The 121896-nt window shown below is 35.8% G+C and overlaps 9 protein-coding genes across 12 annotated transcripts; 4 read left to right on the forward strand and 5 right to left on the reverse strand.

Annotated features, from left to right (window-relative positions):
* The first annotated feature begins 16056 nt into the window (after positions 1–16056).
* LOC145035069 (protein ASPARTIC PROTEASE IN GUARD CELL 1-like) lies at positions 16057–18169 on the forward strand. Its single transcript, XM_078983646.1, has one exon. The coding sequence runs from the start codon at positions 16283–16285 to the stop codon at positions 17945–17947; it is 1665 nt and encodes a 554-aa protein (XP_078839772.1). The 5' UTR covers positions 16057–16282; the 3' UTR covers positions 17948–18169.
* Positions 18170–52079: 33910 nt separating this feature from the next.
* Positions 52080–55750, forward strand: LOC145035070 (protein PAT1 homolog 1-like). Its single transcript, XM_078983648.1, has 5 exons — positions 52080–52323; positions 52941–53092; positions 53174–53230; positions 53362–53443; positions 53522–55750. Exons 1-5 carry the CDS (start codon positions 52269–52271, stop codon positions 55414–55416), a joined length of 2241 nt encoding a protein of 746 aa, XP_078839774.1. The 5' UTR covers positions 52080–52268; the 3' UTR covers positions 55417–55750.
* Positions 55751–57396: 1646 nt separating this feature from the next.
* On the reverse strand, positions 57397–60700 carry LOC145035071 (Calcium-binding EF hand family protein). The gene is made up of 6 exons (XM_078983649.1): positions 59912–60700; positions 59317–59419; positions 59153–59218; positions 58867–59040; positions 58651–58747; positions 57397–57756 (listed from the first exon to the last, which is right to left on the reverse strand). The coding sequence occupies exons 1-6, from the start codon at positions 60498–60500 to the stop codon at positions 57631–57633; spliced, it is 1155 nt and encodes a 384-aa protein (XP_078839775.1). The 5' UTR covers positions 60501–60700; the 3' UTR covers positions 57397–57630.
* Positions 60701–69682: 8982 nt separating this feature from the next.
* LOC145035072 (ribosomal RNA small subunit methyltransferase J) lies at positions 69683–72515 on the reverse strand. The gene is made up of 6 exons (XM_078983650.1): positions 71810–72515; positions 70970–71068; positions 70649–70826; positions 70395–70492; positions 70229–70290; positions 69683–70048 (listed from the first exon to the last, which is right to left on the reverse strand). Exons 1-6 carry the CDS (start codon positions 72314–72316, stop codon positions 69937–69939), a joined length of 1056 nt encoding a protein of 351 aa, XP_078839776.1. The 5' UTR covers positions 72317–72515; the 3' UTR covers positions 69683–69936.
* Positions 72516–75668: 3153 nt separating this feature from the next.
* On the reverse strand, positions 75669–76911 carry LOC145035073 (oxygen-evolving enhancer protein 2, chloroplastic-like). Its single transcript, XM_078983651.1, has 4 exons — positions 76602–76911; positions 76285–76517; positions 76160–76210; positions 75669–76085 (listed from the first exon to the last, which is right to left on the reverse strand). Exons 1-4 carry the CDS (start codon positions 76837–76839, stop codon positions 75825–75827), a joined length of 783 nt encoding a protein of 260 aa, XP_078839777.1. The 5' UTR covers positions 76840–76911; the 3' UTR covers positions 75669–75824.
* Positions 76912–86760: 9849 nt separating this feature from the next.
* On the forward strand, positions 86761–89654 carry LOC145035074 (putative receptor-like protein kinase At2g42960). The gene is made up of 9 exons (XM_078983652.1): positions 86761–87007; positions 87164–87225; positions 87326–88031; positions 88102–88206; positions 88324–88446; positions 88542–88712; positions 88799–88928; positions 89028–89234; positions 89328–89654. Exons 3-9 carry the CDS (start codon positions 87397–87399, stop codon positions 89430–89432), a joined length of 1476 nt encoding a protein of 491 aa, XP_078839778.1. The 5' UTR covers positions 86761–87007; positions 87164–87225; positions 87326–87396; the 3' UTR covers positions 89433–89654.
* Positions 89655–90664: 1010 nt separating this feature from the next.
* SWAP70 (Pleckstrin homology (PH) domain-containing protein) lies at positions 90665–94948 on the reverse strand. Of its 2 annotated transcripts, none has more exons than XM_078983654.1 (10): positions 94691–94948; positions 94473–94589; positions 93464–93525; positions 93315–93398; positions 93171–93202; positions 92957–93038; positions 92645–92873; positions 92342–92569; positions 91960–92252; positions 90665–91238 (listed from the first exon to the last, which is right to left on the reverse strand). In XM_078983654.1, the coding sequence occupies exons 1-10, from the start codon at positions 94715–94717 to the stop codon at positions 90830–90832; spliced, it is 1563 nt and encodes a 520-aa protein (XP_078839780.1). In that variant the 5' UTR covers positions 94718–94948; the 3' UTR covers positions 90665–90829. The 2 variants fall into 2 exon arrangements, with proteins under 2 accessions (XP_078839780.1, XP_078839779.1); XM_078983653.1 differs by having other exon boundaries at positions 90665–91241; positions 94691–94941.
* Positions 94949–102376: 7428 nt separating this feature from the next.
* On the forward strand, positions 102377–104375 carry LOC145035077 (uncharacterized). Of its 2 annotated transcripts, none has more exons than XM_078983656.1 (3): positions 102377–102601; positions 103069–103215; positions 103355–104375. In XM_078983656.1, exons 2-3 carry the CDS (start codon positions 103072–103074, stop codon positions 104300–104302), a joined length of 1092 nt encoding a protein of 363 aa, XP_078839782.1. In that variant the 5' UTR covers positions 102377–102601; positions 103069–103071; the 3' UTR covers positions 104303–104375. The 2 variants fall into 2 exon arrangements, with proteins under 2 accessions (XP_078839782.1, XP_078839781.1); XM_078983655.1 differs by having other exon boundaries at positions 102379–102601; positions 103349–104375.
* A 3552-nt stretch (positions 104376–107927) lies between these two features.
* Positions 107928–111954, reverse strand: LOC145035078 (protein JASON-like). Of its 2 annotated transcripts, XM_078983658.1 has the most exons (8): positions 111858–111954; positions 111684–111777; positions 111545–111596; positions 111257–111351; positions 109732–109976; positions 109003–109639; positions 108790–108872; positions 107928–108251 (listed from the first exon to the last, which is right to left on the reverse strand). In XM_078983658.1, exons 2-8 carry the CDS (start codon positions 111771–111773, stop codon positions 108128–108130), a joined length of 1326 nt encoding a protein of 441 aa, XP_078839784.1. In that variant the 5' UTR covers positions 111774–111777; positions 111858–111954; the 3' UTR covers positions 107928–108127. The 2 variants fall into 2 exon arrangements, with proteins under 2 accessions (XP_078839784.1, XP_078839783.1); XM_078983657.1 differs by lacking the exon at positions 111858–111954 and having other exon boundaries at positions 111684–111851.
* Positions 111955–121896: the final 9942 nt, after the last annotated feature.

Consider the following 121896-nt stretch of genomic DNA (forward strand, 5'->3'; position numbering starts at 1 on the left):
ATAATCATTTCTTTCATTTTAGCTGGCGCAAGACGATAAGGAGTCTTTGCAATCGGAGCGGCACCAGGGACAAGGTCAATTCAGAATTCTACTTGCCTATCTGGAGGAACTCCAGGCAAATCATCGGGGAAAACATCAGGATATTCGTTAACAACGGGAACATCATTTATTGTTTTCTTCACCTCTCTTAAGATATCAACTGTGTAGGCTAGATAGATAGGGCACCCCTTCAATATGAATTTACGAGCTTTGAGGAAAGAGTTTATTTTTAAGATTCTTTGTTTAGCGTATACATAAATAGGATTCTCCCCTTCAATGGGAATACGTACTATATTTTAATAGCACAAGAGTTCCGCGTGGTTCTTTGACAACCAATCCATGCCTAGAATAATATCAACGTTGGGCAAGGAGATAGGAATCAAATTAGAAAGGAAATTATAGCCTTCAATTTCTATGATACAATCCTTATAGACTTTATCATCAATTAATGATATATATCCCGCAGTATCTACATGAAATGGTTGTGCGAGTGCATAGCAAGCAATTTGAAAGGAATGTGCAAATTTATGAGTCACAAAAGAATCTGAGGCACCAGAATCAAATAAGATGTGATCAGGTCTAGAGTTGACAAAAAAATGTACCCGTCGCAACATTCGGGTCCTCACGTTGGAGGAAGTCCAGGCAAATCATCGGGGAAAACATCAGGATATTCGTTAACAACGGGAACATCATTTACTGTTTTCTTCACCTCTCTTAAGATATCAAATGTGTAGGGTAGATAGATAGGGCACCCCTTCAATATGAATTTACGAGCTTTGAGGAAAGAGATTATTTTTAAGATTCTTTGTTTAGCGTACACATAAATAGGATTCTCCCCTTCAATGGGAATACGTACTATATTTTAATAGCACAAGAGTTCCGTGTGGTTCTTTGACAACCAATCCATGCCGAGAATAATATCAAAGTTGGGCAAGGAGATAGGAATCAAATTAGCAAGGAAATTATAGCCTTCAATTTCTATGACACAATCCTTATAGACTTTATCAACAGTTAATGATATATTTCCCGCAGTATCTACATGAAATGGTTGTGCGAGTGCATAGTAAGCAATTTGAAAGAAATGCGTAAATTTATAAGTCACAAAAGAATCTGAGGCACCAGAATCAAATAAGATGTGAGCATGTCTAGAGTTAACAAAAAAATGTACCCGTCACAACATTTGGGTCCTCACGTGCCTCCTCTGTGGTAATCTGGAATGCACGACCTTAGCTTTTGGAACCTCCTCCTTTTTAGTTGGAGTACCCTTTGATTGTTGAACAAGATCTTTACTTCTCACTGGTTGTTGAACAGAAGCTTGACTTCCCGTCATCAGACTAGTAAGAGTAGGGCAAAAACGCTTCATGTGGCCAGCAACACCACAAGCAAAGCATGTAACATTCTTCATCAGACAAACAGACTTCATGTGGCATACTTCTCCATATCGATAACAGATCACTGATCCTTTTTCTAATATGTATTTGCCTGGATGATTCTTTCCACAATTTCGACACGATGGCGATTGAAGATAAAAAGATTGTGACCTACCGCAGCCACGAGGGGCATTTTGAGTTTGCACTTGTTTACCAAGTTTAGTTTGAACAAATTGTGCTGGTGGAATAGAGGAAAGATGAGTAGTTCGATCAATACGTGGATGCTTCGGAACTGCAAAAGTGGCACCACGTATTTGTAAGTCATGCTCTCGCTTTTGAGCATACTCAATAGCTATCTCAAATGATAGAACATCCCGATTAGCCACAAAATCACGGATTTCATATCGTAGTCCATCCAGGAATAACTGAATTTTATCGTCTTCAGTTGGAATATACTTTGTAGCAAACCGTGCTTTTTGATTGAATTGAGTTTCATAATCAATCACAGTCATTCCTCCTTGTTTAAGCTCGAGGTCTTTCTCCAATCTTCTCCTCATGTCAAGAGGACAATACTTTCCTAGCAAGTGAGTTCTAAACATTTCCCAAGATAAGTTCTCTTGGTCATACTCATTGAGAGCTTCATATGTTGCTTCCCACCAGACTAAGGCTTCTCCGATGAGCATTGCAGAAGCATAATTGGTTTTGTCTTCATTAACCACATGAGAGATATGGAATACTTTTTTTGTGTTTTGGATGCAAGTAAGAAAACTATGGGATTAAGGAGACCTGAAAACTCCGTAGCACCACTACTCTTGAAATCTTTGAACGAGGGACGTTTCACCTCCCCTTTTGAAGATTTTCCAGTGGCTTTCTCTTTGCCTTTATCATTATTCTTCTTGTGTTCTTTGAGAGTCTGCCGAATAATACCAGTAAGTTTACCCAAGAGTCGCTCCTCAGGAAGGGGATACTAGAGTATTTACTTCACCAGGTTTAGGATCTCCACCCATTTCTGGTGTATGGCTACCTTCCTGTTCAACCATTCTTCTAAAAATTTGGAGCAACATAGTATTTTAGAATATTAGGATTCATTATTACCTAACACTTTTACTTAAATATTTCTGATGGTTTGTATCCATATACATACAATGATTCAGTTCATATATTGAACTTCCGATGGTTTAAGTCTAAATACCAATCTATGGTATTTAGTTCACTTAAACTACCGCTCTGATACCCTAATTGAAAGACCCACACTTTCATACTTGAACAATTGTTACTCCAAAACATGCTACATGCATATTCATAAAAAAAATATTTTACATTGATAAAGTGATTACAATCGACTGGATACAAACCGACTATTACAAAGTGTTATATATTACACAACTACCCAGGATACTATACTTTTATACATACATGATCCCTAATTACAAAAGTAATATTATAACTATTTTAAACCTTCCAAAAGTATACGACTATACTGGTTACTTATCTCCTGCAATTTGTTAAACATTGAGAGGGGTAAGCGGTGACGCTTAGTGAGTTCAATAATAGATACAATATAACGTTATGTCATATATATATATATATATATATATATATATATATATATATATATATATATATACACTTCAATATAGCAGAAGAAAAGGGGAACAAGGAACAACAAAGGCATATGTGAATCATGCGACAAGCTTTCCATATCAATCAATGAGACATAACAATTTCAATACTTGATATACATCACTAAAGCTTCGGCCCAAATGGCACAGAAGACATACACTTTCTGATTTAAACATTTTGGTAGATTTCAGGCTTTCAGCCTTGTCTAACCTTCTGCCAATGCCATATAATAGAAGTCATTCTCTTACGAGACATGTTCTACATGGCCAGAGGCTACATACCAATACCACTATAAATCTAAGTCCTTTTACTGATCACATGACCAAAGGTACAACTTTGCTATCATAAATAGCAGAAATAATAACAACGGAAAAGCACATAGCCCATATAACACATAACATACAATTGTTCCTATATATTGAACTCACCGTGAATTAATCAGAGGTTAAAATAGTAATTTGTGCATCACTTAACTATAATAAATAGCTTTCTTAGTTGAAAACCGGGAGCTTTTTTGAAAACTGGGCCTTACGAGGTTTGGACTTCAAACCGAAAAGATAAAATTCTCGGGCTCCCCAGGCACTTCAGGGCGTATTTCGAGTGTTGGTAATGATCCCGGGGCTTCGGGGGATAAAAAGTGGCTTAAAATAAGGCTTAAGGTGTAAAAAGTGAGAATTTTCCAACATTAGCCGAGAGGGTTCGCACATCCCTTTTATAGGGTGAACTTCCGAGGGGGGGGGGGGGGGGCACGTGGCTCGCATGCGAGGGCTGCACACGCGGCTAATGCAAGACCGAGACACGGGGAAGGCAGGTGGCGACTTTGGGTGCGAGGCGCGTCGACTTCTCACTGGGCCGCATCTCCATTCGAATCAGCAGTGATCACGTGGCGGACACAAGGCGGCTTCGCAGGCGAGGTGACATGGCCAAACTTGAGCCATGCGAAATTCCTCGGTTTTAGCATCTTTCTCGAATTTTGTGTTCCAAACTTCTAAAATCCATAACTTTCGCATAAGGGCTCCGTTTTTACGGTGTTTATATGCACGCGTAGGCGGGAATATACTCTACAACTTTCGTTTAGACTCCGTTGGCTACTTTTGAATTTATTTTTAATATTATTATTTTTAACAGACTGGGACAGGAAAATCCGTTAAAAATTCATAACTTCTTCATCTGACGTCCGTTTTCGTCTGTCTTTTTACCGTTGTACTACTATTGACGAGACATTCGATTCTCGTTTAGGTTGTGTCGGCTAAAAATCACTCGATCTTTATTTCAAGTTTTAGTTGTCTACTCTTATTCTGAAACTTAAAAAAATCATAACTTCCTCATACGAAGTCTAATTTGGACGTTCTTTTTATGAAAATTCTCGGTTTAACAAGTACTACGACTTTCGTTTAGATCACTAAGGCTAAAAAGTAGTTTATCGAAAACTCACTTTTTACGTCATTCGATGTCGTGCTGGTTTTGTCGCGGATCTTTGATTGGTTATAACTTCTTCATTATAACTTGGATTTCAATGAGGTTTTCGCCTAAATGTTTCTAACGAGATTCTTTACAACTTTCAATAATAAAATTTTACTTATTTCAAATTTTATATTTTCGTTAAATTTCGATGTGACTTTTAATTGGAATCTAATAAGACTTCCAATATTTTCCGAGTGATTCTAAACATAGTTTTACTTCATTTATAGTAGAAACTATTTGTTAGAACTCAATACTCAATATCACATAATATTTCATAATATTATTTACTTTTAACATTTACAAAACACGATTTCAAAACGTGTATGTTACATACGTTCAGCGTAGGGAGTTGGTACACGCAACGTACTCTTTGCCGTTGACTTTCAATTGAGTTTTAGGGTTTGGTCAAAATGTGGTCTATTAAGCCCATGGAGGGGTAAAATGGTCTTTTACCCTTCTGTGAGTGTATGGAAGGGTTAGTCTAGCCTTGTGAGGGTCGTTATTAATTAGGGATAATTATTGTGTGTATTAGGAGGAGGCTAGACTGGTGATTTGAGTTTGAGATTATCCGAGTTCTTACGAGGTGAGTCTTCTCGGTATACCTTACCTAGAGTGGTAATTATGTATGACCAGAGGGTCTTATGTGCTTGCTTGAGTTATGTATTTATGTGTGATATGTATTGTGTGCTATATTATGAGATACTTAGACCGGACCGGAGGGTCCAACGAACTATGAGATCGAAGGGTCTGAGACCAGACCGGAGGGTCCAACGAGCAGTGAGACCGGAGGGTTCTCACTACCAGAGGGTCCAACAAGTTGTGGGACTGGAGGGTCCAACAAGTTGTGGGACTGGAGGGTCCCACTGAGACACATTGACCGGGGGGTCTTACAGAGTTATAGCCTCGAGTGGTTAATTATGTGTGTGTGTGGTATTTTGGAGAACTTACTAAGCTTTATGCTTACCGTGCTATGTGATATGTGTTTCAGGTACCTCCGAGGATCGCGATATGACACTGGTGTGATTGTACACACCTGATCGAGATTATGTTGAGGATTCTAGGATTTGGCTTTTCTTGTGGATTTATGTTGACTTGAGACACTTGTGATTTTATGAAATGAAATATACGAGTTTTTATGAGTTTTAAAAATGAAAATTTTGTTTGAAAAATTACGTCGTTACAATTATAGCAATCTTATTGCAATGTATAATACTCATAGAAAATCTACAATTCAATTCATGATAGTCTTAATTCATTACTTACTTCCAAAAGTATGAGCCAACGTGGAATTCAAATAATCAAATCATTCAGGAAGAAAAACATGCAAACTGAAACACAATAATAAACTAATTAACTATGGTCTCAAACCTATTGAATATAAATAATATATATTATTTAATCACCATAATAATTACAACTTTATTCATTGTATAATGTTTTGAGTAATCAACTAACCAAGTGAATTAAACATCAGTCATGTCATGTTATAATAATTATATATTCTTCCTTGAATTTTCTTTAATCTATGAGCATATTTTTCAAAAGTCATATATTTTCCCATTTTTTTTTCTTCGAGTAATCACCATAATAATTACATATTCTTCCTTGAATTTTCTTTAATCTATGAGAATATTTTTCAAAAGTCATATACTTTCCTAATTTTTATTTCTTCAAGTTCTCTTCTAAACTTAAACCCCCCCCCCCCCCTCGAGCCTCCTTCAACAATTCAATAAGGAATAATACCACTTTTATTCTTATTTCCCTAACTCGCTTCTTTTGTCCTATTTCTTTCCTACTTAGCGCATCCTCTATTAATGGAGCTTGAAGCTCAACATCTCAATCAAAACTCCATCAAAACCAAATTGGAGTTGATTCAATGGATAATGAGAGTTCTAACATCAAAATCATCCATGAATTTTAGATATAACATCTAGTTAATCACCATCATCGGATTTGGGGTTTAAACCCAAAACCTAGGTTCAGTTTTTAGAGAAGAATAGGAGATTTATACATCAGTTCAACTGTGGAGATCCCCGTATTGGATTGTCTGCTCTTCTTCTTCAATTTGAAACCCTAAAATGATTCATCTTCATTAAAATCGTCATTGGAGATCTCTCTTCTTCTCAAATAGTGATCATCAAGCTAATGGGGGATAGACTCCTCTATCTAGCTCTCATCTTTTATTTTTTTGGCAAAAATGCCCCCTAACATTCCATTTTCTCATTCCTAGCTAGTTAAAAGGGAAGTTCTTTATTTTACACTTTGATCTCAACCTAAACTTCCTCCTAGCCATTCAATCATTTGATTAGATCAACACTTTTGCATGTTGGCAAAACGAGTCCCTCAACTCATTCTCCATCTTTAAAGTTTAAATTTTATTCTTATTTTTAGTTCTCATATTATATATTGAACTCTTCATGATAAATATTATTTTAATTTAACTATTTAATTAATTAATTAAAATTTTAAATTACCCCTAATAAGATGTTACAAATAATTTATCTTAATTGTGTTTATACGAAACCCGTTATCTTCTAAAAAAGTATTTCATGTAACCAACATTGCATTTAGTTTTCATAATCAAGACAACATCATCTGGAAAAAAAAAACATACATGGTATATCTCCATGTATCTCATGAGATACCTCATCCATAATCATAAAGAAGATGTAAGGGCCAAGTGTTAAACCTTGACGGAGCCCAATCTCAACAAAAAAAAAACCTTGTATCGCCAACTACACTTCGGATACATGTTGTAGACCGATAATACATATCTCGGATAGACCTAATATAACATCATGAGACCTTCTAGGTTCTAAAGTCTTACGGGTCATCTCATTAGTACCTTGAACATAATTCATATCGAGATATAAATAATAATTTTTATTATAAAAATGTTATTTAACAAAATAATACATATTCATGTGTACTTGTTTTTTATGATATATGTATGAAAATTAAATTTGAAATTTTAAGTGTATCATTAGTACCTTAAAACATAACTTTTAATAAAAAGTAGAAAAATAAACAAAAATTCAAATCAAATCATATGACAGTTCATTTTTAAATGATGTTTAGTGACAAGAAATATAAAATAATGTAGAAATAATGCCACATATAGAAAACATAAAATAATAAATAAAAGCCAACAATACACCCCTTTTAATGTAATTTCTCGATTAACAAACATCCACAAATAATCAATTACACAAAATCACGGGAGCCTAGCGATGTAGGGATGTCAATGGGGGCAAACGGAACGGGGATTGTATCCCCCGCCCCCGCCCCCAAAAGTTTCCCGTTCCCCCACCCCCACCCCCGCCCCCGAAATCTCCATCCTTTCCACTCCCGCCCTCGCCCTCGAATTCCCCTTCTGACCCCCGCTCCCGATTGATTTTGGGCTAACTTATTTGGGCTAAAATAAGTTCTTGTTTGGGCTAAAAGAAACTATTTTTTGGATAACAAATAGATATTTATAACATAACTTTACATGTTACAAACAACTTAAAAACATGTTTTTGTTGAATTTTTGTATGTAAAAATCATTTCGTTGTTTATTATACTTATATAAATAACATATGTCAATTTATATAATTTATTAACGGGGCCCCCACGGGGGTTTCGGGACGGGACTACCAACCCCCGTCCCCGCCCCCGAAATTAAAACGGGGGTTAACTTTGCCCCCACTCCTGCCCCCGCCCCCGATTTTTTTCAACAAATGCCCCCATACGGGATGGGGCCCCCGCGGGATCTGGATCCCACGGGACTTTTTGACATCCCTATAGCGATGAGAGAGTTTTAAAAGTAAGTTAGAATGAGTTTGTAATACGAGGTTGAATATATATATATATATATATATATATATATATATATATATATATATATATATATATATATATATGTTATGATAGAGTAAAAACTTGGAGTAATAAACCTTTTAATGAGAGTTTCGTCTTTGAACGTCTGATTTATTTCTTATATAATGAATTGTTTGACACATATACATATACCAATTGACTAATAATTACGGCTACTTATTTAGTAATTTATTTAATGCAAGACAATTTTTTTGTTTATCAACTTATTCAAACTATGTTTCAAATTATTATAAAACTTGCTAATAACATGTGTTAATTTTGGTAAAAAAAGAATACTACCTTATTACAATATAAAATACTGTATAAATTGGTATCACATAAATTTTATTTTGTAAATGGATAAAAAGAAAATATTTCTTCATATATATATATATATATATATATATATATATATATATATATATATATATATATATATATATATATATATAGGGGAGAGTTCAATTGAAAAAAAAAAGTTGAGAATTGATGAATCATTATCAGTCACTCATTTATTTTTATCGCAAAAACCTCAATCGTATCAGCGGAAATGAGAAAGGAATAGACATGTGTTTTTCAACAAAACATATTTCCTTAAACTATGTTAAGCATTACCTTAATATATACAAAAACATAGTTTTTTTTTTTTTTTTTTTTTTTTTAATTTTGACAAAACTTCAAAAATGGTCCCTATGGTTTTCAAAAATATCAAGTTTAGTCCCTAAGTTCAAAAAACCTCATAGATGGTCCCCTTGGTTTCAAAACTTTTAACAAATGGTCTTTTTCGCTAACTCCGTTAGCTTTTGACCGTTAAGTAAGGGGTATTTTTGTCATTTTACTACCTAGGGACTATTTTTGATGATTTGCTTTATTTAAAAAAAAGAAAAAAAATATAATTATTTAATATTAATGGGTCCCACCCCACCCCCCTCTCTCTCTCTCTCTCTCTCTCTCTCTCTCTCTCTCTCTCTCTCTCTCTCTCTCTCTCTCTCTCTCTCTCCAACTCGATTCCTTCCCTTTGAAATCCTCCACCTCCCGTTGTTTCTTTGTCCCAAAAAATCAAGAACATAACCATATATTGTTGCATCTTCAAAATCGTCTTCAACTCCGACTTCTTCGGTTACATGCCACTAGGGCTGTAAACGAACTGAACGTTCGACGAACTGTTCGTGAACTGTTCGGCGGGAAGTTCGTTTATGTTCGTTTATTTAATAAATGAACGAACATGAACAAAAATTATCGTTCGTTTAGTTAAATGAACGAACATGAACAATGTTCTCGTTCGTTCATTTATGTTCGTGAACGTTCGTTTATGATGTTCATTTACGTTCGTTTATGTTCGTTCGTTTAAGTTTATTTATATTCATCTATATTCAATTATTTTTTATTATATTGCTATATTATATGTTCGTTTATGTTCATATATGTTCAATTGTGTTTTTTTTATCTTTGTTCGTTTATGTTCGTTTAGCATGTTCACGAACATAAATAAACGAACATGAACAAACTAATTTGTTAAACAAACGAACATGAACAAGAAAATCTCGTTCGTTTATCCGTTCGTGTTCGTTTGTTGTTCGGCTAACTTAAACGAACGAACATGAACAAGACTTTGTTCGTGTTCGTTTGGTTCGTTTACAGCCCTACATGCCACCATCTTCATCATCGTCATGTAGCTTGTTTATATACCAGCAGAAAATACTCCAAAAACCATTTGCACCGTACCCTTTAAACCCTTTAAACCCCCATATCTGGTGCGAGAAGCTGCTAGGGTTTCGATTAGATTTTGGCGACCATAAACGAACATATACAAAAGGGTTTTTGAGTATGAAGACCTCCATATCTAACGCTACAACTATGTGTGTTATGAGGTTGAAGTTGATTCTAGAACCCTAAAATCAGAACTGAAATCGAATCTAGAACCCTAAAATCAAAACTCAAATTGATTCTACATCTCTGACGGATTTCCCATGTTGCTTCGCATGCATCTTCATTGGTGAAGAGGTTGAGTCTCGTTCCCATTACATGTTTGATTGCAAGCAAGATTGGTACATGTTTCCAAATTTTCTTTAACTTGCAAGACTTACTCCAAATTATTGATGTGTTATTTTTCTCTCCACTCTCCAGCGTATATAAATTGTACAAATAACGCTTTGGTAATATGATCAGCTTAATTATAAGACTTGTTTGGTTACTTTAGAGTCTGAAATTGATTTTTGTCTTACAGTATGCAGGCTCAGCATAGGATAAACTCAAGCATATTAGAGAAGCTTCTGACTTGTTGGTATAATTTTTTTTTCAACTTACTTAAACATGAGTGGTTCTCCTTCTGTTTGATTCTCTCCCCCAACAAAGATTTCTTATTCTCCATCAAATACTTTATATATGTGAGTTAATTAATATGTTTCAATGGTTCATTGTTCTATGTGTTGACCCAGTTGACCTTATTTATATACCCTCAGGCTATATATGAAAATAATCTGGTACTCATTTTTATATACCCTCAAGCCATTGACAGAAAGAAATGGTTTATCGGAAATGGCAGCAACATGGTTTGGGGAAGGAATCGAGTTGCAGTGAGACACAGAGACAGAGACAGAGAGAGAGAGAGAGAGAGAGAGAGAGAGAGAGAGAGAGAGAAAGAGAGAGGGAGAGGGTGGGTAGGGTGGGACCCATTAATATTAAATAATTATATTTTTTTCTTTTTTTTTTTTAAATAAAGCAAATCTTCAAAAATAGTCACTGGGTAGTGAAATGACAAAAATACCCCTTACTTAACGGCCAAAAGCTAACGGAGTTAGCGAAAAGGACCATTTGTTAAAAGTTTGGGTAAATTACACCATCCGTCCCTCGTGCATATGCACAAAAGCATGTTTAGTCCCTATTTTGAAAAATTAACTCGGATTGTCCTTATGTTTGTTTTTTCTTGCGCGTTTAGTCCCTCTGAACATAAAAAGACTAATTTGCCCTTGATAATTTCTTTTTTAGTTTTCTTTTGTTTATTTATCTTATTTTAATTAAAACAAAAAGAAAAAAAAATATATCTCCATCAAACACACCACCCCTCCTGCCTCCCGTTTCCCTATATCCCTTCTACCCAGTAGTCTTCATCTTTCTTATCTTTTTCTTTGGATCTGTTGGATCTAGATCACCGGAGCCACCATTGATGGAGCAAAAAGGAAGCACCGGGATGTTGGTTCCATACACAAATAGCAACCAGACGTTGTTGTCCTTGTGGCCCTAGTACACTGATTCTGTCGTTGGGTTTATAGGAGGAGATGGTGACTTGAAAGTTGGGGAAGGAGGGAGGGGGGAGGATATGGGTGGATTCATTGGAGGAGTAGATGGTGGCGTCTTGGAGCTGCTGAATCTACATGGTGGGTCGTTTTTATTTTTGGCAGGCGGAAGAGTTGATGGTGGCAGTTTTGGAGCTGTTGAATCTAGGTCGTCGGAGCAAAATGGAAGAACAAAAGTGCTATTTTCTGCCTCCATCTCAGTTCGAAACCCTTGCTCCACCTCTATTTCTTTAAAATCAGGCAAACCCTCTTTTTCACCCCCTCTTTCTTTGCATCGATATAACAACCACCATCGTGAGTGATACAAGCACCGTCACTGACGTCTTTTCATGTCAACGAATCCCCCGAAGAACATAGTTATGCTTCCTTCGTGGCGCCTCCAGTCCAGTGGTGCTCTTGGTGGCACCGGGAGATCTTAGAAATGAGATTATGAAGGTGAAGGTTTGAAACCCTAGGTGGTGTCGATGGTGGAGGGTTACTTCTGGTGTTTCCGCTGGTGATGGCAGTATGAGATTCCGATGGTGGTGGTTGCATCAGATTCCGGTGGTTGTGGTTATAGTAGATTCGACGACTCTAATGTGTGTCAGAATTTAGAGGAAAGAGGGTGGGGTGGGGTTTTTTTTTTTATTTATTTTGTATTTTACAAATAATTGTAAGAAAAATAAAATAAATGAAAAAATAATTAAAAAAGGGTAGAATAGTCATTTCATGTCTCACAAGGGATAAAGCATGCAAATTTAAACTAATGAGGGATGACATGTGCAATATTTAACCAAACGAGGGACGGTTCGAGTTAAAATTTGAAAATAGGGACTAAACATGCTTTTGGACACATGCATAAGGGACGAATGGTGTAATTTACCCTAAAAGTTTTGAAACCACAGGGACCATCTGTGAGGTTTTTTGAACTTAGGGACTAAACTTGATATTTTCAAAAACCACAAGGACCATTTTTGAAGTTTTGTCTTTAATTTTTAAGAAGCTATTTTTATCGAAAAATTATTTTAAATATACCAAAATTCATGATTTTTTATTCTCTACAAATAGACATCCATATTGATATAGTTTTAAAATATATTTTTTTTAATATTTTCAGCTATCGTTATTCATAAGTGAATAAAAATGAATCAAGTTTTTACTACAGTACATTCATTATTCATTTATGAATAAAAACTATTATTTTTTTTTTTTAAATTTTAAGTATCATTCATATATGAATATAACATATACTAAACATAGTATATTCATATTCAAATATTAGACTATTCCTTTACTTGTGAATATTACATAGTATATTCACTTGTGAATATTATATGGTATATACACTTATGAATATTAGATAATATTTTCATATCTGAATATTACATAGTATTACATGGTATATCACATGTGAATAATACATAGTATATTCACTTCTGAATATTAGATGATATATTCACTTATTAATATCACACAGTATATTCACACACACACACACACACATATATATATATATATATATATATATATATATATAATTTTTATATGTTATTCACATATGAATAACATACAGACTTGCATATTCGTTTTTTTGTTTTAATAATCATATACTAATTCAGGTGAGAAAACATATTCATATATGAATATAACGTGATAATTTAGTTTATGCATTTCATCAAATAGTTGGAGTGCATACAAGTTAACTATTTTTAAAATGTTAAAAACATCAAGTTATCAATTCCAAATCATCATATACTTTCGATTTCTACTTCAGACGCGACACCTATGTCTGATCGATTTCTCATTTTGATTTTGATTTCCGAAAATCCGATTGGGAACCTGTGAGTACCGATTCTGAGTCCTTCAATATCGACCGTGACTGCGAGTCAAGAACTCCAATTCCAATTTCATGAACAGCGAATAAATTCCGATTCCAACTGATTTCATTTGCGAATCTAGGAAATTCCAGTTCCAAATCCATTATGAACTTTAACAAATCGATGAAATTGATGAATTTGGGTTGCGAATTTGTCTTGAACGGCGAACCTCCCAGCTACGAATATTGATGATTGATTAACACTGAATGACATTGATGATGAGTTAGTTGAACAAATCTGGATGATTGTTGAAGGTTGGAGGAGAAATTTTGAGGACGAACGAACTGTTATCGAATTCTCTATAGTTACGTATTTGATATTGAAGGTTATTAACATATTTACAAGTTTGTCACTGTGTGTTTTTATGTTTAAATTAAATGAGTGGCTGAGAATGATTCTCAACCTTTTTTATTTTTTCAATTGAACCACCTATATATATATATATATATATATATATATATATATATATATATATATATATGGTTAGGTTATTTTGTTTTTACTAACTATTGTGTGCCAGAATGCACAGATCTGGACCATCGGATGGAATATAATCAAATGTCATGATTTGAGGGTCTATGATAGTAGAATAGGATAGCATGTACCATATAATCACACAAATTTCAGCATAAGGGCATTTTAGTCAATTAACCTATATTAAAAAAGGAAATTTTCGGATTTTTAGGGATGATTAATTCCTTTATTTTTTAAAAATCTGAATATTTTAAATTAATTCAAATTTAAAAATCCGATTTTATTCTGTCAGAATGATAAAGTGTCAACCATAAACCAGTGAATGTATTTTTCGATTTTATTCTGTCAGAATGGCAGAATGTCAAACATAAACTAGTAAATACATTCTGAAAGAATACACAAAATCGATTCTTGAACTAATAATATATCAAAAAATAAATTGTATGATTGTGATTCATTGAATAATAACAAACATGCTGAAAGAATAAACAAGTATAATTCTTAAAAAATAACAACATTCTTAAAAAATGAGTGTGATCATTCTTTAATTCATTCTTCAACCCTTTCCCATCAGGTCTTCAAGCCATTCTTGAAGCCTTTTCTACCAGAAATTTATTGCCAAGTAATTTGTAGTGATACACTTGTAAAACCTGCACATTAAACATACAAATAAGTAACTACAATTCTATCAGAATACAACAAATAATATTCTTACAAAATAAACTATTCTGCAAGAATATTATTTAAGAATTTGTATTATCAAGAATACATCCAACAAACAAAATAAGGAACTAGCATCAACCTATTCTGATAGAATAAGGAACTAACATTCTTCGGGTTCCATGTGTTTCTTCTCGATATGTTCAATGTATTAAACTACAAATTCTAACAGAATAAGGAACTACCATCAACCTATTGTTATGAAAATGGCATCCAACCCAATCTAAATTGAGTTATATAGTTCTGAAAAGAATAAGGAACAAAGTGAAGTAAAAACATTAATGATTTTTAACTATTTTTTCATTGAGACATTTTATCAAACACGTGGTGTGCTTCTTCAGTTTCTTCAAAAAATTAGTGATTGTCTTACCAATTTTGGCAATCAAAATTGGGTTTTGAAATCTGGAAAACATAATTCACAATCAAAAGTTAAGTACTTTTGAGATTATGTGCACCAGTACTAGATGTCAATTTGAATTACTAGCCTAAAAAAAATTAAAAGTACCTGGGATTGAAATTATTTGGTGGCGACGCCCTTTTCATCTTCAGTTACAATGGTTTAGTCTTGTGAAGAAGCGGAGCAGTAGAAGAAGCCAACCGTGAGACATAATCGAACCATTTTATAAGTAGCGGAGGAGACGAGGAAGAGGCTACACACGTTTTCCATCAATTCTTGTGACAAGTTGTCTCCATCACCATCATCACCGATGATGATTGATCGATTAAAGAAAAAAATGAGTTTATGAAAAGAAAGAAAATCTTAATAATTGATTGGAGAAGGATAATTACCTGGTAGTGAGTTTTGAATCTTGATGATTGATTGTAAAAGAAGAAGCAGAAGACGTGGATTAAAACGATGATGAGTTAGATTTAGGGCTAGGGTTAAGTGGTTGGTCAAAGAGATTTTTATGGAAATTCCCATTAATTAAGGGATTTTATTTTAATTATCATTCCAAAGTTACATAATTACCCTTATTCAATTTTTTTAATTATTTAATTAATCCTCAATTCCTATTGGTGCATTCAGTCACACAATAGTTGTAAAAAACATTTGAACTTTTATATATATATATATATATATATATATATATATATATATATATATATATATATATATATATATATATATATATATATATATAATAGGGAGTCATCAAAATTAGGTACAAATTTAATATTTCCGCGCACATCATTAGACAATGGCTGAGTCAAAATATAGAAGCTGGGCCACGGAACCGCGTAAGGACTGTTGGTCCAATGGAATACAGAAATGTCGTGGTCAAACATATTGACCCTTGAAACCATATTCCAATATTACCCTTTTTACCCATGGAGGGATTATTAAATGGTTGTGGTCTCCCCCAACCTCCTATTTGCCCTTTTCAACTCTGTTTGTGAGGGTCAAAACGATGTTCCCACCAATCCCTCCTTGATTTTGAGTCTGCGTTCTTCATTCCCCATTTCCACAAAATCAATCCCTAAAAGCCCAATGAATCAAAAAGCAGTTTGATCAAATTCACAACATATAAAAGCTTTCCTTCTGTTTTTGTTTTGTTCAGTTTACAAGAATCGACTGTCATCGATGGTGTTCAAGTGCTCTCTGTTTCTTCTGATCTTCTGCTTTCTGGGTTCTACTTTCGGAGTTCATCATGCTCGCACCCATCTTCAGAATCTAAATCCAAATGCTTCTTCACTTCTCGCCGGAATCGAAATACCTAATCATTCAAGCTTTAATGGAATCTCGGATTCTTCTTCTTCTTCTTCAGATTGCGGCTTCTCCTCACCGGAGAAAACAGAAACATCAGACGGAAGAGAAACAGGTAGGAATGAATTTGAATCGGTCAAACTCCACCTGAAACACCGATCACCGGGTCAAACTTCCATGCCCGCTAAAGAATCATTATTCCATTCGGCCGCAAGTGATGTCAACAGGATCCAAACGCTTCACAAAAGGATCCTAGAGAAGAAGATTCGCAACACCGTTATGAATCCGAAGAAGCACGATGAAAGTTCTGCCGTAAAGCTGAAGCTTGCAGTAGAAGAAGCGCCGGCGGTGGTGGAGAGTTACGCCGGAAAGCTTATGGGTACTCTGAAATCAGGGGTAACACTCGGTTCTGGAGAGTATTTCATGGATGTTTTTCTGGGTACGCCTCCTAAACACTACTCCCTTATACTCGATACTGGTAGCGATTTGAATTGGATCCAATGTACACCCTGCCACGATTGCTTCGAACAAACAGGACCCCATTACGATCCCCAACAATCATCATCTTACCGGAATATCAGTTGCCATGATCGCCGGTGCAGCCTTGTTTCATCCCCGGAACCTTCCAGACCTTGCAAAGCTGAAGATGAATCTCAATCATGCCCTTATTTTTACTGGTACGGCGACAGTTCCAACACCACCGGCGATTTCGCCACAGAGACTTTCACAGTGAACTTGACCACCAATGTCGATGGGCATAAACAACAGCACAAGGAGGTCCAGGTAAATAATGTCATGTTCGGCTGCGGCCATTGGAACCGAGGTCTATTTCATGGTGCTGCTGGATTGCTAGGGCTCGGACGAGGCCCACTATCCTTCGCCTCTCAACTCCAATCTTTATACGGCCATTCCTTTTCCTATTGTCTTGTTGATCGAGACAGCAACTCCAGCGTCAGCAGCAAGTTGATTTTCGGAGAAGACAAGGGTCTTTTGAATCACCCGGAATTAAATTTCACTTCATTGATCGGCGGCAAAGAAGCTCCGGTCGACGTTTTCTACTACGTTCACATCAAATCCGTGATCGTCGCCGGAGAAACCCTGGATATACCTGAACACACATGGGATTTAACGGCAGATGGATTTGGGGGAACCATCATCGATTCCGGAACTACTCTTAGTTACTTTGCTGATCCTGCTTACAACATCATCAAGAAAGCATTCATGGAGAAAGTTAAAGGCTACCCTTTGGTTAACGATTTCCCAATCCTTGAACCCTGTTATAACGTTTCTGGGATTGCGGATTATAAAAAAGATTTGCCATCTTTTGGGATCCTGTTCAACGATGGCGCAGTGTGGAATTTCCCTGTTGACAATTATTTCATCAAACTTGAACCCGAAGAGATTGTGTGCTTGGCAGTTTTGGGGACACCACGATCTTCTTTATCGATTATTGGCAATTATCAGCAGCAGAACTTTCATATCATGTATGATACGAAGAAATCTAGGCTCGGATTTGCTCCAACAAGGTGTGCAGATGTTTAATTTAAAAGGTGAAACATTTGTCGAGAAGTTTGTAAACAAAATAGCGATGAAGCGATGAAGGGCTTTCTTTCTTTTTTTTTTTTAATTCTTTTTTTCATTTTTCCGGCCTAGAAGTCGAGAATGGCCGGGACATAGATTTTAATTTTAACACTTGATCGACGATAAAATTGTATCATGGACAATATAATTATAAACTTAATACAGTCCCTATTTTTCATTTAATGGATTCTTTTAGGTGTATTACATTGTTGTGTTTGGATGTGTTGCCAAAGTGATTGCAACTTGAAGTCACGTTAAATAATTATATGGGTTCTGTTTTTTAACTTTGATAAGACGATTATTAGATTATCATTTTTTGATAGTGAACTTTTAAGTTGCAATAACCATTTTGCAACTTGCAGCGTCCATGAGAAAACTTTTGGAAATATATATATGTAAAAAGAATCAATCTCATCCAAACCTATTACTAACTCACTCACCTAATTTCCTACTCTTCTCTCTATCGAACCACCATTGTCGTAGGGTCGCCATCGTCGGACCACCATTGTCGCTGATCATCACCATTGTTGGACCACCACCCCCTGTCGGTCTACCACATGAGATGTTCCTACCCAACTACCACCCACTTCTAGCATATGTTCGTAAACAATAGAGAAAACCAGTTTGACCACTAGCTCCAACGAAAGCGACTACTCGTCGGGAATAAGAGAGATAGATTAAGGAAACTTGTCAAACCTTTGTTCTTCTCGTCAAATCTCTCCCATTCTCAACGGAATTTCACTCTTCGCATCATAAACCTAAAATCCAAATCGATGGTGTCACACCCCCAAACCAAGGATGGCGGAAACGTCCGGGGGTGGAGGACTTCATGTATAGTATCACAACAACGAGTATAATAGTGATCAAAGCATATACAACCATCATAAATATAATCGAGAAAGTTACATGATTTCAAGAGTTACATGTTTCAAAATCGATTATAATATAATGATAAAATGTTTTGATCTAACGTCGAAGCGTTCCATCCTCAAAAGCTGGCAGTCAATTGTTTTTATTCATTACCTAAGAATACAAGTAAATTTTGAAAGAGTGTCAATGTAACACCTTGTTTGGGTATTGGTTGGAAAGTTGCCAATTTGGGAAGGTTTTATGCATGGGCTCAGCGAGTTGGGAGATCAACTCGTCGGGTAGAGTCTTGTCATCTTGGACGCGGGTCGGAACTGACTCGGCAAGTCGGAAGGCCCGACTCGGTGAGTCAGAGCCGTTTAAAGAAAACCCTAGTCTCAGGGTTTCCCCCCTATATAAACGTCATAATCCCCCCTAGTAGCCTCCCTTAACACCATAGAAGGATGTTCACGGCCGTAAACCCTCTAGTGTGTGAAGCAAGACCAATTGGGAGCTTATCTTTGAGATTTTGGGGAGGATTCCAAGTTTGAAGAGGAAGTATCAAGGCAGAAGTATTAGATCAAGCATTTATTTCGTGTTGGGCATCTATCTGAGGTAGTAATCTACTACCTTAAGCTTTGATTTCTTTTTGGAAGTTATGGCCAACCTTGAGGAGATGGAAGCAAACTTAGATCTGGACCTATCACAAGGATATGATTCCAGATCTGGACCTCCTTAGGTCCCAAATATCATAAAGTTACACCTTTCATTAAGCTTATTCCTTTTCCATGCATGAAAACCTTGTTTGAAGGTTGGTTTTTGTGTTATGGCCATGTGAGGCCTTACATGCACGTAAAATTTACAACTTTACGTGTTATCTACACTAGTAGAGGATATATATGAAGTTTGGGACCTTGAGTCCCACTGGAAAGGGCCGTAAACATAATGGACTAAAGGGACTCGGCGAGTCGTGCAAGTGACTCAACTAGTCGAGAGGGTTTTCCCGTTCACAACCAAGGGTTCACGGTCAAGGGTGTTCTGTTGGAAGTTTATGGCTGTAAACATCAAGGAACTCGACGAGTCTCTTGGGTGACTCAGCGAGTCGATGAGTTAAGCGGGGAACCCGATGAGTGGCTGATTGTACTCAACGAGTCAAGGTCAATATGGACTGTTGACCTTGACTACATACCTATACTTTGACCAGGTTTGACTCAGAGGAGCATTGGGGGTTGAGTTAAGATTATTCACTTGTTGGCATGGTTCTAAAAAGCGCGCCATGGCGCGCCTCAAGGCGTGCCATGGCGCGAGGCGTGGTGTAGCCGTTACGAAAAGTTTTGTATCATTTGTAAACACAAGAAATCTGATATTTCTGTAAAAATAGTTTGAAAGTTTTGTTTAAAATCTTGTATTAAAGCATGCGTGTTCTTGTTCGGCAATAAAAAAAGGAGTATTCCCAGAAAATTTGATATTTTCTGTTTGTAAAAGTGATGTGGTCTTAAAACCCTAAGACCCGAGTAATGCAGTAAATGTATAGTTCGTACAATGTATCAAGAGTATCGTATGTGTGTTCCGTAAATTTATTATGTTTGTTAATCTCTATGTGAGTCGCTATAACCATACTTGATATGACTGATATGCCTGTCATGACGTTCTTCAGGCGTCGGTTACGGTAAGACATTTGTCACCCTAGACTGGCCCGTCTAGCTGTAACGAACATCTCAAGTGTGGGGGTGTCAACCCCGTATAGATCTATACACAAATTCTTGCTCTCCCTCCAGGAGACTCTGGTTATAACTATAGGACTTACGGTATACACTAGGTAGGTACGGATGAAGGCGTGTCTCACAAGAGCCTTAACTAAGTTTACGCGAATATTGTATCACACAATTTAACGCTTTGAAAAAAAATGTTTCGTGTATGTATTTTGATTACAAGACATTAGTGATAAAAATATATTTGTTTTTATCGAAATGTCAAATATTTATTTGTCATTGACCCGATTAACATAGTATGTGTCATAAAGTAGGCCCAATTAGGAATAAAGTACTAAGTATGGCCCAATAAGCATGTAAGGCCCAGTAAACATGTAAATGGGTATAAAGGCTCAATTAGAGATAAAAATGTCATAAATTGTCCGTTTATGATCGCTTTAGCCCGAGTAGTACCAAAATATCATAAAATGCCCACTTTTATTAAAAACAACCATTTAGGCCCAACAAAACCGAAACTGACAATAAAGGCCCACTTGTTGTCAAAATGACCTTCTTGGCCCTTTAAAGCTGAGAATTTACAATCAAGGCCCATTTTTGTTAAAAATGACATTTTAGGCCCCATACAACCATGTTTGGTCAAATAAAGCCCATTTGATGAAAAATGACACTTTTGGTCCATAAAATCGTGAATTTCCAATTAAAGCCCATTTTTATGAAAAAATGACACCTTTGGGCCCATAAAACTGTAAGTTTGTCAAATAAGGCCCATTTTATCAAAAATGACATTTTTAGCCCATGAAACCGTGAATTTTCAAATAAGGCCCATTTTTTAGGGAAATTTACACTTTAGGCCCATAATAACCGTGAGTTGTCAAGTAAGACCCATTTTTATGAAATTTTACTCTTTTGGCCCATAAAACCGTGAGTTGTGAAGTTAGCCCATTAGAACCGAAAATGGCACTAAAAGCCCTTATTGTTTATCTTTATTGTCAAGAATGGTCCTTTTATGTACATTCTTTGAATTTTCTAGTAGCTTTTCATGTTTAATCTTTTCAACATTTAACAAAGTTACTTCTAATAGTTTTCTTACAAATATCACCAATACTTGTAAGATATTTCAAATTTTGTGACTGTTTAACAAGTTTTCATGACATATTCACACCATATAACATGAAAATACACACATACACGCATAATACTTAAGATTAACACAATACCACTTGTATTCTCTCTCAAAACATAATAAAACTCGAAAATAAGGGGGTATGAAGCTTACCTTGGTGTTAAATCGGTTTTGAAGAGAAGAGAGAAGGTGTTTTCGGCCTTAGCTAACCTCTTGAAGAGGTTTTCAAAGCTTGATGGTTCTAGGGAGCTAGAACACAAAGTGAAGTCATGTAAGGGAGTGTTCTTAGCATAAAATGGAAAAAAAAATTATTTTGAGGGTGATAATAACTTACTTAGAGGTGATCTTTGATGAAGAATTCTTGAACACACCCATAATATCTTGAAAACTTGAAGGGATGAAAGAAGGAATCTCTTATGCTAGAGAGGGAGAGTGTTTGAGGAAATTTAAAGTGAAGAGTGGTGGGAAATGAGGTCTCGACCGATGATGAAGAAGGAAGAGGGAAATAAAGGTTGTCTTGATATATGGGAGGTAACATGCATGCCTATATACATACATGGAAGACAATTCATGGATGTCTTCCATGTAATTATGAGGTGTCACATATCTATAAACCCTTAATTAATCCTTTTTTTTATTCCAAAACCAAGAATAGGAGAGGGAAAGAGGAAATTAGATATTGGGCTTGGAATTGAATAGCAACCGGGTATATCTAAGCCCAACAAGAAAAAATTTCCGCCCATGAGGCTCACATATGAGCTTACGGCCCAAAAAGGGTAAAGGAATTAGGTTTTCTACCCAATATGATTAAATAAGTGGGTTTTTGGCCCATGAAAAGAAGTGAGTGGTTTTCGACCCAATAAGGCCCATGAAGAGTCTTGTGGCCTAAAATACTATTGCTTAATGAATGTGGGTCCAACTAGGGCTCAAATGAGGATTCTTGGCCCAAGAGAACCAAATTGAGGGGCTACTGGCCCATTAGGCCCAATAATAGAATCCTGGTCCAGTAAGAGGTTTGAGCCAGAAAGTTAGGGTTTCAAGCCCAAAGTTGAGTGAATGCAACGTATTGCATTAGGTTTAGAGCTTTCACGAGTAAGTTTTGACTTGAATTGTCATTTTCGAATGAACCACTTGCATTATATCAAAATTAGGGATGCAAGATATGCTAAGAGTTATTTACACATGAACATAATTTCCTAGCCCAAAATGCTAGTTGTGACACCACGACTATCATAATCAAATGAGCCAACTCGGCCTACGATCCGCTCGCACTTCTGGCGCTCTTCCTTCAGGCCCTCTACCTGCACCTCTTTGATTTGCTCCAACAATGGAGTAATCATTATCATCCTTAGACAAATGTCTCGAATCGGGGCTGCTACTGTAACGCCCGTGTTTCTGGGCTTGCCATTTTTAGCAATGTAATAGTCTAGGTTAACCTTTGTAACTCAACTTGAAATAATAAGAATGTATTATTTGTGAATTATGTGTTTATTTTCTTGATTTTTATAATTTAATGAATTAAGAATGAAATAAGCGTCAAAATTAAAGTGTGAGATACGCCCGATATCTTTGCATAAAGTTGTAGTGGTCGAAACAAGGATTTCGGAGATATAAGGAATGCCAAAATCCGAGTTATAACGAAGAAGTTATGACCTGTCGAAGTTTCGAGACAGAACCGGCACGACGCCGAGTGACGTAAAATATGAATTTAAGATAGAACGATATTTAGCCTTAGCGATCTAAACGAAATTCGTATATTTCGTTAAACCGAGAGCGTGCATAAAAGGAACGCCCAAATCTGACTTCGTATGAGGAAGTTATGATTTTCTGAAGTTTCGACGTGGCAGTATGCAGCCCGAATACTCGATTTGAGATCAAGCGGCTTTTAGCTGAAACAATCTAAATGAGAATCAAAGATCTTGTTGTTAGTAGCGAAGCAATGAAAAGTTAGGCGAGAACGGACGTCAGACGAAGAAGTTATGAATTTATAACGAAGTTTTTCTGTCCCGGCCTTCTAAAAATAAATAATAAAAATAAAAGTGAAAATTAGCCGACGGAGTCTAAATGAAAGTTGTAGAGTACGGTCTGACCTTCGCGTGGATATAAAGAACGTCGAAAACGGAGCTCGTATGCGAAAGTTACGCAATTTAGAAGTTTGACAAGTCAATTACGCCCCGCGTAATTTGAGTACGCCCCGCGTACTCAGTCGGTTGCAACTTGTCTGACCAATACTCGAGTGCCACCAGTCGACGCACGCAGTGACGTCAAAGTACGCCCCGCGTAACCCGAGTATGCCCCGCGTAATTTGAGTACGCCCCGCGTAATTTGAGTACGCCCCGCGTAATCCCAGACCCAGCAGCCTATAAATAGAACTCGAATTCAACCATTTTCTCTTGTTCAAACTCTTCTCTCTCTCTAAGTTTTGCCTCGTTTTGCGTGCCGTTTATACCCCGAAGCCCCGGTAATATTCTCGAGCCCCGAAGCAAGATCCGAAGCCCCGAGAATCCCGAAGAGCGTTATTCCCGAGCCGAAACGCTGCCCGCGAGGAACCCGGTTTTGTGAAGATCTTCCAGATCTACGGAGAAACACCTCTTCTACAAGCCGTAGTGCTGCCCGATCATCTTCTGATCAAGTGAGTGTGTAGTTACTTTCATTCCAACACAATATTATGAAGTATTTTATATAAAATACGTGCTATGTGTATATATTTTGTTGTTATATATGTGAATGTATACCCACTCTCTTCTATCTTATAGATCTGATTATTTCTCTATGAAATACGTGTTATGTGTGTGTGCCTCATCTGTTATGTGAAAAATGTTTTGATTGAGCATGCTATACAGGTTTTGAAACTACGTATAAAAATGTATATTTTATCTACTAATATGTTGGGTAGAATATGGGTAGATAGTTGGTGTGTAATAAACAGATGAGAGGCCTCGATGTTGTTTTGATCCAGTCATCTAGCGGAATTTAGATGACGACCACAGACTTTTCTAGATAGTCCAGTGGAACGCTAGCAGGCTCATAACATGTAGGTGTTAATGAACTTGGGTGTTCATTCGCTGTATTCCATCCCCCCATGGTTGCCTTATTTGACTTATATTGCTGAGGAACCCCCGAAGCATGTGTAGTCGCCCCGATGAAATATTCTTAGACTAGGTCCCTTGTGTTAGTTATTTTAGGGACATAAAGTGAGAATAACGGGAATGGGTAACTGGGTTATTGTTGGTTGATAATAATTAATTAAATTATTTATTGTGGGTTGAAAACCCTACATGCTCACCAGGCTCCCAAGCCCGACCCACTCAGTTGATTTATTTTACAGGAAGTGGCGCAAGAGCATAAGATGGGCGAACATCAAGTTGTTTTGTTTACAAGTCTGTATATGTATATATTTGTTGAAAGACTTGTAATGCTATCGTTTATACTTTATGATCTGTATCGGAACATGACATCCCGACTTTTGATTATGAAATGAAATCATATTTCTTTATGAAATGTTTTGATAAATATCTATTTCATCATGTTTTGTTTTTGGGAACAAATTCCGCATCTCTTTTAAAATTAAAAGGATTTACTCTGAAAATTATTTTAAAAAGCATAAATGAAATCGGTCTTTTCTGGCCGAGATTTTGGGGATGTCACAGTTGGTATCAGAGCATTAGTTTAAGCGAACTAGGAATTTGTAGGATTTCTAGACTTAAAATTAGAATGCTAAGTGGAATTTTGAGATGTGTCTGTTATGTTTTAAGACACAAGCACTAGTTTATTTTAGGAAAGTTGCCTAAAATGCTTTATGTGCTAAATGTTATATGTTGCCATATATGATATTATTTGTTCGGATCTATGGTCTGTTGCCGACCGGATCTAGAAACCTTATGTGTGTAGGATTCTAAGCGTACGTCTACGATATTAGAACTAGCATGTAAACATTTCGGAGTGATAAGGATGATTTGAATATCTATCGTGAATAAGGATCTAATTTCACCTTATTCGGTGTGTAGATCAAAAATGGTGAGAACAAGAAGTGGAGTTGGAAATGCTGATGAAAATAGGAATCAACCACCAGTGATTGAACAAAGACCTGTTGTAGCAGCAGCACCTGAGCCAATAACCATGGCTGGTGTGCAATTGATGATTCAGACGATGTTGGATCGTCAGATGGAGGAAACTAGACGGTTGCTTCAACAAAATCGTGAAGAACTGTCGATTCGTGTGGAAGAGCCTGAATTAAATGAAGGGCACTCGGAAGGTGGAAACTTCAGTGGATCAGTTGGTCAAGCCAACCCACTGATAGTTAGGCAAGATAACCGCGATGGAAGGAATGATGGAATGGGATGCAAGTACAAGGACTTTTTGACTTGCAAACCATCAACCTTCAATGGAAAGGAGGATCCGATTGGGGTTATGGATTGGATCTCCGAAATGGAGCTAGCCTTCATGACGTGTGGCTGCAGAGGTAAGTTGCAAACCATCTATGCTGTGCGTCAATTCCGAGGTGGAGCCGTTCGTTGGTGGAACACTCTAGGGAAGACTTTGAACCCTAATGAGCCACTGCAATTGTCATGGGCAGAGTTCTTGGTGCAGTTTAAGCGCAAGTTCTGCTCGGCTCAAAATCTGTTGGAGTTGGAGAACAAGTTCCTGACATTGACTAAGGGCAGTATGTCAGTTGATGAATACACCAATAACTTCACCGATAAGATGGAGTTTGCCTTGCGTATCGTTCCAGACGAGTTGACGAAGGTGGACCGGTATGCGAAGGGACTCCCATGGGAGTATGAGGTGCCAGTACGTCAGGCACATACTTTAGAGGCAGCTATCTGGGCTGCCAAGTCTGTTGAGAACATGATAAAGGGGAGAACCACCAACAAGGTTGAGGTTGGTGAGAAGAGGAAGTTTGAGGGAACATCTGGTTCCGGCAAGAAAAGCAAATTTTCGAAATCTGATTCGAAAAGGTTTGGTGGGGGTAAAGGAGGGGAAGCGAAGTGGTGTGAAAAGTGTAAGGAAAAGCACTTCGGGAAATGTAGCGAGGATGTAACTTGCTACAAGTGTGTAAAGGTTGGACATTTTGCCAATGAATGTCCGAACAACAAAAGGATGTGTTTTGGTTGTAATGAAGAGGGGCATATTTTGAAAGACTGTCCGAAGAAGAAGGAGGCAGCTAAGCCCAACATTCCACCAAAGCCAAAGGCGAGAGCATCCCAGATGACACTGGAAGCTGCTAAGGATGAAGCTGATGTCGCTTCAGGTACCTTTCTCGTTAACAATTTGCCTGCCCAAATTTTATTTGATTCTGGAGCCAACTACTCCTTTATATCGCATGAATTTGGTAGAAAACTAGCTTTGCCTGTTGATAGACTAGATAATGCTTTATTAGTCGAAGTTGCTAGTGGCAAGTTTGTACCTGTTAGCCATCGTATGAAAAACATCTTAATCGACTTAAATGGGAATAAGTTCCACGAGGAATTATTGCCTATCGAACTTAATGGTTTCGACATCGTGTTGGGAATGGATTGGCTCAGCGCCAATGATGCCGAAATTTTATGCAAAAAGAAGATAGTTAAAGTAAACCCGCCTGGAAATGAATCGTTTATGGTGTATGGGGACAAGTGCCGAGTGAATTCTGGAATCATTTCCCTAATGAAAGCCAGAAAGTGTTTGACCAAGGGATATACATCATATTTAGCATTCGTGATTGATGCTAAGAAGGAAAAGAAGGTGATGCAGAGTATTCCTGTGGTGTGTGATTATCCGGAAGTATTTCCCGAAGATCTTCCTGGATTACCACCCGATAGACAAGTAGAGTTTAGAATAGACTTGCTACCAGGAACCACGCCAATAGCAAAAGCACCTTATCGATTAGCACCAACGGAGATGAAGGAGCTGATGATGCAACTTCAAGAGTTGTTGGACAAAGGTTTCATTAGACCTAGTTCATCGCCCTGGGGAGCGCCGGTGTTATTCGTGAAGAAGAAAGATGGAAGTCTGAGAATGTGCATTGATTACAGAGAGCTGAACAAGGCAACAATAAAGAATAGATATCCGTTGCCAAGGATTGATGACCTATTTGATCAATTGCAAGGTTCGAGCTATTTCTCGAAGATCGATCTTAGGTCAGGATATCATCAGCTGAAAGTAAGAGAGCAGGATATAGAGAAGACTGCGTTCAGAACTAGATATGGACACTACGAGTTCTTGGTTATGTCGTTTGGACTAACCAATGCTCCGGCAGCATTCATGGATTTAATGAATAGGGTTTGTAATCCGTTCCTTGATAAATCCATGATAGTGTTCATCGACGACATTCTGATTTACTCAAAAAGCCAGGAGGAGCATGGCAGACACTTGCGAGAAGTGTTAGAAGTTTTGAAGAAGGAGAAGCTGTATGCTAAGTTCTCCAAATGTGATTTTTGGATTCGTGAAGTCCAATTCTTGGGTCACGTGGTCAACCAGGAAGGGATAATGGTTGATCCAGCAAAGATTGAAGCTGTAATGAAGTGGGAACAACCGAAAAGTCCCACGGAGATTTGAAGCTTTTTAGGATTAGCCGGATATTACCAAAGGTTTATCCAAGGCTTTTCTTCGATTGCTACTCCATTGACAGCTTTGACCCACAAAGGAGCTGCTTATGCTTGGAGTGAGAAGCATAAAGAAGCATTCGAGAAGCTAAAGAAGAAACTATGCGAGGCACCGATACTTTCTCTACCCGAAGGAGTTGAAGACTTTGCTGTTTATAGCGATGCGTCTGGGGTTGGATTGGGTTGTGTTTTAACCCAAAGAGAAAAGGTGATAGCATATGCGTCTCGACAACTGAAAGAGCATGAAAAGAACTATCCGACTCATGATTTGGAGTTGGCAGCAGTAGTTTTCGCTCTGAAGATATGGAGGCATTACCTCTATGGCACTAAGTGCAAACTTTTCACTGATCATAAGAGTCTCCAATATCTCTTTAATCAGAAGGAATTGAATATGAGGCAACGACGCTGGCTGGAATTACTCAAGGACTACGACTGCGAGATACTTTACCACCCCGGTAAGGCTAAATTGTTACTGATGCTCTCAGTCGGAAAGTCAATCTTGAAAGGAAAAGGCCAAGAGCATTGAGAATTGAAGTTGTCTCGACCATTGTGGAAAGTATAAAGAAAGCTCAAGAGGAAGCTTCTGAGAAAAATGACCGAAAGGAGGAACGTTTGGGTAAAACGTTGGTGTTTGGTACAAACGGTCATGGACTGAAGGTATTCCAAGATCGTATTTGGGTACCTAAGTCAGGAGGAATTAGAGATCTTCTGATGGAAGAAGCTCACAAGACCATGTATTCGATTCATCCCGGTAGCACTAAAATGTATAGGGACCTGAAACCCTACTACTGGTGGCCGACGATGAAGCTTGATGTTGCAAAGTATGTGGCCGAGTGTGTGACTTGTGCAAGAGTCAAGACACAGCATCAGAAACCGTACGGGAGTTTAGAACCTTTACTTGTGCCTATGGGTAAGTGGGAAGACATTGCCATGGATTTTGTCACTAAACTGCCCAGAACAAAGAATGGTCACGACATGATTTGGGTGGTCGTTGATCGATTCACTAAGAGTGCGCATTTCATAGCAGCCAAGGAGAAATGGTCTATGGAAAAGCTTGCGAATTCTTACGTAAAGGAAATTGTGAGGCTTCACGGTGTTCCGTTAACAATTGTGTCGGATCGTGATAGTCGTTTCACCTCGCGATTTTGGAAAAGTCTACAAGAAGAATTGGGTACCAAGTTGTGTTTAAGTACAACTTACCATCCGCAGACCGATGGTCAGAGCGAACGAACAATACAAACACTTGAAGATATGCTGAGAGCATGTACCTTGGAATTCCTAGGTAATTGGGATGAACATTTACCGTTGGTAGAATTTTCCTATAACAATAGTTTTCACTCGAGCATTAAAATGGCACCTTACCAAGCTTTGTATGGACAAAAGTGTCGTACGCCGTCTTGTTGGCTTGAGGCTGGGGAAAAGCAGTTTATGGGACCGGAGATGGTTCATCAGACTGCTGAAAAGTTGAAAATAATTAGGGAAAGAATGTTAGCAGCTTAAGATCGTCAAAAGAGTTATGCTGACAAAAAGCGAAGACCGACGACTTTTGAAGTTGGGGATTCGGTTTTGCTTAAAGTCTCGCTGTGGAAGGGACTTATAAGATTTGGTAAAAGGGGAAAGTTGAGTCCAAGGTTTATTGGACCGTTTAAAGTTCTTCAGAGGATTGCGAACCAAGCTTACAAGCTCGAACTACCAGAAGAACTGAGTGGAATTCATAACACTTTTCATGTGTGTTATTTACGAAAGTTCACGGGGGAAGTTCCCGACATGATTCCACTTTCGGAGTTGAGAATCGATGAGAACAAAAGGTTGATTGAAGAACCAGAGGCAATTATTGACCGAAAGACTAAGAAATTGCGACGTAAGATGGTGGAGTTAGTGCTTGTCCGATGGAAACACACGAATGGGCCAAATCTCACCTGGGAGACGGAGAGTGACATGAGGAGTCGCTATCCGCATTTGTTTGTTGATGTGTGATTTCGGGGACGGAATCATTCTAAGGTGGAGAGAATTGTAACGCCCGTGTTTCTGGGCTTGCCATTTTAAGCAATGTAATAGTCTAGGTTAACCTTTGTAACTCAACTTGAAATAATAAGAATGTATTATTTGTGAATTATGTGTTTATTTTCTTGATTTTTATAATTTAATGAATTAAGAATGAAATAAGCGTCAAAATTAAAGTGTGAGATACGCCCGATATCTTTGCATAAAGTTGTAGTGGTCGAAACAAGGATTTCGGAGATATAAGGAATGCCAAAATCCGAGTTATAACGAAGAAGTTATGACCTGTCGAAGTTTCGAGACAGAACCGGCACGACGCCGAGTGACGTAAAATATGAATTTAAGATAGAACGATATTTATCCTTAGCGATCTAAACGAAAGTCGTAGATTTCGTTAAACCGAGAGCGTGCATAAAAGGAACGCCCAAATCTGACTTCGTATGAGGAAGTTATGATTTTCTGAAGTTTCGACGTGGCAGTATGCAGCCCGAATACTCGATTTGAGATCGAGCGGCTTTTAGCTGAAACAATCTAAATGAGAATCAAAGATCTTGTTGTTAGTAGCGAAGCAATGAAAAGTTAGGCGAGAACGGACGTCAGACGAAGAAGTTATGAATTTATAACGAAGTTTTTCTGTCCCGACCTTCTAAAAATAAATAATAAAAATAAAAGTGAAAATTAGCCGACGGAGTCTAAATGAAAGTTGTAGAGTACGGTCTGACCTTCGCGTGGATATAAAGAACGTCGAAAACGGAGCTCGTATGCGAAAGTTACGCAATTTAGAAGTTTGACAAGTCAATTACGCCCCGCGTAATTTGAGTACGCCCTGCGTACTCAGTCGGTTGCAACTTGTCTGACCAATACTCGAGTGCCACCAGTCGACGCACGCAGTGACGTCAAAGTACGCCCCGCGTAACCCGAGTACGCCCCGCGTAATTTGAGTACGCCCCGCGTAATCCCAGACCCAGCAGCCTATAAATAGAACTCGAATTCAGCCATTTTCTCTTGTTCAAACTCTTCTCTCTCTCTAAGTTTTGCCTCGTTTTGCGTGCCGTTTATACCCCGAAGCCCCGGTAATATTCTCGAGCCCCGAAGCAAGATCCGAAGCCCCGAGAATCCCGAAGAGCGTTATTCCCGAGCCGAAACGCTGCCCGCGAGGAGCCCGGTTTTGTGAAGATCTTCCAGATCTACGGAGAAACACCTCTTCTACAAGCCGTAGTGCTGCCCGATCATCTTCTGATCAAGTGAGTGTGTAGTTACTTTCATTCCAACACAATATTATGAAGTATTTTATATAAAATACGTGCTATGTGTATATATTTTGTTGTTATATATGTGAATGTATACCCACTCTCTTCTATCTTATAGATCTGATTATTTCTCTATGAAATACGTGTTATGTGTGTGTGCCTCATCTGTTATGTGAAAAATGTTTTGATTGAGCATGCTATACAGGTTTTGAAACTACGTATAAAATTGTATATTTTATCTACTAATATGTTGGGTAGAATATGGGTAGATAGTTGGTGTGTAATAAACAGATGAGAGGCCTCGATGTTGTTTTGATCCAGTCATCTAGCGGAATTTAGATGACGACCACGGACTTTTCTAGATAGTCCAGTGGAACGCTAGCAGGCTCATAACCTGTAAGTGTTAATGAACTTGGGTGTTCATTCGCTGTATTCCATCCCCCCCCCCCCCCCCATGGTTTCCTTATTTGACTTATATTGCTGAGGAACCCCCGAAGCATGTGTAGTCGCCCCGATGAAATATTCTTAGACTAGGTCCCTTGTGTTAGTTATTTTAGGGACATAAAGTGAGAATAACGGGAATGGGTAACTGGGTTATTGTTGGTTGATAATAATTAATTAAATTATTTATTGTGGGTTGAAAACCCTACATGCTCACCAGGCTCCCAAGCCCGACCCACTCAGTTGATTTATTTTACAGGAAGTGGCGCAAGAGCTTAAGATGGGCGAACATCAAGTTGTTTTGTTTACAAGTCTGTATATGTATATATTTGTTGAAAGACTTGTAATGCTATCGTTTATACTTTATGATCTGTATCGGAACATGACATCCCGACTTTTGATTATGAAATGAAATCATATTTCTTTATGAAATGTTTTGATAAATATCTATTTCATCATGTTTTGTTTTTGGGAACAAATTCCGCATCTCTTTTAAAATTAAAAGGATTTACTCTGAAAATTATTTTAAAAAGCATAAATGAAATCGGTCTTTTCTGACCGAGATTTTGGGGATGTCACAGCTACCACCTTGCGGATTAGGGTGTCGGCCACCACACTGGCCTTGCCCGGGTTGTAAAGGATCTCACAATCTTAGTCATTCACCACATCTATACACCGATGTTGCCTCATGTTCAGATTCAGCTAATCCATGAGGTACCTCAAACTCTTGTAGTCCGTGTAAATGGTACAACAGACCCTATAGAGGTAATGCTGCCAAATCTTGAGGGCGAACACCACAACCCCCAACTCCAAATCGTGGGTCGGATAGTTAGCCTCGTAAGGCTTCCACAACGGCTACGTCCCTACTGGCTCATAGGTCTGTGGTCTAATACCTTGGGCTTATTTCCTGAACTCCCTGTCTAAATCCCCTCGGGTTTCCTCTTCCTCTCCATCTCTAAATCCAACTCTCTCTCTCTCTCCATCCCGCCCTATCAATCATGTCCTCCAGCGTCTTGCAGCTGGAGCGGTTCACAAACTGGCGGATATCACTCTGCAACATCTCATGATATCGGGCCTTTTTCATCTCCTTGTTTTCCACGTACTGCGGAACGAGAAGGGCCCTCACCATGAACATTACAGTGATCTCAGTCATTTGCTGGAGATCCTGGAACTCCCTGGAAAGCTGTTGCACCTCAATAACAGGTGCAAACTCAGCCCTGACCCTGCCCAAAAATCACTCCAAGTCATCGCATCTAGAACTGCATCATCTCCAATGGCTCATCCGACCTCCTCCCACCAGTCACATGTCCTTTCCTTCAGAAGATAGGACGCAAGTTGAACCTTGTCCCCCTCGGGTAATCTACTAGTGCGGAATGCGTTGGCGACATCCACCAACCATCTGGTACTCACAATGGGGTCCCGAGCCCCATGGTAGTCGGGAGCTCCACAAGCTCTGAACTCCCTGAATGTCAGTGTACGCGACCCCATCATTGTAACATCTGGATATCCAGGTATGGGAATTTGAGTATTTTATATTGGGAAATGAGGAGACTCAGGGAGTTGACGCCTCAACTTGTCGAGTAGGATCGCGTTTTAGGGGAACCAGTTTAATAAAGGGACTCGACGAGTCGGGTATTTGGACTCGCCGAGTCGGTGCTGTCAAGGAAAACCCTAATTATCCGGGTTTGGGACCTATTTAAAGGCCCTTATGGCCTTCAGTGGCGGCCACCTACACCTTTAAGAGACTCCTATCGAACCAGAGAGCTGAGAGAGTGAAGAAGAGCCATTTTGGAGCATTCTTAAGGTGGTTGTGCAATGGAGTAGTCATTTCCAGCAAAGGGAGGTCAAGGGGGTGTCGATTCAGAGCTTCTGAGCTTGCATCTTCACCATAGAGGTATCAAATCGTTCTCCCTTTTCTATTTTGGGTAAGATTGGTGATTTTAGGGTTTTCTAGCTTCTTTTATGGCTTGATTTGTGGAGTATAGTGTCCCATTGAGTGTGAAGCCATAGATCTGGACCCAAAGAGGTCCAGAGAGTCCCTTCCATCCTGCTTTATGCATTCTATTTGGAGTTTTGAGCTAGGGTTGTTATGTAATGAAGGGTTTCACCCAAATGAGCTTGTAGAACCTTGCATGAGTGCCCAAAGTTCGACCTTTTCGTGGTTATTGGCTTTGAGGGAGTAAGATCTATGGTTTGTTGAAGCAGATCTGACCTCAGAAGGTCAGATGAGGGTTGTCATGGGAGCAACTCACCGAGTCCATAGGCAGACTCGACGAGTCGATTCGGGGTTGCCCTGTGATTCGTTGCCGAGTAACTTGACGAGTGGAGAGGAATCTCGTCGTGTCTAAGAGGTTTAAAAAGGATTTCGAGAACCCGCATGGACTCGCCGAGTCTGGTCAGTGTTAACCGTTGACTTGAGTTGTCTTATGTTGACTTTGGGAGTTTTGGTCAACAAAGGTAATAGAGTTCAGGGAGGGGTAAAATGGTCTTTTACCCATTACCTTACTATTGAGGGAAAGAGTAATCGCCGGTTAATTAGAGTTGGGACTCCGAGTATTAATTAGAGATATTTGCCTTATGTGTTAGGCAGTGGCGAGTCCGAGGTTTGCATGTGCAGATAATTGCTTTCTGATTGCGAGGTTCGCATGTGGCGAGTCCGAGGTTCGCATGTTCACAGAGTTAGAACCAGAAGGTTCACAGAGTAGGGTCCACGGACCCACAAAGTTATATCCTCGAGTGGCTAATATGTGTTATGTGTGGTATTTTGGGGAACTCACTAAGCTTCATGTTTATAGTGTTTTGTGTTATGTGTTTTAGGTTTCTCTCAGGATCACGGGATGGCACCGGCTCGATTGTACACACCAGAGAAAGAGTCATGTTTTGAGGATCCTGGTTTATTATGCAAGTGAAAATGGAGTTATGTTTTGTAATTCGATTACGATTGGGATTTTAAGAAAAATGTTTTTAAGAATTAAACGATTATTTTTAAATGAAAAATTGTTTTGAAATTTACGGTGTTACAATCATGGCCGCCACCTTGGTGCGGAAGGCACTTAATATATCATCTAGAAGCTCCAAAATACCCTCGTTGATCGTGCCGAATATCACAGGAGTCTGATCCAGGATACTGCACATGATCTCGGAGGAGATGAACTCCCTCGTATGGTCGTCTAGCTGCCCGACTCCTGAGCCTGAGCCTGATCCCTCACCGACGCCTGAACTACCTAGTGGTCTAGTACGTAGTGTCACCATTCTGAAAAACAACATCAGAATACTAATCATATCTCAAGGGATCACATATACTACAAGTTCCTTGGATTCATCTTAGCCTTCCTTGACTCGAGTACGGATCCTATGCTTTTAGTAGTACGGGACCATACTACCTTCCACATCTATCCGTATTTTCCTCAAGAACTGTCGTGACTCCACCAAGTCCCTTATACTACTACTACTTCTTTACGTGCTAATCTCATCCTAGGCTTGCCCTAGGGTAATCACCGACCCATTCTCCACCATCAGCTGTATAAGAAGTCCCTGCTATCTCCCCCTAACTAGCTCGTGAATACTATTACATATTACTAAGACTAGATAATTCTTCGAATGAGAGGTCCTACCCTATAACGGTTGGACTCAAACAAGAATTGTGTAATAGAGCTAGACCTAACCTTCTGAAATCATTTAGTCCTCACAATATGTAACTTAGCATATTCATTTTCAAGTCAGTAAAAGATATCTAGAACTTCTAAAAGCACAGAGCAAGCATCATCCGAGCATCGAGTAAACATAATCAAGCATATCTCATTCAGGCTATCCCTAACTAATCTGTACTAGCATGCAGTTCATATAGCTGAGATACATATAACATGCATATAAGGCATCCTTCCTAGATCCTTAGCCCTAATCTAACATTCAGTTCTCATAAAGTTGATGCACATATAACAGGCACATAAAGCATCCTTCCTAGATCCTTAATCCTACTCTAGCATGCAGTTCTCATAACATATCATAACATAAACTTGTATGGGTAATTTGGGAGTACTGACTTGAGCTCGGCTGATTGCTTACACTACACCCTTTTCTCTTTTTAAAATTATTTTCTCTTTTCAAAGTTATTTTTATCAAAATGATTTTCTTTTAAAAATTTTCATACCAAGTCCTCAGTTTGAGTTCAGACACACTCAAGAGTGTGCTCGAATCCCTCAAACCAAGGCTCTGATACTAAATTGAAACATCTCAAAAATATGGTCCAAAAATTTTGTTTTGATTTATTATAAAAACCATAAATACCATTTGTCATATCACAAAAACATAAGTACTATATCTCAAATCATCATAATAAAATATTGTATCAAAATTATGTGCCAAATATCAGAGTCTAAATATCTCAAGCTAAAAGCTGTGATGTGTGCCATGTAGTCATCCCGAGCTCTTCCCCTTACTAGTGGAAGTACCTGAAACCAAAACTGAAAACTGTAAGCACGAAGCTCAGTGAGTCTCTCCAAACTACCACATACCATACACATAATCACATAATAACATACAATGGGCCTTGCTCGCTTCATTGGGCCCCGCCCAGCATCGGCCACGCCAGCATCAGGCTGAAGTCCGACATCAGTCCCTGCCTGGCATCGGACTGAAGTCCAACATTGTGCCCTGCTGCCCCGCCCGACATCAGACCAAAGTTTGGTATACATATAACATAGCAACATGCATATAACACATAAACATATAAACATTCCTCGTGCTTGCCCCGACATCGGACCAGAGTCCAAAACACATAACACATAACATATAAGTTAGACCTTCCTCAAGCTTGCCCCGACATCGGACCGAAGTCCAGAACATATAAACAAACACATGCAAGAATCACAAAGACATCAAACATACAAACATTCCTCGGGCTTGACCCGATATCAGATCGAAGTCCGGAAACACATAACTACATCGAGCTAACCTCGACAATGCTAACATACATATATGGGTCGACCTTGGTACCTTAGACATGATCCTACTGGAATAGGACTCACCTCTCAAGCTGGTTCTTGAAAACTTGTGTGAGGGAATCTCTGATTGCTGCTCCAACGACTCCTCGACTATCATTATCACAATAAACACTTAGTAAAAAACTAAGAATCCTTCTAAGGGTAAAATGACCATTTTACCCCTTGATCTAATTTGGACCATGACCAAGGCCCAATTCATTCTAATATTTCCAAACTCACTAATGGCCCGATTTTCTAAATTGGGCCCAACTCCTCAAATGGGCCTTCCCTTAAGCCCAAACAAGTCCTTGGTCCATTATCTGACTTCTTATGGCCCATTACGGTCCAACATCTGCTAAGCCCAAAGATTGGCCCAAACTGAGTCCCAAATGTCGCAAATCCCAGAATCTGAGAGTACGTTGAGCGTACTCCTCTGTATGTTACGCGCACAACTTGTATGGCTTGTATAAGGGGTGTACAGGCGTGTATGCCCAACGTACTACTCTGTTAAGCCATTTTCTTCAAAACTGCTTAATCCCATAAGAAATTAGGTCCAAATTATAGATCTGAGTCCAATAACCCATCTTAACCCATAAAGTCGATTACTTGGTGGCTTGCAACCCACCAAGTGAGACCAAACTTGGAAAATAGTAATTAACTTCCATGGAATGACTCCAAACTCATTCATGGTCATAAAAGGACCGTAAAGATCGAGACTTTACTGCTTATGGGACATGAATATCACTGAGAGTGGCACCTCTTGGCCTAGAAACGAACTTGAGTCATAAAGGTCCATTCTTGGAAATAAAAAGACCTTAAAACAACACTACACTAGATGTAAGTATTCAAAAAGAAAGTTGAGAGCTTTATACCTCCAACGAGTCCCAAAGACTAATGTTATCCCAGATATATGAGCGCAAGATACTCAAGTTCCTCTTCACTATTTTCTCCTTCCATCCTTCAAGCTTTTAATCTATAAACAAGCTTCACAAGGCTAAAACACACACAAGAATGAGAGAGGGATGCTATCTAAGGTTTATGAGAATAAGGGGTTGGTAAGGAGGCTAGGGTTTCTATCATAATGTGGTATTTATATGGATTAAACCCTAAAAATTAGGTGTTGGAATCTGTTCACGTACGCTGCACGTACATGCAAGCGTCCCCCGCATCTAATGCTTCTCTACCCCCCGCGTACACCAAGGCTATGCCCAGCGTACGTCTTATGGGCGGCCCAAGTCTTCGGCCCACTTACTAAAAGTCCATTCAATTAGTCCTTCTAATAACACTTAGCCCAAAAAATAATTAAGAAATATTTAATAATTATTACCTCAAATGACGATCGTTACAATCCCCCCCCCCCTCCCCTTGAATCAGACTTCGTCCTTAAAGTCCGCTACATCAGGGAACAACTTTGGGTAGTGCTCCCTCATCTCATCCTCGGGCTCCCAGGTCCACTCCGAGCCCTTATGGTGCTGCCACTGCACCTTCACCAGCTCAACCCTCTTGTTCCTCAGCTCCTTTGTCTTCCTGTCGAGAATAGCTACTGGTCTCTCGATGTAGTTCTGGCTGTCATCAACCTGAATATCCTCTAAAGGCACAACTGTTGAATCATCCACTAAACACTTCCGCAACTGAGAAACATGGAAAGTGTTGTGGATCTGGTTGAGCTCTGCTAGAAGATCCAATCGGTACGCCACCTTGCCCACCCGAGCTATAACCGTGAAAGGACCGATATACCTGGGGCCCAGCTTGCCCCGCTTCCGAAACCGGATGACACCTTTCCAAGGTGACACCTTCAGGAGGACCATATACCCCTACCTGGAACTCCAGTTCCGAGCGGCGTTTCTCGGCTTAGCTCTTCTGCAGACTCTAAGCAGTCTGAAGCCTGCTCCTGACCTGTTGTATTCTCTCTGTCATCTTGAGTACAACTTCGGTACTCCCCATGACACTCTGACCGACCACACCCCAACAGATTAGGATCCTACACTTCCTCCCGTAGAGCATCTCGAAGGGAGGTCGGTCTATGCTAGTGTGGTAACTGTTGTTATACGAAAATTCCGCTAACAGATTATACGTATCCCTACTGCCACCGAAATCCAAGACACATGTGTGTAGCATGTCCTCCAGAGTCTGTAGCATGTCCTTAAGTGAGGGTCATTACAATAGAAACCAAAATTTACGGTTTTATTTTCAACACAAAAAGAAACGAAATGATATGAGACAATGAGTTATCATCCTAGAAAAATTAAACTAAATCATTGCAACAGAAATCAAATAACTTTTTAACCAAAAAAAACAAAAACTACATCATAAAAACAGAAATTGAATGGATTTTCAACCAAAAACCGAAATTTACGGTTCGCCATTGACATATATTGATATAAATATATGTTTGTATAAAATAAAAATCAAAAAATTTGATATATTAACCTTTTTTATAAAAAGAAACCCTAGAAATTAACAAAAAAAATAGTATAGTAACCATGATAATTTTTATAAGAATATAAGTAGTTTTAAAAAGACACTCAAGATCGGGATCGTATTTAAGATCGTTTTATGTGTTGTAAGATCGTGATCGTTAGATTGGATCAGGATTGAAATATCCTACCAGAATGGACTCATATTTAAATTTACTCATAAGGTCTTGGGTGTGCACTACACATTATTACTTGATGTTGATTACGAAATGGAAACAACTTTAACTTTTTAAACATGAATCATATTTTTTGTTGTTGCAACCCGTAAAAATAAGGAATAAAATATCTCAATTACAAAAAGAAACAATATCATTGTCATAAATGGAATATCATAAGTGTAACATGCCTCATTCGTGATGAATTGATGAAATGATGATGTTTTATGGGCTTATTGCAACTTGTAATGCTCGATTTCAAGTTGAATAGACGATTTTTTCAGGTTCAGCTACAGAATAAAACTAAAGAGGTGGGATCAGATCTTGTTAAGAACTTAAGATCCTAGTCGGGATCCTAAGATCACAATATAGATCTTTCTTCATATAGATCTTAGTAAGATGATAGTTTTTGATTTATAGGATCTTAAAATCACAAGATCTTAAGATCATCTTAATAACCATTTAAGAGAAAAAAAAATTATCACCCAAATACATTTGCGGATAATTATGACATAACAAGATTTTTATTAAAAATATTTTTTAACATAAATTAAATATTCGTTGAAAAAAAAAAGAAAAAAAATATAATAATATTTAGAATAAATTATAGTTTGGTCCCTGTGGTTTGGTAAGATTCATATTTTTAATCTAGCTTTTGAAAATTCAACAAAATGTATCCATGTGGTTTAAAAAATTACATTGCACGCCCCTGATCCATTAAAAAAAAAAAAAGACAATTTTAACATTTCTTATATCCTTGTGTTTTTAAATTACACATTTCTAATTTCTTTTATATATATATATATATATATATATATATATATATATATATATATATATATATATATATATATATATATATCATGTTTATTTTTTACATTTTATTTTATTTTATTTCTATTTTTACGATATATATTTTTTTGACATTTTGTTTGAATGATTTTTTCTAGGGTTAATATATAGGCTCACTATAATCGAAACCAATGTCAAGTTATACATAGGCTAATTAAAATTCATATAACTCGAATATGAACATAATTTATAAAATAAAACAATAATCTCAAAAACATTGACACTCATTTTCGAGTTTTACGAATTTTGATTAGCCTTTGCCTTTTGGAATTCGTATAACTTGAAAATGGATGTCAATGTTTTCGAGTTCATTTTTTTAGAAATTTTGTTTGTTTTTGAGTTACACGGATTCTAAATAGCTTATGTATAACTTGACACCCGATGTAAGTGTTGGATTAGTGTCTAAGCCAAGAACTATATTTGGTATGTACTTGACCCGGTTGTGCATGGTCATTTTGGTTTGCCTTCATCAAAGCAACTGGATAGGATGATTTAAGGAGAGAGAGAGAGAGAGAGAGAGAGAGAGAGAGGTTATTATGGTTTATTAATACATTATATGAATAATATATTAAAAGAAAATTCATATATTTAATTAATATTGGTCAAGAATTAGTTAAGATTTAATTCAGTGGCTAAAAGAGATTAATTAAATAAGGGGGACTGGAACTGTCAATTATAAGATAGTTGATTTTGGGTCGTGAATCCTCATGGACATAAGGGGGACGAAATTAGGAGTAGAAGCCCACTCTAATTTCGTCCAAGGATGCCTCATTCCAGAAGGTTCTTAAACTGCTTAGGGCCTTAGTCATCCAATTAGGGTTTTGACTGAAACCCTAACAGCTCAGCTATTTAAGGGACTCCAGGGCTTCAGTTTTGGCTACACCAAGAAACCCTAGAGTAACTATAGCTGAATTTCAGCCTCTCTCATTCTCTCTTCTAGATCATCTTATTGCTTGTGGTGTTTGTGAGCCATTAGAGGTGTTACACTTGTGACACTAAGCTTCTTGAAGATTGAAGATTCTTTCAACTATTGAAAGGTATCATCTAAACTTGTTTTGTTATAGATCTCGATTTCAATGTATGCTAGATTAGGGTATTCAAGTCTTGGATGAATTGCATGTACAATAGAGAAACCTAAATCCAAGCTTTAGGGTTTTGCATGAGCACATAGGATTGTTCTTTTGTATAAAACCCATCAGTAGTATCATAGCCTTGATTGGTTATGTCATTCATGCTTGAAAAATCGATTTTTTGGTCTTCTGCCTAACAGACTCGTCGAGTCCCAAAGTGAACTCGCCGAGTCAGATGAACTTGACAAGTCCATAAGGGGACTCGGTGAGTCGGGCTGTCAGACAGAGGGAATTTCGGGAGTTTATGCCTATTTTGTTGTAGGATAATTACCAAAACGTTTTAATTGATAAAATATGAATTTTATTGATATTGTGTGATTATCCTTGCCAAAATAAAAGAAAATTTCAAATTAACTAAATAATTATTTTCTTATATGATAAATGTTAATTATTTGAATTATTTGATCAATTACCTTGCATGGAATTGGATTTGGTCAAAATTAGATAACCACCAGAATTAATTGTTTAATTATTTATTTGAATTTTGATCTAGATAGTTTTGAAATGTTTCAAAACTTATCCTCAAGTTTTGGAATTTAAATTTTTTGGATTAAAAGTTTAATTTTGAAATTATTAAATTCCAAACCGTAGAGTTTTACAAGTTTAAAATTCACCCTATACTATTATAATATTATAAGAAAAACTATTATATATGTATAACATAAATGCTAGTCTTACCGTTAGTAGGCCTCATTCACGAAGTCAATCTATAAGAGGGGGGGGGGTATAAGGTTATGACTTATAAAATGGTCGTTTAATGGGTGTCCACTCTCACCCACCGCTTCCTTGATTGGTGGAGGGTCGTTAGCCGTACGGGTAGGATAGGGCAACTCTTTCCTCATTAAAAGTATAATTATTTATAAAGTAACTAAATGTTTTTTTATAAAATTCCCAATCTTAGTTACTTTAGCCAAAATGTGAATTTCATGTTACTCCATTAAATTACACTTTGTACCATTGCCAAGACGTTAGTGGAGCATGTGTGGTTAACAGGCATACTAATTTGGATCTAAGCAAAGGTGGCAAAGGGTGACGAGATGTTTGTCATAGATTGATGGAGCGTGTGTGGTTAACCGACACATTGATTGGGTGACTGTAACATTGGGGGCACCATGTATATTTGCATGGTTATTCACACCCTGTTTGTGATCCTCGATATCCCAGTTACAAACTTGAGGGGATATCGAGATTTAAACATGTCATTGAAAAGTTCAATGAATCTCAAAAGATCTAGGAGTTTTCAATACATTTAAAACTTAATTCTCTTTTGTTTTTCATGGTGGAAATTAGTGAATCTTCACTCACTTACCTTCAAATTATTTGTTGTTTAGATTACGGCATCCCTCTTCTAAATTGCAAATAATGTTGTTGGATCCTAGCCCTAATTTCTCATTTTGGTATTTAATTGGGGATTCTTATCTAATCAATCTTTGTCTCTTTTCTTTTTCAGATGTCGAACTTGAACAACAACGCTTCCGGCTCAAACTCTTCCGGCTCATTCTCACTCATGAATTTGTGTGGGAAGGTGATCTTCGACGGAAACAATTTTAATGATTGGATCCGCAACATAAGGATGGTCACCCGCTACGAGGACAAGGAGGATATCCTTGAAAAAGAGCTAAATGAATTTGATGTTAACACTGCCACTCCCGAGGAGATTGTTTCCTTTGAGGTCCATGAGCATGATGCCACGAAATTCCATTGCATCATGCTAGCGACCATGATTGTTGAACTCCAAAAGTCCTACGAGGACTTCTATCCCTACAAAATGCATCAAGACTTGCTTGAAAGGTACTATGAAAGTGCAAGGCAGGAGAGGTACGAGATCATCACATTGCTGATCACGACCAAGATGAGAGACAGAGATTCTGTCACTGCTCATCTGCAAAAGATGCAGAGGTTTGTTGACCGCCTGCTAAAGTTAAATGTTAACTTCGATGAAAAGCTGGTGATTGACATCATTCTTCATTCACTGCCACCCTGCGTCAACCAGTTTCACATGACCTACCACATGAACAAATAGTAAGCTTCAAGGCCTATTAAGGACTGCTGAGAGCAACCTCAAGGATAAGTCCATTGCACAAAATCCTACTCCTACTGCTGCCCCAGTCTTGGCTATTGGGAAAGGAAAGGGTAAGAAGAAGAAGGCTCCTTCAAAGAGCTACCATAAGGGAAAGTCTTGTGATAATACCTCTTCTAGTGGAACTAAGGTTGGTCCCGCTGTACCCACCTCAATCCCAAAGGATGCAGAGTGCTATCACTACCACGACATAGGGCATTGGAAACGAAGCTTCCTGAAATATCTACAAGATATCAAGGATGGAAAGATCTAGTCGTCCTTCACAGGTATTTATACTATTCAATCTAATGATTCATCACATGTTATTTCTTGGGTACTTGATACTGGATGTGGTTTTCACATTTGTTCTGATTTGCTGGGCCTAAGAAGAAATAAGGATGTGGAGCATGGGGACATAAACTTGATCATGGGGAATAGAATATTGTCTCCTGTCACCAAGATTGGAGTTTACTCTTTAGTGCTTAGTAATGGATTAGGACTAGATTTGAATAATTGTTGCTATTTGCCAGAAAAAGCAAGAAACATCATATTTTTTCATGGTTTGTATAGACAAGTATTTAGATATTCATTTGATAATGAAAAAGGTTCTATTAATGATTATATGAATGGTGTTTTCTATTTTGAAGCATTGCCTTGTAATGGAATATATGAAACTATGATGGTTGTAGACAACTTAGGAAATGATGTGTTCTATATCAAATCTTCCAATAGTTTAGACAAAACATGTTTGTGGCATTATCGTCTTGGACATGTCAACAAGAAACCCGTAGCCTAACTCCAAAAGGATGGAGTGTTGGAGTCATTTGACATTAGGGACGATGACGTGTGCGAGTCTTGTTTACTTAGAAAGATGAGCAAGTCACCCTTCACTGGTACTTATGAAAGGGGTGAGGGTTTATTGGATCTCATACAGATCGATGTGTGTGGGCCTTTTAGATCCACCACAAGGGATGAAAGCTGCTTTTATGTGACTTTCACCGATGATTATAGCATATATGTGTATATGTACTTAATCAAGCACAATTCAGAAACCTTTCAAAAATTCAAAGAATTTAAACAAGAAGTGGAGAATCAGCTGGGAAGGAAAATCAAGATGCTTCGATTCGATCGAGGCGGAGAGTACCTTAGTCTTGAATTCCATGACTACCTAAAGGAATGCAGAATCGTTTCGCAATTAACGCCACCTAGGACACCGCAGTTGAATGGTGTAGCTGAGAGGCGTAATCGAACCTTGTTGGACATGGTTTGTTCCATGATGAGCCGTGCTTCGCTGCCTGTCTCATTCTGGGGGTACGCCTTAGAGATTGTCACCCATACCCTTAACCTAGTCCCTACAAAGAAGGTTACCAAAACACCTCACGAGGTGTGGACAGGGAAAGATCCCTCGTTGGCACACATCAAGGTTTGGGGTTGCGAGGCTTTCGTAAGACGAGAGACTCACGGCAAGCTCTAACCTCATAGTGAGCGGTGTATATTCATCAGCTATCCGTAAAAGTCCTTTGGATATCTCTTCTATAGATTGAGTGACAATGTTTCTTTGTTGCTAGGAGAGGGATTTTCCGAGAGCGAGAACTCATAAGCCAAGGGGACGATGGGAGGCAAATAGATCTTGAAGAGCTTCAAGAGTTGAGCGATGAAGGAACCTCTAACGCTGGCATTCAACATGTTGGGGAAACTCCTGTTGAACTGATTGACGAGTCCCTACCTCTTAGACATTCTAGTAAAGTTAGTGTTCCGCCTGTGCTGTATGGTTTTCATATAACAAGTGAGGGTGATACGTTTATTAGTGATTATACACTAATAAACTTGGATGAACCTAATAGCTACAAGGAAGCCATGATAGGTCCAGAGTCTGCAAAATGGAAAGAGGCTATCGACAGCAAGATTCATTCCATGTATGACAACCAAGTTTGGAATTTGGTTGACAATGTGTCAGGTCATAAGACGATCGAGTGCAAGTGGATCTTCAAGAAGAAGACCGACATGGATGGGAAGGTACACACTTACAAGGCGTGATTGGTTGCGAAGGGCTTTACTTAAACTCTCGGAGTTGACTATAATAAGACCTTCTCACCAGTTGTGAAGATAAAATCTATTAGGGTGATGCTAGCCATTGTTGCATTTCATGACTATGAGATATGGCAGATGGATGTCAAAACCGCTTTCCTTAATGGAAAGTTGGCTGAAGATGTTTACATGAATCAGCCAGAGGGTTTTGTCAATGCAAAGCATCCTAATAGAGTATGTAAGCTTGAGAAATCCATTTATGGATTGAAACAAGCATCTCGCAGATGGAATCTTTGTTTCGATGAGAAAGTCAAAGAGTTTGGTTTTCTACAAAGTGAAGATGAATCATGTGTATATGTCAAAGTCAGTGGGAGTATAGTTAGCTTCGTTGTGTTGTATGTCAATGACATACTACTCATAGGAAACGACATCCCGACCCTGCAGAAAGTCAAGTCCTAGATTGGGAAGTGTTTCGCTATGAAGGACCTCGGAGAGGCTACCTATATTCTGGGAATAAGGATAGTGAGAAACAGGAGTAAAAGACTGATAGTACTTAGTCAAAATACTTACTTCGACAAGGTACTAAAACGTTTTAGTATGGAGAATTCCAAGAAAGGGGAGTTATCAATCCAAAGAAATACTAAGTTAAGTAAGACTCAGAGACCGAGTATTGAAGTCGAAATAGTAGAGATGAGCCGAGTACCTTACGCTTCCACAGTTGTCTCGATCATGTATGCTATGAATTGTACTCGCCCTGATGTGGCCTTCGCTTTGAGCATGGTCAACAGATATTAAGGGAATGCTGGTAGAGCACATTCGACCGCAGTCAAGAATATTCTTAAGTACCTTTGGAGGACCAATGAATGGTTTCTAGTCCTCGGTGGGAATGATGACTTAAGGGTACGGGGGTATAGTGACACCAATTTTCAGACCGACCGGGACAACTATCGATCATAGTCGGGCTGGGTCTTTACCCTAAATGGAGGAGCAGTGACTTGGAAAAGTTCCAAGCAAGAGACTGTAGCTGATTCAATGTGCGAATCAGAGTACATAGCAACGAGCGAAGCGTCAAAGGAGGCAATATGGTTGAAGAACATCATTGGAGACCTTGGAGTTGTGCCAGCCATAAAGGATCCCATAGAAATTTTCTGTGATAATGAAAGAGCGGTTGCCTTGACCAAGGAACCGAGAGATCAATGGCAGATCTCGACATATCGATAGAAAGTATCACTTTATTCGACATCGGGTGGAAGAGGGACTCCTCGTAGTAAAGAAGGTATCGTCGGAGGAAAACCAAGCAGATACCCTTATGAAGGGACTGAGTAGGGTTAAGCACTTGCAACATGCTAGGAGCATTGGGCTCAAGGACGATATTAGTTTAGATTAGATAGTTTCGAAACATGTAATAGATAAATGTAATTAACATTTGATGACTAAATAAAAGAGTATTATTTATAAGTAAAGTTATTGTCTTATGTTAATTGTTTACCTATTGTTTCACTTTGCATGTTTTGACTTCCTGAATGATAAGATTATTCGAACGTTCCACAGTCTCTCATACTTTGGAAGTAGTTATGAAAGAAGATTGTCATGAACTGGTTTGTAAATTGTCTAAAGTGTATTACACATAGCAAAGGTTTTCTGCAACGTTCATGAGTGCTTATGAATAAGATTTGAGCATTGGATTAAACCCATGCTCGCTGGTATCACCTAATGGAATTTATCACGAGTGATCGCAAGACGATAATATCATATGGTCTTGAAACCTAGATATATGGTTTATTATTTGCAAATTGGTTGTGCATTGATAACGCGTAAACACATCAGTAACTTGATGTTATAAAACACATTGTTGTGTATGATTTGATGAGTGAATGGTAAATGCATATAAGTCGAAGTTTATCTGTTCCTTTTATCCTAAGAGGGTAAAAGTGATATCTGGGCACCTCGATGATTTTGTTTGACTTATGTGTTGGGCCCAGTCAGGATTGAATTGATGTGTTCAATTACGTTCTATGTCAGACAAATCAGAGATCGAGAAACATACTGCTAGACAATAAGTATGACTATGTTCCATGTAATTGTCCGCACGATATCTAGAAGGAGGACTGTACGATTCCTTATCTAAAGGACATGTTACTGATAAAATCAGAGTTTGACAACGTCTTCGAGAGCTACAATTGCTAATTAGATCCTGAAGTCGTACTTACATTTATAGTTACTAGACTTATCCAAGTGTCTAAGACCGTAACTATATTTGGTATGTAGTTGACCAGGTTGTGCATGGTCCTTTGGGTTGCCTTCACTAAAGCAACCGGCCAGGATGATTTAAGGAGAGAGAGGGGTTACTATGGTTTATTAATATTTTATATGAATAATATTTTAAAAGAAAAGTCATATAGTTTAATTAATATTGGTCAATAATTAGTTAAAAATTAATTTTGTGACTAAAAGTGATTAATTAAATAAGGGGGATTGGAACTGTCAATTATAAGATAGTTGATTTTGGGCTGTGAATCCTCATGGACATAAGGGGGATGAAATTAGGAGTAGAAGCCACTCTAATTTCGTCCAAGGAGGCCTCATTCCATAAGGTTTTTGAACTGCTTAGGGCCTAAGTTATCCACTTAGGGTTTTGACTGAAACCCTAGCAGCTCAACTATTTAAGGGACCCCAGGGCTTCAGTTTTGGCTACACCAAGAAACCCTAGAGTTACTATAGCTGAAATTCAGCCTCTCTCCTTCTCTCTCGTAGATCATCTTCTTGTTTGTGGTGTTTGTGAGCCATTAGAGGTGTTACACTTGTGACACTAAGCTTCTTGAAGATTGAAGATTCTTTCAACTATTGAAAGGTATCATCTAAACTTGTTTTGTTATAGATCTCGATTTCAATGTATGCTAGATTAGGGTATTCAAGTCTTGGATGAATTGCATGTACAATAGAGAAACCTAAATCCAAGCATATGGAAAATTGGGCCCAAACATCTACATGGTATTCCCTTAAGGCCTAACCATTTATTCTGGTCCAAACATTTGGCATTTCGGTGATCCAATATCTCATAATCATCAAGGTTCAGTTATGGCCCAATTTTCCAAATTGGGCCAAACCCTTTTATATGGGCCTTACCCTAAAGTCCATCCAAATATTCTAGTCCATATACTTGTTCTTAGATGACCCATCAATAGCCTAATCACCAAAGCCCAACATAAAGGCCAACTTAAGGCCCAAACACAGTTAGGGTTGTCACATAAAATGACGATTAGTGTTAAGTGGTCTTACTTAACCTATTAAGGACTTAATCCATTAAGCTCATCACTCAACTAGGTCAACCATACAATATGGTCGGGACTAATTCATAATTCCAATCCAATGGTCCAAGCATGTGAGTCCCGATAATTCCAAAACTAATATATCCAAAATTAGGGTTTCCAACCCAATTGCGTGCCAATTAATCAATTGGTTAAGGTTTTTGATCAATTACGGTTTCATTAGACTAATTAGGGTTTCATTAGGTCAGGCACCACCTACTACCACCTCGGGTAGTGGTGGTCAACGACGGCTCACGGCGGTGGCCATCACCTCGTGGTGGTGGTTATGATTATAGTCCAAATCATGTCCAAGCATCCCAAAAGCAATCCAATCGCACGCAATGCATAGCGCCACCTAACATGGTGGCTGGTGGCAGCAGAAGGCGGAAACACGGTGGCAACCACCACATCATGGTGGTGGTGGTCGCTTTTCCGGCCAAAACATTGCTCATACAACATAGTACCACCAACACACAGACCTAAAATACACAATAAACACACATACATCCACCCTCGTGGTGGCCGACGGTGGTAAAGGGTGACAGGCATCACCTCACGGTGGTAGTGGTTAATTCTATTTATTCCCAACCGAGCAAACACACACACACACACGCACACTCATAAACACGAGCTGACCACATAAACACTCTGAACTCAGTCACTTCGGGTGGCAGGCGACGACCGGAAACAAAAGAAACGGTGACCAAAGGCCACCGTCGACCCCAGTTGATGTACACGACGTCAAGCCACATAAAGAACAAAGAAGAATGGATAGGTGGGTGGCGATGATCCTTACCGAGAGCTCCTTTTTTGCTCACGACTCGCACAACGATGAACGCAACTTGATTCACTGGGTTCAAGTCCCGCACTCATTTCAAACTTATGCTCTTTTATCCAATTCTGGTCCCTCACCATCAAATCTTTTTCAAAACAACTCCAACATTTACCATTCAAACCCTCTCTTCAAATTTTTTTTTCAATTTAAATCCAAAATTTACCCTTTAGCCCTTGCCTTTAAAAATATTTTTATAATATGTCCATAATTTACCAAACACATCCTGAATTCTAAAATCCGTTTCAAGTTAAATCCATGAATTACACTTTAACCCCCAAATAATCCAAATTATAACATTTGGCTCCCCGAAAACCAACACCTCGCTAAATATTATGGATTTTAGGGCTAGTACTCATTTATTAATTTTTATCTATTTATTTATTTAATAAACGGGATGTTACACCCGATCTGGATTCCGATTAGCATATATATTAATCTTATTAAAATAAATAATTCTATAGTTAATCTATGTTGAAACATATAAATAAAAAATAAAATTTAAGCGAATAAAATGTAAAAATATTTAAACTATATATATATATATATATATATATATATATATATATATATATATATATATATATATATATTTTTGTGTGTGTGTTTGTGTGTAATAGAAAAATAAAAAGATAAAATATTCTTTTTAAAAGAAACATATTGTTAAACTTTTACAAATTTATTAAAATCTATTCTAATAAATAAAAGCTACTGCCACTTATTATTCTCTCATGTATTAATTCAAATGTTATATTATGGTAATTTTTTATTAAGTTATATATATTTTTCAGTTTGTGGTGATTTTTTATTTTAGTAGATTCAATATAATATTAAATGTAGTAAATATAATAATAAATGTATATCAAATTTATTAATTCAATTTTTATTATACTTTTAAAAATTTTAAATTGAATTTAATTATTTTAATTGTTTATTTATTTGAATTATTTGTTTAAATTAGAAGAAAGATAGATAGTTTAATTTAATAGTTAAATATTTTTTTCTATACAAATTCAAACTTTCTAAATTTATATATATATATATATATATATATATATATATATATATATATATATATATATATATATATATATATATATAGAGAGAGAGAGAGAGAGAGAGAGAGAGAGAGAGAAAGAAAGAGAGAGAGAGAATAAAACCATATAAAACAATATTTTTGTTGGTGATTTTAGTATCACCATGACATTTTATGTAATTGGAACTAACATGTGAGCTAATGAGCTTCATAATTTGTATGACAGCCAACCCTAAGAGGCAAACTCTAATCTCGTTTGTTATAAACAAATGCCTCTTCTCTTTGAGAAGATATACGAAAATCATTAGTTTTTTTTCTTCAGAAGAACATAGAATTATTCTAGCAATTTGGTTTATAATTTTTGTGTCTAGATTCGTTAGTATCCTCTTGGATTATCCTATGCTGAATTTTTTGCAACCCAGACATATGGTAAAAATATAAGTTCGGAAAATATTCACACAACCCGAAAGATATCCAGATCTCCAACATAAACCCTACTTCCTCCTACAGTTCTTACAACTAGTAATGAATATAACCAAACCATACAACAAAAATTACGTCAAAAAAGTAAAATTTAATCTAATATTTATTTGTCTTTTGTGCTTTCGAGTTGGAGAGAAATAGAAAAAAAGTTAAACATTTTGTTCTTTTTTTTTCCAAATCCTTCCAAATCTGAAGGAAAATTAGGAGGAAAAATGATCATTTCATTTCCTTCCTTTAATGAAACTCATGAGTACCGATTTTTCTTGCTTTCCTCTCATTTCCATATATTTCTTTGGGAAAATGACACAAATGCCCTACAAACTTTTTAGGGTTTACCCGTTGAGTCCTTAAAGTTTTTGTCGGGCTTTATGGGTTCCTAAACTAGGATATAACATGGTCTTTTAATCTCAATCAAGATGTAATAACCGATTCAATGACCTTTTAGACCAAAAAACTCACATTGTGAAAAAAAAATAAGTTTGGGGATCAATACGAATTGAAAGTGAACCGACTTTAGAAGAAAATGAAAGTGTTTTTTTGCACGAATTGATCCCCAAACTTTTTTTTTTTTGATTTTATAGGGACACAATGTGAGTTTTTTTGGTTTAAAAGGTCACTGAACCGGCTATTACATGTTGACAGAGACTAATAGAGCAGGTCATATCCTAGTTTAGGAACTTATAAAACCCGATAAAAATTTTAAGGACTCAACGAATAAACCGTAAAAACTTGATAGGCATTTATGTTATTTTTCCTATTTCCCCTTAAGTTTTTAGATCCAATTTTGTATTATACAAGTAGCGGAAAGTGGTAACGCTACTTCCTTTTTAGCTTTGCGTAGTAGAAGAACGTCAACTCCAGACGCAATCACATGAGAACAATCTTTCTGGTGCTCGTTTTAGATGGTGGGATTCCTTCTTTTCTCTTCGATCCATTCCCTGTTTCTTCTCTCAAAACCCTAAATTTCCCTTCCCCAATTGCCGTGTATGGAGAGATCTGGTAGTAAAGACTTGAACAGCATCATTGGGGTTTCCTTATCAGGTAAACTGATATCCTTCCCTTTAGATAACCACGAATCTCGATCTTAGTCGGTTTTGATTTTATATATTGCCCGATTATTGATTGTTCATTGGGTTCGGTACTTGCCGTTTGACGGTGCTCAGTTTGATGTTGTTCCTTTGAATTACCTGTGTTTTTAAGCGATTTGTTTCTTTGAATTTGTGTTGTAAAAACATGAGATCTCGAATAACACTTGTGTTTGGGTACCAGAGGTTACTACCCTCTCAGTTCGTAGAAAGTTCACTTTGAATTTTAGATGTCAAATTGGTTGCGTTTTACTTTTAGATTTGTGATAAGTGTTGTGGTTGTAAATAATTTTTTTAATTTGTGTATGTAAGAGGAATTACAGTTAACAGATGTGGAGCTACAAAACTAGATACATCTATATCAGATGCAATTTTACAAATTTGACATGGATTTTAATCATGATATTGAGGGTGTGCGTATTCATATAACATAATTTAGCAACAGTTTATATGTGCATAAAGTGATTATTCCTTTGGATTTCATTGGGAAAAAATACATGTGTTCTGCAACTATTATCAAGACCTGTCTCATGGTTTTCTTCTGTACCTAATCCATTTTAACTTATAATGCAGATGACAAACGCTTTGATGCATCACAGTATGCTTTTTTTGGTCAAAATCTTTCAGAGAAGGCTGATTTCGGGTGTTTAGAGGTTGAAGAAGACGATGATAATCCTTTAAACGGACTAGGTGATGATGAATACCGTTTGTTTGATAGAGAAGAGGTATGCTTTTTAGGTTACAATATTTCCATTCATTTTGCACTTTCTGGTGTAATTTTCATTTTGTTCATTTTCTATTGACAGGAACCAGGGGTTGGTTCCTTATCAGATTTAGATGATCTGTCAACTACTTTTTCAAAGGTCAGCTTCCTTCCAACCACATATTTGCTTGTATTTTCTTTTTAGTTTGTGGTTTGACCCTTGAATTTCGTAATTTCTTGGGAACCAAGTAAATATGGTATGGAGTATCAAATATGAATTGTGTTTTGCAGTTAAACAGATCAGTTAGTGGACCTAGGCATCCTGGAGTTATTGGTGATCGAGGATCAGGATCGGGTTCTATTTCAAGGGAAAGTGAGTACACAACTATAAATTTATAATTATTTTTTTATGCATATTATTTCTACTGTTTATTAAGTAAACTAAATTCAGGTTCATCTGCCTCTGAATGGTTACAAGAAAGAGAATTACCCGAGTGGTTGGACCATCACATCTCCGACACTGAAACCCACCATGGGACCCGCAAATGGTCATCACAACCACATCTCTACTCAGATTCAAAGCCATTATACAGAGCTTCATCATACCCTCAAGAACAACACCAGTTCTTCAGCGAACCCGTTTTAGTCCCTCCTCCCACCCAAACCAATCTCTCCTCGCCACGTCAGCATTCCAATCTCTTAAACCTCTCATCCGCCATCACCAATCCCCACTTACCCTTAAACCTCTCCCGTTACAACCAGATAATCCCTCCCGGCCTTTCCCGATACGCTCAGGCCCAAGCCCAAAACAACTGGGCCAATACCAACCATATGTTACATGTGGATCATGCGGGCTTACTAAGCAACACGTTTCAACAGAAACTTCTTCATAACGGGTCGTTATCGACCCATTTTATACCCCCGGGTCAACACCTTATCGGCCCATTTTCCCCGCTCCAACTCTGCCCGGTTCCTTCACGCCCATTGCATCTGACTAAATACGAACCGAAAACCAAATCCACCCAAAAGAAACACTCCGGGCGTCTCTCCCGCCAGGGCTCCGATGGTAGTGGTAATCAGAAAAACGATAAATTCCGTGTACATTTCAAATCAAAATACATGACTTCTGAAGAGATTGAATCTGTTTTAAGAATGCAACATGCTGCAACTCACAGCAACGATCCGTATATAGACGATTACTATCACCAAGCCCGTATCGCGAAAATATCTTCCGACTCGAGTTCCAAGTCGAAATCCCGTTTCTGCCCTTCTCATCTCAAAGATTCGCCTTCTCGATCCTCGCGCAACAGTACAGAATCACATCATGTCAATATCGATTCTCATGGAAGGATTTCATTAACCTTCATCCGCCGCCCGCCGCCTCTCCTTGAAGTCGAACCACCACCGGGTTCCGGCGGTGGTTCCGATCAGAAATCTGATAAACCGTTAGAACAAGAACCGATGCTCGCAGCCCGAATCACAATCGAGGATTGTCTTTGTCTTCTTCTTGATGTAGACGACATCGATCGCCTCCTGCAATTTTCTCAAGATAATGGAGCTCAAACGAGGCAAAGAAGGCAGATTCTTCTAGAAGGGTTGGCTACATCGCTTCAGCTCGTTGACCCACTCGGGAAAACTAACAACTCAGTCGGGTTGACTTCCAAGGACGATATCGTCTTTTTACGATTAGTCTCTCTCCCTAAGGGCCGAAAACTGATATCGAGATACCTTCAACTTTTATCACCAAGCAGCGAGCTTGCACGGATAGTATGCATGGCCATATTCCGTCATTTACGCTTCCTATTTGGCGGTCTTCCTTCCGACACCGGAGCTCTGACCACCACCACCGCTTTAGTGAAAACAGTTTCCACATGTATCAGTGCGATGGATTTGAATTCTCTGAGCGCTTGTCTAGCGGCGGTTGTGTGTTCTTTAGAGCAGCCGCCACTTCGGCCGCTAGGGAGTCCAGCTGGAGATGGTGCTTCGGTGATTCTGAAAGCGGTTTTGGATCGGGCCACACATTTGTTAAGTAACCGTGGGGTGCAAAACCCGATGCTGTGGCAGGCTTCATTTGATGCGTTTTTCGGGCTGTTGACTAAGTATTGTTTGAGTAAGTATGATAGTTTAGTGCAAGCCATGTACACGCAAGTGCCGCCTAGCACGGAGGCGGCAAGGGCTATCGGGCGGGAGATGCCGGTGGAGCTTTTGCGGGCTAGTCTTCCACATACGGATAGTAATCAGAGGAAGATGTTGGTTGACTTTTCTCAGAGGTCAATGCAGGTTGCAGGGTTGACCGGTCATAGAGGGAGCGGTGGTCAAGTTGCTCCGGAATCAGTAAGAGGATGACTGATGTGTAATGAAAAGTGTTGTATGTGTGTTTTGTGGTGGTGGTGGATTTGATTTGAAATGGGAAGTGGTATGAGGTTTTTTTTCTTTCTTTTTATATATTTGTTCTGAAGGCAAGGGTAGTGTAGTGGTAAAATCTAAGTAAAGCAAAAGCAACTCTGACCAGTATGATGACTTCTGTGTATAGAGAGGTACACTGCTGGGAGTTGAAAAGGGAGGCACGTTTTTTTGGTGCGCTCTGGTTTTATTTCATTTCAATTCGTACATTTAAATTATGTAATGTTGGTGACTTGCACATTTGGATGTTTTAATTTGAATTCGTATTTACAGGTTCTCTTGTTTGTCTTTTGTTTGTTGATTGCTTTGGCTTTTCATAAGGGATATTGATATAAAAACCTTAAGTTTTTCAAAAAAAAAAAAAGGTTTTATCCTAATTTCACTTTTTGGTGATTTTTTTTTTTCCTTTTTACCTGTTATTGTAGGTTTAAATACTTTCAAAACCTCAAATGGTCGATTATTAATGTTGAAGGTGATGTAAATCTATAATTATTATCTCACATACTTGTCAAACCATTTCATCAGTGCAATATAATTAAGTTTCATATGATGCAAGACCTTTTTGTTTACACACCATGTTGTGGTGTGTATACGCTTCACCATCATCGTCTTCCACCCTCCTTCCACAGACAATCCGGTATACTCCCAACAGTGATTGTGATTGTGGTCGTGGTGGGTTTAACTTGCATGAGAGAAGAAGAAAATTCGTGGTGGATTGTGGTGGGCACACGAGAGGCCACAATCGTTGTTCCAAATTAGCATCATGAGAGGATCAAGGTGGTGTTCATGTGGCTCGTGACCAGCTAGACAACGATGAAGTTCATTGCATGTATATAAGATGGTCTAAATGTAATATTAGATGTCTTTTATGTTTGGTCCATACTAACCATCAATGACTATTTAGCCTTATATTTACACCAAAATATTTAATTAAACACATTTATCTAGTTTCTTGTTTTTAAACATATATAATATTTATAAAAAGGAAAAATATTTAACAATAATGTTAAATAAAATCAATATATTATAATGCACGAAAATTAAAATAGGTAGTATTAGATCTAGAGTCTATATTTCGTTTCATCTTGTATACAACATTTGATATGTTAAGATTTAATATTTAGTTTTGGAGACTAAAGCAAAACAAATTAGTTAGTTAGAATATGATATATCTTTGAAGGTTAAGTATAATTAGGGGTATGTAAAACTCAAATTAGTTTTTTTATTGGAACGGCTAACACATACCACCCACAGACTCACTAAACCTACTTCTAAGACGAGACTTAAACCCTCAACCATTTGGAGAATAACGCATTTCCACAACACATGATCCGAATGACGCATTTCCACAACACATGATCCCGTTGGGGCTACAACCCCTTAGTAAAAAAATTACTCAAATTAGTTAGTTAAAAAAATGATACATCTAATTACCGAACATTATTGATTAAATAAAGTTAATTGTAAAAAAAAAAAAAAAAAAAAAAACATTTAATAGAATAAAAATGGTTAGTATATATTTTTTTTTCTAGAATATCAAACACACCTAATCCTACTTCTAAATCTACACATTTATCCATCATTGGTTTCACACTGAGCCACTTAAGGAAGGAATATATTTCTAACACATATTGATACTGCTAGGCAAAGACCTAAAATAATTAACATTGCCAAATCTCAAATGAATATATATTTGAAGATTTATAATAGTTAATATAAACAATGCATTTCTAGTAATACTTAAATTCATCTAATTTTGTTTGTTTTTAAATCAATTTTCTAAAATTTATACTATAGTTAATTAATAATGTTTATGTTATAAAAAGCAGAAAAAATCAGACCAAACCAACCAGTGTTGACAGGTCCGGGGTTTGTAAACACTGCAACAAGTCACCCATAACTGTCATATGCTGTATATATAAATTAGCTTAAAAGACAATATATGATATTCCATAGAAAGAATTGTTTGGTATCCCTGAGGTCCAAAAACTGGAATCAAAATTAGGAAGAATGACAAGAAAAGAAATTGGTTTAATTTGAACCTAGTAGCTATTACATATCAAGAAGAGGAAGGAACATGGTGTCTAAACTATCCTGCAATCATCATAAATAAATATAAATAATGATACATAAAGCAGTCTGTTGTGTGATGTGATCTCAACGAAACTCATCGTGGTATTCATAATCTTCATCTTCATCCTCATTGAAGATGGCACTATAAAATACATACGGACTATCTATCATTTCTGTCAATGATAACCGCCCATCTTTATCTGTATCCGCCTGCAAAAACAACAAACACAGAGAAATTATCCAATTTCACATTTGCATTATCATGACATTTATCAAACTCATGTAGGCCCTAATGACTAAATGTATATTGCATCACACACAGACACGTAAAAGAGAAAGGAGATACCTGGTTCCTTCCTTTTTCCAATCTCGATCCTTTTACTGCTTTTCATCTATTTTAATTCTGTTTTTAGAATATAATTTGATGGTGTTGTTGAACGTTTTTCTTTCTTTTTATACTGCTATTGTGTTTTATATGATGTAGTAGTGACTTTTTGGATTTGGTTGACTTATGTAAGATGCTGATTCTAGTGTTGTTGATTTTGTTCAAACCAAATTTCATATTCAAATGTCTTGTTATTTTCATAATATGAATTGGATAGGTAATTTGTGTTGACTTGCTATCACTTGATCACGGATAGATGAAATTTAATAACATTAAATTGCTTTATTCAAGTTCTTATTTTCATGTAGTATTGATTTCAAGAGAAGCTTCAACTGTGAAATCATTTGAATGAGTGTGTGGTCTTGTTATCTCACTTAATTTTAATTTGAATAATGAGTCTGAGAGGTAATTGATAATTTTTGTTATTCGTTTCTACATCATTGGCTTAACTAACTAATTGCATTAGATGAATCATTGAACCATGAAAGTCAACTAAATCCAGTTTTTCCTCGTATTTCTTAAATTACTAATGCTTTTCTAGTTTTAGTATTATTTTGTTATATGGTTAAATCATAAACCCTCAATCAATTTGATCAAATCTGAAAGATCCCCTCAGTTTTCAGACAATGAAGCTGTCAATCAACATGATTATATCTACCAGATTACTACAACTTCAAGGCCAAACCTATAAAAAAAAAATCAAAATCAAACATGCTTACCTGTGATATAATATAATCTGCCTGCTGTTTGGCATAGTAACGCTCTGAAGGATGAAGCTTCCCAATGATAGGTAGCAGTTCCACATCAGACAAGTATCTACAACATCAAAAGTCAAAAGTCAAAACTCACCCTCATTAAAAATTTAAAACCAGTTGTATCCTTAAAGATATTAGCAACTCCCAAATCATTAAAAAAAGATATAGTTATAGATTTACCCGTCACCATCTTTGTCAAGCTGGGCAAAAAAGGTCTTTGCTGGGGACTCCAATGAATCACTGGATTCATGTGAAGAATTATGACCATCTTCATCATAGTTTCTTACAAGGTCAAATAGTCCATGGAAGAACTCTTTGAAGTTTACTTTCCCATCTTTGTCAGTATCTCGTTCCCTGAAGTCTTATATTGAATTAATATACATATATGACATATCATATATGTAGCAATCAAAAAGGAAACGAATTTACACAATTTATTGAAAATAAATACTAAATAGCATGCCACCTTACTTCCTCCTTGCACAGCCACTGAAGCAGTCTTGGATTTTGAGTGTCTGCAGGGTGCTGAAAGCTAAATATCACAAAAAAGAGTCAAATTTTAGGGGAAGAACAAGATGGAAGTTTTAAAAAGAAAACCAGATACAAAGTTTTGTGCTTTTAATAACTTACTCATTGAACTCGGTTATATTCAAGAAACCATCTCCATCAGCATCAGATGCATTGAAGTGCTCCTCTTTCCACCAGCCCATATCATATCCAAATGAGTTATTATCTAGTGAATTCATACCCACATTGAGATGTAAGGGGAATATCCAAATACAAAATGATAGTAGAAAGCACTCAAGTCAAGTCCATCAACCATAACTACATGCTGATTCTTCACAAATTCCAGAAATTGTGACTCTATTTGTTCAAATTGAATGAGCATATCATTGATAAAACTCAATAGGCACATGCTAAAACTTCTTTATAACAATTTCTCACTTAAAAAGGTCCATTTTTAATTTTAAAGATTCATATCTGGTACTCAGTCTTTCACCCAAATATGCATCTATGATAGACTCTTTATATGGTTAAAGGTAGCAATTGCAAAAATTTCCTACACTAACAAATCTTATCGTATGGAAGTCAGTAATAACTCATCGAAAAAAGGCAGCATCAAGATTCCAAACCTAATCTCACTGGCTACATGTAAACAGCTATAATGCAATCAATTGATGTGTCCGCTTAATTTATTAAGGAGCTGATTCATAAGATATATTACCTGAATCACGGACCCAACTGGGAGGCTGGTATTCAGCAAAAGAAACAAGGCTATCGTGGTTTTTGTCATGCAATTCCATCTCCCTCTGACTGCGATGAAGGACTTCCCTCTGAGATTGCTCAAGGTTCCATTCCGTTAGCTCGTGCTCAGTCACGAAGCCATCGGAAGGATCGACATCAATCCTGGGGAAAAGCAAAACTAATCGGTGGGTGATATTGAACTTATGTTCATCATTCAAGTAATCTTCAGCGTCAATGAAGTCCTCCCATTCCGGTTGTGATTCCATTCCCGGAGCATCATCTGCTTCAGGTTCGGTTTCTGCTTCATGATGATGGTCGCCAAAGAAGTGACTCTTCTCCCACAATTTGTCCTCTCTTTTGCGTTCAATGTCGGCTACCAAAGGGTCGAAGGAAACATGATGGTCCGTTGTGGTTGCGATGGTGGGGGTGAAAGAGAAGTTGGAGCGGAGCTTTAGTCGACGGTGGCGGCGATGGTTGTTCCGGTGATTGGATTTATTGGGGGAATGCGATATGAGAAGGAGGAGGAGCAAAGCTACCGTGATGTAGATGATGACCGAGAGTTTACCCATCTCATGGGCGGCGGCCTTGTCGGTGGCGATGGGTGGCGTGAGAGAGATTCTCAACCAATCACGCCGGACTGGAGATCTCAATCTCTCTCACTATTTTTGGGGTTTGGCAGTTGGAGACGAGGCGGACGATTTATTAATTCAAGAGAATGCCAAGATCGAAGAAGGAGAATCAAGATTTTCAACACTTTGGTAGATCTATTTCACAGATTTCGTGATTATATATAATACACAAAACAAGATGAGCTTTTTGACAAATTACGTGATTATGTTTTCCTTTAGGATAAACATTTTAATTAGAAATAACAAATTAGGTTCCACAAAAATAGTTAAAGATCACTAGAATAATCTAAAAAGTTGTAATTTTTGAATTTTAGGGGTGTTTGTTTAATCTTTTTGAAGCAATTTTAGACTTTATTTTTTACAAAAAGTTAAAATGGGATAAAAAAAAGATGTTTGGTAAATGTAAAAGATATTTTGAAATTAACTTTTTATAAAGAAGGATTTAATGCATTTGGAAAAGTCAAGTATCTTTGATTTTTTGGAACTTTTACAATTAAATAACTCATATACCCCCCAACTACCAACCTTAATCAATACCCGTGAAGTCTCTTCTCACGTTCTGCCCTTCTCGTTCTTTTCTTTCCTTCTCGTTCTTGTCCGCCCCAACTCGATCTTGTCGTTGTCGATCATCATCGACCTCCGGTCGCCGCCGATCATCCAGAGTTGTCGCCGATCGTCCACCAAGCCGACCAACGACCTCTCTGCAAATCTCCTTTCTCCCTCTCCGACCAGGTAAGTAAATTACTCCGATTTTGGTTTTGTTTTGGTCTTGATTTTCGATTTTGAATAGCAAGAAACTGTAAACCTTCGTTTTTACTTGCACTGTGTATGTTGATTTGTTCCTTAGATTTCGATTTTCCTAGCAGTATATGTGATTTGTTCCTTCAATTTGTGGATCGGTCCTGTTAAGAGTTTTTGTTGTTAACATTTTAATCCAACTGTGAAATTGATAATCTATTGAATAATTATTAGTGAAATTCATGAAATATGGATGATATTGATTAAAGTGATGAAATTTTTTGTTCATTGGGACCAATTTGTGTTGATAACAGGTACCCATTTGTGAAAATTATTCCAATTTCTTTATTATGGTTTGTGTTGTTTTCTTCTATTGTTCTAATTTTTCTGTTTTAACTAAACTATAGCTCATGAATCATATAAAAGATTGATTAGTAATTGTTTAAATTGACAAAATCATTTAGGAAGGTTAATAAAATTTGTTGGTTGTTTAAATGTTGAGATGAAATTCACAGATAATGGACAAAAACCTCACCACTGTTGTTGATTGTGAAACAACTTTAAAAATGAAAAAACCAAAATTCGGATGGGATAATCGTAGCTTCATGGCGTTTGTTGATTCATGTGTAACTAAGTAAGAAAAGGCAATAAAACCGGTACTCACTTAACTAAAGTTGGGTGGGAGAATATACAAAAACATATGAAGGACAAAATAGGTTATATTTTTGAAAAAAAAAAACAACTAACAAACAAATGGGAGAATATGAAAAAAGAGTGGAAGCTTTATGACCGATTAATGAGGCTTGAAACCGGTCTCGGTGGGACGAGAAGCCTAATAGATGCGTCGCTCGAATGGTGGGAGGAGAAAATAAAGGTATGATTTAATATTCTTTGTAATTATTTTAAGTTATGATTGCATATATATTGCATATAGATTGAGCATATTTGATTTATATTATCTTTTTGTCTTGCACGAGAATAAAGATTATGCAAAATTTAGGAACGCACATTTGAGCGTATTTGATGAGAAATATGCTCTTTTGTTTCGGGATTCCGTTGTCGTTGGAGATCAGACTATGACTCCATTACAGTTTCAAAACAATAGCAATCCGAACGGAGAAAATGTGGAGGGCAAAGGAGATAGTGATGATATAAATTTAGATGATGATGTTGAGCCGCTTTTTCCTAGTTTCCATGAAAGTAGTTCGACTAAGAAGAGAAGCTCTAAGCTTGCTTCCAACAACCGTTCAACCAAGAGTAAAAGTTCAGTTTTTGAAGAAAAAGTAGATGCTTTATTGGATGCCATATCAACAAAAAGCACACAAACTTATCCACAAAATAATCCTTCTCCAACAATAGCAGAATGCATGGCCATTGTTACCAAGTTTCCCGATTTTCATGAAGGGTCCAACGAATTTTCACAAGCATTGTTTGTGTTCACCAAAAAGCAAAACTGTGAAGCTTTTATGTTTCCAACGACTGACGAAGCCAAGATGGGGTTCCTTAAGTTACTTATGAAATAATGATTTAGCATTGTTTATGTTATGCTTTGACATTATGTTTTATGCTTTGACAATATGTATTATTTGTTTACAATGTTTTAACATTATGTGTTGTCCTTTGACATTATGTATTTGACATTTTATATTATGTGTTATTGTTTGTCTTTATGTTATGTGTTATTGTTTGACATATTTTTATTTGTATTACTATATGTGAAAATTTAGGTGGTCTATGTTTTTTTAAAGATTTTTGTTGGTTGCTATATATGAAAAAAATGGTTTTCGTAAATAGTGACGGTAAAAACTTTGTTGACTGCAAAAATCCGAAAAGGTTTATGTTTTTTAGAAAAAAATGTTGTGATATTTCCTGATTTTCAAAACTGAAAAAAACTTTTCTTTATGCCTTCAAAATTATGTTATCTTTGTTTGCGAAAAATCCTAATATATTAAAACATTTTGCGTACAAATATTGTTTCAAAATAACAAAACTCTAAGGATGTCATAATCAATACATAACATGAGTTATAGCTTAAAGACTTATCGATCCTGAATACTATTGCAGGTTGTCTCTTAATCACTCGACATCACAATCAAGTTCTAGCAGTCTTATGTCTGCTACTTGTGATACATATAATTTAAGTGGTCAGGTTTGAGGACTTGGTGAGAGACATATGTTTTCAATTCCACAATATTATTATAATAATAACTCATAAATAACCATGCTAACAAACGATATATCACACATCATAAATAACTATGACACTATACCACTTTTCATTAGTTACCCATCCCATCGGTTTTCACACTAATCCTACAACAATAACCCGTTCAGATCTAACTTGATGGATCATTGTAAGTTAACCAACTATATCAACATTTATATTTAGTACTCAACTTCTGCACGTATGGGAAATGGAAATTGTTGTGTATAACTTATACTCATGCTATGACGCTATTCAAGGAACTGAGATATCAACACTGCAGTGCATGGGTGTCATTGCACTTCACAATGGAAACATATAGTTCAACATATGCGGAGGTTGTGTTTCCTGTGCCAGTTCCAGCTGAATACAAAGAACTAGATGAAGTCATGATTGTTTTACCACCATTAATGGACAAACGACAAGCCGTACGACCTAAAAACCATAACCGTATCACATCCCAATGTGAAGGTCCGATTCAAAAAAAAATGTAGTCGTTGCCAAAGGATGGGTCACAGAAGCAGAAGTTGTCACGCTCTGTTTCCCGCGGAGTCAACAAAAAGTGAATCTTCAAGTAGGACCTAATCAAGTGGCAAAAATAATGGCTAGTCTAAGAGTAGACATACTAGTAAAAAAGGTAGCCAACCAGTATGATATTGTTGATTTAAAAAACCCGTAGTGATGTTTGTACGATATCATAATATTCTACAAAATGTTGTTCGAAAGGATAAACTTGTTTTTGCTACATCTTCAAAATACAATTGTTTTAAAACATTAACAAAGAAAACCATAACTTAAACATTAGTGTAATATGCAGCATCTATCCACTGGACACTCTCAATCCACCACCTAACAGCACGCTCTTGCGTAGTAGGCTGCAACAATTCGTTGGGGGAACACTGCATAAAAAAAACTATATAAAGGTTAATCGTAAGTTAATTATGTCATATGAACTTATAAATTATAAGGTGGACTAAAATACATACATTAGTAACATCGAGAATACATTCACAATCAGGTGCATGCAAACGTCTCATCCTAGGGTATGCAGATGTTCGAGGGATAACACCCGTAAGATGGGAACTAGCAATACTACTGTTGGGAAATGTCTCGAAGATCCAAATCTACAAAATTAAGATGACAAACAACTTACCAAGTTAACAAAGTTACAATACATGTTTAAAAACTCTTATTAAACATAGTCTACATACCTTAAATGCATAGACAAATCTCTACAGAGCATATGTGTGTCTACTGCCGATTCTTGATGCATTTAGGTTCAAATAGTCCCCAATCTTATGAAACATAGTACACTGTTGTTTGTAAGTGAAATCCCACATCAATCTGCCCATGTGTACCTATGTCAAAAAAATTACGCTTAATAAGTAAATATATCATTTTGATATAATGTGGATAAAAAAACGGTTATACCTATTAAACTCCTATAAATTAGAGACAAGTGTCATACACTCATTAGCAATTGGCTATCGCGGGTATTTTCCCAAAAATCATTGCTCTAGCATACATAGCAGTGAGACTCTCACCACGTCTTCATTGCTTAATTGATGAAGTGAGTTATTAAACACGTTTGTAAGGACATCCATACTCACCGAACGTGAAAACGACACAAATGGAAACACACGTTCTCTAAATGCTACAAAACCAGAATTGGAATGGAAATAATCCCCAAATCGCAAGCCGGTGACCAAGCAAAATGCTTTCCTATCAAAGCAAACCCGATAGTCGCCAACCGAAAATAAAAACTCTTATAGGTCAACTGGATCAAAAGTAGTAACTCCCTTACACATAAGATAGTGACATAGTAAAGGGTGACATTCATACGACACCCATCAACATGTTCACGTAATCACCAAAACACGATTGCCTAAACATCGCCGCACAAACTGGTGGGTTTTGTAAGCACGCCATGATTTCGTGCCCAAGTTCAGGTTTGTAGGTTGTAGTAACAACCGTTGTATATGTTTTATCTTGCTACAATCAAAAGAATTATTAGGTAGGGATTTTTGTATGTATGTACTGGAGCATAATTGGGGTTTTTTATTGTATTTCGGAATTAGGGTTTTTGATTGTATTCTGAAATTAGGATTTTTGTATGTATGTTCCGGAATCCGAAAATCGGGTACGGTATTCCGAACCATAAAGTCCGGACCAAAATTCCGTACCCAATTCATTGTATTCCAAACATGATTTTCAGATTCCAGACTTATTTTCGGATTTCGAACATGTTCCAGACTAGAAAAAATTAGGGCTTTTCATTACGATGCATCATGTAGTATAAATGTATAAGTCTATGTAATCCTATAATTGTCTTAACAAGCTTAAAATTCACAGAAAACCCTATAATACCTACATAATTGCGTAAACTAAAATTTTTAAACGTATAACAAAAAATAAATGATTTTAGTTGGAAACAAATTTGAAACTTACAAATATAAATTACATTTCTTCACTGCTATCAGAAGACATTTTCAGTTGTAGACATGTCCGGAATAGGATGTCGAAGTGTAGTCCGAAACAAGGGATGTCGAAGTGTAGTCCGAAACGATTTAAATTGTATTTATAGGAGAACCAGATTACTGGGTCGGAATTCCCGTTTAACCGAATTTGAAATCGGGTTGGGCCAAACGGTTATTTTGCCAACAAAAAAAAATGTAATTTAAATATATATATATATATATATATATATATATATATATATATATATATATATATATATATATATATATATATATATATATATATATATATATATATATATATATATTAGATTACTCAATTTCCCTAAAACATGCTAAAATGGTAAATATGTTGTCAACTCTAATAACAACTTTTAAATAAGGAGTAAACAACTTAACCAAAAAAACATATCTATATACTATTTATTTATTTACCTTATATATAAGAAAACTGCTTAAGCATTTATAGTAATATCGTTTACAAGAATTTTATCAGTAATATTAAGAAAAACATCTTTTACTTAAATTTATATTAACAAAATTTAAAATAATATATTTTTCAAAAACTCATATCAATAAATAATATTTAAAAGTTATTAAATGTGAAACATAAAATATTATGTAAATGCATATTTGTACGGTGCTTTTGGGAAAAAAAATGATAATGATTTGAAAATGTAACAAACTTTCGATTTTGTTCATATTTAGTCACTAACCGGTAATAAGGGTAAAATGTGAACAGTTTCAATAGTTCGGTGACAAATTGATAACGAAAAAAATTAGTGACTAAATGTGAACAAAATCGAAAGTTCGTTTCCCTGTAAAAAAGTTCAATAACTAAATGTTAACAAACTTCCTCTAGTATTATGTTTTAGCAAATTATTATTTTCATTAAATTCTAGCAACATAAAAAATCTATCAAATTAAAAAAAAAAAAAAAAAGAAAAAAAAAAGAAAAGAAAAATATATTAAAAAAAACGAAAAACCGAAACTGAAATAAAAAATCAATGGTTTGGTATTTTCCAAAATAAAAAATAAAAATTTTCAATATGATTTTGGTTTTTTTATTTTTTTTAATATATTTTTGGGGTTTTGTTTTTCTTTTGGGGAGAATTTTATATATGCCCCTCTTAAACCTTAAAATATCATATATGCCCAACTTAATTTCTCAATATCATATTTACCCTTCATAAACCTTCAAAATATCATATTTGACCAAATTCTTTTTTATAATGTTTTTAATATTTTATAATCACTTTTTTATACCTTTAGATTATTATAACAATTAAAAAGTTTAACCATATTATCCTAACGTCTATGATTATGAAATGTGAATTTCTAAATTGTTGGAATGTCGTCTTCTTGACAAACAAAAAGATTCATCTTCAACCTACTCTATGGAATGTATATTTGATTGTTTAGTTTTTGTTGTTATTGATTATTATTATGTTGTAGATGGATGATATTTTAGATATTACAATTGATATTTTGATGTTTAAAAAGTACATATATCATATTTTGATATTTAATAAGGACATATATGATATTTTGATGTTTAAAAAAAACATATACATGGTATTTTGAAATTTTATGAACGGTAAATATGATATTTAGATATTTTATGAAGGGTAAATATGATATTTAGAAATTAAGTTGGGTAAGTATGATATCTTGATGTTTAAAAAGAGCATATATAAAATTCTCCCTTTTTTTATTTCATAGATTTCTTCATCAACAAATGTTGCTAGAATTTAACAAAAATAAACAATTTGCTATAACATAATACAATAGGAAGTTTGTTCACATTTACTCATTGAAGTTTTTTAGAGGGAAACGAACTTTCGATTTTGTTCACATTTAGTCACTAAACTTTTTTTCGTTATCTATCTGTCACTGAACTATTGAAATTGTTCGCATTTATCCTACACCCGATCATAAGGGTAAAATGCAATTGCAAACAATTTCAATAGCTGAGTGACAGATAGATAACAAAAAAAAAAAATTAGTGGCTAAATGTGAACAAAATCGGAAGTTCGTTACCCTTTCATATCATTATCCAAAAAAAATGGGATATAAAACTCATTTTTTGAGATAAAATATAGGTAAAATGGTAAATATGTTTTCAACTGTAGAGTTTTAGATAAGAACTTATCACAAAATCCTTATTTAAGCCAATAAGCATTTATAATTTCTCTATCCAATCATTTAAAATTGCTTATTTGCAGTGTCAAACCGTAATAAACAAATAAACACTTTAAATAAGTAACCCCAAACACCACCTTAGCACACTTATCTAATTTTTCTATAATATTTTTTTGATTTTTTTTAAAATAAGATATGATTATAATTAAAGTAATATGTAAATGAGTAGAAAATCACATAGTTTATTAAAATGCTAACAAAATCACTTTTTTTTTTTTTGCAAAAACACACTTCATAATATGGATGTTATTTGGTCTAATGGATCGGAACTAAATAAGCCTCAAACTAAGAACCGAAAACCGGACCTAATATCACTTTCGTTTCGGTTCAATTAAGAAATGTGTTATCTAAGAAGGTGTACAGAACTGAAACTGGACCGTATCCAAAAAAACCGAAAACCGAATAATCCTTAAACTATGAAACGGGAACCGAATATCTTAATCTTAATTGATCCTTATTCGGTTCTAGTTCCGGTTTAGTTTTCGGCCCAAACGCTCATCTCTACTTCATAATACTTGTTTAATAAAGGGCTATGCCATAAAACCCTTAAGTTCGCTAGTTTTTATCGGTTTTACCCAAAGTAGTATTTTAGGTCCATTAATGCCTCAAATTTGCAAAAAAAATAAATAAATAAATCAATTTTATCCTTTTCTTAAGGGCTTTTATGAAGCAGAAAAAGAAGGGTAACACCGATTAAACCAGAGAAAAGAAAAGGTTGCAAATTTGAGGCATTTATGGACCTAGGGGGTGTTTGGTATTGCGTTTAAAAAGTGCTTATTTGCTTATTGGCTTTTTGAAAAGCTAATAAGCCAAAAAAAGTGTTTGGCAAACTCAAAAGCACTTTTCAGAATAGTTTTTCTATAAGCTTCAATAAGCACTTTTTAATAAGTATGAAAAACGTGACTTTTTGAAACTGCTTATGGCTTTTCAACCAAAATAACTTCAACAAGCACCTTTTAAGCCAAACACTTTTTAACTTATTGACTTACTAGGTGTGTGATCTATGTATTACATGGGTTTAATTAAAAAAAAAATTATAAAATTTTAACAATTTGAAAAGTTTGAATTTATAAGAAAAATGAGAAAATTTTAAATTATTAAAATTAATGAGACTTTAATGTATTGAATACATTATATATATATATATATATATATATATATATATATATATATATATATATATATAAACTTTTTCTAATAAGTACTTTACATATATATTACCTTACACATTAAATGTGAAATTTTAATTTAATAAAATGAAAAATATAATAAAATGACAAGTGGAAAATAAAAAATTTAAAAATTTTAGAAAATGCCATATGTCCAAATGAATGAGAAGAGGACATGTGGCAAAAAAACCTTTATTTATTATAGTAGATTGGCTTTTTCACTATAAAAGCTTATCCAAACACTTTTTAAAAAACTCTTTTTACCACCACTATAAGCAAATAAACACTTTTATCTAAAAGCACTTTTCTAATTAAAAAAAACACTCCCAAACACCCTCCTAAAATACAACTTCAGGTAAAACCAACAAAATTTTACAAACTTAAGGGTTTTTATGTCATTATCCCTTTAATAAATTATTAAAAGATACAATCTATATCAACCATATATATTGAATTGCAGTCTGCATAAAACTATTAAATGATTTTTCTTTCTTTTAAATCCAGCTACAAAATCCTCATGTTGCAGCAGTCTTCACTTAAGGGCTTCTATCTCTCCCGGTAAGTCTACAAAAGCCTGGAAACAAAATCTATGATTCTGACCCAGAATCCTCTGAATCTGAAGCATCAACCATCTTTTCTAGTGAATCCATATCACCTGCTTCTGCCACTGTATGCATCCTAAGCTTTTCAGCATCCTCGCTGCAAATTTCAACCAAAACTACTGTTAACCAATTTATCAAACCATTTAATACTTGATTTTTTTTTAACTTTACAAAAAAAAAAAAAAACATTCTACTCCCTTCAAGTACAGTTTTTTCCATTTGAGATTTTTTTTCTTAAAGATGTAACTCTTTCTAAAAGGAACGATTAGATGCTTACTCTGCAACGCCAAATATTTCTTTCACTATCAAGGAGCTGTCTCTTCCACAGAACTCTGGGAGCTGGAGTTGTGCATGTTGGAAAGTCAACACAAATGGTCAACAATATATGCATTTTTTTGGACTACTATGCTAATGAAACATATCACTTATGGTTTTATTTTTACCTCTGAAAGATAGAAAATCTTTCCAAAAAGTGCTTGAACAGCAAGCTTTCTCCTTAAGCCCTTTTCAGAATATCCCGATGTATTCATCACAACTGGACCTGAAATCATTTTTGAGCAACCAAAAACCTCATCTAATTATATGCATACATTCACCACATAGACAGTAAATTTCTTAATCAAATCATGGATCAGAAACAATAAGTTATAAACCTATTACTGTGTTTGTTTAAAACATAAGCATTTCAGTTTTGTACCTTTATCTTTAACAATTCTCCTTGAGATATCATTAAGAATTTCAGCCACTTGGGAATCATCCATCATTGTTGCTTTTCTGAGTTGAATCAATGCTGCAACCAGTTTTGGGTTGAAAGGCTTTTCATTTAATGCATATCGGATGTATTTTCGCAAAATCTCCACCGTGCTGAAGCCTGTCTGCATACAGAATAAAATGATATCAAAAACTCATTGTCTTTACAAAACTATAATCAATGAATAAACTAGCAGAAGAGGTTGAATTTAGAAAACAAAAGCTTTCCATATTGTAAAGTCCAAAGTTAAATGTATATCATTATCACCTTCTGCATCAGTCCCATCAAAGCTTCCTGCTGTACTCCATTACCTTCTTTCTCAAGTAACTCATCTACTGACCTGCATAGATCTGCATTTTTATTGACCTGAAAAGCATCAAATAATGCTTAGCAAGTTTCTTGTCAAAGGCAATAAATCTTCATCACATACTTTTTAGTCTTGCCAATTCTACATAGATGGAAAGCATTCTACATACTCTTTCCACCCAAATATGCTACAGTTCTATTTTGAGTAACATAATACATTGGATCCCTTTTATTGCCCAATAAAATCACTACAAAAGATGAGTCACAGTCCCAATTTCCAAATTATTTAAGGTCAAAATAACCAAATTTGGAGACACACTTAAGAAGTAGCAACAGAAAACTATATATGGAGACAAATGTAACACTACTATACTATTCCAAACTTTAAATCAAATTATTTAAGTAAGAATAATCACTGCAAATGTACACAACCGAGCAACCCCTAAATGTGTAGTATGTTCACTCTACACATTAAATGTATGAATTTTGAGATGAGTTCTTTCTTGATTGACTGGGTATTAGACTTATTTCATATATATGTAGACATGTATGAAAATACCCTCTTATTCTCAAACTTTTGGAGATTCAAATCCAACACTAACATCAATGAATCTTGTTTGTATGGGCATATGTCCAAAAAGTTCGTCGTTTTGACTTTTTGAGGAGTTGTAAGCAGCTTAAACGGATGCACACAAAGTAAAGTAACAAAGAACAAATTCAAAGCAGGACTGTAATGAAAGTGAAATTGATGCACAAACTCAAACAAGAAAAAAAAGGAGATAAGGAGAAAGCCAGACGCACTAGCTTACGGCGAACTTCTTTGGGTGAAGTGAACTTGCGAATGGTCTTGACAACCGCAAAAACAAAGGAGACTCCAACATAAGCCAAAGGGACAGCCAGAATCCATGGAAAGGAAGTTTGGCCGACTCTTGGACCAGGAAGGGCCTGTGTTACTGAGCCACTAAACTCGACAATGTCCAGAGCTTTCTCTTGTATCCATGGCAAATCCTCCTCGACTTCCTCCAGCTCATCCTCCTCCTTCTTCTCTGATTCTTTAGGGTTTGTATTATTTCTCGCTGCTGCTGCGGTGGACGAAACCAATCGACAACGACGAGAGGAAGTTGATAATAAGGGAGAGAAGGGCGCGTGGAAGGTAGTCAGTTTCAATTGGGAAGATAGGCACTCCGTTGCAGTACTGGTGGTCGGGATTTTACCGAGTATTGACTTCGATGGTGGCTTTGGTGTCAGCGGCGATGGATGGCGGTTGGTGGACGAGACAGCATAGTGATACCCAAAAGCACTAGACATTGCCCCTTTCTCAGGATTTCGTTTATATGAAAGATAGGTTTAATTATCTTGTTCCTCCGATAATTATTGCAGCTAGTGTGTGTCAATACTCTCGCGGTGGCGATGGTTGGATACGGTGGTGCTACTGCTGCTGCTGAGCTGCAAGAATTGGATTTTGGCTTTTGGGCGTTACAACTTACGAACACTGCTTTTGCCGTTTGGGCTTTTCTTTATGCATCAGGAAAAAGTTACTTATGGGCCGACTATCCACTACTTAGTTAGCCATGCACAACCCGGTTTTTTTTTTCTGAACCTGACCGGTTCAGAAAACCGGTTCGGTTCCGGCTAAAGTAGTCAAAACCGGTTCACACCCAAACCGGTTCGGTTCCAAACCGGTTCAGCCCCAAAAATATCCGAACATATGTAAACCGGTTCGGTTTAGTAGAAACTGGTTCAGCAAAAACGGGTTCAAAACCGATTCGACGCAAATAAGCTTTTCTATTTTTTGTTTTTGTTTTTGGGCTTTTTTTTTTTTTTTGGGCTAATAAATTCAAAACCGGATTAAAATACTTGATCAAAAAATCGGTTCAACATCGGTTCAAAACCGGATCAAAAAACTGGTTCTTATTAAACCGGTTCGAAACCGGTCCTAACGATCAAAATAGCGAATTGGTCCAGTCCGACGGTTCGGTTCATGGGGGGTTCGGTTCAAGGCTGAACTGGTTCGGTGGTAAACCGGTTTCCGGTTCACTAACTGGTTCGGTTTGTGAATCGGTTTTTTTGGGCACGTCTACTACTTACTAGTGACTAGACTAGACCACTCCGAATATTCAATTACATGTCTTTGCTCAACAAGAATATATACTTTTATCGATTTTACCACTTAATTCGTTTGTGGTAAATCCAGCAAGCTTTTAGTAATGAAGTTTTTTTCTTTTATCTTCTCTAATGAGGATCTAAATTGAGTTCTTCAACATGAAAGTCAGAGAACTAAAACTCAAAAATTTTAATTTGAAAAGTGTATTTGAGGATCTGAAAATTGAATTCCAAACACGTACGAACTCAAGATCTAACAATCGAGATCTGAAACTCGAGTAATCTTCGAGTTTTAGGGATAAACAAACACAAGCGTGAACGATTTTCAGATCTATGTGTTCTTGGTGTTTGTGTCTGGTGTATTCTTGGTATTTATGTGTGTAAGAGAGATGAGTTTGAAACCAACAAAAAAACAAACAAACAAACAAACCAAAACAATCGATTTTCATATTTGCATGTTCTTGGTGCTTATATGTGTAAGAAAAATGGATATGAAACAAAACACACACTTAATAAGTTTTCCATATATGTGTTATCGATGTTCTTGGTGCTTGTGTATTGTATGTAAGAGAAATGGGTTAGAAACAATCATGCACAAACACACAATCGACTTTCATATATATATATATATATATATATATATATATATATATATATATATATATATATATATATATATATATATATATATATATATATATGTTCTTAGTGTTTGTGTGTGTGCGCTTTTTGTTTTTTGTATATGTAAAAGGGATGGGACTGAAACAAAAACACACACAATCGATTTTAAAATTTGTGTCTTATTGGGGGGTGGGTTGTTCTAGGTATTTGGGGGGTGGGTTTGGATCAAATTTGATTCGCTCCAAACCCGTCTCATTGCCATGTCTACCAATACACTTATAGGCCTAAGTACTTTAAAAAATTACACGGTCATTTTAACTTTTTGAAATGTCCAATATTCAAAATTGAAATAATATTAATTTGATAAAAAAAAAAAAAAAACTTTGGCAATTTCACAAAAACATTGTTGTTTATATCATTATTTTTTAATGTATTCGCAAATATGTTTGTCATTTCTAAAATAACATTTACATTTCAGTTATTTTCGTTAAATATCTTTTTTTTTTCCCGAAAATGTGTCAGTCATATTCATTACGATGTCAACCAAGTTTCTTAAAAAATGGTTAAGGATTGAGGAACAAGAAGGGTATTAATGTAAGGCATAATGTGCTAATGATGTGCAAGAAACACAGACAAAACGACGTTCGCATAACAAGATCATCCCCAAACGATAACTGAAATATAACATACTAGGCGAATACTCGCACATTGCGCAGAATACAATAATATATTTGGAATTTTTACAAATATATGTTTTTTTTAATATATCAATCGCGTTGTTATTAACTCTTATATAATAAATCTTATAATAAGTTGGTATAAACATTATTTGTTTTGAATTATATGATAATGTAGATATATTTTAAAATTCTACAATCCCGATTGTCTCAATAGCCTCTATTTGTAGTTTACTCATAAGTAAAATTAAATATAATATAAGGTTTAATGATATTTATAGTTGTTGTTGATTAATTAATTTTGAAATGTTTATTTGCTTAAAATTTCAATTTCTATCATTGTAATTATTTAAAACATCAAACATTGTTGTTGTAAGTAATTTTTATGTATAAAGTTACTTTTAACTATTATTGTTGTAAGTTATTTTAAATAACGCATTTGGAAACTCTTAATTATTTAAAACTGGTTTTAGAAATTTAACATTTTTAAAATTTTATTTGATAAATATTATTAGTTTCTTTGATTGTAATTATTTAAAACAACAACCAATGTTTTTGTTTTTAAATATAACATTATAATTTTTTATATAATATTATTTTTAACTAATCTTATTGTAAATTATTTTTAAGCTATTTATTTGAAAAATTTTAATGATAATAAAAAATAGTTTCATGATTTTTTTGTTTGTTAATTTAGTATTACAGTTTAGATTTAACACTATAATTTATAACGTTTAACTATTTATAAAATCGTTTCTCGATTTTTTTCAAATTTAACTTTAATTTTGATTTAAGTTAACCGTTTAACATTATATTGAAAATAATAATTTAATAATTTTGCATAAAATCATAAATATACAAAAATTGTGATTTTAAATTGATAATTATTCACATACGAAAACATACTTAAACTAATAAGTTAACTATAATATGTTAAAAAATTAAAATCATAATTTTATAAATAAAAGTAAATTTTGATATTTTAATATTGTAGTTTAGTTATTTTTTTTTATTAGAATTTAGTTTTTGCATTAATTTAATATTATTTACCAATTTATAATAATTATTAAAAATAACTTAAAAATTTATGCGCAAGTTTCAAATATGGTTCAAGTAAAAACCTCTCTTTTACAAGTATATATAGATTTGCAAGATACAACACTCAACTTTCAAATATACTTGGACAACACCAAACTCTAAGAACCATCATACGTAAATGTGACAAGATCTTGTAACACAATAGCAAAATGTTCCTCAAGTAATGCAAAAGGGTCCTTATATTGATTAAGTTTAGACAATTTATCCACATTCCACTTGATCAAAGAAACACAAACGTCTCAAGGAATTTGATGAGCGTACGGCAAAAGAAACACCATGGGAATGGCAATTACTAATTACAAACTCGAGACAATCTCTTAAGCTAAGCTGAATGATGATGTAGTGCCTTCAACAAATTTCTTTGCTCCTTTGAACCATCTCTTGTCACCCGCTTGCGCCTTGCAGATGTAAAGTTTTCCGTCAGACACAGTGGCGGTGATCAGTTGATGCTTACCACCCTCGTCTCCATCAGCCGTCCTTGTTAACACAGACAACGAGTAGTATGGTTTTCCTCCGATCACCGGAGTTGCAACCTCCAATATATTTGCTGTTGCAACTGCATCTTGTTCAAATCCTCCCTAAAATATACACACATCATCAAAAGCCAAGTTTCATTTCATACATATAAATTAATGAAGGTGAAGGTGGTTACCTCAGATGCGGTTTTCCCGAAATAAGCTTGTTTCCCAAGCAAGTAATCCACCTGAAAACGATAAGATTATGCAATGTAAATCGATCTCATTCTTTGAGAGTTGCGGAGTTCCGTTTATATATTACCTTTGAGAGGAACTCTTCGGGGGAGCCATAATCGGTGATCGATTTCTTATCAGTAGGAGTAACCATGACGCTAAGATTGCTTGTGGTGTCGAAGTTGTCTTCATAACGAAGCACCTGACCAGGGAACTCTACCTCTTTGCTAGGGTTCCACTTCGCTGGGATCGACAGCTTGAATCCCGGACCATCGTAAGGCACGAAATCCGTGTTCGACTTCGGCTTCCCGAACACATTGGCTGCAATCAGAGAAAACCCATGATGTCAAGCTTCAAATTTCAGAACAAAGTTGAAATTTCTAAGATTCAAATTTGGAAAAGTACCTGCTTCACCATAGGCAGCATCTGCGGGAGAAACCTTGGAGCCAACAGCAGCTGCTCCGATGAGAACAGTGAGAGCTAACCGGCGAGATATTGATGCGTCGGCGGTTGTAGCTTCATCTCGTTTCTGTGAGCGGCAGACGATGAGTTGGTTGGGCTTGATCGGAGCCTGGCGAGATGAAGACGATGATGATCTGCAGGCTGGGGTTGAGAGAGCATGGAAACATGAAGTGGCAGCCATGGTTGTGGTGGAGAGAGGAGGCGGTGGTTTGGTGAGTGTGATTGCAGAAATGGAAGCCGAGGGTAAAGAAGAGATTAAGAGAAAGGATTGGTTGGAAATGGATGAGAGGAAGATGAGATTATTGGGTTTGGATAAGGGTGTATTGGCTGAAATCGGTGCCAACTGTGAACGAGATGATCTTCAACTGTACTCGGATTGTCAAGGTGGGGTACAAAGGGCCAAGGGGTGTGTCAAACCCGATTATCTAATAATAATATAACTAAAAATCGTAATAACTGGTTTTTCATGTATTAATTATTATTTTAGTTTAATAATCAGTATAATCATGAATTTGAATAGATTTACTTTACATAACATAATTTAAATGAACAAAAATCTGACTTTATAAAAATCTAGTGATAATGGTCAAAAAATAAGCCCAGCCCAATTAGAGCTGGATGGGTTCGACTTCGAGGTCCGAGGATGCGAGAGGTCAAGATTCTATACGTATAACCATGAACGATGGAAAATGGTCATTAACATTATTTTGTAAGGGTGTGCTCATCATATTTTTTATTGTCCCGTTAATTTTTTTGTTTCATCCTATAAAATTGGTGGGTGTTATATCGTATCTTACCACACTCACCACAATATATATTTTTATTAACAAAATACTACAATTGAAAGATGTGACTTTTTTTCTCGTACGGTAAAATTGTAACACACAAAACGTATACCACACTTTTGTTAGGGGGTCGGTGTGGTGTTTGCAGTGTACAGTACACACTATATACCGACCAGCCTAAGGTTTATAATTTTAAATGGCGGAAATCTACAAAAAAAAAAAAAAAAGTCTTTGTATTTTGGTTTATCACCGAAAAAGTTATTTCTAATTTTTTTTCCTTTTTTTTTTCAATTTAACTGTTAAAATTGATAAATACTTGTAAAATAATTATTGGAACTGGTTAGTGCCGGTTTTAAATGTTAAATTGCAAACAAAAAATAATGAATGATTTTTTCGTTAATAAAATTAAAATTTAAAAACTTTTCTGTAGATTTTCTTTATATATATATATATATATATATATATATATATATATATATATATATATATATATATATATATACACTAAATTTATTTGAAGAAAACTTATGTATATTTATTAAAATACTCAAAATAAAGATAATTTTTTTTATTAAAAAACACAATAATAACAATTTATATGTCATTTTTGGAATTTGTAGTGATTCTATTTAATAAATATTATTACTACAATCATAAAGATAACATCTATATCATATATAACTTAAGAGGACCTTATTAATTTGTGGCAAGAAGTGTATTTATGGGTCAAATGCTACTTCATTGCTGAATGTTTAGATCTTGCGTGTAAAACGTTTACCATAAAACTATCACTTACCGAAGATCATTTCACAATCAAACGACACCTCAGAAAATAAAGATCTATCAGAAGTTGTTATTCGTTAATAGAGCTCCATTATACACACTATGTGTCCTAAAAAGTAGAAACGCATTTTTTACGACAAATCGCAACGAATCACACTATGGTTTTCCGCACATGAGATATTTGGGATTACACTCTGATATTGTTTATGATAACATGTTTTGATTATTTCTACTTTGATTTTGACATGACATGATATTATGGAGGTTTTCTTATATTGTTGGTTTAATAATAACTTACCAAAAATGAAATTTTTGGCCTGTAATTTTGGGATGTTACATACCACATGATAAATTATAATAGATATAGTTTATGGATTTCACACGTCACACATACTACACGAAAGGGGATTTTAACTCCACCATAGAAAAGGTTTTACACGCATACTACACGTAAACTCGTTATTGTAAATTGTGAGACTCGTCTTCATCGTACTCTTAGAGTATAGGTTAAAATTCCTGAAATAGTTATAACCAGAGTCTTTTGTATGGAGAGCGTGATAATTATGTATAGATCTATATTAGGATTGACAACCCACACCCATGCTGCTTGCAATAGTCCGATCGGCCGATCGGGGGTGACAAATGTCATTTCGATTCCGACGCCTGAAGAACGTCGCAGCAGACATCTCTGTTATAGTATGGTTATAGCGACTCACATAGGGAGATAACGAAACGTATATTTTATCGGGAATTTCTACTTTAAAATGGGTTTTATCCATTTAAAATTGCATACATCGTTACAAGTACGAACATACATACACTCGGTCTTGGGATTTAAGACTACATAACATTTGATAAGGAAAATATTGTATTTTTCTTGGGTATACATTACATTTACAAACAAAGGTTTTCAAACTTGGGATGCAATACTTGGTTTTATTTCAAATAATAAAACTACTATACATATTGGTGGTAATCATGGTTTTCAAACAGAACATAAAATACATACTGGTAAAAACCAGGGTTTTCAAACTCTACATTCAAAAGCTTATGAACTCACCAACTTATATGTTGACACTTTTTCGAAACTACTTATATTATCAGGAAATCAGTAAAACAAGTAACTCGTAGATTTTAAGGATGGGATGCTAACGTGTCAAACAGTTCATTTTGTCATCATAGTGTAATTGATTTTATAATATGTAAACTCATACTATGGTGTAACTTGTTCAATTATATTTATTATGGTTTTATTTACTCTGAGCACTATTATACTCGTTGTTATGATACTACACATGAAGTTCGTCACCCCCGGATGTTTCCGACATCTTTGGCTTGGGTGTGTGACACTTTGGCATTTAGGGCCCGAGACTGTCGTCCAGCTTGCCCCGGCAGATGGGTTTTCAAAATAATAAATTATGTACATATATAAGAAGGATTAGTGGGACAACCTTTATGAACTTTAGGTGGAATGAAAATAGCTACATGACAGTAGGTAGTGTTTGAGAAATTTAGAGTTGATAGGAAAGCGAGTTGCTTGTTATGTATTGGATCGAGGTGAGTACATACCTAAAGTACTTTTCACATACTAATTATTTGAAATGTTTTGAAAGTATTATTTATACTTATATGATTTGTTTGCTATGTGGACTTATAACATATGTGTGCATGGGATGAAAATGAATTTTGGGACATGTTTTGTATGAGAAATTATGTACGATTTGAGCATTGTTACTTATATATTACATGTAGAATGGTTTTTTAGGGGTCTATGTGACTTTATGATACACGTATAGAGTGAAATTCCCTAGAAATTTGTAGGATCATAGATCACGGCCCAAGGAGAAATGTACTCCTTTTGAAGGCTAAGATAGGCTTTGAAAACGTATTCCATGGAAAATATGTTTAATGATCACATGTTTATCGTAAAGCTTGGGACGGTGAGGAGGCTTCATGAAGTGTTGGCCTCTACAATGGTTTAAGCAGGATGCTTATTCGGAAATATCCAAATCGTTAATCCCGTATAATGTGAGGGACCAACTTGAGAATATAGGATTGGGATGGGTTAGTTTCATGTATATTGCATATTTATTATGAACTTATCTACTCTTAAAATTATTTTTTTTATTATGAAATGATTCATGAAATGGAAAATGATTTTGAAAATGATAGGTGATACAAGAAATGGTGTTGGAAGTGATTAAGGAAAATGTTATTATTTTGAAAAAAGTTTTTAAGGTGATTTTTGGGAATCTTGACGTAGAAATAAGGCATTGCCCTTCCTAATTCCTTTATGTAGTCGAATTATGATATTACTCACTAGGATCCCCAAGACTAATGTACTATTTTGACATGTGCTCGCAGGTGAAAATGAAGTTTAGAATAGTAAGCTTGGATATTAATTTAGAAGGTCATGCATGTGTCACACCCGAAATTTAGAGGGATAGTTATGGAAACAAAACATCAATTCTAAAGCTCAACTCGCCGAGTTTAAGGCAAAAACTCGACGAGTAGGAAATATGGGGCATGCGTGTTTTGGAAGATCAACTCGACGAGTTGGGGAGGTCCAACTCGACGAGTTGGCGCTGGAAGATGAAACCTTAATTTTAATGGTTTTGCATCCTATTTAACACCATAACCTTATAACCTGGCCTCATTTGCAGCCTCCATCGTCCCAAATCCTAGCCACAAAACCCTAATACATTTGTGAGAGTTTTGAGCCATTCTTGGTGCTTTCTTGAGGTTTTGAAGAAGAAGATACTTGAAGAAGGAGCAAGTAAGTGAAGGAGAAGAGTAGATCTAGAAGTTAAGCTCCATTTCTGGTTCATTGGAGGTACAAAGCCCCTATCTTGTCTATTCAATGTTTAGATCTAGTTTTGGAATGATTTCTCCATGTTTTGGTCCAAGTAAGCCAGCTTTTGAGACTTGGACGTCCGAATTAATTACTCTTTCAGATCTGTGGTCTATAAGGACTTTCATGGCATAAAGGTGCAAACTTTATGGCCATGAAAGTCCCATGTAAGCTTTAAGGTGTCAATTTGGCATTTTAAGCTCCAAAAGGTCATGCATGGAGGGAAAGCCAGGGATTTTACGTGTCCATATGATGTCTAGGGTCTAGATTGTAACACTCTGTACCGAATTGACTCATACTCTGAGGCGGTGGCTCGAAGGTTGGTCATTATAAGGATTGTGGCTCTTGGAAAGGTAAGATCTAGCCCCTTTTAGGTGCGGGTGATGTATTAGAAGTGATACGGGTATTCAGTTTGTGTTTTGGAGCCTAGGGGTATTTCGGTAAAGTGGGAGTTTGGGTTTTTGTGGAAAATGGATTTTTGTTCGGAAGGTCTTAAGAAAGGTTTGAGTTGTTAGAAGTATAAAGCTTCTCGTCACCTTTCCGTGGATATAAGGATCGTCGGAATCGGGCTTATAACGAAGAAGTTATGACCTTCAGAAGTTTTTGTGGTTTGCAGGCTTAGCCGAGTACACGGGGCGGGGCGTAACAAAGTGTACGCGGGGCATACTAGCAAAGAAGGTAGTACGTTGGGATTTGTACTCTGACATTATTATGACTTGTTTTGAAACATATGACTTATGAGTTTTTATGATATGGGATAACTCAATGATGTTTTTAACAATCTGTTTTATAATTATTAAATTAAAAATGAAATTTTTGGTTGTAAATTTTGGGATGTTACAACATGTATTGTTCATCTTAACCTTTGTAATGATATTTAAATTGGATGCCCCATACACCGTTTAATTAAAACCTATGGTTTAAAAGTTTTGGGACCGAATTCCACACTTTTCAAAATGATTTAAAAGGTTTTAAAATGATTTTAAAGGATACCCTAATTTGTACTAGCCCATACGAGAGATCATATACTCGTGTATGGTTAACATGCACTTATGTAGGGATGAACATCAGAACCGGGTACCCGCTTTTGGAACCGGAACCGCCTCGGAACTGCCGGTTTTGGAGCTGGAACCGCCTTAAGCGGTTCCGATTCCGGTTCCGATTTGAGCAGTTCCGGTTCTTGTTTTTTTTGGAACCGCTACCCGCAGGGTACCCGCTGGAACTGATTAATATATATATATATATATATATATATATATATATATATATATATATATATATATTATCTCATATAAATGTGTGCTACTTAGACCGGTTTAGAATATATTGGTCCGATTTTGTCTGTCTTTGGTCCAAATTGATTTCATTTGGATTAAACTAAATTGCGGTTTTGTTGAAAAAAATAACAAAATTAATGTGATCGGGTTACCCGCTCCCGGAACCGGAACCGCCGATTCCGGGACTAGTTCCAAACATTTAAGAACTACCTAGAGCGGTTTCGGTTCCGGTTCCGGTTCCGGTTCTCGCCAAATGAGGCGGGTACCCGCCTACGCTCATCCCTACACTTATGTATGTTTGTGGACGTGGCATGGTCTTCATGGACCATTAATGAGAGTTTTCTTATTCACGTTGGTGTTGATTCTTGTAATACTACTTTAGTTATAGTCAATAAAATGGTATTCTATGATTATCAATAACCTAAAAGGCTAAAGCCTACTCCCCCTTAATGTATGAGTAATAATTATAGCTATCAAATGTATTAAAACGAATGTTTCTTGATTACTTGCAACACATTCATATTTCTCAATCGATTATCCACATGCACAAACAAAAATGATGATCCTTGCTCCTTTTTGCGATGAAAGAGGCAACATACAAAGACACCAACAATAACAATCTTTTGAAAATTTTGGACCTTTAATCTTATCTTCACGGTTCACAATGTGTTTTCGATGGCATTAATAATCATTTCATTATAGTTCACAATTTGATAATCAATCCAACTATGGTATAATTATACTTTAACAGAAAGAGACAAAAATCGGTCCTAAATGAACAAATACGTAAAATATGTATTTTTATTATATAAATTTAACCATATTTCATGTTATAACATTGATATATACTTATTACCTATCACAGAATGGACTAAGATTGTAATTAGATAAAAAAAACCATAAGATCAATGACTCTAATATCAAAACCCTAAATTAATATCGGATATGATAAAAGTAACTTTATATGTATATTTATTTAACAATATATCATAAGATAATAATTATATCTAATTTATTATTTTATTAAACAATTAATATAACAAACTGAAATGACATAAAAACTTTTAAGGTATGTTGGAAATGTGCCTTGTTATATTTAAATAAATAAAGAAACATATGCATATAGATTAGGTTTAAATATGGATGACATCTATTATGTGGATATGTGTGGATAATGTTATTCTGTGAGAATGATTAAGATGATAAATTGCTTGATAATATGAATACGTTCAACATCACATAATTATTGTTACTATCATGCATTTTCACTAATTCTCATTAATTCTTGTTTCACATATCGTTATTCACTCGTTCTAGTTCTTACAAAATACGATTACCAATAACATATTTTGACAACATTATGACAAAACGAGAACCATAAAAAAGGTTCATACTACCTTATAACCCTTATAAACAATTTAATTACTGAGAATACGTGATAACAACTATAGTTATGTGATGTTGAATATATTCATATTATGTGAGAATGTATTCATATTATCAAACAATTTATTTTCTTAGTAATTCTCACATGATAACATTGTCCACACATGTTCGCACAATAAATATGCATCCACATATGAATCTAACTCTATGAATACATATATAAATACATACATGTTACTATTATTACAATATATCATTTATTATTAAGAACTACTTACCTTAATAAAAACGAAAAATCAAAAGTCAGCAAATGGTGATTTGTTTCACTAATGTGATTTAAGTGTAATGAGATTACTTTGTGTTACCAAAAATGATCTTGATAAATATTAAACAAGTAAGGAAGGTGTAGAGTGCACACTTGTTTAAACTTATTCAAGATTAAAAGTAGACTGACATTTAGGGGCGAAGCCCCTGAACAAACGGGGGTCCAGAGCAGTGCCCCTAGGAGCGAGGTCCAAGGGCGACAGCCCTTGACGGGGTCCAAGTGATTAATCATTATAGAAAACCCAGATTTATGACAGTTTTTTGACTATTGCCACGAAATTCATATATCTCATTCTCTGTTCTTTTCTCTTCTGAGTCTTATCCAATCAATGATTACGGAGTACCACCAAATACTTTGATTTGATAGTGAAATCACAATTCTCAGAATTTCCAATGCTATTATTATCTCATTTTTCTAACACTTAATTGATTTAAGTTCGTGATATATCATTTCTTCCTTTAAAATGTGAAATATCGAGATATCGTTAAGAGTTAAATATGTATAATCATAATCTAAATCAAACTTTTACTTTATACACTATATAGTAAATAATAGAGTAAAATACACGAACGGTCCCTATGGTTTAGGGTAATTTGCGCGTTTGGTCCCTAACTTATTTTTTAAACTCGAAAGGTCCCTATTGTTTGTTTTTGTTACGCACTTGGTCCTTGTTTTACCTAAAAAATACTATTTTGCCTTTGATTTTTATAATTTATTTAAATAAACACACCCCCAACCCCAACCCCATCCCTTCACCTTATCTTACTTACCCCAACATTTTTTCCTGTTTAAATAATAGTCTTTTTAGTAAGACCAGGGGCGGCTTCAACCAAATTGGGGGCTCTAAGCGAACCAAAAATTTGGGGCCCTTTGGCCTTTATTATACTTAATGTTATCACAATTAGTTCTTCATAGCCTTGACCTTGAGAAAACTCAAATTCGTTCATACTTCCAACAAAAATAGTCCCAAACCCGATTCAATAGTAATGTACTACAAATTTAAAGTTCAAACTAGACTACAAAATTTTGGTCTGAAATTACACTGAGTTATAAATGTTTGGTTGGCCTGAAGGAATGGAATGCATTATCACATGACAAAATTAACAACTTGGAATGAATCACATTCCATCAGGAATGTTTCATTCAACATAAACATGTTTTTCTTCTTCATTCCTATGGAATGAACCATTCCATTTCTTCCATGATTCCGTCATGATCATACTAAGCACTATCTAATTTCAATGAATCAAAATTATCATGGATTTGCATAATAGAACCTCATCATCATCCTCTTCTTCTGTAGAAATGTTTTTTCCATCCACTTGATCTCCTTTCCCAAGAGATCCCTCCATAACTTCAAGTTCATTAGATTGGGTATCCTGCCTGGAAATCTCTGTGGCTGAAGTTCTAATTACTGCTTTCTTATTAATTATTTCCTCTCTAAGCCAATTTGGCACTGAAACCTAAATAGTCTTCTAATCTGAGATACATAGTAGAAAACAACACAAAGAAATGATATTATATGCTCCTAACTATACCTTTTTATTTCTTTCAGGAAATCCATGGGTCCCATATGTATCAATAGGGAAGCCACTTGTTACATGAAATGCATTTGATGCCCGAATAGGAAAAGTTGCATTTCCAGATGCCATGGTTGGTTGGAAGCTTGATCTTCCAAATGAAGGTGTGCGGTGCATACCACAGGATATTACCCATGTTGGGTCATGATCATGACTGAATCTTGGCCCAAAATCTAAAGATTGACTGCTAAGATCGGTTGTTGAGTCAAAAAGACTGAAAACTGTTATAGAAATAACACATTAAACATTAATCCTAATAGATAATCTGATAGACAGATAATCAGATTCAGATATTCGTATAATGGAAGGTCTAAAACTGCTACAAATATAACATATCAAACGTAATCCTAATAGAGCAGCTGAGAATCAGATTGGCAGAGTATTAGAGGAAGAAGAAAAGCAGTCGTTGGGTTATTAGAGGAAGAAAATTCGATTATCAAACATAAGAAGAATCGAGAATCAACTAATCGGATTATCATATTATCAGAGGAAGAACCGAAGAAGAAGAACATATCAAACTTAACATGTCGTTTCTTTGTTTCAATCAATATTGCAGATTGGTAATGGTTGCTTCTTGCTTCTGCCGAGAATGGAAAATCAAAGAATGAGAAGCCGAGAAGGAAGATTGGAACAGCCTATAGTCACTTGGTTTTGATGATTTCTTGTGGCATCCACGATTCGAAGAACCATTGAGATTTGGGTTAAGGGGCCCCTTAGAATTGGGGCCTTAAGCCCTTGCTTAGTTTTACTTGAAGTAAGGTCTAATAAAAACAAACAATATGGACATTCCGAGTTAAAAAAATAAGTTAAGGACCAAGCATGCAAATTACCCCAAACCATAAGGACCATTTGTGTAATTTACTTAAATTTCATTCATTTTAGAACAAATATATTCATTGATTTCTGAAAAACAACATGTTTTAATTTTTAATCTATAGAAAATGGCTCTTACATTCTAATAATTATACCATAATTAATAATTTAGTTTAAAATAAATCTGAAGACTTTGTTCTAGTTTTGCAATTAAAAAACACAGTTTTCCATGCAATTATCTCTATTCCTTTGATCCGATTTGCGATTTATCAGGGTTTCTATATATATTTTTGATTTTTCTCATTAGTGTGGTGTCCAGATTTTTCTTCTCTATATTTTCTGAAATTCTTGGCCCACTCTTCCCTCACCCTCTCTCTACTTCCAAACTCCCTTTTGCTTCTCAGATTTTGTCTTTCGGTGGCTTTGCGTGCACTGCTTCCCCATTACAACCGGTCCCTAATCTATGCTTGCAAAATCTGAGCAGTGCGCCATGTGGGTCTTTCGATTCTCATAAAACAATAAGTGGGTTTAGATTAAATCGCATCTACAGTAAGTTTTTCAACACCATTATGTTTCTTTTAGATCAGTGCTTAATTTTCTCAAATGCCTTTAATATATCTGACGATTTACAGCTGTAATTGCACTAGTATATACTTTATCTAATGTCTTGTTGGAATTCTTCCAATTTTCTCTTTATGTTGTCAGGCATTGGGATTTGATTTGGGATTAGTTGCTCTGTTGTAAACCTAGTAATTGGAAATTGGAAGGTGGGTTTTTCGTTTTCGCTTGTTAATGTTAATTTTAGCTTAATCGCGCCGCAAAATCCGACAATTGAGATGTGTTTTCCCCTTTCCGTTTTGTTGACAGGATACGGAAGGAGATGGATTAGCAGACGTCGGGGGGTTATACGACTTCATAACTCGTAATTGTCGCCAAAAATGTCATCCGGGAGTTTAAATACACAATTATCGAAGAAGACTTCAATTATGGGTCTTAAACTATGGGTAGTGATCTGCCTCTGTGTTGGTATGTTTATCTGTGTGTTTCTCTTTTTCTTATCAATGTGGGTCACATGCCAAAGAAAATCTCGAAGAAGATCAGACAGTTACCCCCTTTCCCAGATACCAAATGTCCCAAAAGACATCAGGGTAGATAGAGTCGGAGGTTCACATTTTCATAACCACAACAATCTTGAACATTCATCAGCAACCACTAATGATGAACCGACGAATAAGAATTCAGGAAAAATGATATTTCAACTTGGAGTGAGCAAATCTGGTGATGCTGATAATGTAAGTCAAAGCAGTTCTATTTATGAAAGGGGATCCAAGTCAAAGTCAGGTGAAGAAGGAACTTCTGGAATGGTCTGGAAGCAATCTTCATCTCCATTTATAGGGTTACCTGAAACCTCACATTTAGGGTGGGGACACTGGTTTACTTTGAGAGACCTTGAACAAGCAACACGCCGTTTCTCCCATGAAAATGTGGTTGGTGAGGGTGGATATGGGATTGTATATAAAGGGACATTGATCAATGGGACAGAGGTAGCAGTGAAGAAGCTTCTTAACAATCTGTGAGTATGAGTATAACTTTAAGCTATGAAATGAATGTTTTATAATTTTGTATCATGTTTATATGCATAGGGGACAGGCTGAAAAAGAGTTTAGAGTTGAAGTGGAGGCTATAGGACATGTTCGACACAAGAATCTTGTGCGACTTCTAGGCTACTGCATAGAAGGAACACATAGGTGTGTGTGTGTGTGTGTGTGTGTTATTAACTTATTCAATGCACCTAACTTCTTATTTCTTGTGATTCTTTCTATTTGTTATTGAATTATGGTTTGTATTTGCTTGAATAAACTTAGGATGCTTGTTTATGAATATGTGGACAATGGAAACCTTGAACAATGGCTTCATGGAGATGTTCGGGAATGTGGTGTTCTTACATGGGAAGCTCGCATGAAGGTCCTTCTTGGTATTGCAAAAGCGTAAGTGAATCTTTATAAGTTCAAACGTGTTACAAGTTTCACAACTTTTCAAGAATCAAGATTTTGATCCTTTTTCATCAAAACTGATTTCACAGGCTTGCTTACTTGCATGAAGCTATAGAACCAAAAGTTGTGCATCGAGACATAAAATCTAGCAATATTTTAATTGACCATGACTTCAACGGGAAGCTTTCTGATTTTGGATTGGCCAAGCTTTTGGATGCAGGAGAAAGTCACATAAATACAAGAGTTATGGGAACATTCGGGTATGAATATATGATTATCTTGTAATGTGACCTAAAAAAGGAGTGATGAAATATACTAAATAATTTCTTCATGTTTTGATTTACAGTTATGTGGCTCCAGAATACGCGAATACTGGCATGTTAAATGAAAAAAGTGATATTTATAGTTTTGGTGTGTTGCTTCTAGAAGCAGTAACTGGAAGGGATCCAGTGGATTACAATCGCTCTGCTAATGAGGTACTACCAATGGATTTGATATTGTATAATTGTATCAAGGTTGAAATGTTTTTTCTATATAAAATGTAAGTATTTTTTTTTTTTTGGAACTAATGGTAGGTGAATCTTGTTGAGTGGCTTAAAATGATGGTGGGAAATAGAAGAGCTGAGGAAGTTGTTGACCCGAGTCTTGACCCGAAACCCTCGACGCATGCTTTAAAACGTGCACTTTTAGTGGCTCTTAGATGTGTTGATCCTGACTCTGAGAAACGACCTAAAATGAGTCAAGTTGTCAGAATGCTTGATGCAGATTTCCCATATCGTGAGGTACTTATAACTTATAATCATTATGATGCTGAAAAGACAAAACTACCCTCTGCTGGTATGCTGTTTTGACCGATGGTTGACTTTTGAAAACAGGAAAGAAGGAACAGGAGGAGCCGGACTGCCAGCATGGACAGTGAAACCATGGGTGGTACTGCTGACATAGAACGCCCGGGCCCGGTGGTTAAATCGGAAATCTAACAGAGTTAACAGAAAACCGTTAAAAGTTTAACGGGTTGCAATCGTTCTTGTTAGATTACTAACAGGAGGGAGTGGTGGGGGTATTTGAGTGGAAGAGAGATGTAAATCACTTGTCACATAACAAAGACAAAACAAGGGCCAAGGTTTATTTATTTCTTTTTCTTTTTCTTTTTCTTTTGTGTTGATAATAATCAAAGATCAATCAAGTTTTTGGTTCAATTATCTATCTTATTCAGTTTGGATGGACAACTGTTAGTTGATATAAATATCGTGCTGTTAAGTCGTTCCAACTTTTAAACAAATTTGTCTTCATATATTTCTTTCCATTTCTTTTTAGTATAATATATCCGGACATTATTTAAGTGGGAAAAGGAAATAGTACCATGATCTCATTTGCATGTGTGTAAAGTTGGAAACCCAATCACTACAGGTGTTCCAAGATTGTATTTTTGTAATCATGCCAATCACATTATTATGTTTTTCTTGTCTTGTAATTACCTCAATCACATTATTTTGCTTTTATTGTAATCAATCGTATTACTTTTTCTAATGTTATAATTCATATTAATAACCATCATCGCAGGTGCTAGGATGTGTTTTAAAACTTTTTAGACTGGGAAGCGGGGTTTTACTTTATATTGACTTGGTATGCAAACGTGGCATTTTTTATTTGCTCGTCATTATATTTTTGTAATGTGACTTATAGATAACATGACGTTTAAAATTATTTATGAATATTTCCTTCAATAGAGATCATTTTAAAATTTTAAATAATTTTTTTAATTAAAAATTTCAAACCAAATCTAAATACAACAGCCTTTACCAAAACCACATGTAACTCTAAACTAAAACTAAAACCAAAAATAGAAGAAACACGTCATTTCCTTAGTATGTACTCGTCGTGTACACGTGTTATACCACGTGGTAGCTGACAGCACTAATGTGCCAAAATAAATCCAACTCGATATGCAAGTTGATTGCTAGATAAAAAATGAAGTATGTTGCCGATTTTAGAAAAAAAGAAAATGAATATTCATTCTGTTTGTTGGATATAATGTTTTCAGAATAAATACTATGTACAAAATAAAGATACCTCCATACATGGAATGAGAAAAGAAGGATAAATATGTAAAACTTTAGGACTTAATAGGAAAAGATACGCATCCGTTGTTTTCTCTATTAAGTTGTTTACATTAAGTGAAAGAAAAACACAAATATATAGATCATTATGATTAGTAAAAAAGAAGACACGATCTCAAACTGATTACCAAAAACAGTGAATTCAGTAGCCTCAAGTTAGTTAGCAAATATAAAGTTTCACACTATAACATCATTTTTCACACATGATTGATTGGTTTGAGTTTCACCCTATGAGAAACAAAACAGTAAACACGAGATCAAGGTTGATGGTGGTATGAATCGGTTGTTTGTTCGGGTGGTTGTGTATCATCTGATTGTCTAAACGCAGGAACATCCGGATAATATGCACTTCCTTCCTGCTGTTGCTGCTGCTGACTCTCATTCCCCTGCACAAACACCGGAATGTCATTCCCATTCCCTTGAGTGTCAGCAGAGATTTCCCTCACGTCCGCTATTCTTGCTTCTGTTGCCTCTATATCATTCCATCCCCCAGTTTGATCAGGATACACCAAACTCCTTTCCGACACAGGAATATTCCTGGAGTCACTAAGGCTTGCTTTATCCACATTCTTGACCGTTGGATGCACATGTTTTGTGAGGGGTTGCGTATCACCGGAGCATGACTCTACTCTCTCCTCAAGCACTTGCTTTGTATTTTCCTCCTGCCTGCTGATAAAACACAACTGCCACGTCAGCAACAAGCAAATCACAATGTCCATAGAGCAAGAGATAAACAAGAAAACTTTTTGCCCTTGCATCAAAATTGAAGAAATACCATACGGACCAAATTTGTAAATTTCTCTTTTTTTTTTTTTTATTAAGGTTTATAAAATTCAATATGCACATATAATAACTTTTTGATATTTTTAGGGTATATTGTAAATTAAATTATTTGTTAATATATTAATTTGAATACTATTTTAAAATACATTATTCTTTTATTATATACCTTGTACATGGTGTGCTAGATAACAAATAAAAGATTAATATATTTCAGAATAGAAAGTTACAGTAATATATAAATAATTTCAGATTAACATATTAATAAAAAATTCAATGCATAATATACATTTAGATATAATATAAGATTTAAAAATCATATGCACATATGAAATGTTATGAACCTCAATTCAAAAATAAGAGAAATATACAAATTTGGTCCAGGTAGTATCCTGTTTATTTTTCCAGTTTTGGTCCAAGGGCAAAATGGTTATTTTAAAAAATTTAACAGCTTGGCTGATAACTTAGATGACAAGGGACCAGAATCATTAGGAAAGTTAAAAATAAGGAGCAAGTTTTTAAGATAACTTTTTGGGACCAAAATGCAAAGAAATATCTATATACTTAGGGACCAAAAATGTAATGTACTCTAGTCTCTTAATAAAACCTTTTAAGTTGTAGTTGTAGAACATGAATGCATGCCAAAAGCTCTTGATTCTCTTTTCTCAGGACACTTTCTTTCTCTGTTGCCTCTTTTATTACAGCTTCAACCTCAGCATCTTTAACCCTAACCTTCTCTTCAGCTCTCACAACAGCTCCTTCTAGAATCACTACACGTTCCCTAGCTTTTCCCAGCTCAGACCTCCATAAAAGTGCCTCTTGATGAGAAGAGTCTCGTTGTTTAATAAGTTGCTCTCTTTCTTTACTTAAAACCATTATTTTCTCTTCAGAATCCCTTAGCTATAAAAAAACCAATATTCCATTTTTGGTTAAAATCATCATATAACTTAAGCATGCTTCTTTATGTAAACATATATATAAACAAAAACCTTTGAAGTGTAAGAAATGGCTTGTTTTTCTAACTCCTTTCTTAAGCGGTCAACTTCTGAAGCTGCCAATCTTCGTTGCTCATCCATTGTATGAGCTGCAGATGCTGCACTCTGTGCAGCATCTGCTGTTTCAGTTAGCTTTTCTGCTATCTCTTTTATTGTTGAATCCCTTGCACGAATATCCCTTGATAAATTTTGCAGCTCCTCATCTTTTACTTTTAATGTCTCCTGTAAGTAAAAATACCAATTTATATAATCCTCTGTTTTTGAAGGATTGATTTAAAAATACCAAATTATATATACCTTCATGATTGTCAAATCATCCAATGGGCCATCAGGTGCTTTGTTCAACACAGATCCCAAAGCATTTCTTCTTGCTATCTGCATGGCTGCTTCAATTTCTTTGGAGGATTCAAGGGCAGTTGAATTTGCAGCAGTTACAACAGCAGATACTGTTCCTAGTTTTGCAGAACTATTTCCAGCTAATGAGTTCACAGCCTCTTTATGAGCCCTTAATACCAGTTGTGTTGCACTGTTGTTTGTGTAAAGGATAAAAACATACATCAGTAAGTTAACTTTTTTGTTAAGTTTTTATAAAAGGAATGAATAACTTACTGCAATGTCGCCACCCAAGCTCTAGCTGCACCTGGAGTTTCTGCACAGAGGAAATATTCTTTTTTCTGTGGTGTTGCAATATCTAATAATATCAAGTCAGGGGAATACATCATACATGCAACAGTTTCTTTTTTATATTTGAGATATTGTAACAAAATAAATATGTGAATGAATATAATATTAGCATATGCAATACAGAAATAGTGGTGGATACAAATAATGCAGTTGTCATACTTCGGTAGTCCACTGAAAGTTTTTTAAAAAAAAAATGTATATATTAGATTAGAATCATGATAATCATCCAAGTTAGAGCATATGTATTTCAGATTCATGGTATGGTGTTCAGTAGTGATCTTACTGGAAGTTATAGGGTGATGTCATTATTGTGCTATTTGAATCAAAGATGATTGTTCCTTTGACAGTTGGATCGTTTCTCCTGATTCTGCAGATGATTATATTTGTTAGAAATAGGCAGATGCTTCAATGAAAGAAAGTATATGATCTTACTTGTATTCCATTTTTCCTGTTGTTGGGTCTAAGATTATCCATCTCTCATTCCATTTCCTCAGCTGTTAACATAAAACAGTTGAAGCTAGAGGTCAGATAAATAATAATTATAGATCATAATTTCTTATGCTTGATTAATCATACACCATAAGATGACAATGTTAAACATTACAATAATTATTTGATCGTTTATCCCATGTTGCAAATCAATACATGCACCTTAACACTTGAAGATTTTTTACTTGATTCTTCTTTAATGGTGCACGACCTTGGGCCATCTATGGTTATTTTCAATTGCTTACTGTGTTGTCAGTTCTAATGATTCTTGTGTCAAGCAAATAAAAGATATCAAGTCAATTTATACAAACAAATTGCTTGAATTATATGAACAAGGTATATAGTAGTTGTCAAAATCATGGGTTCATATAATGACCATGATAGGATATTTAATATTATGTCAAGTTCATGCACCTTTGTATGTTCTAATGCACCTAAATTTCAAGATTCAAGAACGAATTTCAAATGCATGGGAGAATGATGAGACGCCATGAAATTGTTTCATTTATCAAGCAGTCCATTGTTCTTGATCTTGGGATAAATCTCATAAACTATAGCTTCCACCAAATATCTGGGGATTTAGAATTCTACTGTTTCCCAGTAAAGTTAGGGTTTTATTTCCCTGCAAGTCAAGTCATAATCCACAAGGCTTCATAATTTCCTTGCCACATGATAAACAGTTTGCTTAAACTATGGAAGGATTCTCTTTCTATTGAGTAATCAATCTATCCCAAATTTGATTGTTTTCATCCCTCTCACAGCATTTAACTATATAAGAGTCTTACTTCCAAAATTGCATTCTGATCGCTAAATTACTTTAAAACCTACCCAGTCATCCAGATTTGATGCCATAAGGTAAATTAGGGAAGGAACAATAAACAATCGAGCTAATTCTGTAGTTGAATAATGAAGTCAATTTCAAAGTAAAAGGGATGAAGAATCAATTAAGTACCGTTTCAGATCGCTTGAGAAGAGGACCCTGCAAGAGATTTCTACCCGACCCAGATGCCAATTGTCGTTTAATCTTATCCAAACTGGCCTCTGTAGCATTAACCACATCTCCATCTCTCTAATAGATGCAAGTAAAACATCCAAATTCGATCAAAACCGAACTCAATCAGAAAATCATGGAAGAGGACGATCCAAAAACAGGGAAGGAAAGAAACTGACCGGAGAAGAAGCCCCATTGGTAGCCATAGTAGTAAAGATAATTTGTCAGCTGGTCTCCTGAGGGAGAAGAGATGAATCCGGACTCAGAAATGAACGATGATTCTGGTGATCTTGAAGGGTGTGGTGTGTTAGGTTTATGACTTGTAGTTGTAGTTGTTAGTTTTTTCACACTTGCTAGATCAATATTCGATACCGTAACGGTGGTTCCTTTTCTGCACCGCAAGGGGGTGTTGTGCCGTAACAGATGGTGCTAATAATATGTGTCGTGACTCGTGAGTCTAGTCATTTTTCTACAAAAAGAGTTTCTTTACCAATTTAAAACAACCAAATTCTACATAAGTGTAGAATCAATTTGTGCCAAGTGCCAACATAATTGGTTAAAATTGAGATATTAATAAAAAGTTAAAAATACTATTTTGTCAATGAAAACATATAACACATTTATGGTTCCACTTCACATGTTTATGTTACAAAAAACATAAGTTTACAAGGTAAGAATCAATAATAATAATAATAATAATAATAATAATAATAATAAATAATTACTAAATGTATTATAAAAGAAAGAGTTCAAAATGATGTGGTTGAAAATAAATTATTATCTCAAATCTCAAACTTTATATGACAAATGAGTTTTAAAATCAAATTATGTTTGGAATTTTGGGGGTGTTTGAATAGCGAAAAAATAAGTTGTTTATTGTTTATTGCTTAATCTCACCGCAATAAGCAAATTTAAGTATTTGGGTAGAAGTTTTTAAAAATCGGCTTATTACGGTAAGAATAAGCCAAATAAACTAATTTTAATAAGCAATGAAGGGATCCTTATTGCATATTGCTTATTGGTCATTTTACTTATATAAACTGTATTGTTTGTCAAACACTTAAATTGCTTATTGCTTATTCCCACCGCAATAAGCTAATCCAAACACATTTTAAAAAATTGATTATTTTCATCGCAATAAGCAAATAAACAATAAGCTAATAAACTAAAAACTATTTATCCAAACACCCCTTTTATATAACAGATGGGTTAATAATAACGAACGAAAATAATTATTGTATAACAATACCGCCAAACATCATTCAAATTTAAAAAGTGTGGGTTTTATGTGATTTTAAGGAAAAAAAAACATGCAAGAATAGAGTTTTTGTATGTGGTTCTTGATTTAATTCAGAAGGTGTAAAACAAGGTTATGCAATTGAGATTGAAAGGGGAGAAAGGTGTGTTTGGTGGAAGAAAAATGAGAGCTTGATCTTTTTGTTCCTCCACAAAAAGATACCTACATAGTAAACATGATTTTTTTTCTTTGTCAAAATTTTTGATAGGTTGAAGAATACATTCTATGAGGATTCTTTCAATCATACTTATGTTACTCTATTATGACAAAATATTCTTCAAGAATGTTTATTGTTATTTTTTAAGAATGTAATTTCTTCCATTCTTACAAAATATTATAAAAATATTTGTTATTTTTTTAAGTATGGCATTATATATTTCCTATAATGTTCATATTCTCAAACAATATTATGCGATTTGTGAAATTATATCTCATTCTCATCTCATTCTCACCCATTCTCACATAATATTTCATATATGTCACTATTTTTATGGTTGTAGTTATTTAAGAATGATTTCGATTCTTAAAAAATGTTATTTTTATTTCACGTAAATTCTTCATTCTTTAAAGAATGAAATTGGATGAAGGATCGTAGATTAGAGAATGAAATCGAATTGCATTCAGAAAATTAAAATTGATTTTTAAACTTGAATTTAATTGGAACTTGATAAAAAAGGTCAAATATGAATCTAAGAAAGATCTCCCTTTCCATAACTCAAAACATATAAAAAATCCATATTACCCTTTAAATGATTTAATTTAGAAAGTTTATAATTTTTTTATTTAAAAAATAATAATATTTAGCTATTAATAACAACCATTGACTTTGAAATTTTAATGACTGGTATTGAGTTACACAGTATATATGATTTACATTTGATCATAGCCTTATATATATATATATATATATATATATATATATATATATATATATATATATATATATATGGAAAATTTCAAGTTTGTTTTATTTCATAAATGTGTCTCAAACTTGTTTTATTTATGTCTCTCACGTCTATTTTATTAAGTATTAAAATTTTCATTTGCTTATTCTTGTGGAATTCAATATAACTTTGTTATAGTATTTTTGTAACATTCGAGATTTTGTATATTAATTATTACAATTTTCATTGTTATAGTATTTTTGTAACATTTGAGATTTGGTATATTTCCTTTTTAACCCCTTAATGCAAATTTTCTATCAGTTTAGTCCCTAGCTAGTACGCTAAGTGTACTCCCTAGCTAGTACGCGGGGTATACTCTATAAGTACGCTTAGCATACTAGCTTATTTCAGGATCATGGGGTTCACTCATGTACGCGGGGGGTACATGGGAGTACACATGATGTACGTGATGCAAGGGTAAATCCTAATTTTTAGGGTTTATGCCTTATTTTAGCAACGTATATCACACTTGGACCTTCTATTGATCAGCTTCCATCACTCTATACCTTGATATCGAAACCCTAAGTGTTATTTGTGATATTTGAGCTTGAAAGTGAGTTTTTTTTGGTGTTTTTGGTGAGGTAGAATAATAAGAATATTTGGAGGCTTCTTGGGTGTAGCTTGAGCTTGTAGATCCAGAGTCATCTTCATCTTAGCAAGCCATTTGAGGTATCATAGGGTATAGGATGATGTTATGATCGATGGTCTATAAGCCTATATGATTATTATACGTGCTAGCTAGCGTCTGGCATCTATGTGATTATTGTGTGATTGTGGGTGGGTTTAGGTGGTCTTACTTTGTGCTCTAGGCCAACAGACCCAGGGATGCACGAGTAGACTGAAGGACCATCGGGGCGTACTAGTCAGGCCGAAGGCCCGGAGAACGATCCAAACAGGCTGAAGGCCCGGTATAGCATCCCAGACATGCTGAAGGTTTTGAGAGTGGGCCAGATAGGTTGAAGGCTGGTGAGGCGGTCCCATCATGCTGAAGACTCTGTATGCATGATATTTGTTTATGATATTGTTCTGTTATATGGCGTTGGTATTTTGGGGAAACCCACTAAGATTCGGGCTTACAGTTTGGTTTATGGTTTCAGGTACTTCAGAGGATTGCGAGAAGGCAAATGCTTGATCGTGCACGTCCTCACATTTTGTTTTATGATTTTTAGGAGTTACTTTGATGACAAACTATTTTGAAAACAGTTTGTAATAAATGGTGTTTTGGGATGTTTGAAAAGGTTTAAAATTTTTGTGAAATTTATGGATGTTACAAACTTAAGGTAATTATATAGGGTGCAGCACACTTAAATTAGGGTTTCTCAAACTCCTCGTACGCCCAATGTACAAGGCCTCGCATCAACGACCATGACTGCTTAGTACATTCACTGTACGCAGTGTACTCCTCGTGTACACGACCTCACACTAGTACGCCCTATGTACTCCTTATGTACACCCCGCGTACTAGGGTTTTCCTTAAACCCTAAATTCATCCAAATGCCATAACTTTCTCATTATAAGTCCGATTTCGACGATCCTTATATCCATTAAAAGGTGACAAGAAGCTCTATGCTTTTATCAACTCATACATGCCTTAAAATTTCTTGAACAACAGTCTAATTTCCGTAAAAGCCTGAGTTGACACTTTACCAAAATACTCATTGGCTCCAAAACGTAAACCAAACACCCGGATCATCTAAATTACGTCACCTACACCCAAATAGGAAATAATTAAGGGCAGGGTTTCATAGTCGGCCCATGGTTTATTAGGATTAGGATGTTAGTTGTCTGTGTGACTATGTATGTATGTTTTATGATATGTTTACCGGGTGCGGCCCAATGTCGAGCGAGGCCTGATGATTATATTGTATGCTATTTATCTTTGTGATTTATGCATGTGTTTATATGTTTGTATGTATACCAGGCGGGGCCTGATGACTGACATATTTGTTTCGAGCAGGGCTCGATGGCAGGCGGGGCCCACTATATGTTTGATATGTATGATATGTGGTAACTTAGGGAACTCACTAAGCTTTGTGCTTACGGTTTTCAGTTTATGTTTCAGGTACCTCTGGTTTGAAGGGGAAGATATTGGAATGATTTCAGTTCACACACCACGTTGTTCCACATTTTATATGACTCTGATTGTACTTGGATATTATTTGATATACTCTGATTTTACTATGGCTTTATGATATTGTTATAGATAATGGTTTTATTAATATAAAAATCAAAATTTTTGGTCTTAATTTTTGGGACGTTACAATTTTATATTTTTATAGATATAACACATTCGTCATATACAACGTGGGGTCCTATGTGGTGGCTACGACCCCATATAGAAACACGGTGTCGAAGCATGTACGACCCATGAATGGGCGACCTTGTTGTGACTTTTTGTCTTGATGCCAATTTTGTTTTTCCACTGTAAATATGATCGTTGGCAGTTAAAAGAACTGAAAACATAATTTTTTTTAATCTTATATAAATACCCACTTAATCTCTAACATTTATATGACAATTTCGGATGATTAGACAACTATATCCTTGAGATAGTTCATGATTTAGATAAAGAGTTTCCATATTTTTGGATTGCATGGGATATGAGAGCTAGAAGGGATTTTACTATTATATAAATGTGTATATCTACACTTCATCAACTAGCATACGACATCGTTCCTGATTCATGGGATGAGTTTTTAAAGATGTTTGAGAAAGCTAGACGAGGAAAGTATTTATAAGTTTTTTGAAGGTGTCATCAACCTTTACGATAAACAATATTTGTGTAAACCTATGTGCATGACATTCAACAATTGAATCCAGACATGACTTCCTTGCTAATGATAGGAAGCATTGATTGTATGCATTAGTTGTGGACAAATTAGCCTAACTCATGATAGGTTAATACATACATGCCAATCATGATCATCCAATGGTGATAATAGAAGAAGTGACTTAACATGATCTATTGAGTTAACGTGCATTATTTGGTATTTTCGGTTCCAATAAATACATCATTGTTATTGATCAATAGTCTATATCTAGTCACCTCTTAAATGGAATAACATTTGTATGTCTGTTTAAAATTAATAGAGTACAATACAAGCATATGTATTATATTTCTGATGTGATATATCTTAAATATATGATACATTTCTCAAATCATCCATATGCATACAAGATGAGAAAAACATAAAATTCAATATGATGCAAAAATTAACAAGGAATGATATGAAATGAGTATTTGGTGTCATTATGCAATGTTGGCACATGGTGAGAACCGACACAAGAATGTTCTCCCATATAAATAAAAAATATAATGTATGTGTGCATTATACTATTACATAATATTTTTTTAGAAGGAGAAGATAATTTGATATGTAACTATGATGAAATTGATATTCAACCATAAGAATCTTATAAACAATAAGAAAATGATGTCGAACAATACCAAGCTAACCTTAAAATAATATATAAGTGATAAATATATAAAAATCTTATTTTAAATTTGATGGAACATAATAGACTAACTTTTATATATATATATATATATATATATATATATATATATATATATATATATATATATATATTAAAGTTTATGGTTTTTTTTTTCAATTAGGAAGTGATTGTAAGAGAATAACTCGCTTGATTAATATTAAGGTAAACCCTCTTATAAATAGAGATATAAAATTCGCATAACCTAAATCCTAATCACTAACATCCCCGATGTTTGACCGGAATGAAACGACTAAACTGGAAAAAAAATTAAAAAAAAAAACCATAGATGTGGATAGCAACAACGGTGGTGGCAGAGCTCGAGCGATGGCGACTCTAGGAATACTAGGGTTTGTAGTGGAGATCTGGATACCAACTTGGATCGTGGGAACACTTTCCGAACTGATATTTATACCCTATGCTTGGGTTGCAAGAAATTCAGCCTATGATAATCCAAGTGAACACTTACGATTCTAGGCACAGAAATCATAAGTCAATTTGCTAGAGAGATTTTGTGAGAGTTTTGATGAAAACGAGAGCTAATATTCGTCACTTTCTTCTGAAAAGGAAGAGTCGTTTATATAAGAAACGAGATTAGGGTTTCATTAGAGTTGGGCCTCTACAAATGCCTTTGGAAACAAGTCAGGGTAATTCGGATATTTGATGAGGATTTAGGGTTTCCAAAACTGATGAATGCCGTCAGTTTTATCATAATCACCCTTGGACCCCGCTAGGGGCGCTTGCCCTCGACTCCGCTAAAGGGGCGCCACCCCTTTGGAAACCCGGACCCCGGGGCGCTGCCCCTGGACCCCGACTTGTCATTGAACCGGCTTCTAATTCGATCTTATACATATGTGCACTCCGCACAACCCCAATCATACATTAGAGTACAAATTATGAAGCTCCTTAGCTCACATGTTGGTTCCAGTTACATAAATGACATGGTGATACTAAAATCACCAACAACGACTACTCGTCGGAGAATAAGAGAGAAGAAGTGACGACCAAAGACGGTTCTGTTATAGAAGAAAATGAGAGTCGGTGGTGGCGATGATCATGAAGTCGGCGAACAAGGAGTCTGGAGAAAAGCTTCGAAAAATAAAGAGAGCTCAAGTTGCGGCGGATAGAAGGCTCAAAGACGGGGGGGTCATCCGAGGAGGTGATAGAAGGCTAGTAGGCAGGAGTCATCCAAGGAAGAGACAAAAGTAGAGGAGACAATAGAAGAAGCTAAAGAAAGAGCTCTGATTTGGGGACGAAGACAGGATTATTATTTAGTAGGAAAAAGACGAACGAGAAAAATATTGAATCTAATTAAGGCACCTCAACGACTATTAAAGAAGGTTGTTGGAGGTGAAGGGCATCAACTACGGGTTGTGTTCAACAGTAAGGTTTTAACTTATAGCTCTAATCTCTATACTAATAAAAAAGTAGTTGTTTTGTCATGTGTCATCATATTAGACCTCTTAATTAATGTGTTGATACTTGTCAATCTATTAATTCTCTATTTTAAATTTATTAGACATCATCATTAATGTGATGCTATTTGTCAATGTATTTATTCTCTATTTTAAGTTTAAATTTTAAAATTATATTATTGTTTGCATTAGTTCACAAATAAAAAATATCTAATATATATTAAAAATTAATTTACATATTTATTTGAATCAACGATTATAATTTCATATAACTAATAAAAACATCTCTTAATTAATAATTTATTTAAAATAATTGATTAGTAATTTTGAATTTTTACTATGAAAAATTTAATTAATTTTATAACCGTAGTTCCACGAATTGTAAACTAGTATCATATAAAAATAATAAATTAATTAGTAGTTAATAGTAAGGGTTAAACAATAGAGACACAAAAATGGACCAGAGCTTGAGTGTAAATCATGATTACTAACAATGATGTGATTTTTTATTTTATTATGCATTTTTTTGTGTAAGATAATGTAATGTTTTAGTTATTATTATTTTAATATTAAATTTTTTATTTGGTAAATCGAATGATTTAATTTATAAATTATTAATATATGTATTTAAAAAATAAATAAATAAATGGAAGATGAAAATGGACGAGGAGATAAAATGAAAATGGACATTAGACATGTAAAATGCACCCGAACGACGCGAATATGAGTTTAAATATCCAAAAAAAGAAAGCCCTAATTGAATCGACAACAGTGAGCACGACAGCAATCCCGTAAACCCCCTCGCCGATCAACGGCGACTGCTCCGCCGCAGGTGTGCTCCGCCTCTGCTCTATTTTCGCTTCTACCCCTATCGCTTGCCCCGACGTCTATTTGGTTCTCTCTGCTGTGGGCATCGTCTCTCCTTGTGTGACGACAAAGGTTGGTTTGCATTTTACAAGTATAATGTTTCTGCACTGTTGAAATTTAATAGCTAATATGTATTTATTCATGTTACGATACGTAATTCCTGATAACTGATTTGAAATACTTGCGAAAATTTCTTACTCTAAACCTTCTGATTCTTATGTCATTCGAGAATCAGTACTTCGATTGAATTTATTACCGATTGTTTAGCGCTCTCTTAATTTTCTAAAAAATTCCGAGTCAGACTGCTCTCTACTTTTATACATTCTGTAGATAAATTTTCAATTAAGTTGATTTAAGTGTGGATCACATGCCAGCTTTGATTCTATCTCCTCCATCTTATATAAAAATTGTATGTGTCAGATTGGATTGAACATTACACTTTAAATGAAAACAATAGTTTTAGCTGTTTTAGAAACCCATATTATATTTGATAAACTCCAATAATAATTCTTTTTCTACAATTTGATTTTGGAAATCAGATAATGGAACAATCACCCATTGAAGGAAATTCTTCAACGCCATCAACTCCAACTACTGCACCTACTTCAGTTGTCAGCATTGATTCAATGTGCCTCCAAATGCCTTTTAGAAACTCCGAGAGCCCTCATCATTCATCGTCCACCACTGTTAGTGAATCCCCCTGCCTTATTATCTTTTCTTCTGCTTGCTTCAAGTGTTTTAACTTTTAACCAATTACTTCGTTACCCAAATAATGTTGCAAACTTTTTCTGCATTTTGTCAACTAACTTTCGATTATAGCTGCAGGAAATGATAAATTCACCAGGCTCTTCACCATTTCCAAGACCTCAAGTTCTTGGTGTTTCTTCTAGTAGTGTTCCTTCATCTTCATATAACATTCCACAAACCGACATTCCTTCATCCGGTGGTCATCAGTCTACCAAAAAAAAGTCAAAGCAATGGAGCATCGATGAAGAAGTCGCATTAGCCAAGGCTTGGATCGATGTTTCAAAAGACCCAGAAATTGAAAATCGGCAACAATCCGATTCATTTTGGAGGCGGATTCTTGAATATTTTAGCAAACAATTAGGAGGTACTGATCGAACTGTTCATCAAATGAATTCAAAATGGAAGAACATGCACGAGAAGATGAAGAAGTTCAACGATATCTACAACAACAAACTGACACAACGCCGAAGTGGTCAATCAGAAGCCGATATATTGTTGTTAGCACAAACCGAATACAGAAACCTTTTTAAAAACAAAGCGTTTTCTCACGAGGCAGCATGGGGGATTATCAAAGAAAACCCTCCGAAAAAGACGAAGACATCTGAATCAAACACTTACACAACTTCTGTGGATGACAAATTTCCCGAAGAGGATGAGGGGTTTAATGTTGAACAGCCGCAAAAACCGCAACGAAAGGGGAATAAAGCGGCATCATCATCATCCTCTGAACAACAACAACAACAAAGGGATGAACAACTGCTAAGGATTGTTTCTGAATTTAGTAATGTTAACAAACAAGATGTGGAGGATAAAAAACGGCATCGAGCGAAACTAGAGGAGTTCAAGGCGGAGAAGTTACGGATCATGGAGGAGGAAAAAGAAGAGAGGGTGCGTATGATGCGGGAGAAGCGACAGGATAAAGATATGCAGTTTTATCTTCGACCGCATGATCATTTGGCTGGGGCGCAGTTGAATGCAGTCTTGACACGCAAGCGTGAAATAGCACAACGTTGGGGTTGGGAATGAAATGTTTTTGTGAGTATTTAGTTTTGTAATTTCTGTTTCTATATTTAATGAAATGTTATCATAATTAGTTTAATATTTTTTATTAAAAGAAAGTTGTGGTGGGTGTGGGATGTAAAGATGATAATTTTTGTGGCAGCCCGATGGTTTTGAGATGGGAAGTGATTCGTACACAACAATTTTTTACCGTACACAACAATTTATGCATTATAGAGTTGTACAATACAACACTTTAAAGCACAAATTGTTGTGTACGGAGAAAAAATATTGTGTACAAATCAGTTCCCTTTTGAGATGGGACGGAAAGAGAAAACTTGACGATACGTTGTTATATGGTCTATGGACATGGTGATGCACCTTGAATTGAAAAATGTAATAAAAGATGGAGGTAGTGATATGAAGCTAATGCGGTTATGAAAGATAAATATCCGTATAACACAGCTTAATATGGACACTTGACATGCATATAGAAACAATTTTACTTATTATTGAATTAGTTTTATTTTCATTTTATTATTATACATAATAAGAGAAAAATACACATTCTTTTAATGATTTTACTTATTATTAAATCAGTTTTATTTTTATTTTATTATTATACATAATAAGAGAAAAAGACACATTATTTTAATCTGTTAACCAAGAATTTCATAGGTATTACCCTAAAAATGGCTATATGTACGATATGGGCCCAATGGGCCATAAGTGGTCTCCCATATTTTTCATTTTCCTTTATTTTTACTTTCATTTCCTTAATTTTTACATCATATTTTATGGTAAATTTTATTTTAATTTACCACTTAATTTTAGCGATATAAAGCTTATATGGGGTACCGAGATAAAGGAAGACAAACATTTAAAAAAATAAAGACAATTTAAAAAAAATAATAATAAGTTAGGGTGGAGAGAATCTTTCCCTTTTAATCCACCATATCATTTTTTTTTATTTCCTCACACTTTTATTTTTCTCAACCTACAACATATGTAAATTATATCTTTCTCAACTCACTTAATCCACTTGTCACGCCATTCTTTTTATTTAATTAAATTAGAAAATATAAAATAAAACATAACATAACATTTTTTTTTCATTAAAAAATAAACTTGTGCTAATTTAAAACAAAAAGAAAATCTAAAATCTAAAATTATATTAAAATTAACATTTGATTAAAAAACCACATTACAAATAAAAAATACACGAGATTTAAAAAACACACTTCAAGATAAAATAATTAAAACCCTAAAACAACAATTAAAATTAACTAGTTATCCGGGGTTGAAATGTAGACACATTCAATATAATCAGTAAGATCGGATCGAGGCTGGTAGTGGGTTTCATCATTGTGCAATTCATGTAGTATTTTTGGGTCATCGATTTCTTTGTTGGGGGGAAGGGGAGGGGGAGGGCTGATACACAGGAGATATCACAGCACTCGTATCTTACAGTATCATATTGTATAATATAATACAAGCGTATATTACATTTATTGTTTTCTTCACTGTTATAGCTCCTGCAAACATTTTTAATATGTCCCGACGTACTTTAAGGACTCCAAAAGCATATTCTACATCCCTTTTTACTGATTCTTGTGTCGCTTTGAACCGTTTCTTTTTATCGGTTACTAGATGTAGATATGCCTTCACAAATACATCCCATGTTGGTATATTTCATCCGCAAGATAGTAATCATGCTTGTAGTGTTCACCATTCAAATAAAATGAATAATCGGGTCATATTCCAAGATATTTATCATCAAAAAGTGGTGATTGACAAATGACGTTCAGTTCATTGTTCGAACTGGCTACACCATAATATGAATGCCAAAACCATAGATCTTGTGACACCACCGCTTCTAGTATCATTGTTGGATATTGATGGTCACCCCTCGTGTATTGGGTTCTCAATTTCGTTGGACAATACCTCCAATTCCAATGTGTGCAGTCAATGTTACCAAGCATTCTAGGGAATCCATGTCACTAGAACTATCAAATTCTATAGAACAATCAACATATGTCGTAGCTAAAGACAACTCATCGTGTTCCACACATTTCTTTAACTTCTGACGGTTTGTATAGTTGCGCTTTTTCTCAGCAACCGGTTGCAACTCCTTGTTGGTTTCTTCTTTGTTTTTTTGGAGAACCATGTCGTCACTAGAACTGTCAAATTCTATGTTTTGAGCATCACAGAACTGAAAATTCTCGGGTTGAGAAGATCGGAATTGGGTTTCTGGAACCCATTGAGAAAACTGATTACATGGATTATAAATCGGTTTTTCCTATGCAAACCTAAATGTGTTGTAAGATTGTTGCACTAGGTAATATTCTTTTGGGTAGTTTTGGTATGGTAGATAGTTTGGATTTTGAAATCTTGAAGAAGAAAATTGAATATCCTTACTTAAACCGTTTTGTGTTGATTTGTGTCTTTGACTAGAACCGGTTTGTTTAGCTTTGCCTCATGAATCCATTGAATGTAACCAAAAGAATTGAATGAAGTGGAAAAAATTTCAAAGAATTGAGTGTTATCTTGATAAATGATAAACGTTTTGGTATTGTTTATATATATATATATATATATATATATATATATATATATATATATATATATATATATATATATATATATATATATATATATATATATATATATTGGTATTGTTTTTATTTAAAAAAAAACAGTTAAAAGAATTAAATGCAGTTGTTCAATCAATTAATTCAAATGCACTTTTGGTATGTTCAATAAAATTCACATGTTAAATAATAACAAAATGAAGGGAATCATACATGGAATCACATGAAACGTTAAAACAATTCGCATGCATTAACAATGGGTTCACCAAACCGCTGAAATTCCCTTCACAGCTCAACCCGCTGAAGCTACCGAGAAAGAAATTGCATACCAGCGGTACCATTGCATCCCACTGGCCAAACCGCTTGTGACTCTGTTTTCCCTTGTTTTTCCTTAGGGATATAGTTTTTAATCAAAGAACCAAAAACCCAATGGCTCAAACCCAGAAAGCGGAAAACTGGACCCAAAAAAATTATGAAATCAACGGTTTTTAAACACGTAAAAACAAGCTTTACGATTTGGGTTCAATTTTCTCCCAAAACCAACTCAAACCAACAATGGCGAAGCCATAACAAAATGTCACGGGTAGCACACGTAAATTTTAGGGGTAGCACACCGAAAAATTATCAAAAAAGTTTCACTACGCTTGAAAATTTAAGAGGTCAAAGGCTACCCCAGGCTCCTACATAGATCCTCTCCTGCAAACCAACATATGCTCACCCTTAATATTTATAATGATAAAAATTGACCTAAAATAACGTTTAATGTTTTCAACTAAAACAGTTTGGTCTAAGCACCACAAACCTCCTTCTCAAGCACCAAAGATCTATTTGTTGAGCACCGTAGACCTTGCTTCAACATACACTTGTATACATATTATTTGTAGCTATTACTTAACAAAAGTTAGATTTATCACTCATTTTCGCTAGACATGGAATGTATAGTTGTCTACTTGGTAGTTTGGTTCATTTAAAATAGTCCGTATATTATCCTTATTAACCTCTAACATTTAATATTTCAGATCTTTTAACCTAACATTTTAAGACAAAAATAAGCATGCACATGACAAATCATAGATTTATACAGTCCCTACTCCTCATAGCCAAAGTCTTAAGGATTAAGACTAATCCAATCCAATCCCATGATTCAGTTACATTTATATTTATACAATTTGCTTAAGTTCCCTCATTTTTCAAATAGTAACACACTTGTTGGTCTTTTACATTTCTACCTCCATACACAACTGGCATCAGCATTCAGCAGTCAAGAACTGTTGATCAGAACATAACCAGATTCAAAACGACTACAAGATTGCAGTGTTCTTCCAGTGCTCTCACATTCATCTTTCTCATCCATATCCACCAGTGGCACCTTTCCAAGTTGCTTCCTGCTTATAAACAAAAATCTCATTCATCTTTCTCTACTATGTGCAAAAGACAAAGAGGTTTCTTCTTCTTTTTCCTAATTATGAGTATGGGGGTGAAGTGGCTGGATGGGTAATGATGTGTGTCTGGATAAAGTGTTGTATACATAAAATATCTTTTTTTTCTGGACTAAATAAACTGGCTGAATGAGAGCAAACGACCATTTTACCCTTACATTCTAAAAAAACAAAAGCTCACAACTTTCATCAATTTTAGCAGCATTTATAAGTTTTAACATGAGAGCAGTTAGGAGGCGAAAAAAGGCAAATAAGTAAAGGGTTGGTGTCTTAATACATTAAGCAAGGTTTTTTTACCTTAACCTTAACCCATTAGGTCATTTGGTCCAAATTAGTAAAAAAGAAAAAGTCATGTATTATGTATAGTTGCCTAGAATAAATGCTTAGTCCATTAAGTCAAAAAGAAACATCCCCAAATATGCCTTTATTCAGCCCATCCGGCCATAGCGATGAATCTTTTAGAAAACTTCAGAGTATGACATACCTTTCAGCAGTGAGTTTATCCTCAGATAAAGCCTTTTCTAATCTTTCTTCAAAAGGTGTAGCATGCCAGCTAACTTTCTGATCCTGCACACCCAAAACACAAGGCATATATGATATATGATATATGATATATGATATATGATATACCAAGTCTGGCTTTGTTTATGTTACATGTAACAGGTAAAAAAGATGGATAGAAATGAACAAGATTTACCTCATTGTATTTATGAGTGGAATTGGGGATTCCATTCCCATCCCACCACTTGGGTGGGAAAGAAGCAGCTTCATCAGCATTCCAATGAGCTGCAACCATCCCTAGTATCGGTCTATCCCCTGGAGTTTTGCCAATTTTAGGAAGAATGGAGCCTTGATGATTCTGCTTTGGTGGTAGCCATGAAGACAAACTTGTATCCACATTTAACTCTTTTTCTTCTCTTTCAACTTGTGACTTATAATGTTCTTCAAATTGAGTTGAGGAGTCATCAGAGCTAAAACTTTCTTCCACGAGTTTCTTCAACTGAGTGGCATTTTCCACAGGGCTTAGCACTGGGATCACATACTGAGATCTGATCCTTGGTTTCTTCCCAGTTTCTTTGTTATGAAAAGATGCATGGAAGACAGTGCCAGGTGTTTGCATATCATTGGTTAAGCTGAGAGGGGTAGGGTAAGGTGAATGTTTTGAATTTGGTTCTTGGGAAGTAACTTCAGATGAAGAGCTACTTGATGAAAATGAAGAGGCATCAATCTCAGATTTAAATCGAACAGATTTGTTTCCAAACTGTGTGTTTGCAACTAGAGGAGTAGATGAAGCAATAGGACTCTGTGCTTGATTGGCATGTCCTGTCACACAACTACCCAACAAAAGCAGTTACCTTTTCTGTTTGTTACAAGCATTGGTTTTGTAATTTTAGAAATAAAAAACTGACTAAATTTGAGATATTACCTGTCTAGTGAACGTGATGAAGAATCTGATTTATTGTCCCATTCTTCAAAGAGTTTGATTGCAGAAGGTTGCAAATCGGATTGCTTCTCCAGTTTGAGCTTTTCAAGACTATCATTTTGAAGCCATGAATGAAATGTTGATGATTTTGTATCTTTGTTTTGAGGTTCTAAATCTTTCAGTTTCTCATTGTTCCGAATTTCAACTGGAGTTTGTGGTAAAGTACCACAAGCTTTGAGAAACTTAGCCTGTAGAATTACAATTTATAGTTAGATGATTGGTTAAACCATAAAAGTATAGCTAGAAGTTGGGTGTTTGTTAAAGATTTGTGTATTAACTGCCTGCTTTCCTCTTTCCCTATATAAATTATATATACAGTGAAATTATTACCTATGTGGTCAAGAGATGTTAGTATACAAAGCACAACATTTTGATGAAGTATGTAACCTTCCAAGTATAGGCAATATTTTATTATATATGGTTTAAAAATGGTTGATTGGGTCAAATGGGAATGTATTTGTACTTTGGGAAGATAGGCAGTATATGTTAAAAGTTTGACACCTTTCAGATTTGGCACCCAACAACCCTTGGTGTTAACTAAGTCTTTCTTTTTCTTAAGAAACAGGTTTTTGTCTCTTATGAGACCTAACACTGACCAAAACATCTTACTTAGGAGTTAGGATCTTGTCTTCACTTGGAGATGGAATGTAACCCATTTAAAAAAAAAAAAAAAGGAAAGTAGAGACCTAATGAATGAGGTTATCAATTAGTTCCTTCACCAAAAGATTATATGGTCTAACACTCTTGGAAAAGTAAAAAAAATGTAAAATAACTACTGAACAACGATCAGCATTCAGAAAAGTAAACAAAAATGATCAAATAGGTGTTGTAAATAGCAGTTAACTATGACAGAAACAAGAAGTTGATGTACAACCGACCTAATAAAAAATATTTGCAAAATTGCCAGGTTCCTTAGGATGCTACACGAACAAGTTAGAAACTAAAAAGTGATTTCAAATATGAATAAACCAAAATTTTGAAGAACCTTGTGTCAGAAAAAGCATCAATAACAGAAAACATTGTTTTCAAAAATACAAGATGCAGCATCAGTTTGTTGTCCTATTGTTTTTCTTTGCTCTTAGAAATGTCAATAAAGAGGTTAAGTAAAGTAGCTCTGACTCATTATCAAAAAAAAACATCTTACATGAGTAAGATAAAAGGCTAGTCATTCAATTGAAGCAAGAGTTATCATTCCACTTAAATGAGAATTATCACAAGCAAGAAAAGTGGATCGCCTACGCAAAGTCTAGAGGCAAAAATATGATAGATTACTTTATATTGAGAGAAAAGGACAGATAATAGCATGATATTAAAGCTTGTCTAACTCAAATAAATAAGTCAAAACTCGCAAAACGTGGCTCTGAAAAATATAACGGTTTAATTTATTTTGACCCAGACCTTCTGAGTTGTGTACTAGCACCACTTGCTGATCGTTTTTCATTGTAGAAGACAACAAAAATATTATTACCTCAGCTTTCAGCTCCGTCGAATTGAAATCAGGAGAAGCAGAACCTAGAACACCGCATTTCCTGTCCTTACATGGCGATTGATCTCTATCTTCAGCTGAAAGATGAACAAGGATTTTATGAGCAATACATCAGCAAATAAATCCACAAACCCTAAAGAAAATTCTCAAACGTTTTTGTGAAATAGAAAAATTAAATGTATAAACCTGCTTGAAAATGAGAGCGGCTCCAATAAAAACAGTTATATCAATGTTCACGAAGCTATGAGAAAATAACACCGATCAACTCACCTTCGAAAAGTAGCAGAGTCGATAAATGATTTCTAGCTCCAGACTCACGATCCTGACCGAGGCAAAAATAAACAAAAGTTAGAAACAACAGATCTCGGAAATTCCCTCTTCTTCTATATCTTTAAGCTCTAGATCTTACCTTGGGATTGGAAGCAATTGGTTGAGAGAGGAGATGGATTGGAGGCCGACGGTCATCTCTAACACGAAAACATGCGAAGAAACAACCCATCGTCCTGCGATTAAACTCTACGAAATTCAATTTGAGTCAAGCAACATAGTATCAAAATCAAATTTGGAATATAGGTAATCGTACTGAATAAGAACCCTAGTTTTTATGTTCAGGTAGGAGCAAGGCGAGGTAAAACGTTTTTGAAATTTGAAAGACAGAAGAGACAAAAAACGAGGGAAGATCCCGGAATTCAAAATTCCACTAATTGTAATGATGAATTATTAGCAGATGTTTGACTTTTTAAAAGATTTATGTCGAATTCGGATATTTGTAAACAATCATAATTAACCTATTATTATTTGGATTTAGGTGATTTAATTACTATGTAAAACCATGTCGTGACAATTTATTTTTTGTTATTTTAAAAGAGTTTCTTCATAAGTGGCATTTGGCATTCTCAGATACCACATGACTTACTTACAACTCAAAAGTGCCGACTAATTTTTTAAAAAAATATAGTACTTTATTGTAACTTGATTGCTTGTTTTATAAATATATAAATTCATAAATTCATAATAGGCAAATTACATGTTTCTCCATGTGTTCATATGAAAGTTATGCATTTCAAAATGATCAAATAGCAATAATATAATCATTAGGTTTATCACATGATAAAACCAAAAATTATAAAAATTAATGTATTTTTGTTTTTGTATTCCTTTTAATTACTGAAAGACTTTTAGTTATTTTTCTTTTTAACCACTTAATGTTTGTTTTTATATTCCAAAAATACAAATTGAATTCTTAAAAGCAATTATAGTTTGAAAAAATGTCAATCTAACCATCCGGATATTTTTTTATGAATCAACCATTAAAACTTAAGAAATTCTTATTAAAAAAATATCTTTAACCAGAAAAAATATTGTTGAGATATATTTGTAAATCATTATAGAAAAATAAATAAAAAAAGAACCTTACAAACTTCTTTTTGAAGAAAAAAAATAGTTCTTAATAGTTTAACACTTGGTGATCAAACAAATAAAATGTAATAGTTGAATGAAATTTGGCTACATAATAATTATTAATTTTGTGATGATTATTTCACAAAAAAATAAATAAATAAATAAATAAATAAATAAAATAATATTGCAAGACAACTTAATATGACTATAAGTAATTTTTTGAATATGTCACATCCCCGAACCGGGATGGTGGAAACGTCCAGGGACGGGTGATTTCATATTGTAATATCATAACAGTTGAATATAGTTGATACATAACAACCAACACATCATACATTACAAAATATTAATATTCGTCGTTTACAAATTGTACTTGTTCTTCCATTACACAAAAATAACATAAAGTATGATGTCTCAAAAAGATAGCAAAACATTTAGATCCAAGACTCGAGTACCTATTCACTTAGTCCCTGAGAATAAAAGTCGTTTTGAAAAAGTGTTAACATAGAATGTTGGTGAGTTCATAAGCATATTTGTAGGAAAAACTTTGTAATATCTTAGTTTATAGTAAGTTGCAAAACTCCAGAAAATCCAATATTTTCAAAAAAAAAAAAAAAAAAAGTAGTTATGAGTCTCGTTCCCAAAATCATGTATAATTGCATGCATACTTCTTGTTTTCCTTTCTTTGTATTTGAAAATAGTGTGTTCCCAGAAAATCCTATATTTTATGTTATATAAAAAGTTATGGTCTTAAAAACCCTAAGACCGGAGAGGGGAGATTAGTGTAAAAAATAGACGTAACGTAGTTTTATATTTTATAAAACTAGTAGAGTGTAAATTGTTCGTAAATTTAAAATTCTATTGTTATACTCTATGTGAGTCGTTACAACCATACTAATGCGACTAAAGCGTCTGACTTGACGTTCTTCAGGAGTCGGTTTCTAATAAGATATTTGTCACCCTAGAATGGCTCGTCTAGCTGTAGCAAACAACTCAGGTGTAGGGTGTCAACTCCGTATAGATCTATACACAATTACTTTGCTCTCCCTCCAGAAGACTCTGACTATAACTACAGGACTTATGCTGTACGCTAGGTAGGTACGGTGAATGAGTGTCTCACAATAGCCCCAACAAAAATTTACGCGAATTTATCGAATAATGCATATGACGTTCTTAGTGTTAATTTATGACTGCGGTTTTATGACACGCGGATATTTCTGTCGTATAACCCTGTTTTTCATCCCGATTTTATTGAATTATTTATAACAATATTTATAAATACTTACCAATGGCTTGTCAACTTGCAATATGTGTCGTAAAAATAACAAAATACTCTAGTTTTTAAACCCTTGAAATAGTACACCCCTTTACGATTGTTTTACTAATAAAAACTATATTTTAGTAAAATGTTCAAGTGTTATTGTGGGTTTTTAACACACCAAAAATTTATTTGAGTGTTTTGTAACCCAAAAATACTCTATTTTTTTTGTGACTAGAACATGTCACAATTTTCACAAAATTTCATAAAACATTGATATTTATTATGTTTCCACAAGTTTTCAAGTATTAATTGTGACGTCCCCATTTTCACGGTCAGAAAAGACATGGTTAAGGGTCGGGATGGCCCAAATGATTACGAAAAGTTACGGGAACTTTTGAGAGAGATTCGGGAGAGATTTCGAATAGAGAGAGATAGAGTGAAAGAGATTTAGAGAGGTTCCATTTATGACCTGTAACATCCCTAACTACGACCCAAATTTTTTTGTTAAAATAGTAATAAAAATTATATATTGATCGTCATATCATAAAAACCATATGTCAAATATCTCAACTCATAATAAAATGTCGTGAAACAACTGTATCAAATCAAACTATGAATCAAAACAAACTCCCAGGATAAAGACTGAAGTTGTGGTGTGTGCGATGCCATCATCCCAAGCTCTTCCCCTTACTTGCGGAAGTACCTGAAACCAAAACTAAAATTGTAAGCACGAAGCTTAGTGAGCTCCCCCAAACTACCACATACCATAAAATAACATATAAACACGTATTGGGCCTTGCCCACTGCATTGGGCCGAAGCCCATAAACTGCATCCGACCGAAGTCCGGAACTGACTGGGACCTTGTCCCCTGCACCGGACCGAAGTCCGGAACTAACTGCATCGGATCGAAGTCCGGAAACTAACTGAGCATAGCATAGCATAGCATAAACACATATCAACTAGCATAACACACATGATCATAAACTCATATACTGCATACTACGTCAGGCCATAGCCCATAATACCTAACACATAAATCCTATCTGAGCCACGAAGGCATCAAACACACTAACAACTGCATCGGACCGGAGTCCGGAAACTACTACTAACTAAACGGGCCGACATTGTGGCCTTAGACCCGTTCCCACTGGAAGGAAACTCACCTCGTACCCTAGCTGCTGAAAGGACTGCTCTGGAATCTGTCTGCTGTGTCGCCGGTTTCACCCCGACTACAATATCCATGAGCACCATCAATCAAATACTGATAATAATAATACTGAGGGTAAAATGACTCTCCTACTGTGACATCCCCAAAATCTCGGCCAGAAAAGACCGATTTCATTTATGCTTTTTAAAATAATTTTCAGAGTAAATCCTTTTAATTTTAAAAGAGATGTGGAATTTGTTCCCAAAAACAAAACATGATAAAATAGATATTTATCAAAACATTTCATAAAGAAATATGATTTCATTTCATAATCAAAAGTCGGGATGTCATGTTCCGATACAGATCATAAAGCATAAACGATAGCATTACAAGTCTTTCAACAAATATATACATATACAGACTTGTAAACAAAACAACTTGATGTTCGCCCATCTTAAGCTCTTGCGCCACTTCCTGTAAAATAAATCAACTGAGTGGGTCAGGCTTGGGAGCCTGGTGAGCATATAGGGTTTTCAACCCACAATAAATAATTAAATTAATTATTATCAACCAACAATAACCCAGTTACCCATTCCCGTTATTCTCACTTTATATCCATAAAATAACTAACACAAGGGACCTAGTCTAAGAATATTTCATTGGGGCGACTACACATGCTTCGGGGGTTCCTCAGCAATATAAGTCAAATAAGGCAACCATGGGGGGGATGGAATACAACGAATGAACACCCAAGTTCATTAACACCTACAGGTTATGAGCCTGCTAGCGTTCCACTGGACTGTCTAGAAAAGTCTGTGGTCGTCATCTAAATTCCGCTAGATGACTGGATCAAAACAACATCGAGGCCTCTCATCTGTTTATTACACACCAATTATCTACCCATATTCTACCCAACATGTTAGTAGATAAAATATACATTTTTATACGTAGTTTCAAAACCTGTATAGCATGCTCAACCAAAACATTTTTCACATAACAGATGAGGCACACACACATAACACGTATTTCATAGAGAAATAATCAGATCTATAAGATAGAAGAGAGTGGATATACATTCACATATATAACAACAAAATATATACACATAGCACGTATTTTATATAAAATACTTCATAATATTGCGTTGGAATGAAAGTATCTACACACTCACCTGATCAGAAGATGATCGGGCAGCACTACGGCTTGCAGAAGAGGTGTTTCTCCGTAGATCTGGAAGATCTTCACAAAACCGGGCTCCTCGCGGGCAGCGTTTCGGCTCGGGAATAACGCTCTTCGGGATTCTCGGGGCTTCGGATCTTGCTTCGGGGCTCGGGAATATTACCGGGCCTTCGGGGTATAAACGGCACGCAAAACGAGGCAAAACTTAGAGAGAGAGAGAAGAGTTTGAACAAGAGAAAATGGCTGAATTCGAGTTCTATTTATAGGCTGCTGGGTCTGGGATTACGCGGGGCGTACTCGGGTTACGCGGGGCGTACTTTGACGTCACTGCGTGCGTCGACTGGTGGCACTCGAGTATTGGTCAGACAAGTTGCATCCGACTGAGTACGCGGGGCGTACTCAAATTACGCGGGGCGTAATTGACTTGTCAGTTTTCTAAATTGCGAAACTTTCGCATACGAGCTCCGTTTTCGACGTTCTTTATATCCACACGAAGGTCAGACCATACTCTACAACTTTCATTTAGACTCCATTGGCTAATTTTGACTTTTATTTTTATTATTTATTTTTAGAAGGCCGGGACAGAAAAACTTCGTTATAAATTCATAACTTCTTCGTCTGACGTCCGTTCTCGCCTAACTTTTCATCGTTTCGCTACTAACAATGAGATCTTCGATTCTCATTTAGATTGTTTCGGCTAAAAACCGCTCGATCTCAAATCGAGTATTCGGGCTGCATACTGCTAAGTCGAAACTTAGAAAAATCATAACTTCCTCATACGAAGTCAGATTTGGGCGTTCCTTTTATACACGCTCTCGGTTTAACGAAATCTACGACTTTCATTTAGATTGCTAAGGCTAAATATCACTCTATCTTAAATTCATATTTTACGTCACTCAGCGTCGTATCAGTTCTGTCATAACTTCTTCGTTATAACTCGGATTTTGGCATTCCTTATATCTCCGGAATCCTTGTTTCAACCACTACAACTTTATGCAAAGATGTCGGGCTTATCTCACACTTTAATTTTGACGCTTATTTTATTCTTAATTCATTAAATTATAAAAATCAAGAAAATAAACACATAAATCACATAATTCACAAATAATACATTTTTATTATTTCAAATTTAGTTACAAAGGTTAACCTAGACTATTACATTGCTAAAAATGGCAAGTCTAGAAACACGGGCGTTACAATTGTCTCCACCTTATAATGATTCCGTCCCCGGAATCACACACCAACAAACAAATGCGGATAGCGACTCATCATGTCACTCTCCGTCTCCCAGGTGAGATTTGGCCCATTCGTGTGTTTCCATCGGAGAAGCACTAACTCCACCATCTTACGTCGCAATTTCTTAGTCTTTCGATCAACAATTGCCTCTGGTTCTTCAATCAACCTTTTGTTCTCATCGATTCTCAACTCCGAAAGTTGAATCATGTCGGGAACTTCCCCCGTGAACTTTCGTAAATAACACACATGAAAAGTGTTATGAATTCCACTCAGTTCTTCTGGTAGTTCGAGCTTGTAAGCTTGGTTCCCAATCCTCTGAAGAACTTTAAACGGTCCAATAAACCTTGGACTCAATTTTCCCCGTTTTCCATATCTTATAAGTCCCTTCCACGGCGAGACTTTAAGCAAAACCGAATTTCCAACTTCAAAAGTCATCGGTCTTCGCTTTTTGTCAGCATAGCTCTTTTGACGATCCTGAGCTGCTAACATTCTTTCCCTAATTATTTTCAACTTTTCAGCAGTCTGATGAACCATCTCCGGTCCCATAAACTGCTTTTCCCCAGCCTCAAGCCAACAAGACGGCGTACGACACTTTTGTCCATACAAAGCTTGGTAAGGTGCCATCTTAATGCTCGAGTGAAAACTATTGTTATAGGAAAATTCTACCAACGGTAAATGTTCATCCCAATTACCTAGGAATTCCAAGGTACATGCTCTCAGCATATCTTCAAGTGTTTGTATCGTTCGTTCGGTCTGACCATCAGTCTGCAGATGGTAAGCTGTACTTAAACACAACTTGGTACCCAATTCCTCTTGTAGACAAATCCAAAATCTTGAGGTGAAACGACTATCACGATCCGACACAATTGTTAGCGGAACACCGTGAAGTCTCACAATTTCCTTCACATAAGAATTCGCAAGCTTTTCCATAGACCATTTCTCCCTGGCGGCTATGAAATGCGCACTCTTAGTGAATCGATCAACGACCACCCAAATCATGTCGTGACCATTCTTTGTTCTGGGCAGTTTAGTGACAAAATCCATGACAATGTCTTCCCACTTACCCATAGGCACAGGTAAAGGTTCTAAACTCCCGTACGGTTTCTGATGTTGTGTCTTGACTCTCGCACAAGTCACACACTCGACCACATACTTTGCAACATCAAGCTTCATCGTCGGCCACCAGTAGTAGGGTTTCAGGTCCCTATACATTTTAGTGCTACCGGGATGAATCGAATACATGGTCTTGTGAGCTTCTTCCATCAGAAGATCTCTAATTCCTCCTGACTTAGGTACCCAAATACGATCTTGGAATACCTTCAGTCCATGACCGTTTGTACCAAACACCAACGTTTTACCCAAACGTTCCTCCTTTCGGTCATTTTTCTCAGAAGCTTCCTCTTGAGCTTTCTTTATACTTTCCACAATGGTCGAAACAACTTCAATTCTCAATGCTCTTGGCCTTTTCCTTTCAAGATTGACTTTCCGACTGAGAGCATCAGCAACAACATTAGCCTTACCGGGGTGGTAAAGTATCTCGCAGTCGTAGTCCTTGAGTAATTCCAGCCAGCGTCGTTGCCTCATATTCAATTCCTTCTGATTAAAAAGATATTGGAGAATCTTATGATCAGTGAAAAGTTTGCACTTAGTGCCATAGAGGTAATGCCTCCATATCTTCAGAGCGAAAACTACCGCTGCCAACTCCAAATCATGAGTCGGGTAGTTCTTTTCATGCTCTTTCAGTTATCAAGACGCATATGCTATCACCTTTTCTCTTTGGGTTAAAACACAACCCAATCCAACCCTAGACGCATCGCTATAAACAGCGAAGTCTTCAACTCCATCGGGTAGAGAAAGTATCGGTGCCTCGCATACTTTCTTCTTTAGCTTCTCGAATGCTTCTTTATGCTTCTCACTCCAAGCATAAGCAGCTCCTTTGTGGGTCTAAGCTGTCAATGGAGTAGCAATCGAAGAAAAGCCTTGGATAAACCTTCGGTAATATCCGGCTAATCCTAAAAAGCTTCGGATCTCTGTGGGACTTTTCGGTTGTTCCCACTTCATTACAGCTTCAATCTTTGCTGGATCAACCATTATCCCTTCCTGGTTGACCACGTGACCCAAGAATTGGACTTCACGAATCCAAAAATCACATTTGGAGAACTTAACATACAACTTCTCCTTCTTCAAAACTTCTAACACTTCTCGCAAGTGTCTGCCATGCTCCTCCTGGCTTTTCGAGTAAATCAGAATGTCGTCTATGAACACTATCACGGATTTATCAAGGAACGGATTACAAACCCTATTCATTAAATCCATGAATGCTGCCGGGGCATTGGTTAGTCCAAACGACATAACCAAGAACTCGTAGTGTCCATATCTAGTTCTGAACGCAGTCTTCTCTATATCCTACTCTCTTACTTTCAGCTGATGATATCCTGACCTAAGATCGATCTTCGAGAAATAGCTCGAACCTTGCAATTGATCAAATAGGTCATCAATCCTTGGCAACGGATAACTATTCTTTATTGTTGCCTTGTTCAGCTCTTTGTAATCAATGCACATTCTCATACTTCCATCTTTCTTCTTCACGAATAACACCGGAGCTCCCCAGGGCGATGAACTAGGTCTAATGAAACCTTTGTCCAACAACTCTTGAAGTTGCGTCATCAGCTCCTTCATCTCCGTTGGTGCTAATCGATAAGGTGCTTTTGCTATTGGCGTGGTTCCTGGTAGCAAGTCTATTCTGAACTCTACTTGTCTATCAGGTGGTAATCCAGGAAGATCTTCGGGAAATACTTCCGGATAATCACACACCACAGGAATACTCTGCATCACCTTCTTTTCCTTCTTAGCATCAATCACGAATGCTAAATATGATGTACATCCCTTGGTCAAACACTTTCTGGCTTTCATTAGGGAAATGATTCCAGAATTCACTCGGCGTTTGTCCCCATACACCATAAACGATTCCTTTCCAGGCGGGTTTACTTTAACTATCTTCTTCTTGCATAATATCTCGGCATCATTGGCACTAAGCCAATCCATTCCCAACACGATGTCGAAACCATTAAGTTCGATAGGCAATAATTCCTCGCGGAACTTATTCCCATTCAAGTCGATTAAGATGTTTTTCATACGATGGCTAACAGGTACAAACTTGCCACTAGCAACTTCGACTAATAAAGCATTAACTAGTCTATCAACAGGCAAAGCTAGTTTTCTACCAAATTCATGCGATATAAAGGAGTAGTTGGCTCCAGAATCAAATAAAATTTGGGCAGGCAAATTGTTAACGAGAAAGGTACCTGAAGCGACATCAGCTTCATCCTTAGCAGCTTCCAGTGTCATCTGGAATGCTCTTGCCTTCGGCTTTGGTGGAATGTTGGGCTTAGCTGCCTCCTTCTTCTTCGGATAGTCTTTCAAAATATGCCCCTCTTCATTAGAACCAAAACACATCCTTTTGTTGTTCGGACATTCATTGGAAAAATGTCCAACCTTTCCACACTTGTAGCAAGTTACATCCTCGCTACATTTCCCGAAGTGCTTTTTCTTACACTTTTCACACCACTTCGCTTCCCCTCCTTTACCCCCACCAAACCTTTTCGAATCAGATTTCGAAAATTTGCTTTTCTTACCGGAACCAGATGTTCCCTCAAACTTCCTCTTCTCACCAACCTCAACCTTGTTGGTGGTTCTCCCCTTTATCATGTTCTCAACAGACTTGGCAGCCCAGATAGTTGCCTCTAAAGTTTATGCCTGACGTACTGGCACCTCATACTCCCATGGGAGTCCCTTCGCATACCGGTCCACCTTCGTCAGCTCGTCTGGAACGATACGCAAGGCAAACTCCATCTTATCGGTGAAGTTATTGGTGTATTCATCAACTGACATACTGCCCTTAGTCAATGTCAGGAACTTGTTCTCCAACTCCAACAGATTTTGAGCTGAGCAGAACTTGCGCTTAAACTGCACCAAGAACTCTACCCATGACAATTGCAGTGGCTCATTAGGGCTCAAAGTCTTCCCTAGAGTGTTCCACCAACGAACGGCTCCACCTCGGAATTGACGCACGGCATAGATGGTTTGCAACTTACCTCTGCAGCCACGCGTCATGAAGGCTAGCTCCATTTCGGAGATCCAATCCATAACCCCAATCGGATCCTCCTTTCCATTGAAGGTCGATGGTTTGCAAGTCAAAAAGTCCTTGTACTTGCATCCCATTCCATCATTCCTTCCATCGCGGTTATCTTGCCTAACTATCGGTGAGTTGGCTTGACCAACTGATCCACTGAAGTTTCCACCTTCCGAGTGCCCTTCATTTAATTCAGGCTCTTCCACACGAATCGACAGTTCTTCACGATTTTGTTGAAGCAACCGTCTAGTTTCCTCCATCTGAG

This window comes from Lactuca saligna, chromosome 3, assembly GCF_052625555.1.
Source record: "Lactuca saligna cultivar CGN05327 chromosome 3, ASM5262555v1, whole genome shotgun sequence".
Lineage (NCBI taxonomy): Eukaryota > Viridiplantae > Streptophyta > Magnoliopsida > Asterales > Asteraceae > Lactuca > Lactuca saligna.

Bases quoted from the DNA above. Each gene is read 5' to 3' on its own strand.
- LOC145035069 (XM_078983646.1), top strand. From the start codon at position 16,283: ATGGTGTTCAAGTGCTCTCTGTTTCTTCTGATCTTCTGCTTTCTGGGT.
- LOC145035070 (XM_078983648.1), top strand. From the start codon at position 52,269: ATGGAGAGATCTGGTAGTAAAGACTTGAACAGCATCATTGGGGTTTCC. The intron at 53,093-53,173 runs GTATGCTTTTTA...TTCTATTGACAG, and splicing joins GTTTGTTTGATAGAGAAGAG to GAACCAGGGGTTGGTTCCTT. The intron at 53,444-53,521 runs GTGAGTACACAA...AACTAAATTCAG, and splicing joins GGGTTCTATTTCAAGGGAAA to GTTCATCTGCCTCTGAATGG.
- LOC145035071 (XM_078983649.1), bottom strand. From the start codon at position 60,500: ATGGGTAAACTCTCGGTCATCATCTACATCACGGTAGCTTTGCTCCTC. The intron at 59,420-59,911 runs GTAATATATCTT...TGAATTCACTAG, and splicing joins CAGTTGGGTCCGTGATTCAG to ATAATAACTCATTTGGATAT. The intron at 58,748-58,866 runs GTAAATCTATAA...TTGATGTTGTAG, and splicing joins CTTGACAAAGATGGTGACGG to ATACTTGTCTGATGTGGAAC.
- LOC145035072 (XM_078983650.1), bottom strand. From the start codon at position 72,316: ATGTCTAGTGCTTTTGGGTATCACTATGCTGTCTCGTCCACCAACCGC. The intron at 70,493-70,648 runs GTACAAAACTGA...AAATGATTTCAG, and splicing joins GAGAATTGTTAAAGATAAAG to GTCCAGTTGTGATGAATACA. The intron at 70,291-70,394 runs GTAAAAATAAAA...GCACAACTCCAG, and splicing joins AGATTTTCTATCTTTCAGAG to CTCCCAGAGTTCTGTGGAAG.
- LOC145035073 (XM_078983651.1), bottom strand. From the start codon at position 76,839: ATGGCTGCCACTTCATGTTTCCATGCTCTCTCAACCCCAGCCTGCAGA. The intron at 76,211-76,284 runs GTAATATATAAA...TATCGTTTTCAG, and splicing joins CCGAAGAGTTCCTCTCAAAG to GTGGATTACTTGCTTGGGAA. The intron at 76,086-76,159 runs GTAACCACCTTC...TGTATATTTTAG, and splicing joins TCGGGAAAACCGCATCTGAG to GGAGGATTTGAACAAGATGC.
- LOC145035074 (XM_078983652.1), top strand. From the start codon at position 87,397: ATGTCATCCGGGAGTTTAAATACACAATTATCGAAGAAGACTTCAATT. The intron at 88,207-88,323 runs GTGTGTGTGTGT...GAATAAACTTAG, and splicing joins TGCATAGAAGGAACACATAG to GATGCTTGTTTATGAATATG. The intron at 88,447-88,541 runs GTAAGTGAATCT...CTGATTTCACAG, and splicing joins CTTCTTGGTATTGCAAAAGC to GCTTGCTTACTTGCATGAAG.
- SWAP70 (XM_078983653.1), bottom strand. From the start codon at position 94,717: ATGGCTACCAATGGGGCTTCTTCTCCG. The intron at 93,399-93,463 runs GTAAGATCATAT...AATCATCTGCAG, and splicing joins ACAGGAAAAATGGAATACAA to AATCAGGAGAAACGATCCAA. The intron at 92,570-92,644 runs GTATATATAATT...TTTTACTTACAG, and splicing joins ATGATTTGACAATCATGAAG to GAGACATTAAAAGTAAAAGA.
- LOC145035077 (XM_078983655.1), top strand. From the start codon at position 103,072: ATGGAACAATCACCCATTGAAGGAAATTCTTCAACGCCATCAACTCCA. The intron at 103,216-103,348 runs GTTAGTGAATCC...TTTCGATTATAG, and splicing joins ATCATTCATCGTCCACCACT to CTGCAGGAAATGATAAATTC.
- LOC145035078 (XM_078983658.1), bottom strand. From the start codon at position 111,773: ATGGGTTGTTTCTTCGCATGTTTTCGTGTTAGAGATGACCGTCGGCCT. The intron at 111,597-111,683 runs GTAAGATCTAGA...TGCCTCGGTCAG, and splicing joins CAATTGCTTCCAATCCCAAG to GATCGTGAGTCTGGAGCTAG. The intron at 109,640-109,731 runs GTAATATCTCAA...TTTGTTGGGTAG, and splicing joins TCATCACGTTCACTAGACAG to TTGTGTGACAGGACATGCCA.